General features: G+C 55.7%; 2 protein-coding genes across 2 annotated transcripts; one reads left to right on the forward strand and one right to left on the reverse strand.

The window, feature by feature from the left end:
• Positions 1-14,995: 14,995 nt before the first annotated feature.
• MEAK7 (MTOR associated protein, eak-7 homolog) lies at positions 14,996-21,663 on the forward strand (the record flags this gene model as incomplete). Its single annotated transcript, XM_080703454.1, has 7 exons — positions 14,996-15,145; positions 16,412-16,642; positions 17,154-17,298; positions 18,700-19,128; positions 19,899-20,017; positions 21,032-21,211; positions 21,547-21,663. The coding sequence occupies 7 exons, from the start codon at positions 14,996-14,998 to the stop codon at positions 21,661-21,663; spliced, it is 1,371 nt and encodes a 456-aa protein (XP_080559580.1).
• A 3,113-nt stretch (positions 21,664-24,776) lies between these two features.
• Positions 24,777-87,063, reverse strand: ATP2C2 (ATPase secretory pathway Ca2+ transporting 2; the record flags this gene model as incomplete). Its single annotated transcript, XM_080703455.1, has 27 exons — positions 24,777-24,895; positions 25,930-26,071; positions 26,350-26,448; positions 27,263-27,410; positions 27,692-27,808; positions 27,883-27,951; positions 29,974-30,140; positions 31,261-31,311; positions 31,393-31,490; positions 32,227-32,397; positions 33,885-34,041; positions 34,476-34,577; positions 35,972-36,061; positions 37,586-37,687; positions 39,377-39,474; positions 39,599-39,723; positions 44,631-44,697; positions 48,384-48,459; positions 48,986-49,054; positions 49,131-49,280; positions 53,168-53,276; positions 57,803-57,864; positions 57,964-57,999; positions 59,515-59,604; positions 64,295-64,411; positions 67,158-67,268; positions 86,968-87,063. The coding sequence occupies 27 exons, from the start codon at positions 87,061-87,063 to the stop codon at positions 24,777-24,779; spliced, it is 2,838 nt and encodes a 945-aa protein (XP_080559581.1).
• Between the last annotated feature and the right edge of the window lie 38,692 nt (positions 87,064-125,755).

Here is a 125,755-nt window from a genome sequence, read left to right on the forward strand (position 1 = left end):
CTGACTTTTTTTTGTGTGTGTGGCACTGGGGATGAGCTCCACCCCCAGCCCTATTTTTTATTCTTTATTTTGAAACAGTGTCTCACGGAGCTGAGCTGCGGAGGGCCTCACTAAGTAGCTGAGGCTGTCCTCGACTCTCAATCCTCCTGTCACAGCCTCCCGAGTGCTGGGATTACAAGCGTGCGCCCCCACAGCTGGCTTGTTCTGACTTTTTGAAGCTGTAACTGTGAGTAGTAGGAGGGAACGGCCTTGCTCAGGGGCTGGGGGTGGGTGGGGGACTTTGCCCCTTTACACCTCAGGGGAAGGGGCGTTTGTCGTGCTGAGCGCCCCTGGGACGGGCATGCAGGCCGCCAGGGGCCCAGGAAGCTTCCTGAAGCGCTGCCACTCTGGGCCCCGACACAGAGGTCCGCGGGGGAACAGGTATCTGTGCTCATCTTTTTCTTTTTGGTACTGGAGATTGAACCCAGGGGCAGTCCATCTCCGAGCTACAATCCTAGCCCTTTTAAAACCTTTTTGTTTTGAAACAAGGGCTTATTAACTTGCTGAGGCTGGTTTTGTACCAAAACACACAAACAAACAAACAAACAAACAAACGATAGAAGCTGGACATGGTGGCGCACGCTTGTAATCCCAGTACTTGGGAGGCTGAGAAAGGAGGATCGCAGATTCATGGCCAGCCTCAGCTACCTAGTGAGGCCCTCCACAACTTCGTGAGACCCTGTTTCAAAATAAAGAATAAAAAAAAAAAAATAAGGCTGGGGATGTAGCTTGGAGGTAGAATGCCCTGGGTTCCATCCCCAGTGCCTAAAAAATTAATAATAATAAAAACAGAGGAATGTGTGACATTATTTTTTTGTGTATGTGTGGTACTGAGGTTCCTGGAAACCCTTCTACCTCCGGGCTACACTCCCAGACACCTATTTTTTTATATTTTTATTTGGAAACAGGGTCTCCTAAGCCAGCGCGGCTGGCTTCGAACCTGCGTGATCCTCCTGTCTCCGCCTCCCAAGCGTGGGGATTACAAGCGTGCGCCACCGCGCCCGGCTGTGTGACATTAATTTTAATAGTGTCTCTTAATCCAATGTAACCAAGGTCATATATTAGTATATACTCTGCATTATTTTTTTGGTACTGACAATGGAACCCTTCTACTTCCAAGCTACATCCCCAGCCCTATTTTATTTTATTTTTTATTTAGAAACCAAGGTCTAAGTTGCTGAGGGCCTCATGCATTTGCTGAGGCTGACTTTGAACCTGCGATCCTCCTGTCTCCGCCTCCCAAGTACTGGGATTAAAAGCACGTGCCGCCACGCCCAGACCTCTCCTCTGTATTCTAACATCGCTCATGGGTAGCAGGAATGAGGGCCTTCAGGAGGAGCAGTCCTGCCATCACCGCAGCGATGGCCGCGGGCATCTACGCTCGCGATGGGCGACTCAGAAGCAGACCCAGGTCCTACCCACACCAGCGCCCTGCTTTGGATATTGCGTGACAATCTGTGAGACGGTCCCACGGGGAAGTCGGATGACGGGCATATGGGACCTCTGCGGCCATCTCTACAAATCCCCAAGAACCTAGAAATATTTTACAATAGCTTTAAAATTTGAGACTGTTTACTTCTCTTTTTTTGGGGGGGGGTTATTATGGATTAAACCCAGAGGGCATTCTACCTTGAGATACACCCAAAACAGGGTCAATAAGCTGCTGAGCGTCTAAGCTGCCGAGGCTGGCTTGGAACCCGAGACCCTCCTGTCTCAGCCTCCCGAGTCCTGGGATTAGCGGGCCGCATCACCACGCCTGGCAGTAGTAACCATTTTTAAATCTCCAGCTCCCTCTGGCTTCACCTAGTGCTATAATCTGTACCACGGCTCCCTGCCGGTCTTCCCAGAGCAATGACTCCCCAGCGTCTCTAGGGTGACCGGGCACCTGCATCCTGTCTCTGGATGCCCCAGCCCTCCTGGAGAGGGCTAGCGGTTTCCCGCAAGGGGGCCGGGCCTTCTGCAGAGATGGCAGTGTCTCTCGTGAAGCGGACTTCCTTCTTGAGCGGGAGGCTGCTTAGTGCCTTATAAGGCAGTCCGTCTCTGGCTGGGGCTCGCAGGTGAGCGCAGCCCCTCCCGGCCGCTCCGCAGCCGCAGACGCTCCCCGACCCGGCCTCCCTCCCAACCCGGCCTCCCTCCGCACAAAGCGCGCTAGCTACGGAGATTTCGATGCCGTATATGGTTTTAGAGGAAGAGAAAGGACCTGCATGCCGCCAAGGCGGAAACAGCCTGCGCCTGTGAGCCGCGTGGGTTGAGCTGGGGCCATACTTCCCGCAGAGCCCGGGCCGAGGCCGAGGGCGGAGCAGCGGTGCAGCCCCGGTGCCCTGGGGCGCCCGGCAGGAGGGGCGCACAGGGCGGGAGCCGGGCCCTCCCCAGCTCTGCTCCTGGCGGGGGGGAGTCTCAACTGGTACCTGGCTGGGTACCAGTTGAGGCTCAGGTCCCGCCGGGGGCAGACGCCGTTCCTGTTCTGAGGGCTTTGCATCCTGGTGGCACTTGGAGGACAGATGACAGGACTCTCTGCTGCCCTCGCTGGGAGTTTCCCGCGGCCCCTTCGAGGAGGCCGGGCCAGCCCTACCTGGGCACTGGGGGAGGTGGCAGGGGCAGGAAAGCCCAATTCTTGTTTTAGGCTCTGAACTTTGACATCGCTGGGCTCTTCCTGCCAGGCTCCCGATTTCCACTCCACTTTCTCACTGTGTGCCCCCTCCTCCCCAGCCCTGCCAAGCTGGGTGGTGCCAATCAGCAAGAGACAGGAAACCGTTTCCACACGGCCAAAGAAACCTCCAGAAACATCCAGTGAGTCCAGCGGGGGAAGGGAGACAGAGAAGAATAGCTTTCTGCTGGAGAAGGCCGCAGGCAGCCTCTGCCCAGTAGTCGGGGTCATCCCACAGCGACGGGTCTGTTGGAGTGGCCCCCGAGGGGCCTCTGCAGCCTCTGTCCCCAAGCCCGTAGTCACCAGAGCGTTAGGCTGGTCCCTGCAGCCGGGCATGAACCAACCAGCTCTCAGAGTGATCAAGGTCGTCAAAAACGGGAAATCCACACAATGGAATTCTACTCAGCCATCAAGATCACAAGCATGTCATTCGCAAGATGGGAGACCCGGAGAACATTATGTTAAGTGAGACCAGCCAGGCACAGAAAGAGAAGGGACATGTGTTCTCTCTCATATGCTCCAGCGAGGGTGGATGAGGGAGACCAGAGCGACTCCAGACAATGGAGGGGAAAGCTCAGCAAAGCTAGAATGGGAGGGCAGGAGAGGAAGGAGGCTGGGGTTGATTAATGGAGGAGCTCTATCCGGATCTGTGTAAAAGTATGCGTGTAGCACGGTCAGCCTGGACGTTCAGTGTTGGGGGAGAGGGCACCAAGCACAGTCCTGTGTGCCATCTTCAATATTACCCACGTAACAATCTAAAAAATAAGGCCGGGCGTGGTGGCGCACGCTTGTAATCCCAGCATTTGGAAGGCTGAGACCGGAGGATCGCGGTTTGAGGACAGCCTCAGCTACTACTTAGTGAGGCCCTTTGCAACTCAGTGAGACCTTGTTTCAAAATATAGAATAGCCGGGCATGGTGGCGCACGCTTGTCATCCCCGCGCTTGGGAGGCGGAGACAGGAGGATCGCGCAGGTTCGAAGCCAGCCGCGCTGGCGTAAGAGACCCTGTTTCAAAAATATAAAAAAATAGGTCTGGGAGTGTAGCCCGGAGGTAGAAGGGCTTCCAGGAACCCCAGTACCACCAAAAAAAAAAAAAGAATAAAAAATAGGGCTGGGGGTGTAGCTCGGAGGTAGAATGCCCCTGGGTTCCACCCCCAGACCCCCCCCCAAAAAAGACGAGAGACCCTAGCTATTTATTTTGCAGCAGCTTCTGGCGCCACCTTGTGGACACATGGCCACATTGTCCCACCTCTCCAGAGCGGCGGCCACCTGGCTGCCACGCTTGGCTGGAAACCAAGGCCTGTGTCCTGTCCTGGGGCTCCTGACTCAGCGGAGGGCAGCCATGCGCAGCGAGAACAGGGCGCCTTGGCAGAGGCAGGAGCCGGCTGCTGTTTCCTTGGGTCAGAGTCTGAGCTGCGGACCCCGTTGTGTCTGGGCTCAGCCTCCTGGGGAATGCGCGCACTTCCCGCGGCCTGTCCTCAGGCGTGCGCAGCGAACATGGGAGGGGCTGGCCTCTTCTTCTCTGCCCAAACCGCAGGCTTTTCTCATGATTTCCTTCTGTCCATTCTTAGGAAATTAGGTCCTAGGACTCCTTCCTTTTTTCTTTTGTGGTACTGTGGGCTGAATCCAGGGGCATTCTGGCTCTGCGCTACACCCCCGCAGCCCTTATTATTATTTTTATTTTGAAACAGGGTCTCACTGAGTTACTGCACGCTGGCCTCAAACCTGTACTCCTCCTGTCTCAGCCTCCAGAGTACTGGGATTACAGGTGTGTGCCATCACATCTGGCTCCTAGAGTCACTTTTTTTTTCTCTCCCAGTAATGGGGATGGAACCCAGGGTTTTGAGCTACACTCCCTGCCCTATTATTTATTTATTTATTTATTTATTTATTGGTGGTACTGGGGATGGAACCCTTCTACCTCCGGGCTACACTCCCAGACCTATTTTATATTTTTATTTGGAAACAGAGTCTCTTAAGCCAGCGAGGGGCTTCAAACCTGTGCGATCCTCCTGTCTCCGCCTCCCAAGCGCGGGGATGACAAGCGTGCGCCACCACGCCTGGCTTATTTTGAAACAGGGTCTCACTGAGTTGCAAAGGGCCTAAGTAGCTGAGGCTGTCCACAAACCCGGCTCCTCCTGTCTCAGCCTCCCGAATGCTGGGATGACAAGTGTACACCGCCACACGCGGCTTTAGAGTCACTTTTGATAAAAGTGGTCTCGACTCATTAAAGCGTTGGGTCTCGGACAATGCCTTCCCCACCTCCAGCCCTGGGCAACCACCCAGGGCTTCCTGTCTGTAAGAACCCACCAGCTTCCTGTCTGTAAGAACTTACATATAATGAACACTTCATGTAAATGGAACCCTACACTCTGTGGTCCTTTGCGTCTGGTCCAATGTTTGCCCAGCAGTGTACTTTCTGGGTTCATCTATGTTGTGGTATATCAGCACTTCCTTCCTTTTTCACTGCTGGATAATATTCCTTCATATGGACATATCACATTTTGTTTATCTACTCATCTGACGGACATTTTTCTGCTTCCACTTTTAGCCATCACACACAGTTTTGCTCTGAACACCCACGTGCGGTTTTTGTTTGCATACCTATGTTCAGCATTTGGGGGGCACATCGGAAAGGACTTGCCGGGTCTGCCCGCTGCCACACTTTCTCATGATGGCTTTGTACACCCCACCAGGCCTGTGCAAGGGTCCAATTCCCCCCTCTTCACTAACACTTGTTATTTTCTTTGTTTAAACTTTCAGCCATGCTACTGGGTGGGTGTACGTAAAAAATGTCTGTGTTGAAGTGCTGCATATGGTCCCAGCATGCCTGTGAGTTTAGTTTGGCCGCGAGCAGCGATCCAGACCGGAATGAAACTCACTTTAACTCACTGCAATCATCTGCTCCCTTTCTTGGTTCCCATAGCAGGCCTCCTGCGTGCGGCACCGATAGAAACGGTTTCTGCCATCGCGGCAGTCACGGGGCCGTGCTGACGGCTCCTCCTGGGAACGCAGAGTGGCCTGGATGCCCCGCAGGGCGGCCACCTCCCGAGGACCTTGTCCAGGAGCTGTGCCACGCAGCCCAAGCCTGGGGGTTTCCTGGATGGTTCTAGAGATTGGCAGCCAAAGGGCATGAAGGGCGTCGGGGAGAGACAGCGGACGCCCAGCTGCAGAGGGGCCTGGCGGAGGTCAGCCCTCCCCGGAGGGGTCAAGGTGGGATTTGGCCAGGTTAGCTCCAAGGCTGAGCAGGTGGGCAGAGGGGGCTGCAGGCTGTTTCTGTCGTGGCCACCCGGTGGCGCTGTGCAGTCGTTCCCATTTATATCCATTCCCCAGGTCTGCACCCCAGGCCCTTAGTACACCGCTGCCCGCAGGAAATCACCTATCTGCTTGCAATACAACTGTCCCATGCTCCTGCGAAGGCACATGCAAGGACGGCGAGGCCGGGACATGGGGACCAGGCCCGGTGTTCAAATCCAGGGCGTCGGGAGCTCCAGCTGCAAGTGCCGGACACCTCGCTGGGCCAGCGGAGGTGAGCTGGGGCTGTCAGCCCCGCTCTGGGGTGGCCGGGTCCTGGGACCTCTCACGCGTGCACATCTGCTTCTCCTGGAACTCTGCCTTGCGGCTCAGACCACTTTCTCTGTGAGGAGCCGGGCCCTGGGAGCAGTCATCTGCTCTGTGTGACAGGCGTCGGGAAGCACTGGCTCTCTTTTTGTTGCGATCTGAGAAGCATCTGACTGGCAGCAGTGTGGGTGCCTGCGCAGCCCAGCCAGCCCCAGCTGACGTTGCCCCCTGAGCGCCCTGCAGGAGGGCGGGGCCGGGTGGCAAGGACTGGCGCGGCCATTCTGAGCCCCCAGTCCCAGGTGGCGGGCTGGCACCCCGGGCTTCGCCGCACCGGCTTACTGCTTGGAACAGGGCTCACGTCACTGAGCACCGCCTGCTGGGGTCAGAGTCACGGCAAATATAAGGTTACCCAGGCCTCGTGCCGCGCCCCTTCTGGGATTCTGCAGGACGAGTCTGGGGCTCCCCGGGCGCACACACGTGTACTCAGGATGGCGGGTCTTGGGTGCTCCGCGATGGAGCCCCAGGCAGGGGCACACTGAGACGTGACCTCAGCTAAGCACGCGGCCGCTTGTCCACTCCAGCACAGCACCAGCTGGACTTGGGTTTCTTGCAGGCATCCATCTTTCCTTCTGGCAACAGGTATTTTCAGGCCACCCACTTGGTTCTGCCAGGACATGGCAACCTGGCAGGTGTGTTTACTAGAAACCTACATTCTCTTGGCAAAAGAGAACAAATACAGCAAAGCTGAACATTGTGTCCAGCGAGGGCCACGGTGATGCAGGAGCGGGAGGGAGGGGCCAGGTGGGCGGGGCACAGTCTCCCGCGGGTGAAAGGTCTGGGCGAGGACAGAGTCAGGCAAGAAGAGGCCTGCCCCATTCGTTCTCAGCGCTGGCGGCCAGCCCGGCCGCAGGAGCAGAGCCACCGCCCAGACCAGGAATGAGGTGGCCCGTGAATTAGAAACCGGGCAGGGCCTGGTGAGCCATGGCCGGCAACCCCGGGGTGGCCTCCGGTTGTGGGGTGGTGCCGCTGGGCTTCTTTGGGATGGCCCTGGTCTCAGTGGCCACAGGACCCAGCAGGAGGCCACTGCTGTGGTCCAGGGAGGGCAGAAGAGAGGTGCCTGGTGGAGGCAGCGGACAGGAGCCTCTCCCCACTGGGTCCTCCTATGACCACTGAGCTGCGGTCCTTCTCCCAGGATCCCCGTGGATCTTGTGTGGGTCAACATCTTGGAGAGGGGCCAGCCAGGGCCTCCGTCCAGGATGCGCTCCCAGGGAGGCTCCTGCTCCTTCCTGGAGGTGCTCCCCCCGGCCCCACGGGCCTCTGCAAACCAGGTTTCCACGCTGGTGTGCTCCGCAGATGGAATGTCTTCTTTTCTCTTCTCGTGACTGCAAACAAGCAGGCCAGGTTACCTCCGGGAGCGCTGCCCGCGGGGGCGGGCATCCCCGGCCTCGGTGGTATGTCCCTGGAAAAGCCACTTAACTTGTTATGAATTCTGTTTTCTCCATGATGGGCACGGTGGAGTGTTAGCAGAGGTGTTAGGGATTTGGTGCTGGATTATTATTATTGTTATTATTATTATTACTTTGGTACTGGGGATGGAACCCAGGGGCATTCTACCTCCGAGCTACACCCCCAGCCCTATATTTTTATGTCCTTTTTATGTTTGAAACAGGGTCTCACAGAGTTGCAAAGGGCCTCACTAAGTAGTATGGCTGTCCATCAACCGCAATTCTCCCGTCTCTGCCTCCCGAATGCCAGGATTACAAGCATGTGCCACCACACCCAGCTGTTATTTTTAAAATTTAATTATTTTTGTGGTACTAGGGATGAAACCCAGGAGCATTTTACCTCTGAGCTACACCCCCAGTCCTATTTTTTATTCTTTTTTTTGTGTGTGGTGCTGGGGTGGAATCCAGGGGCTTTTCTACCTCCAGGATATACTCCTAAACCTTTTTCATACTTTATTTGGAAACAGGGTCTCACCAAGTTGCCGAGAGCCTCACTCTCAGCAACTGAAGTTGGCTTCGAATCAACTTCAGTAGCTGACGCTGGCTTTGAACCTGTGCGATCCTCCTGTCTCAGCCTCCCAAGTTGCTGGGATTACAAGTGTGCACCACCACGCCCGGCCCAGCTTTTATTCTTTATTTTGAAACAGGGTCTCACTAAGTTGCAAAGGGCCTCACTAAACAGCAGAGGCTGGCCGCAAACCTGCGATCCTCCTGTCTCAGCCTCCCAAATGCTGGGATTACAAGCCTGTACCACCACGCCCGGCTCTGGATCCTGATTCTGATTAGGGAAGGGCCTGGAGCAGTTCTGACATGATAAGGGAAACCACTCAGGTGGCCCCTGAGTTTAGCAGCAGAAATCTCATTTCTAGCCTTCTGAGGGGGCACACCCCTGTAATCTCAGTACTTGGGAGGCTGAACCAGGAGGATCACAGGTTTGAGGACAGTCTCAGCAAGCAGTGAGACTCTCATCAACCTAGAGAGACTCTGTTTTGAAATAAAATAGGACTGGGGGTGGTGTAGCTTGGAGGTAGAATGCCCTTTGTTTTTTAATCCCTAGTAACACATAAATAAATAAATAAATAAATAAATAGCTAGCTAGCCACGTGTGGTGGTGCACGTTTGCAATCCCAGTACTCGAGACAGGAGGATTGCAGGTTCGAGGCCAGCCTTAGCTACTAAGTGAGGCCCTCTGCAACTCAGTGAGACCCTGTTTCAAATAAAGAATAAAATATAGGGCTGGGGGTGGAGCTCAGAGATAGAAAGCCCCTGGGTTTCATCCCCTGTACTGCAAAAATAAATAAATAAATAATAAAAATGAAATATATCCCATACCGACCTTCATTACCTGTCTGATTTCTTGCTTGGAGCCTCGGGACCTCAGCCTCTTCTCTGTCCTCGTCTCTCCCAGAACTTGAGTGTTAGCAGCTGGGGGTCCCACGGTGGTGGGCGAGCGTGCCCGGGGCAGGGGCGTGCTCTACATGTTGGCAAACTGCAAAGACAAATGCTGCCGTCATAGATCTCACAGCCGCCCCAGCCCGGAGGCCTGGCACCACCGGGCTAGCTTGCTCCTGCAGTCAGACGGGTTTCGTAACCTGGCCGCGGGGAAAAGCGTCCACAGACCTGTGGACAGGTGGGGCCCAGGTTAAGTTCAGAAGAGGCAGTGTTCTGACAGTGCCCTAAAAAGCAAGGCTGAGCCGGACATGGAGGCCCGTACCTGTAACCTCAGTACTTGGGAGGCGGAGACAGGAGGATCGCAGCTTCAAGGCCAGCCTCAGCCGCTTAGCCAGACCCTCAGTACCTTAAGCAGGCCCTGTTTCAAAATAACAAGGGCAGAGGTGGAGCTCAGAGATGGAATGCCCCTGGTTTCAGTCCCCAGTACCATAAATAAACAAATAAATAGACAGCAAAGCCAAGCCATGCCAGGCCGCCGGGGAGCGGCCAGCCTGAGGCCCCTGAGTGCAGGGCCGCGTCGCTCTGCTCCCGGGGGCCCCTCTCGTTGGCAGCGCGGGCCGCTGTGTCCAGGGCTGCCTGTCTGCGGAGCTGCCCCTGGGGCTGGACACTCAGGCTGCCGGTGTGGCCTCAACTTCTCCAGGGGGTAAAGCGCAGGGGAGACCGCGGCCAGCTGCTGCTGGGAGGACCTGGGGCAGGGCCGGTGGGGAGGGGGCGAGGCGGGGGCTCGCTCCAGGTGTGGGGGTCTCCCTCAGGATCTGCAGGCGGAGAGCTGCGGAGGGGCCTCATCTATGGGGGGCCGACGCCCTCTCCTCCCTCCCGTGAGTCCCACCCCCGGTGTGTGCTCAGGCCCCGGCCTCGGGGACCCCAGCCTCCCCGCGGTCCAAACCCAGCCTCCGGACCCCGGCGGCTCCTGAGCGCGGACCTGGGGCTCCTGCCGGCCCCGCCCCCGACCGTAGGCGCACCGCCATTGGCTGACTCGACTCCCTGGCCCCGCCCCCGGATTCCGCTTCCGCTCCCGAGCACGTGACCGCCCGTGTGCGCTGTTGCCAGGGAACCGAGCGGGCGGGGGCCACTCTGGCGCCCCAGGGGTCACCCCGCTGGGCACCCGAAGGCGGGCGGAGTCGGATCCGGGCCAGGGCCGCGGTGAGCCGAGCGCGACGCTGTCCCAAGGAGGCCTGGGCCCTGGCCTGGCCTGGCCGCCCGGGGCCCAGGGACGCGGGCAGCTCCTGTGCTGCGGGCTGGAGGGGACGGCGGGGAGGAGGGGACGGCCACTGGCCCTGGGTGGGGGACACTTAGCAGGGAGGGAGGGGGACCGCCTCCTGGGTGCCCTTGGTGGGGGATAGTTTGGAGGGAGGGCGGGCAGCCTCCTGGTGGCCCTTTGGAGGGCAGCAGCGCCCTGGTCCTGGGCCATCTGTGTGGCCACCCTGTGTTCATGAGAAGGTTCCTGGACGCACGGTCCTTCCCCAGCCTTAAGGCCGCTGTCTGAGAGGGAGGGAGGCCCAGAGAGGACAGGGCCGAGTGGTGGGGTGCGCTGAAGGGTGTGTGTGTGTGGGGGAGTGCTTCCTTCTATTCTGACCACAGCCAGCTGGGCTTGCTCCAGGACAGTGGAGCAGATGACCAGATTCAAGGCCGAGGGAGAGCGTGCCCCGGCCACCCCCTGTGATGAGACCAAGTCTGGAGGGAAGGAAGCCAGCCTGGGCTCAGCGGGATTCCTCGCCAGCCTCAGGAAGGGCTGCTGGGTCGTGGGGCGTACCAAGGTGTAACTCAGACTTGAAGCTGCTCTGTCCCATGGGGTGGCACGAGGTCACGTTCATGGCTTCCCTTGATGGTCCTTGGAGGAAGAGGGCCTGCGGGTGCAGGCAGGGTGGAGCGCACCCCAGGACCCCCGTGAAGTGGGATTCTGCAGAGAAACGGCTCCTGCCCTCCCTGCCCCTGCTGGGAAGACAAGAACTTGGGGGGCTTCCTCCGCTGGCCTTGGGCCCACCATTTCTATCCTGGGCCTCCAGAGAGCAGAATCAAGTGCCCGGATTCCTTTTTTGAATCCTCTGAATTCGTGCAAGTTAATTACTCAGGGGTCTGTTACAGGGCACCGAGGCGGGCGTTATTCCATAGCGTGGTCCTGTGTAACGGGGTTTTGCAGTGGGGGAGAGAGGTCAGGCTCTGCTGAGTCCAGCCTGGGCAGGTGGAACCCTCTAGCCGGGGAGCAGCATGGGTCACTGGATGGAAATGACCAAGAGGGGACATCAGGGGAAGGGAATCTGGCCAGGCGAACAGGCCAGTGTGATCAAAGGCGGCCGGTGGAGGAGGAGAGCCCGGCCCGCTAACAAGGGCACTGGATACGGAGGGTGGAGGGTCTTGCTGCAGCTGGATGAGGACACGCACAGAGGGCTTCAGGAGCCTGAAGCTTGGCCACGCCAAGAATCTTGGTCACTCACCACGGGCTGCTGGCTCCTCTTCCGTTTCGTGAGGGTTGGAAAATAACATCGTAACCTGCCGTTAGTCTTGACACCAGGTGTCGGGACACAAGATCGGCAGTCTTTGCTTGGGCCACCACGCAGGGCCTGGGGCCCTGCAGAGAGCGGCGGGGCTGTGGATGCCCTTCTGGGGTGTCTCTGCTCAGCCCCCATCCTCACCTTCGCCCTCCTGGCCGTGGGGCAGGCACCTCTGTATCCCAGCCGTCCAGAGCGCCGTAGGGTGCTAAGCAGCACCCCGGCCTCTGCCCATTAGATGCTGGCAGGCCTTCCTTCCCGGGTTATAAGGAGCCAATGTCTCCTGTTACTGTCAGACGCCCCTGGGGACAAAACTGCCCCGAGCGAGACCCACTGGGACGGCAATCTCGATCCCTACGCGCTCTCCTAAGGTTGGAATGCAGAAGGCGGTCCCCACAGCAGGTTGGCCACGCGGGTCTCATGACCGGAGCTTTCTGGCCTGACCAAGGAGGAATGGGCACGGGAGCCACAAGCACTGTTACTTTTTTTTTTTTTTTTTTTTTTGCGGTACTGGGGATGGAACCCAGGGGCATTCTACCTCTGAACTACACCCCCAGCCCTAATTTTTATTTTGAAACGGTGTCTCACTGAGTTGCAGAGGGCCTTGCTAAGTAGTAGCTGAGGCTGTCCATGAACCGCCAGGATCCTCCCATTTCAGCCTCCCAAATGCTGAGATTATAAGCATGCACCACCACGCCTGGCTTTTTTAAAAAAATGTGATTGCTTTTTTTTTTTTTTTTATGTGATACTAGGGATTGAACCCAGTGGTGCTCCACCACTGAGCTACACTCCCAGCACTTTTTATTTTAATTTTTTAAATTTTGATACAAGCTGGGTGTGTGGGTGCACACCTGTAATCCCAGTACTTGGGAGGCTGAGACAAGAGGATCACAGGTCCAAGGTCAGCCTCTGCAAATATTGAGACTCTCAGCAGCCTAGTGAGACATTGTTTCAAAATTAAAAAAAAAAAAATAGGGCTGGGGGATAAGGCGGAGGTAGAATGCCCCTGGGTTCCATCCTCAGTATCATTAAAAAAAAATTTTTTTTTTTGATACAAGGTCTTGCTAAGTTACCCTGCCACCCTCCAGCCTCAGCCTCCCAGGCGTGCGCCACCATGCCTGGCTCCACTGACCTTCTCAGTGTTTCCTCCCGGGGTGGTGAAAGGAGCCAGCCTGCCCTTGAGCTCCCTTGGTCCCAGGGCCGCCGAGGACGGTGATGCAGGAGACTGGGCTGTGTTCTCGGGGCCCCTTGCTCCCCACCTCTCACGGACTCGAGGCCTGCCCTCGTCCCTTCTACTTGCAGACCTGTGTCTTTCCAGGTGACTTGGGGCTGCCCCGGGCCCCGCCTGCACACGGCTGCCCTGGCCTTTCTCTCCTGAAGAGCACCCCTCCCTCACCTGCCCTCTCTCAGCGGAGCCCCCGGGGGCCCTGAGGACCCAGCGCGAGTGTGCCCTGGGGTGTGCGCACACCCCCTCCCATGCCGATCCTGGCCCTGGCCCTGGCCCCTGGCTCCTGCGCGCAAGGCTGTCTTGGGTTTCTGTGGGTCTGCTGCGGACCGTGGATGGATGAATGATGCCAGGAAGGCCCTGGGTGTGCGATGCGTTGGTGCCACCGCTAGCCTGGACCCCTGCCAGAGTGAGCGGGATGGCGCCGGCTCCGGACCTGGGAGGCCGCGGCGGGCTCCAGCCGTGGCCCGGCTGAGTGTGAGCAGCAGCCAGCGAGGCTCAGAGGCCATGCGTGGAGGTTCCCCTCCCACGGGATGTCCACACAGGAACCCCGGCAGGAGGGGATCCGAGACTGCCCCGCTGCTGGGAAAGGGGCTGGAGGCGAGAGGTCTGGGGGCCGCGGCAGCGCAAAGGTCCTGAATGCCACCGGGGTGTTGACATGGTGTCGCCTTGTGTGATTCTCGCTTCGGTAAGAGGAGTGGTAGGCCCAGGCGCACCGGCTTTTCCTCGAGGCTGCGGACAGTCACGCCTGAGGCCCTGCCTGTGCGCGGAGCGCTGGGATGCCCCACGCCCGCTCCCAGGAGGCAGCGCTGTGGCCGACCTCGCTCGCCGGCCTGTGCAGAGAGGGTTTGTCTGAGCTCATCAGTCAAGGATGGGAGCGCTCTGCTGCCGCGCTTCGCCGCCTCAGAGATTTCTTTCATCTCCACCCCTGGTTTTTATTTTTTTTTATTTTTTATTTTATTTTTTATTTTTTGGTGGTACTGGGGTTCCTGGAAGCCCTTCTACCTCCGGGCTCTACTCCCAGACACCTATTTTGTATTTTTATTTGGAAACAGGGTCTCTTAAGCCAGTGCATGCGCCTGGCTTCGAACCTGCACGATCCTCCTGTCTCTGCCTCCCAAGCGCGGGGATTACAAGCGTGTGCCACCACGCCCGGCCACCCCTGGTTTTTAAAACGATCCCCCCATTTGCTGGCTCCCGGCCTCGTGCAGCGGCGGTGAACCAGGCCCCGGGCCGCCTGTCCCCGGGCGCTGGTCTCTGCCCATGCTCTCCAATACCACAGGGGGACGAGGCTCCCTGTGGGCTCTGGTGGGCCAGGCCTGCGCCAGGCAGCACCTAGGTCTTTGCTTTGAATAACTGAGCTAATTATCACCACAGCAGCCCCGACGCAGGGCTGGGGTCACTCCCATCTCACAGGTGCGGTCAGTCGCTGGCCCAGGCCTGCGCTGCTGGCTGAAGGGGAGCCGGGGTCACAGAGGGAAGACTTCTCAGCTCCTAGGACTCATGTTCAGGGCGATGATTTTGTTCAAATACAGGCGAATATTTAGCCTTAGACATTTTTTTTACAACTCAAGGTTTTAAAAAATTAATATTTAGCCAGGCGTGGTGGCGCACGCTTCTAATCCCAGCATTCAGGAGGCTGAGACAGGAGGATCGTGGTTCACAGACAGCCTCAGCTACTTAGGCCCTCTGCAACTCAGTGAGACCCTGTTTCAAATTAAAGAATAAAAATAAGTCAGGGGGTGTAGCTCGGAGGTAGAATGCCCCTGGCCTCCATCCCCAGGACCCCCCCCCCCAAAAAAAAAAGAGCATCTGGATGCTCCCCCTTCCAGTTGCATCAGCTGGTTGCCTTGTTTTCAGGCTAGGAATCCAGCCTGTTTGACGGCTCTGAGCGCGCTCTGTAGCCCTGGGCATGAGGACGGGCATCGCCGCTGCGTCTGTGCCCACCATCGCGACGGTAACATCGTGCGGCACCCGTGGCTTTAGCCGTTCCTCAGCCACTTGACACCTGTCATTGACGGCATCGCCCTGCGCTGACTCGTCTCTGTCCTGCAGGGGGCGCCGCGGGGCCAGGCGCCATGGGGAACAGCAAGAGCCTGGCGGGGCCGAAGCTCAGCTCGCAGCTCCTCCCCGCGGAGCAGGCCGAGGTGGACAGGCTGTTCGCTGCGCTCTCCCGCAGGCACAGCGTGGCCGCCACGTCCCGATCCTTCTCCCTGGAGGCGCTGAAGGTAGGGGGGGGGGGCGCAGAGCGCGCGGGGCTCTGCAGGCCGCATGGGGCGACCGCAGCTCTGCTCTGTGCGGGAGGCAGCCAGCCTGGGCTGAAGCCTCCCCTCTTTCTTTTCCTTGGGTACTGAGGGTTGAGCCCAGGGGCCTCCTACCTCCCAGCGACACCCCAGCCCCTTTTATTTCTTAGTTCCAAACAGGGTCTTGCTAAGTTGTCCAGGCTCTTACTGAGTTGCTGAGACTGGCCTTGAATGTACAGTCCTATCTCAGCCTCCCAGGTCCTGGGGTCATAGCTGTGTGCACCGCTTTGCCCGGCTTCCCTCATTTTCAAAATCATCACAGTGTCTTATTTGTGCTAAAGAAAGGAACTTGGAGTAGACGGCGGCTGCTGGTTTCGGGGTGACATGGGGCCTCTGCCTCCCATCCCCTGAGCCCCGAGTTCCCTGACCGCCCTCTCAGAGGTAGAATGCCCCTAGGTTCCATCCCTAATATTGCAAAAAATAAAATAAAATAAAGGTAGGGTGTTGCTCAGAGGTAGGATGCCCCTGGGTTCAATCCCCAGTACCAAAAATAAAAAATAAGACTCGGGCACGGCATGCTTGTAATCCCAGTAGTTGGAAAGCTGAGAACGATCACAGGTTCACAGCCAGCCTCAGCTACTTAGTGAGGCCCTCCATGACTTAGTGAGACCTTGTTTCAAAATGAAGGATAAAAAATGGAGCCAGACATACAGCTCGGAGGTAGAATGTCCCTGGATTCAATCCTCAGTACCACGAAAATAAGTAAATAAATAAATACCACTGGGGATGTAGCTCAGAGACAGAATACCTCTGGGTTCAATCTCTAGTACTGCCAAGAAAACTCTAGAAAATATAATTTATAATACATATTGGTTACAAAGTATTGGGATAAGAAATAAAAATGAATATACTTGGAATCCCTGACTTGGGGGCCACTTGAGCTCTCCCTGGATGTATCCATGCACTGGTCAGTTCAGCTCAGGCAAGCTGCAGCGGCTCTGAGAATTTCCGGGCACATGGCGTTCTAAACAGAGTGGCCGGAAGCAGGAAGCCGAGGCAGGAAGGCCGTGGCCAGTCCAGGGGGTGGGAGAGTGGCGGGTGGGACGGAGCAGAGTCGAAGGTCTGATGGCCATGGTGAGCTAGGAGCCCGGTCCTGGGGGAGAGCGGTGCTTGGACTGGCCTTGCTTATTTTCCTGCGAGGTCCCAGGCCCGCCCGCACGCTCCCCAGCCCTCCCTCCCGCTCGTCCTCAGAGCCACGTCGGGGACGCGCTCCCGCCGGCGATGGTCTCCAGGCTGTATGACGGCATGCGGAGGGTCGACCTGACTGGGACTGGAAAGGCGCCCAGCGAGAGGGTCTCCCAGGAGCAGTTCACCGTGTCGCTGTCCCACCTGCTGAAAGGAAACTCCAAGGAGAAGAGCCTCGTGGTTCTGAAAATGATCTCCGCCACGGAGGGTCCCGTGAAAGCCAGAGAACTCCAGAAGGTAGCGGGCGGCCACGCCCCTCGTGGCTCCCGAGCAGGCCTGGTGTCCTGGGGGGCTTGGCAGGGACGTGGCCGGTGGTGGCATTGTGGGCCCTACACCGTGTCACAGTTTGGTTGGGGTCAGAGCTCTTGGTCAAAGCCGTGGCAAGACATCCAGGTCAGCCAGCAATGTGGTTAGAACGGCGATGACCAAGCTGGTGACCCTGTCCCATGTTGCGGTCTGTTGTGCTGGGTATGAAAGAGAGAAAGAGCTGGACACTATGGCACGGACCTGTAATCTCAGCGCCTCGGCAACTTAGACCCTGTTTCAAAATAAAAAATAAAAGGGACAGGGGTATAGCTCAGAGGTAGAATGCCCCTGGGTTCCATCCCCAGTGACTCCCTACTCCCCATACACATACACAGAATAAAAGAGGGAGGGAGGGAGGGAAAGGCTGGTGCTCTCGGGTCCCGGGGAGGTGTGGAGGCCCTGGGCCGTGGAGGGCTGTCTGATGTGAGCCACGATCTTCAAGTTCACAGAGGATCTGGCTGGCTCTGTGGTGCACGTGCTCGCGCACAGGCAGGAGCTGCGGGGCTGGACTCTGAAGAAGGGCCCCGGCCCCCCCGCCAGGGTGCAGGCGCTGGCCGCCCAGCTGCTCTCGGAGCTGAAGCTCCCAGGTCAGTACCAGGCGGCCGCGGGGTGGAGGCCTTGGCCGTCGCGGTGTCCGCAGCCTTGGGGGAGACTCTCAAATCAGGGAGGGCGGGCCCACAGCCTGGATCCATAACTGCTCATGGAATTTTCTTGTAATCCTTATTTCTGCAAAGTCCCATCCCGTTTCTGATTTGAATAATTTGAGTCTTTTTTTTCTTGGTCAGTTTAGCTTATGATTTCTCAATTTTTTGTTGACTTTTTTTTTTTTCAAAGAATCAACTTTTGGCTTTGTTGATTTTTCTCAGCTGTTTTTCTAGTTTCTACTTTCACTTATTTTGGCCCTCATATTTTCTCCCTTCTCCTTGTATTAGATTTAGCTTAGTCTTTCTTAAGATAGGGGTTTAAGCTGGGTGTGGTGATGCACTCTTGTAATCCCAGTACTTGGGAGGCTGAGACAGGAGGATTGTGAGTTCTCAGCCAGCCTCAGCTACTTACTGAGGCCCTCTGCAACTTAGTGAGACCTTCTTTTAAAATAAAAATAATAAAAAAATAGGGCTGGGGGTATAGCTTAGAAATAGAATGTCCCTAAGTTCCATCCCCAGAACCGAAAAAACAAAAAAGATGGAGGTTTAGATTATTGATATATATGCATATATATGTATATGTATATGTATATTTGTGTGTGTGTGTGTGGTACTGGGGTTCCTGGAAACCCTTCTACCTCCGGTCTACACTCCCAGACCTATTTTATATTTTTATTTGGAAACAGGGTCTCTTAAGCCAGCGCGACTGGCTTCAAACCTGCGCGATCCTCCTGTCCCGCCTCCCAAGCGCGGGGATTACAAGCGTGCGCCACCACGCCTGGCCGAGATATCTTTTTTTTAATGTAGACATTTACAGCTATGAATTTCCTTCTAGACACCTCTATAGCTGCATCTCATAAGTTTGGCTATTTTATGGTTTTATTTTCATTCACCTTAATATTTCCTGATGTCTCTTATCATTTCTTATTTGGGCTATTGGTTGTTTAGAAGTTTTATTTAATTGTTACATGCTTGTGAGTTCCTCAAATTACCTTCTTATTGCTAATTTTTTATTTTATTCTATTATCATTGGGGAACATACTTTGTGTGAGTTCAATCTTTCAAAATTTATTGAGAAACTTTTTATGGTCTATAATATGGTCTATTTTGGATAATGTTTCTTGTATTCTGCTATTGTTACGTGAGAAACAGTATATATTTAAATAAAGCAGACCCCCAGTGAAATTTCCAATTTTCTAGTAGCCTTGTTAACATAGTAAAAAGAAACAATTTTAACAATACATCCAAAATAGAATACTGGGTCCTGCGTGGGCCAGCGCGGGCTCACCGGTCGGCGGGCGGGAGGCGATGGCCTCGCCGCTCTTACCGATCCCCCTCCCCTAGACGGCAGGAGTCTTCCGGAGCCGCAGTGGCTGGACCAGGACTGCGACCAAGCCGTGATCGAGGACTGGGTGTTCAGGGTCCCCCACGTGGCCACCTTCCTGAGCGTGGTCCTTTGCAGAGGCCTCCTTGTCCTGACCTCCTTGCTCCACCTGGCCTGGCTGGTGCCCGAGCGCCACGCGGGCCACGGGCCGGAGTTCGAGAGCATCCTGGACGTCCTCGCAGTCATCTACCTCAACTCCCACCTGGCCCGGGAGCAGCAGCACCGCTGGCGCCTGCTCTTCTCCTCGCAGCTGCACGGGCAGAGCTTCTCACAGCTGTGCGGCCGCATCGCGCGCCGGGGCCCCTGCCTGCTGCTCCTTGAGGACCTCGACGGCCACGTGTTCGGAGGGTTCGCCTCCTGCTCCTGGGACGTCAAGCCTCAGTTTCAAGGTAAGACCCGGAGGCTCACCAGGTGGGGAGCACTGGCCGGACGCTGTTGGGGCGAACAAGGCCCAGGGGACCAGGGGAGGAGGAGGACGGCCCAAGCAGGCCGCCTGCCAGCAAGCAACGCTCGGCCTTCAGTGCCCACAGATGGGGGACCTGCACGGGTGGGAGGGGCGTCTTGAGGCCATCCAAAGGGGAGGACGCAGACAGGGCAGGGGCTGGGCTCGTGGGTGGGATCAGCCTGGAAAGTTCACCCAGGAGCAGACACTGGAGAGCTTTTCCCTGGCTGGCCTCAGTGGGCTCCGGCAGCCTAGGGGGCTGTGGGTGGCTGAGACGGATGACCCTCCTGCTCCCCTGCTGCCAGCTCCCGGCGTGGGGCTCTGGACGAGTGTCACCCTGCTTTGCCTTCCTAAGGCTGTTGTTTGACCAACATCTCTTGGGCCCCAATGCTCAGCAAGGTGTCGGCCATGGCCTGGACACCCCCACCCACCCCACCCAGCCTGGGCCGCAAGCAGTGGGGAGCCGGCGGCAAACAACGGGCAGAGTGCCCCCCATAAAAGATGTCCCCAAGGAGGGTCCCTTTCCTTATTCACTGCCGCTCTATCCCTGAACCCCAGCTCCTCCCCCTGGGCGGCTGCGGCCTGTCCTGCGTGGGGTCTGGTATGTGGTGGCTCGGGGTCTCTGCCCTGGGCTCTGAGCCGGAGCCCGCAGTGTGCGCTGCTCCCCTGCCCGGCGCAGGCGCAGTGACCACCTGCTCTGGCTTCTGTCACTTCCAGGGGACGGCAGGTGCTTCTTGTTCTCCATCTCCCCCCGCATGGCCGTGTACCCGCACACGGGCTACAACGACCACTACATGTACTTAAACCAGGGGCAGCAGACCATGCCCAACGGACTGGTGAGGAGCGGGAGGGTGTGTGTGCCTCCCGCCCCGTGCTATGGCGCAGCTTCACCCCCCCCACCCCCCAGAGCTCTCCTGCCCTGTGCTATGCCGCAGCTTCACCCCCCCCCCCACCCCCCAGAGCTCCCTGAGGGGCAGGCCAGGCCTCTGCTGCGCTTCTGGGGCTTGTGTGCACAGGGCAGGGCTGGCGTGGAGGGAGGGCTGGGCGCTGAAGCTCAGCTTGGCTGAGGGCTGCTGCTTGATGGAAGTAGGCAAGCCCAGGCCTGTGCTCGCAGGGCCAAGGCTGAGAGCTGGCCCTTGGTCAGCGGGAGAGGGCCTAGGAAGCCGAGGAAAGTGGCCAGGCCAGCGGAGGTCGCCAGGACGGCACCCGGCACCTCCCAGCGGGGGCGAGGGCTAGGCTCCCCAGGAGCCGCCAGCGTTGGCCCCGAGGGCGGAGAGCACGTGTGCGGCTCGTGCTGAAGATGAGCAGGGGCCATGCCAAGTACACCCAGTGCTCCAGGCGCACTAGGACCAGAGGGGGCGATGGAGGGGCGTCAAGAGACAGCGTCAGGGAGATGAGGGTGAACTCGGCTGTGGCCCGCGTGGTGGAAAGAAGGGCTCGGCTCACTCCTCCGGTCTGCCCCGCCCTCCGTCCTGAAGGCCGGCCATTCGGCCACGTGGAGTAGCTGGCTCTTTGGGCTCGGCTTCCTGCCTAGGGCGGAGGCCTGGCTGGTGGCCGGGGTGTGTGTGTGTGTGTGTGTGTGTGTGGCCTCCAGAGTCCCTGGTGCTGACCTCTCCCCTCGTTTCGAGTCAGTGTGACCCTGTGAGAGCCGCAGGTGGGTGTCTTGAGACCAGCTCCTGTCCCCGTAACTTGGACTGGGACCCTTAAACAGCAGTGGCCTCTGTTTCAGTCCAGGAGAGTGGAACGAGCATCTGCTCTCCTTCCCCTCCGTCCTGGGCTGGTTCTGGGAGAGATGTGACCTGCGCACCTGCGGCTCTGCCTGAGGGGCCCTTGCCCTCCCTCCCCCGCAGGGCATGGGAGGTCAGCACAATTACTTTGGGCTCTGGGTGGACGTGGATTTCGGGAAAGGGCACAGCAGGGCCAAGCCCACGTGCACGACGTACAACAGCCCGCAGCTGTCGGCCCAGGAGAACTTCCAGTTTGCTAAGATGGAGGTGTGGGCGGTCGGAGACCCCTCCGAGTTGGAGCTGGTGAGTAGGGCGCACCATCCTGTCCAGGCAGGAGCCCGAGGGAGTGGGGCTGGCCTCCCTCACTTCTTGGCTCAGCCCTTTTGTGCCTCTGTCTGGAGGGAGTTGGTCCGCGTGTGTTCTGGTCGATGGCGTGGTGGGACGCTGGTAGACACACTGTCCTGCCGGGTGGGGAATGCCTGAGGTGTGCGCCTGCGCAGCTGGGCGCCCTCGGCCCTCCCTGTCCACCTGCAGGGTCGGGAGGCTTCAGGATCCTTGGGGTTCCCTGGTCCTGACCTCAAATGAGTTTTTGCTAGGCGCCCATCACCAACACACCGCCCTTCTCCCCTTCCTCCAAGGCCATGAGCAGGAAGAGCATCCTGGACTCAGATCCCGAGGCCCAAGCTCTGCTGGAGATCAGCGGGCGGACCCGCCACAGCGAGGGGCTCCGGGAAGACCCCGACCACAGCCACTGAGGAGGATCCCGCGGCGGGCCTGGACTGGGCCCACAGGACACAGCACACGTCCTCCCTCTCCCCTCTCAGGATTAACTTAAGGTGGAGCCGCATGGCCGACCCCGGTCGTCCTGCAGTAGCAGGACCAAGAACAGCTGGTGCCAAGAAAGCCCCCTAATGCCACCAGTTGACCTGCGTCAGCGCCCAGAGATCTGAAGTGGCAATTAGCAACTTGATTCTGAACTTTGCTGTGTTGTTATCAGCAGAACCAAAGACACTGGGACTTTTGGAACTCTCTGGGGACGTGAGCTTTGCCACCCCGGAGGTCAGTCCTCCTGCTGTCCCCTCAGGGCAGTCAGCACCTGCTCCAGCTGGGCTGGTCAAGGACAGAGACTTGGGCTGAGAGATGAGAGCCTTGGAGCTTTGTGGCTTCCAGGGGCGTGGGATCCCTGTTATAGCTGGAAAGCCTATCAGCGGGGAGGTGACCGAAGGTAACTTGGTCCTCCGGCGGTGCGGTCCTCCGAGTGTCGGTGATGAGGGCTCACTTCTGTTATTCTTAGCTCTTTTAAAATTAATCTGTGTGGTGAGCGGCTCGGAGTCCAGGAGATCCGCAGAGAAGCCGGGTTGCAGTTCTGGTGCTCATTTAAGTGTGAGGGCGTTGGGGGGCCGAGCCCAGGAGCCAGCACACTGCCCTGCCCGGGGCTCAGGAAGCCGAGAGGACAGCCTCCGGGATGTCACCGCCTGCTCTTGGAGCGCTGGAGGTGACCCCGTGAGCACTGCCGGCCCCTCTGCCGGGCCTCAGGAGCGCGCTCCACCAGAGGGAACCGCGGGCGTCTGGAGACGCCGCATCCTTTGGCACCAGCCTTGCGCTTTGGCAGACTGGCCTGGTGAAGTGGCCTTTATTATCTAGTGTGCCTGGATTAAAAGCCATAGTCGATGGAGCTGTCGGTATTTCCCCAGGAGGCTCCTTGGCCTCCCGCTAGCAATACCCACCGGGCAGACGGCGGAGCAGCTTCAAAGGCGCGCCCAGGGCAGGGAGGGCTCGGCTGGCTCTCCTCACCGGGAGCCGGCGTCATGGCTTCTCAGGCGCATTTCGCAATCCTGCCAGGATGGCAGACGGAGCCCTTCCATGAACCCAGAGCATTAGGTCCCGAGTGGTCACTTTGGAATGTTTTTATAAAAATGCAATTAAACACCTCGTCAATAGCAGGTACGTGCGTCTGTGCCTCGGTGTCTACCGCACTGTTTGCGCCGTCGCTGGGGCCGGGATCCCCAGACCATGTCTGTCTCCGCCTCAGTCTGGGCTGAGCAGGCCCAGACCACCTGTGGGGTCTACCTGGAGCCTGGGGTCCCACACGAAGCCCCACCGAGGAGGTGCAGGTGGGCGTGAGGGCCCGCCTCTCCACACATCCCCACCCCCGTCGCAAGCAGGCCGCACGGCCTGGGTCTGAGAAACCTGCCATCTTATCTCAACAAGTGAGGAGTCTGTCCTTTTGTGAAAGCGAAACGAGAATTCAGATTAAGGAACAGAAGTCGCCCTGTAAGTGAAGACGGAGTGCGGTGGCCCAGAGAGCTCTAGAAGGAAGAGGTAGAAACCAAGGGCGGCAGCTGTCTGCTCCCACTATCTTTTTATTTAAAGTTATATGTGGCCGGGCGTGGTGGGCACACTTGTAATCCCCGCGCTTGGGAGGCGGAGACAGGAGGATCGCGCTGGTTCGAAGCCAGCCGAGCTGGCTTAAGAGACCCTGTTTCCAAATAAAAATATAAAATAGGTCTGGGAGTGTAGCCCCGAGGTAGAAGGGCTTCCAGGAACCCCAGTACCACCAAAAAAAAAAAAAAAAAAAGTTATATGTGCTCATGGTTAAAAAAAAAAAAAGGTGTAAAGCCGGGCGTGGTGGTACACACTTGTAATCCCAGCATTCGGGAGGCTGAGACAGGAGGATCGCGGTTCGAGGGCAGCTTTAGCTACTTAGCGAGGCCCTCTGCAACTCAGTGAGACCCTGTTTCAAAATAAAGAGTAAAAAATAGGGCAGGGGGTGTAGCTCAGAGGCAGAATGTCCCTGGGTTCTATCCCTAGTACTACACACACAAAAAAATAAATCTGAGTTTTGTTTACCTGATAGGCCAAATCCACAGGCTTCAAGTTTCTTACTCTGAATATGTATAGCTTCCCATCTCAGGGTCTGGCTCTGTGCTTCTGGTCTGCAACGTGGTCTCCTGCGTACTGACTTGCACGAGGGCTTTTTGGAAAACGCTGGTGCTGGGACAGGAGAGCCGCGGGTTGGAGCTCAGTCTCGGCAACAGGGTGGGGGACCCTGCTTCTACACAAAAAACTTCCGCAGCCCGGTGACACGGCCTTCTCGTGCCTTCGGGAGATGCCGCTCGGCCTCCACTGAGCAGGACTCTGTTGGCTTGCAGCTGTTTCATATCTATTTTTTCAGATGTTTCCACTTGTTTTGAGGTTATGGAGAGTTTTTGTCAGGAGCACATGTTGACTTTTTAAAAAGGTGTGTGTGTGTGTGTGTGTGTGTGTGTGTGTGTGTGTGTGTAGCATCCGTGGGTTTCTCTTTTAGAACTACTAACAAGGAATATGAAATTAACAGGCCTGTAAATTCTTATTTATGCTTCTGATGTGTGAATGCAGTCAGCACACATTTAGGACTTTGTAGCAATGTGTGAATGTGAGCTTTCCATAGTTTTTATTAATTGAATTTTATGTAAATCACGCTTTCGATTTTGTTTGTTTATTTGGGTGCTGGGGATCGAACCCACAATGACCACGAGCCCCTGTCTCAGCGCTTTATAACAGCGCTGTCCCGGGGGCTCAGGCTGTGCAGAGCCCCGTCCTCGTCACGGGGGGCTCCATCTCCTCCAGCCATGACAAAATAGGTAGGTAAAACACAGTTAATAAAAACCACTGTGGTTTAATAAATAGCCGTGTTTCCACGCAGCTCCCGTGCGTCCCAGAGCCCGGGGGAGAGGGATGGACAGACCCGGGCCACCGGAGCGCGGCCGTGAGATGGCTGAGGCTCCCCGAGGGGACGGCCCCACGCGGTCCCGGAGCCTACCCCTGGAGTGTGCACGGCACACGCGGGGTCACAAGAACACAGGTCCTTCGGGGGTGGCCCACGGCGTCACACCTCGTCCCGCTGCCGCGGGCCCTTGGTGGCTCGGGAGCAGAACCGTTCACACAGCTTGAGGACCTCTGACAAGATGAAGACGGACGAGGCCAGCCCGGTTAGAAACAGCAGATCTGCAGAGGTGGGGACAGGAGCCGGTCAGGAAGCACCGCCGCCCCCACTGGCCCCTGCCCGGACCCTGCCCTGCGGAGGCACCTCTTCCTTCTCTGCAAAGGGAGGTGCAGGGCAGAGTGGAGCCCCAGCCCTCTCCTCCCCCGGCTTCCCCACTGCCTCCCCTCACAGTGCTCACGGGCCGCCCACGGCTTAAAGGCGCTTCAGATTTGGTAAACCGACTTTCTTCCCCATGGATGAAAACCTCTACCTAATGCGGCCCTCTGCAACTCAGACCCCGTTTCAAAATAAAGAATAACAAATAGGGCTGGGGGTGTAGCTTGGAGGTAGAACACCCTGGTGCCGCCCCCAGTACGGTCAAAACAAACAACTTGAGTGTGTCTTCCTTTTGTCTGCCCCAACAGGGCATCCCTGGTGACCCGTGTGGACTGGCGCTGCGGTGCAGGGAGAGGTGACGCGCGGTGTGGCCTGGGCTCTCAAGTGCAGGCATCTGGACAGTCCCTGTGCTCAGCCCGGGGCCCTCCCTGCCCTCTGCTTGAGCGTGGGCCAGCCAGTGGGGAGGAGGGACACGGGAGGGACTTGCCCTCCACGCCGGCTCCCTCTGGGGAAGCCGCTCTGGCCCCTGCTGCTCCCCCGCCCACTCATGTGACTGTGGTGTGAGCGACTCTCCACTCCATGCCCCACAGAGAAAGGAGGCCCTGCCAGGCTGGCTGAGGACGCCGGGAGGCCTGGGCGCCCACCCCAGGGTCTGAGCTCTTTACAGAGCCATGGTCACCAAAGCACGTTCCTTTCAGCAAGTTCTGGAGGGGGGGGGTGTTTTACCTCTGAGCTATATTCCCAGCCCTATTTTATTCTTTATTTTGAAGCAGGGTCTTGCCAAGTTGCCAAGGCTGGCCTCAAACCTGTGATCCTCCCACCTCAGCCTCCCAGGCACTGAGATTACAGGCGTAGGCTTTGAGAACGCTCACACGGGCTTCAGCAGGCTGGGGCAGTGCCTGGGCCTGGTGTGGTGACCGCGCCTGTCCCCGCCACTCACCAAGTGCTCCCAGGTTCTCCGTCTGGAAGACCTTCTGCAGGGGCGGGATGTAGATCACGGCCAGCTGCCCCAGAAGCGACCCCAGGACTGAGTAGAGGAACATGCGGTTCCGGAGGAAGCCGATCTCAAATATCAGCTTGGTCTGCGGGGAGGAGAAGGCGCGCCTTGGTGCGTCTTAGTATGGGCAGCGATGCCCCGTGATGCCCACGGTGTCCTGTGCCCGCTCCGAGCTGCCTGCAGTCCACCTGGGCAGACCGGTGGGCACTTGGGGCAGGAGTGAAGCTGCCCCACCTCGGGGAGGGCAGGGCGATCCTCAGCTGCCAAGCCCCTCTACCGCGGGAGGTGGAGGAGGGCCGCCAGCGGACGCGGGCAGCGACCGCGGCATCGGAGAACACGCGGTGGCTAGGGCGGCCGTCTCACCTGAGAGCGGCAGGTCAGGGCGTTGAAGAGATCAAAGAACACGAAACAGGTGAACGTCATGGTGGTGGTGCGCGGGGTACTGGCTCCGTCCTCAGGGATCTGGACAGGACACACGGGCGAGGGGTCAGGGCCAGGGCCAGAGAGCCCCGCCATACACCGCAGCCGCTGGGGTGCCGGAAGCCACGACTGTCGCTGGCATGCTGCTGCCCAGAGGCCTGGCACCCGGAGGCCACAGGCCGCCACGGGGCAGGGAGGGAGGGTGCTGGGCACTGCTCACCCCAGCTTCCCAGTGTCTGAGGGAACCCGCCCCAGACAGGGGCGGGCTTCTACTCCACACCCAGGTGGGCCAAAGCATCCCTGACCAGTCACCCTGCTGGGCCTGCTCCGGGGCTGAGGGCTCAGCTCGCAGGGTGGGAGACACAGGCTGGCCTGGACCACCTCCCAACGGGAGGGGGAGCCCAGGTAGGGGCTGGGGCAGAGGACCAGCAGAGAGAGGGCACGGGGGACAGGCTGCCTACCCCCTTCTCGCACCAGGCTGGCAGGATCTCGGCCTCATTTCTCCTCTCAGCCAGAGACTTCCTGGCCCCGCAGGGCAGGTCAAGGTGACCCATAAGACCCCCCCGCAGAGAATAAGCCAGGAGGAACCTTCAGCCCTCCAGTTGCTTCCTGGTGACAGGCAGTGGGGCCACCTGTCCCCTCAAAGAGACCTGCCTTCTGCTCTCGCTGTCACCGCACGCACACCCTGCGTCTCCGGCTCAGGGTCCGGTTCTCTCTGACGGCCCCAAGTTCTTCCATTGTCTGTGGGCTTCTGTGCCCCAGGTCGGGAACCCCACGGGAGCCAGCACAGGGACCGCCCAGGCCACCTGGTATCTCCCACCAGCCAGTGAACAAGCCGGCGTAGCGCGCTGCCCACCTCCTTCCAGAAGACGAAGAGGGTCCCGCTGATGATGACCGCGGCAGACAGGACCACCTTCAGGAGGAGGGCCCTGCTCAGGATGGCGTCCCTGACGCTCCGAGGCGGCTGCCCCAGGGTGTCCCTGTCAACCGGCTCGACCCCCAAGCTGCTCGGGACAAGACAAGTGACACTTTGACATACGCCATACACAAGAAAGGATGCTGGGAACGGCGCCTTGCGCCTTTGCCGATGGCTCCCGGTGGTCCCGAGCCTGGTGAGCGCCTGAACGGCCGGAGCTCCAACCTCAAAGGCTCCCCCATGTCCTCTTGCCCGGGGCTCGGCACACTTTATTCTTCTGCGAAGCCCCTACTTTTGGGGCGCCCGCCCCCTGCCCAGGCCAGGGAGGCAGCGGCAGCCCCGCGGGAAGCGCACGCCGCCCCGCCTCACCTCTGCGCCGGCGGCCCGTCCATGATGATGTTGACCCACAGGATCTGCATGGCGTTCAGGGGGCTGGGCAGGTTGAACACGGTGGACAGGGCGATGAGGCTCAAGGCCGAGATGCTCCTGCAGGACACAGCCCATCAGCGCCGCCCGGACGCGGCGCCCGCCACGCGGAGCGAGCCAGGTCCTCTACTTACGTGCTCAGCTGAAACCGGACGAAGTTTTTGATGTTGTAGAAAATGCCCTTGCCTTCCTCCACAGCGCTTCTGCAGGAGAGGGGAGGCTCAGGTGCAGCCTCCAGGCAGAGGGGAGAAGCCCGGGTACCGCGCTGCTGCCCCCGCCCCGCGGGATTCTGGGGGACACATCCGGCAAAGGCGATGTTGCCTTAAGAGCACCCATCAGCCCCTGGGGCGCAGATCCTGAGCCTCCATGCAAACGACACCCAACACCTCGAGTTTGTAAATGACTCTGAAACTCAGCCCAGGACCCCGGAGTGTTTAAAGCATCAAAGGACTTAACAGTTTGATACCAATGACACCCAAGAACTACGTCCAGAAAGTGCTTCGCAAAGTCCTTTTTTTTTTTTTTTTTTTTTTTGGTGGTACTGGGGATGAAACCCTTCTACCTCTGGGCTACACTCCCAGGCCTATTTTTTATATTTTATTTATTTATTTATTTATTTATTTATTTATCTTTGGTGGTACTGGGGTTCCTGGAAACCCTTCTACCTCCGGGCTACACTCCCAGACCTATTTTTACATTTTTATTTGGAAACAGGGTCTCCTAAGCCAGCGCGCACGGCTGGCTTCAAACCTGCGCGATCCTCCTGTCTCTGCCTCCCAAGCGCGGGGATTACAAGCGTGTGCCACCACGCCCGGCTATTTTTTATATTTTATATAAAAACAGGGTCTCTTAAGCCAGCGCGGCTGGCTTCGCACCTGCGCGATCCTCCTGTCTCCCCGCCTCCCAAGCGCGGGGATGACAAGCAAAGTCTTTTAAGAGCTTGACCTCAGGCCAGCAATGGAGGAAACTGTCTAACCCACCTGCTTGTATCACAACATTCTGCAAAAGAACTTAAAGCGCAGAACCACGTACACCTGCACTTTACAGCTGCGTGGTTAACTTTACTAAGGGGAAACGTTTTCAGGATTCCTACAGTAAATCCATCCTAAAGAAGACTTCTTCAAACAGGCATGGATTCATGCCTCTAATCCTAGCGCTTAAGAGGCTGAGACAGGAGGATCGCAGATTCAAGACCAGCCGTGGCAACTTAGCTAGACGCTCGGCATCCTAACAAGACCCCGTTTCAATAAATAAAGAAATAAAAGATCTGGGGCTGTGGCTCTAAGTTGCCCAGGCTGGCCTTAAACTTGCAATCCTCCTGCCTAGATTCTCAGGCTTAAAAGTTTTCCCTCAGCCAGGCCTGGTGCCACATGCTCGTAATCCCAGCATTTGGGAGGCTGAGACCGGAGGCTCGTGGTTCTCGGACAGCCTCAGCTACTACTTAGCGAGGCCCTTCACAACTCAGTGAGACTCTATTTTTGTGTCTTTTTATTTTTGAAACAGCTCAGAGGTACAGTGCTCCTGGGTTCCATCCCTGGTACTGCAAAAAAAAAAAAAAAAAAGTTTTCCCTCACCCCTAATTATTATGATTTACTTGTGAGTTAAGTCTTAATTGGAACTAATTAAAATTGGATTCAGAGGGAAGGCCACTTTCCAAAGAGGGGGGAAAAAGAAAACCTATGAGGCTGGTACACCTGCAAAGCCTCCAGGTACTCAGGAGGCTGGGCAAGGGGGAGGCCAGCCCGGGCCACAGCGAGACCCACAGGGCTGGGGGTGCAGCTTAGTGTGAGGGGAGAAAAACAGAGGAAGGGGTTTTGCCGTCAGCGCCAACGACCCGGCGTTTCTGTGCAGTCTCTTCCCAGTGCGTGGAATCTGTTCATTTGTTCCCTCCCTCAGAGTGCCGCAGAGAGCATTTCTCCGTCATCAGAACACTCTCCAGCTGGCCGAATGGCCAGGTGGCACTCCTGCCTCCTGCTGCTGGTCTCCTACTATGGCTCTAGGGCTCCCAGTGCCCAGGGCCGTGGCCCTGGGGCCTCAGCAGGCTCCCCGGAGGCGGGCGGGCGACCCCACTGTGGGGCTCCTGGTGCTTGGGCTGGGGACACCGGCCTGAGGGACCAGCCTGGAGGCACAGGTCTCCCCAGGGCCCCTCCTTGGCAGAGCCCCGCGTCTCCACCGCAGCAGCCCCGAGAGCAGGCCACCCAGGAGGCCACCGCGGAGCAGCTCACATGATGGCCGAGAAGTCGTCGTCCACCAGGATCATGCTGGCGGCCTCTTTGCTGACATCCGTCCCCGTCTGCCCCATGGCGATGCCAATGTCTGCAGACTTGAGGGCGACTGCGTCGTTCACACCATCCCCCGTCATGGCCACGATTTCCCCCGACTCCTGCAAGGCCTGGGGGAAGAGAAGGTGATGGGGCTGCAGCCTGAGGGCCCTCCTTCTAGAACCCTCCCTCTGACCCCTGCAGGCACACTGCCCTGGCAGCAGAGACCCCTTCCCGGAGGACACTGGAGTCAGCAGGAACCTTCCTTGAACCTCCCCGCCTCAGTTTCCCCATCTGCAAAGGGGGAGTGGCCTTCCCTGCTGTGAAGGGCTGTTGTGAGGCCCAGCTAGGGCGATGGATGTGGCCCTGCCCAGCACCGTGACCTTTGGCCTCACCAAAGGCCCAGAAACAACAGAGCCAAGTGACCATGGCCCCTCTGTAACCATGCCCACGTAAACTTTTCCTCCCTTTAAATTATTTTTCTCAGGCATTTTGTCACAGCAACAGAAAGCTGACTAACAGATGAAGAATAACTAACAACACAAGCCCTGGCACCAGGCGGTGCTCAGTCGGCCTCAATGTCATTATTAACTCCACAGAGATTTACCCCGGGGCACTAAAAACACCAAAAGCAAACAAGAAAACCATCCACAGAAATAACACAAAAGAAAAAGCAAAGCACACACACGGAAGGCTGGGGTGCGAGAAAAGCCAAGGGCCCCCGCAGGGCCTGGTGGCTTTGCCACACTCAGAAGGCCACACCGCCCTTTATCAGGCGCTTGCCGTGTGACGGGCGGCATGGGCCTGGCGCCATCTCACCCTCTCACAGCCTTGTGAACTGGCACCGTCATTAGGTTCTCCATTTTACAGATGAAGAAAGGCCTGCTCTTACTGTTATTAAGTGAGCAAGCCTGGGACAGCCCGTTTTCATTTTTGCAGACGTGCCATCCCACTTCCAATCCTGTTTCCAGTCGACAGGGTCAATGGTCCCTAGACCCCCTCCTCTTCTACAAGGGCCCCAGGTTTTAGCTGGACATGTGACCACTCTTGACATTTCCCAGCATCCCTTGCAGCTAGGTATGGCCACGTGACATTCTAGCCAATGAGGTGAGGCTATGTGGGTGGCACGTGTGCTGGACCTAGGGACGAAGCCATGTTTGAGGACAGCTGAGCGGCCGTCTGCCCACCCTGGACGACTCGGGACGGGGCACCAGGGCCATACGTCCAGGGCCGCCTGCTCGCCCTGCGTACCTTTATGATCTTGAGCTTGTGTTTGGGGCTGGTCCTGAAGAACACAGACACCTGGGTGCAGGAGGGAGGCGGGTCAGCGGAGGCGGAGCTGGGCGCCCCCCCCCCCCGCCCCTGCCCCGACTCCTGGCCCACCTGCCCCACGCGGCCCGCCAGCACGCCCGGCTCCTTGCTCTCCACCTCCTCCCCGGACATGGCTTGCAGCTTGCCGTCGCACAGACCAATGCTTCTTCCTTCAGGGAGAGGCGGTGCTGAGGGCTCCCCAAGGCCCGAGACCCCGTCCCCATCCCCTCCCTCCACCCCACCTGCCTGACGCCAGGCCCTGCCTCAGAATAAAGCCATGGTGGGTCCTGCTTCCTGGGATCCTCACTTGTAACAGCAGCTCACTAGGTCACCTGATCTCACGCCACCCTGGAACTGACTGACCACAGAGGCCAGACTGTTTCATCTTTAAAGATGGGGAAACAGAGGGGGCAGTGCCTTCCCTTAGGTCGCAGAGCAGGTCAGCAGTAACACTGAGGCCCAATACGCTTCCTTCTGGACCTGAAGCCTGCAACCTGTTCACAGCATCATCTGCCTCCAGGCGGGTGGGGAAGAGCCGACCTGTGGCGACCCTCGTAACAGTAGTAATTAGGCGGGAGTGGGGGAGGCTGAGGGCCAGAGTGGCTCAGTGATTTGCCAAGGGCATTCAGCTGGTGCAAAGCCCGATTGAAACTGTGCCCTGTGCTGCTGCTGCCTGTGCGGTGAGGCGGGTCACATGAAGCCCCTGACATGGGCATCCTCCGCATGCGTAATCACCTTTCTACTGTTGGAGAATCTGCCAAGATTTTGGAAACAAACACCTTAGACGAGCGTGCAGTGATTGCCGATAAACCCCGGGAGCTGGGCGCGAGCTCTCCTGACCGGGGTCAGTGAGGAGCGACCAGCGTAGTGGCCCTGTGTGAAGCCAGGGCAGGTGTGAGCTCGTACCTATGGCCAGCGCAGTCTCCAGAGCATCCCCCGTTATCATCTTCACGGACACGCCCGATTCCAGGAGCAGCCGGACCGCCTCCTGCACGCCAGCCCGCGGCGGGTCTATGATGCCCACCAGGCCCAGGAAGGTGAGCTTCTCCAGCTCAGGCCCAGACGCCAGGGCCAGCACTGCGGAAGACAGCGACCTGAGGAGGCTCACCAGGGCCCAAGGGGACCGTCCTTAGTCCCCAGCAGCCCCCGCGTGGCCCAGCTTCCTGGAAAACAAAGGGGAGGAATCCTCCCAGACCTGCGTGGGTGTGTCCCAGAGAGAGGAAGAGTGCTGGCAATGGCTGTTTCTGCTTGGTGGTCTGGAATCTTGCCTCTGCCCAGCAGGCATGGCCACGGCCTGCCAGGTGGCAGATGGAGGACACTGGTGATGGCCCATTCCCTGGGCCCACTCTGTGCCCCCCCCCCCATTCTGTCATTTCCAGCAGACTTGGGGATTTGGGCATTTATGGGAGCGCCATGGTAAAGAGGCCTGTCTCTGGGCCTGCTCCTCCCCACAGAGGCAAAGAAGCCATGGCTCCTGGGGCTGCGTGATCTGAGAGGTGGGGGTGTGAGTACTGCCTTGCTTGGTCCCTTGCTGTGTCAGGGGCTGTTACCGAGGAACCCTCAGGAGCACCTCCCTCTTGTACAGACTAACCCTGTCTAATAAGGCCAGTGCCATGTGCTAATACTGCCAGTACCATGTTCTAATACTACCAATAATGCTAGTGCCATGTGCTAATACTGCTGGTGCCATGTGCTAATACTACCAAATAATGCTGGTGTCATGTGCTAATACTGCCGGCATCAGTGTCGTCTGCTAATAATGCTGGTGCCACGTGCTAATACTGCCAGTACCATGTGCTAATACTGCTGGTGCCATGTGCTAATAAAACCAATAATGCTGGTGCCATGTGCTAATACTGCTGGTGCAATTTCTTCTCTTTCCTCCTATCTGAGCCTCCCAAATACTGGGATTACAGGTGCGTGCCACCCCACCTGGCCTCAAGTGTTTCCTTTTGTTGTTTTTGTTGTTGTTTGTTTTTGGGTTTTGCTGTTCTAAGGATTGAACTCAGGGGCATTTTTACCTCTGAGCTACACCTCCAGTCTATTTTTAATTTTTAATGTTTTGAAAGAGGGTCTCACTAAGTTGGAGAGGGCCTCACTAAGTAGCTGAGGCTGACCAGGAACTTGCGACCCTCCTCTCTGTGTCTCAGCCTCCCAAGTACCGGGATTACAAGTGTGCACCACCACGCCCGGCCCCAAGTGTTTAAAATGCTTTCTCTGAAAAAGGACAGCGTGATACATGTCACAAAGAGAAGCTGGGTTTGGTACAGCCCACCGAGGGTGGGGGATATTGCTCTGGGGAGAAACACTGGAAATCTCTGAAACGAAGTGTCTTCCTCAATTGGAACGGGCTTTGGGATCTCCTGACAAGAGGGAATGAGGAAAATGGACACCTCAGGAAAGTGGCCGTCTGTGTCCCAGTCCCCTGTCCTCTCCGCAGCGGAGGCCCCTCCACTCTCGCCCGCCCCTGAGCCATGTCTGTTACACAGAGCGGGGCCCCTGCAGCTTGGTGCCACCCAGACAACAAGGCATGCGGACAGCTCCACGCCGGCCCTTGCACTGACCCCGCAGACCCAGCGAGCCCATCCGCTTCTCCTCCTGTAGGAGGAACGAGGTCTGCTGTGGCGTCAGCGGCAGGGGGATGCCCCCGTTGTTGTACGTGGTGCAGTGCCGGACCACCTCTTCAAAGGCCCCTTTCATGAAGTAAACGTCTTCCTGATCCTTGAAAAACACAAAGGAAGAAATCCGCTGTCCTCGTGCCTCGGGGCACGGTGACCATCACCCCGTTGTGCACAGGGGGCCAAAGACGGCACGCAGACCCTCTCAGGGCTGTCACATGCAGTGGGCCATTGCTGACCACTGACCCAGGACAGGTTAGAGGAGTTTCGGAATCACACAGTGGAATACTATGCAGTCGATAAGAAGAACAGGCTCCATCTTTGACCCGCATCACCCTGTCCTACATTAGGCCCCTAGTCAACGTCACGGCGTCAGGTTCTAGATGAGAAGCCTAGAAGAGGCCCATGAGAATCGAAGCTGGCGTGGCTGCTGGCTGTGTTTTCAGGTCTCGGAAGCTCACAGAGGCAGCTGGGTACCTGGCATCCCTCCCGTGGTGTCTGGGGTGGGGAGGGAGGGAGGACCAGCCGCCCACGCACCTCACTCTTCACACTGCACCTCACCGCCATCCACTTCTGCTCCGAGCTGAAGGGAATCTCCTTCCTCCTCACGTAGGAATCTTTAATGTCGCTTAGGTCCATCTGGAGATCACACGGCGGGGCGGGCTCAGCCCGTGGCCCTGAGCCAGGCTCCTGCAGAGCTCGGGCTAGGGAATCCCTCAGGACCCAAGCCGTCCCCGGACGAGAAGCCCAGGCTTCAGCTCACGGCAAAGGCCTCGAGCTTTGAAATGTCCCACCCAGAGAGAAGCGGCTCCCTTCTCTCACCCCGGGGCGGAACCCTGGGCTTTGCCTGAGCTTGTACCTGAAACCATAAGAAAATAAAATCCTGTAGGGTTTCTGCTGGGACTTGAAGGAACAGCAGCTTATCCCAAGAACCCCGCAGCGAGCTGGGCTGATGCCTGCAGCCCAGGGCCTCGCGGGCTGCCGCGGGTCCATTACTTGACAGCCTCCCGCAGCCCCCAAGAGGTGAAAGTGGTTTTCTGGGGGAGGTGGTGGTGAGGAACCCGCTTTGACGGCTAAAGCATGGATAACTGTTTACGTACAAACCGATATAGCTCATCTGTGGTAATGAAGTGTAGCGGGGATTAGGAAAATAATATCTAAAGGACCCCTTTGGGGGTACCATGGGTTGAACTGTGTCCTTTGCAGGATATGTTGGGGTCCTCACCCTGAAAATGCATTCACCCTGTGAATGTAGCCTTACTCGGAAACAGGGCCTTTGCAGACATCAAGATAAGATGAAGTCCTTGGGCTGGGGGTTTAGCTTAGTAATAGAGTGCCTGTCTGGTATGCACAAGGCCCTGGGTTCCATCCCCGGTACAGTTAAAAAAAAAAAAAAAAAGCCGGGCGTGGTGGCGCACGCTTGTCATCCCCGCGCTTGGGAGACGGAGACAGGAGGATCGCGCAGGTTCGAAGCCAGCCTCTCTGGCTTAAGAGACCCTGTTTCCAAATAAAAAGTATAAAATGGGTCTGAGAGTGTATCCTGGAGGTAGAAGGGTTTTCAGGAACCCCAGTACCACTAATAAATAAATAAATAATAAAAAAAGAAGGAGCTGGCCACGGTGGTGCATGCCCGTAATCCCAGCATTTGGGAGGATCGCGGTTCACGGACAGCCTCAGCTACTTAGTGAGGCTCTCTGCAACTCAGTGAGACCCGGTTTCAAAATAAAGAATAAAAAAATAGGGCTGGGGGTGGAGCTTGGAGGTCGGATGCCCCTGGGTTCTATCTCTAGTACTGAAAGAAAGGAAGGAAGGAAGGGAGGACGAAAGAAAGAGCGAGCTGGCCATATAGGCATATTTGGGAGTCTGAGACAGGAGGACCGTAGGTTTGAGTCCAGCCTTGGCAAGTTAGTAAGCCCCTTGGACACTTAGTGAGACCCTCTGGAGAGGCCTGGCTGGGCCGGAGCCGGCTCTGACCCCCACAGCTTGCACTTCCCGCCCGCAGGGCCGTGGTCTCCACACCAGCAGGCGCCCACCTTCATCGCCAGCGCCAGCAAGGCGCCCTCCGTGGGCTGTCCCGTCATGGCGTTCTTCCCGATGACGGCGTTGTTGGCGACACAGCCTGCCTGAAAGGGGGGTTTCCCAGACGTCCACAGTTAGGATTGGGACCAGCTCCCCAGGGGCCTCACTCAGGACCGTGAAAAACTTAGACGCTGAAGTTGGGCCGGCACCAACATTCCTTCAAAGAAGCCAGCATCCTGGCTCCGTGGGAGAAATTCAGCAGCCCTTGCCTACATGGGTGGGGTTCCTGGTGAGGCAGCGCATGGGGGCTGGGGTCCCGGTGGGGGTGGCGGGGAGCGACTGGAAGGGGTTCCCACCAGGGGCCACGATGTTCTGGAGTCAGGGACTAGCAACTGCTACGCAGACAGGGTGTACGTAGGAAGCCTGCTAAGCCATGCCCGAAGGGTGGATTCTGTTATGGGCAGTACGGAACGGCCCTGGGGAACTCCTAGGTTGGTGTTTGGAGTTGACATGATAGAGTCTTGAGGGTCGTAATCACAGCAGTTGACCAGTCTGTTGTAATGGGTTGACGGGGGGTGGGGTGGTGGTGGCTCAGGCCAGTAGGATGGGCTGGAGGTGGGTCCCTGGGGTGCGGCCTTGGGGATTATATATGGTCCCTGCTCCCCCTGCTCTCTTTGGCTTTCAGCCTCCATGATGTGAGGAGCACAGCCCATGTGCACTCTCTCTCTCTCTCTCTCTCTGCCCCGAGATCCATGGTCCCTGGCCTCAAATGGACGAACCCCAAAATGGTAATAAAATGAATCTTCTTTCCGCTAAGTTACGTGGTCAGTTTTTTAGATTATAGCTGTAAGAATGCGAATAGAACACCATAGTATATAGTATATAGCTTATATCTTGATTACAAAGCAAATATCTAGAAAATAAAAAATAGACAGAGACAGAGCGTGGGCTGATGGAGTGAGCCCCCTTCCTTAATCTGCAAGACTGTGGTGCTGGTAGTCGTGATGGTGAAGTGGCCCCCAAGCTGGGCGTGTAGCAGGGGGTCCGGAGCACATAGCATGGCTGCTCTACCCACATCACCCGCCCAGCCTTGCCACTGCTGTGCCCATCCTGAGAGCTGGCACTAGCTACAGAACAGGGAGCGATTCTGCAAAACCACAGCCCTCAGAGGCTGAGGACACTGGGTTATAAGCACTGGGGTTGGGAAGAGGAGGCTGGGCCGCGAGGTGGGCGCCTGCTACACAGGAAGGGGAAGGGAGCTTAGGTACAGGATGACTGTGCCTAGCACCAAAAGTTCCCAGTGAGCCAGGTGTGGTGGTCCACGCCTGCGACCCTGGTGCTTGTGAGGCTGAGGCAGGAGGACCGCAGTTTAAAGGATCTGCACCCACAGGGGACGGGGTCCTTCCATGCAGGCTGCCTCCTGAGCGCCGGGCAGGCACAGGGCCCCAGCTCTCACCTCCCCCCAGCGTGTGGTCATCTGCTTCTGGGTCATGTTGCCAAGGCTCTGACAGCCTGGCCCCTGAGCGCAGCTCAGCTGTCACCAAGCACCAGCAGCCCTCAGCAGAGAGGAGCCCGAGACCCCACACAGCCCGTCCTCAACGCACATCCCACCCGGGCTTCCCAGTCACCTCCACCAGCTTTCCCATGGAGATGTTGGAGAATTTCTTGATTACTTCCTTGGATGGGAGGAGACATACAGTCCCTTTGCCGTTGTACCCGACTCCGCTGACCTGCAGGGCACAGAAGAAGAGATGGCACCAAGACTCAAAGCTGCGCTCCCCTGGGCAGCCCCAGACTTTCCCGGGGTCTGTCTGAGGACAGAAGCCTCGCTCCCTGCAGGGACCTGTAGTGGTCAGGACCCCCTGCTGGGACACCAGGCTCTAGGACAAGCCCTGGGCCGGAGCAGCAGGCAATAGTGGGGAGGAAAGCAGGGCTATGAAGAGGGCGGCAGACATTTGCATACTGGGCCAGAGAACAAAGCTCCAAGAAGGCCCAGCTAACACTGGAGCCCTCGGAGCTGTGAACACAAGTGGGCATGGCGTGTGTTAACAGAACTTTCTTTTTTTTTTTTTTTTTTTTTGTGGTCCTGGGGGTGGAATTCAGGGGCTTTTCTACCTCCAGGCTATACTCCCAGACCTGTTTTATACTTTATTTGGAAACAGGGTCTCACTAAGTTGCTGAAAGCCTCACTAAATAGCTGAAGCTGGCTTTGAACCTGTGCGATCCTCCTGTCTCAGCCTCCCAAGCGTGGGGATTACAAGCCTGCACCACCATGCCTGGCCAACAGAACTTTATTTTCAAAAGCAGGCAGGGACCATAATTCACTGACTCCTTGCTCTGGAACAAAACACCAGGACACAGAATCACACCTTTGCGGAGTTTCTGACTCCAGAGAGGCGGAAGAGCAGAAGGGGTGATCTGTGGTCACCTCCTCATGGCAGGTGATGGGTAAGTGTTTTCTAGCATTTAAATATTGTAATGAGGAGCTTGGGGAGGGTGTGGCTCAGAGACAGAGCATTAGCCTGCCATGTGAGAGGCCCTGTAAAAATAAAATAAAGACAAGTAAAATAATGACTTTTTTTCAGTATTGGTGATAGAACCCAGGGGCATTCTACCTCTGAGCTACACCCTTAGCCCTATTTTTTTTTTTTTTACTCTTTATTTTGAAACAGGGTCTCACTGAGTTGCAAAGGGCCTCACTAAGTAACTGAGGCTGTCCTTGAACCCAGATCCTCCTGTCTCAGCGTCCCAAATGCTGGGATTACAAGCGTGTGCCACCATGCTCAGCTAAATAAAGACATTTTTAAAAATGGGACCATTGCCAGGGAAGGTGGCACACGCTTGTAATCCCAGCATTCAGGAGGCTGAGACCGGAGGAATGTGGTTCGCAGGCAGCCTCAGCTACTTAGTGAGGCCCTTTGCAACTCAGAGAAACCGGTTTCAAAATAAAGAATAAAAGATAGGGCTGGGGTTGTGTCTCAGAGGTCAAATGCCCCTGGGTTCCATCCCCAAACCCGAAGAAAAAAATGGAACCATCACACACACACACACACACACACACACACACACACACACACGTAATCCTAGTACTTGGGAGGCTGAGACAGGAGGATCACAGGTTCAAGGTCAGCCTCAGCAAGTACTAAGACTCATCAAATTAGTGAGATCCTGTTTCAAAATTAAAAAGAAAAGTAGGGCTGGGGATGTAGCCTGGAGGAAGAATACTCCTGAGATCAATCCATAGTACTACCAAAATAAAACATCAAAAATCTAAATAAATATATAAAAAACAAAAAAACAAATAAATAAAGGAGGCCACCTTAAGCCAGTCCAGGACTGTCGGACCACATGTGTGCTTCCTCGGGGCAGGGGCAGGCTGGCAGGGTGCGCCCAGTCTTGTACATTCCCAGGACACTCACCTCGGCGCGAAGCCCATCTGACGTTACGAGCTGGGTCACTGTCATTTCATTGGCCGTCAGCGTTCCAGTCTTATCAGAACAGATGACGGTGCAGCAACCTGGGCCCAGAAAATATAGGTTTATGGGGAAAAAAGGTTGTTGCCACCACCCTGAGGCCCAGGTTGCAGGGCGCCCCCAGACCCCGCCTGTCCATCAGTAGGAATTCCTGCAGGGCGGCCTCACCCAGGGTCTCCACGATGGGCAGCTTCCTCACAATGACCCGCTTCTTGGCCATCCGCAGCACGCCCAAGACCAGCGTCACCATTACGACGATGGGCAGGCCCTCTGGAATGGCCGCCACGGCCAGGCTGCGTGGACAGGTTGAACGGGCCACAGAGAAGGCATGCTTAAGGACCTCGTGGATCCCAGCCGCGGTCGGCGGCACTTTGGGCCGTGAAGCCTGTCCCCAGTCTGCTTCCCAATCCCAGGGTGCACCTGCCTTCCTCTCTGCGCTGGGCGCACCCCACCGCGAGCCCTGTCTTTGGGAAGGGGCCTCTCCCATCAGGCAGCCACGTCTTAGTGGGAATGAGTGTCTGTTGCTGAGACACTCATTCACACTAAGATTAAATGACAGCATTTTAATCACTCTCATTTGTTAGAGAGAAAAGTCTTAGGACCCCCGGGAAGAATTTCTAGAACTAGGTAATAAGTGGGAAGTGGCGGGTTTGGGCTCGGAGGGTCTCCCCAGGGCCCCCTAAGTCCGCTATCTCCTGGTTGAGATGGTTGGGCTCGGGGTCTGCTCCTTTATTCTTCCTCCAGCTCCTTCTGGACCATGTGTGTCCTTCCAGAGCACTGGTTGATTGGATAAGAGGAGACCATGTGACCCAGGCTGGGCCAATGAGATGCTCCCTCTAGGGACTGAAGCCCTCAGATTGGTCCCCGCTGTGGGTGAGTCCATGGGTGAAGGGCCCACAGGGGGGTCTTTCTGGTACTGAGGCCAGCTGACCCACATTTCTATGCTTCTAGAATGGTCTAATGGCGTGTGGCCTGGGATCTGCTGGAAAACACTCAGGGTAGGGGTGCAGAAGAAATACAGCTGACTGTGGATGCTCACCGTGGATGCCGGCAGTGGCTACCTGGATGTCCCCCTTACTCTTGTCTCTATTTTATATCTGCTTGAAAGGTTTCAATAAGAATTTATTGGTGGTGGCTCATACTTGTAATCCCAGGACTTGGGAGGCTGAGACAGGAAGATAGCAGGTTTGAGGACAGCCTCAGCAAGTAGTTGATGAGACCTATTTTATTGTTTTAAAATAAAAATAAACTAGGGTTGGGGGTGTATCTTGGAGGGAGAATGCCCCTGGGTTCGATAAATACAGTTTGAGCTGGGCACAGTGGCACCCCCCATTGCTTTGCAGGCTGAGACAGGAGGATCACAGGTTTGAAGGCAGTACACTAACTTAGAGTCCCTGTTTTAAAATAAAAAACAAAAGTAAAAAGGCTGGGAGTGTAACCAGGTAGCCAAATGCCCGTGAGTTCAATCTCCAGTCTCTCTCTCTGTCCTTCTCTCTCTCCCCCACCCTCCCTCTCCCTCTCCCTCTCCCTCTCTCTTACACACACACACACAAAATAAATAAATAAATAAATAAATAAATGTTTGAAGAGAATATAATTTCTAGCTCCTTCTCACCCCGCAGAGGGCTGCCATCGCCCCCTGCACTCCCAGAACACCAGCTAGAGGTGTTCAACATCTGCAGGAGCACTTGTGCGTGAGTCCCTGGCCCGAGTGGGCCTAGTGACTAGCGCGTGGTGGGCTAGGTGGGTTCACAGTCAGGAACGCTGGCTGCGGCTGCTCTTTTGACCCCAGCTACAGGGCCACACTGTCTCGAATCTTAGACATCTCGGATCGTGAAGGACACCTCCAAGACAGAAAAGCGCACGCCAGTCAGCGAGGGCCACGGCTCTGTCTTACCCCATCGCTCCTAGGGAAAGGTCGATTGCAGGGGAGTTAAACGTGAGAAAGATCGTGCGCCTTAGAATCAGAGAAATACAGCACGTGATGGCGACCTTCCCACCCGGGACAATGGACCATTCAGGGATAATGTCACATAAACGAGATCGCTGCAGGAGGCCCGGGGCTGTGCCCGGTTTCCATGGCGACACCGTGAAGGCTTCCTTGGTTTCTGGCTCAGGCTGGCAAGACCGGCTAAGCAAACATTTGCAGAGGGTTATGATGGGACTTTCCCCCCGACGGCGTGGGAAGAGCATGGTGCACAGCCCGGAATAGAGCCGTAGTAATAAAAACGTTAATCCACAGGTCAATAAAGATGAGAACGGCCAGCAAAGTAAGCTCCTGGGACCACCCCGGATGTCACTGGCGGCACAAGGGCTCAGGACAAGGTTTATAAAAGAACAGTTCCCGTATTTATTTTGGAGAAGCGCCTCACATTGTAGGGTTTCTACCTTCTCTATTTCACTTTTGGTGCTGGGGATTGAACCAGCTTCTGTCCCTGAGCTACACCTTCAGCCCTTTTTTCTTATTTCCTAATTTTGAAACAGGGTCTCACTAAGTTGCTGAAGCCGGCCTCAAACCTGTGATCCTGTCTCAGCCTCCCAAGTACTGGGATGGCGGGTGTGCACCACCATGCCTGTTTCTACCTTCTGATTCGGTGTTTTAGGTGACTTACTCTGCTACTAAATTCTGAAAAACAGTACCTCCCCACCGCGCGCGTGTGTGTGCGCGCGTGTGTGTGCGTGCGTGTAACCTGGTGTTGAATCCAGGGCCTTGTGTCTGCTAGGCAAGTGCTCTACCACTGAGTTATCCCCTCCCAAACCCTTGTGATATTTGGAGCCAGGGTCTTGCTGTGTTTCCCAGGCTGGCCTTGAACTTGCAATCCTCCTGAGTAGCTGGGATTACAGGTGTGGGCCACTGTGCTCGGCTACACGCTACCCTTTCAGTATCGCAGGGAGGAGTGAACACGGTGGAATGAGAGCCGGGGTAAGGGATCACTCCTACTGGTTTTTATCCTCGAAATTTGTAGTCACCTTTTTTTTTTTCTTTTCTCATAGAACGTTTCACGGTCTGCACGGTGGGGATAGAACGTCTTTTTTCCTAGGAGGTTTTTACTTTTAGCATTTTGGTACCTGAGCTTCTGCTTTCTCCAGGAGCCTCCTGCGTCTCAGACTCTCCTCTCTACCACCGCACCTGCCTCTGAGGTCTCTGTTACCCGGGCACCTGAGCCTCAGCCCAGCATCGGTGCAACTACTTTTATTAGCGTTCTGGCGTCTCAGGGAGCTTAGAAATGTGGCATCTCCGGCTCCACCAGGCCCGAGCTGGGCGGGCGATCGGGTCAACAGCCCCCTCTTGCTGCTGTGCGCATGTGTGAGGCCCTGGTGCCGCAGCGGTCTCTTCTCTAGCTAGGCGTTACCCTGTGGCTTCGAACCCCATGATCCCTAGCTCGACGTGCTGCCGGCTCCCGTCTGCCCCTTCCTCCTGAATCCCCTTGCAGCGGCATCTGCGATCCCCTTCCGCCTCTCAGCCAAGGAGGGCCCACAGTTTTCATCTCCCCCAGAGAACAGGAGGGCTGCCCGGCATGCCGTGGCAGGAAGGATTCTGACCACATGCTTAGGTTTAGGGGATACAGGGACACACGCCACCTGGGCGGCTTGTCCCTAACCGAAGCCGTCATCTTGTGCTGCCCACGGAGCCAGGCCCACGTCGCCTCCTGGTGGTGCCTGGTGCCTGCGGTTCCCCTGCCTGACACGCCCTCCCGCTCCTCCTACCTGGCTCCTGCTCAGCAATCTGCTCCTATCTGCAAACAAGCCAGCCCTGGCCACAGTCACGGGTTACATCTCTCCTACCGCCCTTATTGTTTGTTTCTTTGGTATTGGGATGGAACCCAGGGGCATTTTACCTCAGAGCCATACCCCCAGCCCTATTTATTTATTTATAAATATCTATTTAGAAACAGGGTCTTACTAAGTTGCTGAGGGACTCACTAAGTTCCGGAGGCTGTCCTCGAAACTGCGATCCCTGTCTCAGCCTCCCAAGTACTGGGATTACAGGCGTGCACCACCACTCCCGGCCCCACCTATTTTTTAATTTCTCTTCCAGCGGTGGTTTTCTTTGTGGCATCAATGTAAGCCTCAATGCAGCTTCAGTGTTAAGTGGTAATTATTTCACTAATGTGAACTCTGAGCCGTTGCCATCTAATTTCTCCGCCAGCCTGCAAACTCCACCAAAGCAGACCCTGCAGCACCTAAGTCAGCACCTGGATGACGCCCACAGACCCTCAGTGGGTACTCGGGAACATTTGTGAGGTCAACTAACGAGCGGCTGGCACTGTCTGCGAGGGGACGGCGGCAGCCGTATGGCTAGGCCTGGGGAAACCGACTCATGAGCCGCCTGGGTGTCTTGTCCTGATGGAAGCCTGACCATCAGAGCTCCTGCCGAGTGTGGGACTTCATACCCCGCCCGAGCAGCGTGGGCCGTGGCTGTGGATGTGACTACAGGGGTCCCAAGACTGCCTTCCACTCCTGGATTCTGCAGCCACGAGCAATTGTGGGGGCCCGAGCCTCACTGTGAAATGGAGCTCCGCGAGGCTGGGAGCGTGTGAGCACGCCACAGGTGCTCTGCTTTTTCTCGCAGCAATGACAGACCCAGGTCCCTGCCCTGTCTGTGTCTTGAAGGCCCTAGGCCTGGCTCCTGCAGCCTCAGCAACCCTCTCCCTTGGGGTCATGCCCTGGGAAGCTCCGCCTCCATGTGCCAGTTGGTGCCACGCCCTGGCGCACACCTTCCAGCCTGCCCTACGCATCCCACTGTCTGCTGTTCCAGGGTGAACCATGGCCCCCAAGAAGACACATCTACGTCCTAACCCCTGGTTTGTGTGAACAAGCCTTCCTCTTAAAACAAGGTCCTTAAAAGCTCAGTCCCAACCTGGCACAGTGGGACCACACATCTACAATCCCAACTTGGGAGGGAGGCTGAGATAGAAGGCTCCCAGGCTCGAAGCCAGCTTCAGCAACTTAGAGAGACTGTTTCAAGTTAAGACGAGATCTCTAGGTGCCACCTATCTGGTCTGACCGGCACATTGCTGGCTGGTGGCAGAGGCGGCCTGCCTTCCAGCTCTTGCTGTTAGCACAAGGACCGGAACCCATGAGCAGAGAGGCGCCATGGGTCTCCACCAGCCACAAGACTGCGGGTCTGGGGTGTGCTCCGCCCCTCCCTGCCCGCCTCTCGCCTCTGTGCCCCGTGGGGAGGGGCCCCAAGCCTTACCTCACCCCGATGGTGAACATGCTGAGCAGAGGCTTGCCCTGCAGCCCGCCGAGCAGCAGGATGAGACCTGGGGAGACAGAAGCCGTCCACTGTGGCCAGGCGGCCACCTTCGCCTACTCACTTTCTCTTTTGAAGAAAGATGCCTCCTTTCCTTTCCTGTCTTTCTTTTTTCTTTTTTCTTTTTTCTTTTTGGTACAGGGGATTGAGCCCGGGAGCATTCTACCTCTAAGCTACACCCTCAGACTGATTTTTGCTTTTTTTATTTGGAAACAGGGTCTTGCTAAGTTGCTGAGGCTGTCCTCAAACCCACGATCCTCCTGTCTCAGCTTCCCAAGTACTGAGATCACAGGCGGAAGCCATCACGCCAGCCATATCTACAAAGAATTAGGTTTTACTTTTTCAGGAAGGTTCCGGCCAAGTTCAAGAAATAAACAACCGGTGTGTAGGGGGCTGTGACGTATTATTCCAAAAGTTCCCATTATGCCCCCACCAGGACTTCCCCCGAGGTATGTGATGTGGCAAGTGACAGCCAGTCTTGGGATCCACAGATGGCCGCTGTTTCCTGGGGGAGGGGTGGCTGGGATCAAAGCAAGGGCCTGGTGCTTGGCCAGCACTTGACCCCACGCCCAAACCCGGGGCCGCACTGCACTGCCTAAGTCATTTTATCTATCCTGTTGCGCTCCTCATTAAATTCTCGTTTTCTTCTTCACCAAACATTTGCAAAGCACCAGGCACCGTACTGGGCTGGGGAGAAATAAATGAGTTGTTACCGATGAACGCTTGAGGCAGAAGTGGCCTGAGTGTGCTGGGACTCATGAATATTCATGAGAGGCCCCACAAGTGTGCTGAGAGCCATGAATATTCATAAGAGATTCTAGCAATGGGAAAAGGTGCTGAGGCTTCCAAGTGCAAACTCCAAATCTCCTTTGATAAAATGGGGATCGTGACCATGTCCCCCTCCAGGGGTTGCCTGGGATTAAGACGGGACAAGTGGGCAGTGCTTGGCACAGTGCCCGGCCCACACTGGACCGTGGTCGCAATGGTCAGCACTGTCAGAAACGGTAAGAAAGAAATGGCGGGGGTGGTGGTGGGCCCGTCAACGCCCTCAGAGGCCCTGCTGAAGAGCGCCAGCTTCATTCTACAGCAAACGGGACTGGAGATGTCTTATGCGGGTGGCGGTGGGTGCCTGAATGGGGAGCCACAGATAGGATTAGCTGTAGAACTAATTCCCCAACTGAAATCTTAGCTGGAACTGCAAAGCTCTCCAGTGAAATAGACCAGAGCGGGAGCTCTCCTGGGAGCAGAGACAGGGAGCCCGGGTCCACCTGCCTCACCTGGCCCTGCGCCTCCCCCTGTAGAAGCCGCTTGTTCACAGGGGCTGATGAGAATCAGCTTTGCACATCTGTCCTTAAGTCCACGTTCAGTAACTTGGCCGCAGGTGGCTTGAAGTCGGGCTCAGAGTATTTACATCCAAAGAATTGGCAAACGCCACCTTCCCCCAGAAAGCATTGTTCTGGCTTCTCCACTTTCCCCCTCAGGCCCTCTAGGGATCCCTGCAACTCAGCCTCCAAACCTCCCTCTCCTAGGGAAGTTCTTGAAATGTTACAGAGAGAAACCCGGAGGGTCGTGGCCCTGCTGTGCACCTGCTCACCGAATTTCAGTTCCGGGTAACACAGGATGAGGGCTTACACGGAGCGGCCTTGCCAGCCCCTGACCTTGGAGACGTACTTTGTTAAACAAATTTCATCTTGTGGAAAGGCTTGTCGCACTATCTACTTTGACAATCTGCCTTGAAGCACATTTACCTGATATCTGTCCTTGGGGCCACTGAGACAGAAAGACCAGTCCCCATCCCGCAGCGCCCGCCCTCCTGGCAACCCCCTCGGAGAAGGGCAGGGTGGGAACGCTTTTCCCACACAGGTGAGACAGGAAAGTTCTGACCTCATGGGTCACAGTGTCTCTGTTGCAATTCTACCTTGCTGTCATAACTAAAGGCAGTCAGTCAGATAATCCAGGAGTGGCGGGTCGTGTTCTGATAAATCGTCACTAATGAATACTGGCGTACATTGGAATTTCATGTAATCGTCAGACCATGAACTATTCTTCTCTTGAGCTTTAAAAAGCCCTTCAGAGATTTGTGACATACTCTCTGCTTGCTGGGCATACAGGATATAGGAGCGGGCAGTGGGCCAGGTCTGTCCTGGGATCCCTCGTTTCTATCCCCTATTCTAGAATGGAAAAGAGGCCTTGAGCCGCCCAGACCCTCTGTGCATTCTATTCTGCCAGGAGGAACCGATGAGCACGCAGCCCCAGGGGTGGCAAGGGACAGCTGCTTCCCCTGCTGCGCCCGCGGCAGACATCACTAATCCATCACCGTCTTCTTTGCCTGAGCATGGCCTTTGAGTGCGGAGCTCAGAGTCACAGCGTTCCAGGGGTGGAGCTAGGTGGATGGCCCAGACCAGCTGGCTCCAGAGCACGCCCTCTTCCCCACTTTGCTAAACTCACCACCATCTCTTCCAAGCTGAGATGGAGTGGGAAGTACCTTCCGTGCCTTTGAATATGTTATTCCTTCTGCCTGGATCCCAGTTGCTTTTTTTGTTTTCAATCACTTACTGAACTCCTACTCATCCTGTAAGACCCAGATTAATATCACCTCCTCCCTGGCGTCTTCCTATCTCTCTTGAGCAAAAGTAATGGCTACCTTCACATGTCGTGTGAGTTCAGTATCTCTCCCTTACTCAGCTAGAGCCCTTCTAAGGGAAGCAACTGTGCTTGATCCGGTTCTGTGTGGCCTTGGCACCCAGAATGGGGTGTAATGTGTGACAGGAGACCGCTAAGAGAATCACTGCATCTGGGTGGCCGGGTGCACAACAGCCTGTGGCTAGGAGGGGCGGTGGGCTCTCCCAGCAACGTCCCCTGGCTCCGTGGCCTCAGCCAGACTCAGCGGCACCTCCCTTGTCACAGCACCCGTGTGAGCAGTGACTCGTCAGCGTATCTCTTTATCAGTCATTCACTCAGCGAGTGCTTATTGAGAAGCTATCATGAGCCGGGCACTTGTTGAAGGCTGGGAATGAAGGGCATAGAATCAAGGCTAGAGCCAGAAAGAGCAGGAAGGAGCAGGTGATGGGACCGGGGAGCCCCATGGGGGCTGCTAGGGCCAACGACCTGCACTGGTGTTCTGCCAAAAGGCCGGAAGCGCCAGCCCAGACAAGGTCTGCTTAGAAGAACAGAAATACGGCTGGTGCTCAGTGGAGCTGCATTTCCCAGTCTCCTTTGCAGCTGGGAGGCCACATGACTCCATTCTAGCCAATAGAAATGGGCAAAAGTGATGACTCCACTTCCTGGTGCATGCCTTAAAAACTGCCCCCACAACCTCCAGGTCCTTTCTTTTCCCACCTGCTGGTTGAGTAGAATTGTGGCCTCCAAAGGTCTAGAGGGAGCAGAGATGATGTGGCAGGGGCCCGGGCCTGGCCATCCAGGAGAGCCACTACACCAGGAACCCAACCACGGACTGTGGCATGAGCAGGAGCTAAGTGTTCACTCTGTGAAGCCATTGCAAGCTGGGGCTGCCTGTTACAGCACCCAGCCTGCTCTCATACACGCAGCCTGCTCTCCTACAAAAACCCTCGGCTGCTGTTAGAGCATCTCTGATCCCAGCCCCGATGTTCACGCCGCTGAGCAGGAAGACACTTGAGAGGCAGCGCTGGCGGCTGCCTGAGGACAGCTCCCGGGGCCCCAGAGCCCCCTCCTCACCGATGACGCCGAAAGAGAAGAGTGTCAGTTGCTTCCCCAGCTTGTCCATGCTTTTCTGTAGAGGCGTTTTAGGCGTCTGGAAGGGAGGGAACAGTGAGTTTAGCAGTCCCAGCAGCCTGCCCCAGCCTCTGCCTGGCCTTTTCCAAAATGGATTCACCTCTGACTGTAGTTTGCTCTAGTGCCAGTGACGTGGGACACCCCTAAACGAAAATTCATGAGCCTCCGCCTTAAGACCTGTGCACCTGGAAGTGACATCCTGACGAGCAGCAAAATGAAATTTTTGTTGTATCGTAGAGAGGATTGAATTCAGGGGCATTCGACCTCCAAGCTGCACTCCTAGCCTGATTTTATTGTTGGTTTTGAAATAGAGACTTGCGAGGTTGCTAAGAGCCTCCCTCCACAGCTGACGCTGTCCCTGGACTCACAGTCCTCTTGTCTTCTAAGCACTGGAATTACAGGCGCGCGCACCTCCACCCCGCCCCCGGCGTTGAATAAACATTTTAAAATAAAAATAAATCTACAATGGGGACGCCCAGGGTTGTATCACTAGCGTAGGTAATTACAAACCCTGGCCCACAACTGCTGAGGGCCAAGGCACTCACCTCCTCGGCCTGCATCATCTTGAATACTTCTCCGAACTGGGATCTTTCTCCGGTTCCAATCACGACTCCCTGCGGTCAAGAGAGAGAGGGAGCGTCCAGCCCGAGGCCTGCGGAGGCGCGGCCGGGGCCCAGGAGCCCAGCTTACCTGGCCCCTCCCGCACTGCACCAGGGTCCCCATGAAGACGATGTTGCTCATGGCGCTGAGGTCCCCGCTGCCTGGCAAGGGACTGTCGGTTTTACTGCAAGGCTCGGCCTCTCCGGTCAGACTGGATTCGTCCACCAGGAGGTCTGTGACCTAGGGAGCAAAAGGAGACACCGTGGGGCCACAGAGTGAGCCCAGTGGAGCTCAAACAAGGGGTGGGCTGACCCCGGGACCAAGACGGGACTCACACCCGCCGATACCTCAAGAAAGGAGAAAGGCTTTGGCTGTGTGGCCCCTCTCGGGAAACATCAAAGTCTCTCCTAATGCAATTTGAAATCTGCATGGAGATCTGCGGCGGTGGGTGTTTTGGGGCACACTCTCCGAGACCCGGGCCCCCCCAGCCCTGGGCCTGGCCCGCCTCAGCAGCTCCCTGCGCCCGTGTACCTCCCTACGGTCTCAGAACAGCAAGAGCTCTGGTTTGGATATGGACGCAGTGACCCCAGGGCTCACGGGTTGACATTTAATCCTCACTGTGAGATAATAAGTGGTGAAAATTTTATCTGACCATGGTGTATAGAAGCAGGGCCTCAGGCGGGGAATGGGATTAAAGTCATCAGGGTAGAACCTGGTGACTGAGTCCTGGTGGCTTTACAAAGAAGACAGGGAGAGAGACCAGAAGACACACACGCACACTCCTGTCTCCTGCCATGTGTCTCAGGACCCAGCCACAGGACGGTCGCCAGCAGACTCGGCCTTCACTGCCAGAACCGCGAGGCAGAAGGAACCTTTTGTCTTTATGAGCTCTCCGGCCTCAGGCATTTTATTACTGTAGCACAAAACAGACTCAGACACTGAGCAAGGGCATCAAACAACAATCTAAGGTCAGGTTAACACCAGAAACACACACGGGGCTCGGAAACACCCACGTGGTCCAAGAGCGAGGAGGGAGGTGTGAGCGTTCCAGCTCTCAGCATTCATATCCCCTGGGGCAGGTGTGACATCGGCTCCATTTTACCCGTGGAGAAACTGAGGCACAGAGAGACTGCGTGATTTGCTCAAGTTTCTATAGTGACCAGAGATTTGAATGGAATCTCTGGTTCCAGAATCTCAGCTCCTAACTTCCTCGTACAATATATACACAAATATATGTGGCGTTTGGGATTGGACCCAGAGGTGTTCTATCTCCACGCTACACACCCCAGCCCATTAAAAAACAATTTTTGTTTTGAAACAGAGTCCCGCTAAATTGTTGAAGTCCTCACTAAGTTGCTGAGGCTGGCCTTGAACCAGCGATCCTCCTGTCTCAGCCTCTCAAGTACGAGGATTACAGGTGTGTGCCTTCACATCCACCACACAATCTCTTGTTGCCAAGACCAGCGGACAGTGTGGCTAAGGCGGCGTCAGGGTGCAAGATGAACTGTACCCCTGGGGACCTTGCCGTCTAAAGCGGAGAAAACGGACACAGACAGAGACCTCGTCTTCCACGAGCCCACAAGAGCTCAGTTAGCATTCTCAAACAGCACCCTATGGCCGGGCGTGCGGGCGCACGCTTGTCATCCCCGCGCTTGGGAGGCGGAGACGGGAGGATCGTGCAGGTGCGAAGCCAGCCGCGCTGGCTTAAGAGACCCTGTTTCCAAATAAAAAGTATAAAATTAGGTCTGGGAGTGTAGTCCGGAGGTAGAAGAGTTTCCAGGAACCCAGTACCACCAAAACAAAACAACAACAACAAAAAAAACCCAAAACAAAAAAATCAAACAGCACCCTATGAGTTTTCTATCACTTAAAACCTCAAATTCAACAGCAATTAAAAAACATATATATATATCTGTATATGGGCCCTGCTTAGGAGCCCCGTCCCCAGGATGGCAGGGGTCAGCACACGCCAGGAAAGGCCCATCCCACCCCCAGCCCTGGGAGAGGGCGCCCGCCCAGCTGTGGCCACGTCCCGTAGCCCGGCTTCCCAGCCCCCTGCGGCTCCTGGCGGCTCCCCTGCTCTGGACAGTAAGGCGACGTCCCCGAGGGTCCCGAGGGGTCTCGGGACATTCTGCGACGTGCCTGGGCAGCCCTCGTCAGCACAGCCACGGTCACGGGAGACAAGGAGATCCTGGAGATGGGCGGCTGATTCTCCAGGTGCACCTGAGCGAGGGCCACATGGGCAGCAAAGGACCCCAGTGGCCCGTGGGAACCTCTCACGAGCCACTTTTTTCTCCTGAACCTAAAATATTTCTAGAACTTTTTCCCTTTTTCTTTTCTTTTTTTAAATGTGGTTATGGAGAGTGAACTCAGAACTCAGCCCTCTTTTACTCTTTAACTTTGAAACAGGGTCTCACTAAGTTGTGGAGGGCCTCACTAAGTAGCTGAGGTTGGCCTCGAACCTGCAATCCTCCTGTCTCGGCCTCCCAAGAACTGGGATTACAGGCGTGTGCCACCACACCCAGCTGAAAGAAGAGAATTTTTATGCAGTGGTTAACACAGACCTGACACAAGTGTGTGTGTACTTCCAAAATAATTTCATATTTGTATGGACACCATAGTTTGAGCCTAGACACTCAAACTCAGGTGCCTTGATTTCCCTAGGGAATGAAACCTGGCAGCCCCGCCCTGCCCAGGGGCTCCGCCGCTGCCAAGCACGGCTTGCGATGCAGGCCGTGTTCAGAAAAGATTCCCAGCTGGCTCAGTGGTGCACACCTTAATCCCTGACCTTGGGAGGCCGGGACAGGAAGGTCACAGGTTCGAGGCTAACATGTGCTAACCTAGCAAGGCCCTGTTTCAAAATATAAAGTAAGATAGGGTTGGAGGTGGCACTCAGAGATGGAATATTTGTGGGTTTAATCCAGTGCCACACACAAAAAGAAAAGAAAAATATTAGTTCTCTGCGTGAGAAAAACCCAGGGAGGCGGAGGCTGAGGAGGCGTTCTGGATGGGAAGGAGAGGTGGTGGGGGGCTGGCAGAGGGAGCCCCTGGTGCCTCCCTGGACACAGTCTCGGGGCAGGGGCGTGGGATGTAGACCCACAGGGCACCAGCGGCTGCGAGGAGCTGGCCCAGCCCAAGCAGGCCACGGGAGGCTCTGGCCCTGCCCTGCCCCGGCCACACCAGGCTCCTGGGGCTCCCGCCTCCCAGACAAATTGGGACTTGGAGTCCTGACAACTGTAATTCGATTCTCTTTTTATTTCGAGAAATAGCAGAGAAAAGAAAGCACACTACTCCCTTCCTACTGTGCCAGGTTCACCTGTGCTTTAACCCAGGAGAAAAGAAAACAGAGCTTCGTGATCCCAGGAACGGAACTACGCCAGTAGGGGCTCTTTAAGAGCTTCGTAAATCAGCTGCTTCCTGGACCTGCCAGGCTTTAAAATGTTTAAAATGCGTGCACAGTGAAGTGCTCCTGGCTCTCAGAACTTCCTAGCTGGTAAAGGTTTCCCACTGTGAATAAATAAAACTGTTGATTGTCCGACAGGCTTGCAAAATACCAGCAGGAAGCGATGGCCTCCCAGCCCCAAACAGTCCCCAGTTTATTTACCCTAGGCAGGGCAGGGAAGAATGAGGAGGTCCTGAAGACAAGGCGAGTCATTGGGGGCAAAAACACGTCGCAAGCCTCCAGTGGATTCCTGAGCCAGAGAGCACCAAACCCGACAGATACTGGATTTGTCCCTCTCCACGCGAACCACAAAGGAGGCCCACGAAGAGGTCAATGATAACTAGCAAGAAAACGGAGTGATCGTAATAATACACTGTCACAAGCAAGCCAATGTGGTCTCTCCAAAGAATCAAGATAGCTAAGTGGAAAATTAGAATGATACACTGTTACGAAAACTGTGGATGTGGGCTCTCTCTCCAGAGTCAAGGGTTGCTTCTATTTTCAGACCACAGTTGACTGTGGACATCCGAAACCACGGACGGGGTTGGAGGATTAAGGTACTTATTGTGAGGCTAGCGGTGCATGAAACGGGGCCGAAGACTCTACGCTGGAAAGTAGCTGCCTCGCCCAGGTGTGACTGGTGTGGCATGCGCGCGAGCGCGTCCCGCCCGGCGCCCACGCTCACCTCGGTGAGTCGGATGTCGGCAGGGATCCGGTCTCCAGTGGAGAGAGACACGATGTCTCCGGGAACCAGGTCTCTGGCGAGCACGTGCTGGGGCCTCCCTTCCCGAATGCTGCAGCGGGCGGGAAAAGGCAGGGGCACCGAGCGGACACCCCAGTTTTATGCATGTCGATTAACTGCAGATGCGTAGTTAGTAGAACACGCTTTATCTTTCAGTTTTAGAAAAAACCCTCTGCATTCCTGAGCCAGATAATGCCAAACCCAGGGACATCCCAGCCCTGTCATTATGATTATTATTATTTTGATTATAGCGACATCTCCAGCCCTTTTATCATCACTATTTTTGTGTGTGTGTGGGTCTGGAGATGGAACCCAGAGGCATTTTACCACCGAGCTACACCCCCTGCCCTATTTTTTATTCCTTATTTTGAGACAGGGTCTCACTGAGTTGCGGAGGGCCTCACTAAGTAGCTGAGGCTGTCCACGAACCGCGATCCTCCAGTCTCAGCCTCCCGAATGCTGGGATTACAAACGCGCGCCGCCACGTCCGGCTTATTATTATTATTTTGAAACAGGGTCTTACTCTGTTGCTGAAGGTCTCGGCTAAGTTGATGAGGCTGGCCTCGAACCTGTGATCCTTCTGTCTCAGTCTCTCAAGTACTGGAATTACAACGTGGCTCACTGTGCCTAATGGTTTTATGACGTGTGTGTGTGTGTGTGTGTGTGTGTGTGTGTGTGTGTGTGTGTTACCTGGGACTGAATCCAATCTCATTCTACCTCTGAGCTACATGCCCAGCCCTATTTTATATTTCTCTAAAATCTGAAACAGGGTCCCTATATTGCTGAAGCTAGCCTCAAACCTGAGATCATCCTGTCTCAACCTCCCAAGTACTGAGATTACAGTGTGTGCCAACATGCCTGGCAGTTTTTTTTTTTTTTTTAACTCGGTATCCTAAAAGGCTTTGGGGCAAATGTGCGGCTCCTGGGTGACCCTGGCTTGATATAAAAAATGAGGCTGCTACCCTGCCTGGCCTGTGAACAGGGCGGGGCCCCCCGGTCTCTGGAAGCTGTGCAGGCCCAGGGAGCTCTGAGGCCTGACGGTGCTGCCGCGGGGAGCCGTGCGTCTGCTCTGGGCTGCAGAGTCTGGTTCAGAGCCGGCTTTGGGGCCAGGGCTCTGCTGGAATCCCACACACAGTGCCCCATCCGCCCTGGCTGCGCACTGGCCACCCCTCCGCCTCTTCCGATGCACCCACCCACGTGGCATGCCGGGGGATCTGCACACAGCCAGGGTTCAGCTCCCGCCTGCTCCGAACCCCTGGCCTCCAGATGCTCCGTCCCCAGGGCTTGGCTAAATTCCTCTGGCCTGGCCAGCCTCCTGCCGCCTGTCCAGCTCCTCATTCCATGGGGTCCTTGAGCACACCCAGTTGCTTCCGGTCCCAGGTCTTTGCGCTCTTTAAATGATGGGGTAGCCATCTCCCGGTTCGCAGAATCTGAGCTTGCGCAGGTACCCACCCTGGAGTAACTGGGGTTCACGCTCCAGGGGTGGGTCACGGCTGGCTAAGATCGCTGGGAGGCCCAATTTCCTGCCAGTAATAGGCTTGGTCATGGATGCATGCGTCATGAAACCCTAGCCTCTTTGAGAAAGGTCTTTGTCTTTTCCTCTATCTTCCTCTTTCTCCCCACCCCCCAAGTGGGCCCTTCACACGTTTGGCTGTGGAGCCTGGGGCTGTGGCAGCCATCCTGGGGCCTTGAGGCAAGCCAGCCAGAGAAGATGGCAAAGAGGTAGAGACCAGGCCCCTGGTGCTGCCAATCAACCCCACCGCCCCCCTCCCCGCCCCTGATATGACAACGCAATCTCCTGTGGTCTGTACACACGAGTTTTCTGTCCTTTGAAGCACAGGGGCCGACCAGAGATCCCTGGGTTCCTTAGATGCTTCCCGTGGCTGCCTCAAATGTCAGCTCCCTTTAAATGTCAGGCAGGGCTGCTGATGAGAGGTGTTTGGCGCGTCTCCGCAGGCCACTCTTCACCCCTGTGGACGTTGGCTGCTATTTTGCTTTGCCGAGTGACTGTGGGTTTCTGGCGCTAAGGCACCCGCTGCACCCCACACACACGTCCTCGTGAGCTCTTGATGGCCTCCCTTGCCAGGACTGAGCACCCCGAGGCCCGGGCTTCGCACTCCGCCCGCCGGTGTCGACTCAGTGTGGTTTTTCTGGCACACAGTAGGTGCTCAATAAATGATGATCGCATAAGAGAGAGGCGACGCCCAGAGGGTCTGCGTGGCACGCCCCCCTTGGGTCTCCGGACTCGGGGAGCAGGGTTTTGTGAAGTCTGCAGACCTCTTCCAGCTCCTCTCGGGCTGCCAGCCACTGCTGTTCTCAAAAATCAAATTCGTTTAGAAGTGGTGTGTCTGGAGCCATCAATAATACCCTATTCACCGGAAAGGCCAGGACTTGGTATTTACGCTGAAGATCCGAGGGACAGAACACTTACGTCAGCTCGTCTTATTTGGTGGATGACATCGCGGCTGGACTTCTGACAGACCCCGCGCCTGGCCATCGATGTCCACCGCCCACCATGGACCTTCTGGAGTTGTTCTTGGTCCCTGGTGCTTCCGCAGCGTCTTCTTTTTGTTTCTGTTTTGTCATTTCTGTCTTGTGTCTGTCTGTCTTTAACACACACACACACATGCACACCACGCAGAGGGCTCGTAACAGAGTCAGGCCCCAGCTCCCTCCTGCTCCAGACCCTCCGAGCGCTCCATCCCCGGAGCCATGCTGGGTCCCCCCTGGCCTGGCTGCCGCCTGCGGCCCCGCTCCTTGTTCCATCCGTCCCTGAAAACACCCAGCTGCTTCTGGTCCCAGGACCTTTGCACGCTGGAGTAGACTTCTCTTATTCCTTGTTCACAGAATCTGAGCTTGTGTGCCTTACACACACACACACACACACACACACACACACACACACACACACACACACACACCCCTCCGACCCCAAACCACCAGAGGCCGGGCTGCATCTCGCCAGAACCTCCCCATTCCACTTGGACAAAGTGTCCAGGTATATACCAAGGTTCTTCCCCAAAAATTACCCTTTGAAAAAGAAAGGTGCCGCCGGGCATGGCACTTGGGGGGCTGAGACAGGAGGATCGCGCAGGTTCGAAGCCAGCCTCAGCTACTTAGGCTCTCAGCAACTTAGTGAGACCCTGTTTCCAAATAAAGTATAAAAAATAGGTTTGGGAGTATAGCCCGGAGGTAGAAAAGCCCCTGGGTTCCACCCCCAGCACCACACACACACACACACACACACACACACACACACACACACACAAAAGGTGCCACGTGGCCAGGTCCTTCCCAAGCACCCCAGGTCCTGAAAGTCTTCCCGTGGCCTTAGTTAAAGCAAGACTGTATGTTCAGAAGGAAATATTAGCACGGGGCAGCCTCACCCATGGGACAGCCTCACCCGCGGAACAGCCTCACCCACGGGACAGCCTCACCCGCGGGGCAGCCTCACCCGCGGGGCAGCCTCACCCGCGGGGCAGCCTCACCCACGGCAGCGGGAGCTAGTGGGAAACTTTGACCATTTTCAAAATCTCTCCATTTTTTTTTAAAATAAGGAGATACACTGATGAATTATGGGCATATTAACCCTTAAAGTCAAGAGAGGCCCCAGGTGTCTGTGAGCGTCCCCTCTGCCCCAAGAGAAGGCTCTAGCAGACACTCTAACCTGAGACGCCAAGACCGCTTAGTCCAATGAAAACTAAGAGTAGCCAGGCATGGTGGGACATACCTGTATCCCAGTACTCGGGAGGCTGAGACAGGAGGATTAGAGGATCAAGGCTAGCCTCAGCAATGTGGCAATACTCTCAGAAACCTAGCCAGACCCTATTTCCAAACAAACAGACAGACAGACAAACAGACAGACAAACAGACAAATGGCCTGGGGGTATGGCCCAGAGGTAGAATGCCCTTGAGTTCAACACTGTACAAAAATAAATAAATAAGATGGATCACGTGCCCAGCCACACATAAAGCCGCAGGCAGGCGCACAGGACTGTAATGGCGTCCCTACAGCTTATGGAATGTTTCTGGAACTTTCTCTCCCACCATGCCTCACTAAGACAAGATGCCTGCGAGGGACTGATGGACGATTTTGTCTTTATTCTTTGGAAAGCGTGATGCGTGTCAAGGTGGGGCCAGGCAAGCAACTACCGGCCTGAGTCGGCGCCCGCGGGTCCTGCTCCACTCCCGGCCCCGCCGGCTCCTGCGGGCTGGGGGCTCTCTCCCGGGTCACCCTTGGAGAAGTAGTCAGCCTCGCCCTCTCTCCCGCTAGAGAATGCTCATGGATGAACACAATTCCACAGGCTCTTCCCAAAGCCACGCCGCCATCCGTGGCCCCCCAGACTAGGGGCCTGGCGTAGACACGGGCGATAGAGTGGAGGCCCAAGCGGGTAACGACTCTCCCCAGGCCGCAGAGCAGCCTGTCGTCAGGGCGGAGACCAGGTCTCGCAATTCCCCGCGCCACGGGGTTCTCCTAAATCACGCCACAAAGGGCACAACGTCTACCAGGCATTTGCCCAAATCACCAGCCCACCTGCTCCTCTGAGGAGCCAGAGACCCAGGGAGGCGCCAACGTACCAGTTACATTCCGGAGGAACCAGCTTGGTCAGCTCCTCCAGAGACTTCTCCGACCTGTACTCCTGGCAGGAAGCACATTGGATGCGGGCTCAGGGGTGGGGATTCCACGGCGCTCCCGTCATGCCGCGCACCCCCCGCCCCGGGACCCCGGGGGTACACACCTGGATGAAGGCCACAGTGACCACGATGAGGACAGCCTGGGGACAGGAGGGGACAGGGGAGGCTGAGCGCCGGCGGCTCCCCAGAGAGGACCGGAGCTTCAAAGCGCGTTTCCTTTGTTTGTGCAAAATAAGTCCACTGGCAGAAACTTAGAAAACAGACAAGATCCTCTCCGGCCCCTTCCCCCCACAAGAGCAGAAAACTCAACCAAATTCTGCTCCCCAGGGGTGCACATGCTCCCAGGGGCGCCCGATATTGTGAACATGCCAAATTGTACTGAATTATTCACTTCAAAATGGTCAACGTTTTTTGGTGTGTGTGTGTGTGTGTGCTACTGGGGATAGAACCCAGAGGCATTCTACCTTCGAGCTACACTCCCAGCCTGATTTTATTTATTTGGAAACAGGGTCTTGCTAGGTTGCTGAGAATCTCACTACTGGCTGAGGCTGTCCTCAAACCTGCGATCGTCCTGTCTCAGCCTCCCAAGGACTGGAATTACAGACATGTGCCACCACGCCTGACTAAAATGGCCACCTTTCAAATGTGAATTTCACTTGAATAATTTTGGTGGGTCCAGGGATTCAACCCAGTCGTTCTACCTTCGAGGTATACCCACAACCTTTGTGTGTGTGTGTGTGGTACTGGGGATGGAACGCTTCTACCTCCGGGCTACACTCCCAGACCTATTTTATATTTTATTTGGAAACAGGGTCTCTTAAGCCAGCAAAGCTGGCTTTGAACCTGTGCAGTCCTCCCAAGCGCCTCCCAAGCGCAGGGATTACAAGGGTGCGCCATCACACCTGGCATCCCCCACAACCTTTTAAATTTTTTTTTTTTTTTTTTTGGGCAGAACTGGAGATGGAACCCAGGGGTATTCTACCTCCGAGCTACACCCCCAGCCCTATTTTTTATTCTTTATTTTGAAACAGGATCTCACTGAGTTGCAGAGGGCCTCGCTAAGTAGCTGAGACTGTTGGCGAACCGCGATCCTCTGGTCTCAGCCTCCAGAATTCTGGGATGACAAGCGTGCGCCACCACGCCCAGCTCTTTTTTACTTTAAAACAAGGTCTCACTAGGCTGCAGAAGGCCTTGCTAAATTGCTGAGTCTATCCTCAAACCTGCGATCCTCCTGTTTCAGTCTCCCAAGTACTGGGATTACAGGTGTATGCCACCACACGCAGTTTAAATAATTTTTTCCCCCAAAAGATGCAGAGAAGTAACTCTGAACAGTGTGAACAATGGATTAAACTTAAACGTGGTCCCGCTTTGCTACGTAACCCCGCGCAGCACAGGATCAACCCTCCCAACGCAGGGGCCGTGGGAAAGGGTTCTCTATTACAGTATTTCTGGCAAAGAGCTGAAAGCAATCTGTAAGTCCAGCAAGAGAGCGCGACCAGACAGACACCTTGACACTGGGGGTCGAGAGAGAGAGGTGAGTCGCTTTCTTTCTGCTGCGTTTGTGTTTTGGCCAACAGCAAGCTCTTTCCTCCTTGCAGGCAGCAGGCAGAGGCTCAGCCACGCCGGCAGCCGTCCAGGCCAGGCGCCGCACTCACCATGGCGATGCTCACGGCGTCCTCGTACTCCCTCGTGAGGACGCTCACCAAGGCCGAGCCGAGCAGCAGCAGGATCAGCGGGTTCTTGAACTGAAAGATAGAAGACGAGGCACGCTCTTTATTATTATTTTTATTATTTGCGATACTGGAGATTGAAGCCAGGGCCATTCTACCTCCGAGCTACACCCCCAGCCCTATTTTTTACTCTTTATTTTGAAACAGGGCCTCACTAAGTAGCTGAGGCTGGCCACGAGCCTGCGATCCTCCTGTCTCAGCCTCCCAAGTACTTGGATTACAAGTGTGCGCCACCACGCCCAGCTATGAAGCAGGTTCTTAATGGCGGAGACCAGTGTGGCTTCTCACTTGTTCCAAGTGTGTGACTTGGAGCTTTGCAAGAGGCCGGGCTTCCTGGGCAGTCCCACCGGGACCCCTCCACGCCCTGGTTCTCCTCTGCCTGCAATCCCACCACTGGCCCTCCCTGGGTCAACCGCACCGGCCCCGCCCTGCCTGTGACCTTGGCCCATCCCGGCCCAGCGTGAGGCTCCAGGTCAGCACCTTGGCACGGTCAGCCTGGCCCAGTGTGGCCAAGCATTCCCCTCTCGCCGCCTGGCCCCCAGGCCTGTGCATCACACCGCCCAGGCGTGGACATCGACGGGCTCCTCTCGGAGGAGCAGGCTGCGCCGACGCCCCCGGAACAGGTGTTCTAACAAGTTCCTGGCAGGACTTTGGCCTTCTGTGTAAGGTACGCGCCCTTCATTTCCCAGTGACATTTCAAAGTGTCCCGCGTTACTAAGAAGCCCAAGGGGACACCAGCGCCCAGAAACAGAACCAGAGAGCAGAGCAGAGTGGAGCTCGGGAAAATTTCAAGTCAGGGTCAGTTAAAGGGCCATGTCCTGAGCGCCGGGCTTCCCGCCAGCCAAGGCGCAAAGGGAAGTGGGACTGGACACATGATAGATGCTTCTCAAGGTGAGAAGCACCTTGGCCTCATGCCTTGGACGGATTCAGACCCCGTCTCACCCGGGGCAAAGCTCTGTGTTTGTAAGGACGGGGCTTCTTTTGGACAGGTCCCCCCTAAGTTGGCCACAGCAACTGCTTTGACTCTTCAGCCATGAGCGGCGCAAAGACATTCCCCTTCTTGCTGGACGCTAGCGAAGGCATCCACTGATGCCCCTGGCAAGCTCCTCAGAATACAGGCCACGTCTGACCTGGGATCCCTGGTCCTCTGGGGACCTGGGGCTGGGTCTGTCCCTGTGGTGTGGAGGGCAAGTCTGTGAGCTCCTGTCTGCCTCCACCGTGGACTCGCAAGAAACTTCCAGCAATGCTACTAAGACTCAGCTCTCTCTCGGCTCTGGAGATTTGTCACCACAAGAATAGAAGGCCCCAGTATACAGTAGGTGCTCAATAAATGGTAGCCACCAAGAAAACCACAGCCCGCAGGATGATGGCTTCTGGATGCAAACACACCGCACGCTAACTCGACCACAAAGGGCTAGGGACCCATCCTTAAGGGTGGGCTTTGTTCACGTCTGATGTTGGAAGCCACCTTGTGCCGGGCGTGGTGGCGCACACTTGTAATCCCAGCACTCGGGAGGCTGAGACAGGAGGATCTGGGTTTGCAAACAGCCTCAGCTACTTAGTGAGGCCCTCTGCAACTCAGTGAGACCCTGTTTCGAAATAAGGAATAAAAAATAGGGCTGGGGGTGTAGCTCGGAGGTAGAATGCCCCTGGGTTCCATCCCCAGTACTGAAAAGAAAAGAAAAGAAAAGAAAAAGAAAAAGAGAAAGCCACCTTTTTTTTTTTTTTGCAACTGGGGATGGAACCCAGAGGCATTCTTTCTCCAGATTTATACCCCAGCCCTATTTATTTATTTATTTATTTTTATTTTTATTTTTATTTTTTTTTGGTGGTACTGGGGTTCCTGGAAGCCCTTCTACCTCCGGGCTACACTCCCAGACCTATTTTTTATACTTTTTTATTTGGAAACAGGGTCTCCTAAGCCAGCGCTCGCGGCTGGCTTCGAACCTGCGCGATCCTCCTGTCTCTGCCTCCCAAGCGCGGGGATTACAAGCGTGCGCCACCACGCCCGGCTATTTATTTTTATTTTGAAACAGGATCTCATTAAGTTGTAGAGGGCCTCACTAAGTAGCTGAGACTAGCCATGAACCTGCGAGCCTCCTGTCTCAGCCTGCCAAGTACTGGGATTACAAGTGTGCGTCACCACGCCCGGCTTAAACACCACCTCTCAAGAGCCCTGGCTAAGGCACACGGGAAGACTGACAGATACGCAGCTCCTGTGACTCCTCCTCCTTTAAATCAGCACCTGAGGCTGAAACAAGTTTGCCCAAGGATCCAGGTAGAGGAGAAGCAGACTGAGTCCACACAACCTAAACCTGTGCTCCTAACTGCTACATTCTAACTACACACATGGGGAGAGGCTCGGTGGACGAGAGGCCAGCCTTTATTAAGCATTTAATATGTGCCAAGCATTTTTTTTTAGGGTCTAGGGATGGAGCCCAGGGGCATTCTACCTCTGAGCTACACCCCCTGTCCTATTTTTTATTCTTTATTTAAAACAGGGTCTCAGTGAGTTGCAAAGGGCCTCACTAAGTAGCTGAGGCTGTCCGTGGACTGCAATCCTCCTGTCTCAGCCTCCTGAATGCTGGGATTACAAGCATGCACCACCATGCGCGGCTCCAAGCATTCTTAAGTAAAACTCACAATAGTGAGTAGTTATTACTCTCATTGTTTTTGAAGAAAAAGTAGCAGGAGGTTAGTAGCCAGCTGTGGTGGCACATGCCTGTAATTTCAATACTTGGGAGGCTGAGACAGGAGGATTGCAGGTTCAAGGCCAGACTCAGCAACTTAGTGAGACCCTGTTTTAAAAAAAAAAGGTCTGCGGGTGTAGCTTAGTAGATTAGAGTCAGAATGCTCCTGAATTCAACCTCTAGAATATAAACAAGTCAAGGAGGAGGAGGAGAAGGAGGGAGAGAAGAAGGGGCAGAGGGAGAAGATGGGGAGGAAAAGGAAGAGGAAAAGGTTCAGTAACTTGTTCAAACACACAGCTGGCGACCGGGCTTTGACCTGGGCTATCTATCTGATTCTAACCCGTGCTCCCCTCGTGGCCCCGGGGGCCACACCTCATGGTCACACTGTGTGGAATCGCTCACAAGGACTCTGGCATGACAAGGCCGCCTTGCAGGGTGGTGAGCGCCCGTCAGCAGAGGAGGCAGAGAATCACGGCACCTGGAACACTGTTGCAGAGGGACAGATGTGCGGGAGGAACAGGTGAGCGTAGACAGAGCCGGCTCGTGCACGCTGGGCCCCAGGCAGCAGCTCTGCGCGCTCCCGCAAGCCCCCACCCTTTGATGAAGGACGGGAATTGAGCAATGAGGACCACCAGGAGAAGGGAGGCTAAAGATGCTGCAAGGGCTGTGATTGGTCTTCAAACTGGCCAATCAAGAAAGCTTTACACAAGGAGCCAATAGGAAAACAGCTGAAGCCTGGGGCAGCCCGGGAGCCAGCGAGTGGGGAGAGGGGAAGCAGGAGATGGTTAAGGAATGCAGGAGCCCAGGGAGGGGGAACCTGGCCATCCAGACATCTTCGGGCATCTGGAAAACTGCCTGTCCATGGGGCCTGTCTGACTTGGTGCTGGGTGATTGGTGGGGGTACTGGCCTTTAGACTGGGGCCTGTGGCTGGGTCTATTTTCCCCATTCTTCTTCTTAATGACTTCTTGGTGTCTGTGATGTGTGTCCCCTCAAGTCAGCGCCCTGCTGGCCCTAGCTCAGGGGGCGGGGGCTCTGCCACCAGCACTGGTTGTGCTTCTCGGCATGGCCTTACTGCCCTGTGCGACTCTGAGATCACTTTGCCAGATGAATTACAAGCAGACAAGTTAAATGTGCATCTCAGATAAACAAGGAGTCTGTATGTACTTTTTGCTCTTGGAGATTGAACTCGGGGGTGTTCTACCGCCAAGCTACCCACCCAGCCCTTTTTATTTTGAAACAGGTTCTTGCTAAGTTGCTGAGGGTTCTTGCTAAGTTCCTGAACTGACCTTGAACCTGTGACCCTCCTGTCTCACCTTCCAAGTACTGAGATTACAGGCGTGCACCACTGTGCCTGGCTCAAGGAGCTTTTTTTTATTTTTTTAAAAAGTATGCCCATTGTATACTTAAAAGCTGTCTTTTGTTTAATATATGTGAAGTTTGCATTTAACATGACTTTTTTTTTTATTTGCGGGTCTGGGGATGGAGCCCAGGGGCATTCTATCTCCAGGCTACACCCCCTGTCCTAGTTTTTATTCTTTATTTTGAAACCGGGTCTCACTGAGTTGCGGAGGGCCTCACCAAGTAGCTGAGGCTGTCCGCGAGCCATGGCTTTCTTTTTATTTGAGGATTCTAGCAACTCTCCCCACACTGGGGAAGTATTTTGGGGCTTCTGTGCCCTGCCCCCCCTGCACAATGGGGTCAGGAGGAGGGTGAAGTAAATTAATGCTACTTATAAACCTTCATCAGGATGCCCGGCACGTGGTGAGCCCTCTGAGGGCATAATTAATATTACTCCTGATCACGGCCATCCAGGTTGCTAGTTACCTACTCAGAAGTCGTCCTGCTGCCTCAGAGGAGCCTGAAGGAGAGGAAGGCCTCTTTATCCCACAGAGCACCCACCCCATCCCCTGGGCGGGCCTGTCCAAGGACGCCCTAGATCAATATTTATCCAGTGCCCGGCTGCCCTACCTCCCCGGCTTATGGCTACTACAGCAAAGGACACCTGTGGTCCTACCTGGTCCAGGTATTTCTTCCACATGGGCTCGGTGTTGTCGGCGACAAACTCGTTCCAGCCGTGGACCAGTCTACGCTGTGTCACCGCAAACTCCGACAGTCCTTTGTGTAAGTCCACCTGCAGGGAGCCGGCCGCTGCAAGCTCGCCGATGGGCCCAGCAAAGGCTGAGGGGCCCGAGCCGCAGACCCTCCCCAAAGCCCTGGGCAAGTGGGCTGCTCCCAGAGGAGAGGGGACCTTCTCGAAGAGCCCAGCCGATGGGGCCCAGGGAGAAGAGAAGTGTGAAGCCCCATTCTTTTTCTTCTCTTCTCTTTTTTTTTCCTTCCTTCCTTCCTTTCTTTCTTTCTTTCTTTTTCTTTTCTTTTCTTTTTTTTTTTTCCGGTGGCTCTGGGGATTGAACCCAGGGGCATTGTACCTCTGAGCTACAACCCCAGCCCTATTTTTTTTGTCTATTTTTTGAAACAGGGTCTCACTGAGTTGTGGAGGGCCTCACTAAGTAGCTGAGGCTGTCCTGGAACCGCGATCCTCCAGTCTCAGCCTCCCGAATGTTGGAATTACAAGCGTGCGCCACCACGCCTGGCCCCCAACTCTTTTTCAGTAAGACCATGTGATTCCTTCTACAGGGACAGGGGAGAAGGTGGCCCAGGACCTAAATTTCTGCAAATGGAACTGGAGTAGGGAATTCTGGAAAAGCAGAAACATGTTTTCTCAAAAATGAATGAATAAATGAATGAATGAATAAATAAATGCAAGCCTTGGGAATGGCAGTGGTGGTGCTGCTATGGAAAAACAGCCTCGCAGTTCCTAAAAAACTAAACCTAGAGTTCTCTGATGACCGGGCAGTTTCACTTCTGGGAACACGCACCTGAAGATGGACAGCAGAGCCGGGCGCAGTGGGCACGCTTGTAATCCCAGAACTTGGGAGGCTGAGACAGGAGGTTCACAGGTTCACAGCCAGCCTCAGCTACTTAGTGAGGCCTCTGCAACTTAGTGAGACTCTGTTTCAACATAAAGAATAAAAAATAGGGCTGGGGGTGTAGCTTGGAGGTAGAATGCCCCTGGGTTCAATTCTCAGTACTGCAAAAAAAAAAAAAGAAAGAAAGAAAGAAAGGAAGAAAGGAAGGAAGGAAGGAAGGAAGAAAGAAAGAAAGAAAGAAAGAAAGAAAGAAAGAAAGAAAGAAAGAAAGGAAGGAAATTCTGACACCTGCTACAACACAGAAGAACCGTGAAGGGTACAAGTTAACCGAAGTCAACCAGTCATAAGAGGAACACTGCAGGATTCCACTCGCGTGAGCTGCAGAGAGGGCCACGGGGGTTAGCGTTTCATGGGGATGTGAAACTTTCAGTTTTGCAAGACAAAAGAAAGCCGAGGGTTACACAATGTGGATGGTCACACGCCGAGTGAATGTTCTTAACACTACAAAAATGCACACTTACAAATACCAGAAATGATGGTCAATTTTAGAACGTATAGCTTACCACCACCCGAATATTAAAAACACAAAGAAAAAATAGGCCTGCCCTGCGAGACAAGAATGGCTGAAATGATTATAACGAGCACACGCCACCCCGGCTGTGATGCCAAGCTCTTTATATAAACTCATTAAACATAGCTCATCTGCAAGCCACGGGGAATGTAAGGCGCCTTTGTTGCCCTGGCTGCGGTAAAGGTTTCCTTGTTTTGAAAAGGTCAACAAGAAAGTTGTACTTGGGGGTAGAGGCGACAGGGAAAGCGGATGGATTCCTCGATTCTTTTGACTAGGGCAAGAAAAGCAAGCTCATTCATTTAGTAGGCAGGGAGCAAATATTCCCTCCCTGTCTTTAAATACTAATATAAGTAGGACTTGAAATAGGCTTTTGGGTCCTTCCCAAGAGGAGACTTGCCTCAAGCCTCCATTTCCAATTCCTCGGAATTGTGACATGTGCTTTTTTTTTATTACTGGAATTTTCTTTCGTTTCTCAAGGTGTGGTGGGTTGCGCATGCGCACGCACACGCGCTTTTTTTTTATGTCTGCGGGGTATTCTAAGTAAAGAAAATGCAAGGCCCAGAGGCAGCCTGCCCGCAGCCCCCGAGGCGGGCTTCCAGGAAGGGGCTGATTCCTGTCTGTGCTGTCCGGGGATTCCAATCTGCCCGGGGAACCTGGGGGAAACTTGGTTTCAGTAACTGGCAATTCTGTGGGTGAGTATTCTGCTAAGCAAGCCCGGCCAGTCTCAAAATGTGAAGGGCCGTGTGCTTTCTCTCATGTGTGGGCGCTACATAGAAATGAGAAACAGAAGAGACGGGTATAAATGAGGAGAGCGGCCGGAAGGGAGGGAAAATGGGTGAATAAAGCAGTTCAAACAACCCCAGGTCCTTTCGTGAAGCTATCGATACCAGTTTCAATATTCAGGGTGGAGAAGGGAGCGGGTGGGATTTGGGGACAGGCACCAGGTGCCGTGTGCATGCAGGTGTCTAGCACACTAAAACTCAATGGATGTGTGGTCGCAAAGCACCAAGAAAAGTATATTTAAAAAAAAAAAGGGTGGGAATGGGAGGTGCCTAAGAATCGGAGCTGTAACCCCAGAACTCCTGGAAGGACCGTGGGCTGCTCCTTCTAACTGCAGGGTCACCCCTCTCTCTCTGCCTCCGTGTCCTCACCTGCAGATGGAGGCCCAGGAAGAAGGCTACCTGGCCTCCGGGGAGGGCCCAGCGGAGGTTAGCTCTGCGGCAATAGCACCCATGATTCTACCTGGGAATGGTCCTTTCCGACAGGGATAACAAGAGTTACGACGCAGAAATCGAAGGCGTTTTGGGGGACTTTGTGTTGCTTTCTCTTAATCCAAAGACCTTGTGGCAGTGGGCGCCGGGTACAAGTTCAGCTCTTACGTGGAACGCGCTGGCCAAGTCCTCCCGGTGGCATCGGCACGCTTCCTTGGGTGGCAGCGCCACCACCGCCTTCTCCTTCTCGATGGCCTTCAGCTCATACTGCTCGTCAATCTGTGAAGAGAGCGCCATTGTTGGTAAGCCAGCGGAGGCCTCGTACGGTCTTTCTGAAGTACCACATTCAAGCCAGGTGTGGCGGGCATGCCCGTGATCCCAGGACTTGGGAGGCTGAGACGGGAGGATCGTAGCAGGTTCAAGGCCAGCCTCGGCAACTCATCGAGGCCCTCTGTAACATAGAGAGACCCTGTTTCCAAATAAAAAATAAAATAGGATTGGGTGAGGAGTAGAGCTCAAAGGTCAGATGCCTCTGGGTCCAATTCCCAGTACCAAAGTGACAAATAAAATAATTTGCAATATACAGACGAAAAGTGCATATCCTAAGTGCAGAGCCTGAATTCTCTTACACTACCCCACACAACCAGCCTCCACCTCAGGAGACAGACGGTACTGGCCTGGAAGCTCTCCCACACTGCCCACCCACCGGGAGGGAGAGGACTATCGCTCTCTCTATCCCCATAGGCTGGCTTTGTTGGGGCGTGGACACTACCGATGGGCGACAGGTCACGAGTATACCCTTGTGTGCCTGGCTTCCTTCTTCAACACCGTTAGTAAGATTCACGCATGGCGTCACGTGTACCACCCGCTCCCTGATTTCCGTGAGTGCATAGTATTCCACCACGCAGGAGCAGATCACAATTCGCTTGTCCGTTCTCCTGATGAGAGACAGTTGGGTTGTTTCCGATCACTGGATATTACTGATGCATCTGTTTTTAAGCAAACTTAATTAACAGAATTGGAACTTGCCGGACTGACCAAGCAGTGTAACAAAGTCCACATTTAGACCCTTGAACAACTCCTAGGAGTCTCTGCCCAGGATCTGTCGCAGTGTGGAGAGTGCCTCTAGCGGGCAATAGGTGGTATCACAGCCTGGCTCTATGAGACATTTTAAATACCCCAAGAAAAGACCCAGGGGGAGACACAGCCAGGCTCTGGGAGTCTGAGTCCCCTGTGGAGAGCCATGTGTCCCACCTGAGGCTTAGGATGGCCGTGGGAGGGATCTCAGAATCAGGGCAAGATAGGTGTTTCTGCAACATTTCCTAGTATTCTGATACCCAGGACACGATAATCATCTTTTCCTCTTCCTGTGGTTATTGGGAACTGGAAAGGAGGAAGAGCAGAGAGGGGTTGCCTAACCTCTTCCTTTAGCTGGAGGAAAGATGGCAAATTCCTCTTTCCTCTTCCCCCAATCCCAAGCATCGCCTGCCCACCACACCGGTTTTGGGGGGCTGCCTCTCATGGTGCCCCACGACCAGAAGGCAGAGTGGCGCCTGCCCCCCTCTGCTGCTCTGGGTCCTGCTGCTCCCTCCTGGCCACAGCTGCACACTCAGGTAGCATTCAGAGAGACCTAAAACATCACATGGGCCCACGCGCAGAAACACCTGCACAGACTCCAGCTGCTGTCAAGACCAAAGCGATGCTCTTAAACACGGCTGGCACAGAGGCCACCGTGCCTACACTTACTGCTCCACGGTCAGTCACTCCCCGTCCCCTCCTTCAGCCCCTGGCAGCTACCAAGTCACTGTCTGTCTCTGAGGATCAACTATTCCGCATAGTTCATATAAACGGAACCACACATGCGTGTCTCTGGGCCTCTTTGTGACCCTCGAGGTACTGTCTGCAGCGGAGAGACCTCTGTGGGACGTTGGGGCTGGTGGGGGAGCGGAGTCTCTGAGCCCCAAGGAGACAGATGTGGCCCCTGCTGACAAGCAGCTGGCTGAGCGGGGGCGCAGTGGACAGGGGCCTCCGGGCAGACAGCCTTGCAGCGCCGGCTTGGCTTTCCTCCCTTTCTGTCCAGCTCTGGGGATTTGCTTCATCTGAAACGCTTGCTAAGACCCCAGGGATCTCTTTGCTGTCAGAGGCCTCAGACAGCCGCAGACTTCTTGAAGATATCTACTAAAACATCCTCCACATCTCCGTTTCCTCCTCCGGAGAGTGGGGTCATAACAGCAAAGACACAGGGGATAAGGAAGCTCTGGGCCCAGAGCCTGGCACTGGGAAGTAGCAAGCAGAGAGATGGGGACAGCCAGGTCCTCGCTCCAGGTGCTCAGAACACGCCGAGGCCCCAGTGAGCCGGGGGTGAGCAAACAGGGGTCCCCAGCACCCAGTCGCCTCTGAGCTCCAGGTCAGCAGCCAGCGACTTTCAGTACACTCGTGGGAGAAATCTTACAGGGAATCTGCATGGACTTAAAGTTAGTCACTGAGCCGGGCATGGTGGCGCACGTTTGTAATCCCAGCACTGGGGAGGCTGAGACAGAAGGATCGCGGTTCGCGGACAGCCTCAGCTACTCTCAGCAGAGAGAAGTCCGGCCCCTCCAGAATCTCAAGATGCCGGTGCTGCCGTCGTCTGAGGGACGGCGAGAGGAACAGGGCCGGGGTGACAGCAACCCAAGTGCAGCCAGGCAGCTTCATCCGGAGGTAGCACTGGCTGGGCACGGTGGCTCCCGCCTGTAAACTCAGGACCCGGAAGGCGGAGATGGGAGGAGGGCAGGTTCGGGGCCAGTCTCAGCAACTTAGTGAGACCCTGTTTCAAAATAAAAAGTAAAAAGGGCTGGTAGTGTTGCTCAGAGGCAGAGTGCCCCAGCTCAGTCCTTACCAAGGAGGTGGCCCTGGAGGTACAGGAGTAAATGAGCCCCACCCAGAACAGAGCCCCCCTCTCTCTGCAACTCCGGCACCCATCTCTCCTAGGACGCACATCTGTGAATTGTCGCCTCAGTTGTTTAGTGGGTCTCACAGTGTGGGCCGCAGACCAGTAGCCTCAGCAGTTTGTCGGAAACGCAGAATCTCTGGCCTTATCCTGGACCTGACACCTCAGGGGCTCTGGGATGAACCGGTGATCTGTGTTTTGACAAGTTCTCTGGGAAATCCAGATGAACCCGGAGGTGCCACTGCTTCCTCTGAAAATACACCTGCTGAGCTCCGTCACCAGCCTGGGGACCAGCCATTGGGATCAAAGGCCCCAGGACATTTCATATGCATCCAAAGCTGAGTGGGGGGATGCCTGGCCTAGAAGATATTCTCAGACCTACTCAACAGGGCCCCATCTTGGTGGAGAGAGAAACCAAGTACGGGGGGGGGGGGACCCAGCAGGGGGAGATTCCTTCTGCTTCCTACAGGAGATGTGGGAGATGGAGCTTCAGGCAGCAGGTGCCCAAAGTCCTTCTAGAATCGGGCTGGGCATGGTGGCTCCCGCCTGTAAACTCAGGACCCAGAAGGCTGAGATGGGAGGAGGGCAGGTTTGGGGCCAGTCTCGAGATGGCTCAGTACAGGGCTGGCCAAGACCGGCTCAGGATCATCATGACCATAAAGCGTCACCTCTGTCCCAGCCTATATGGTACTAACGCCACAACTGTGTTGACATCAGACACACTCGAAGTAGAAAGCCTCATGCCTCGTCGCCGCGGCCCCTGGGAGCGGGGGCAGTCCTCAACCATCTCCCAGGTGGAGAAATGGCCAGACAGGCCAGCGCCACGCTGAGTCCTCTCCGTCACCACACCAGGAAACACGAGAAGAATTCTGCGTGGGTTTTGTGTTGCAGACACGAGAGGTATAGACTCTGCAGGTGAGCAGGGGCACGGTGGGGGGCGTGATAAGCCAAGCCTGACTGATGAGCCCCTGCCCCTAAGGATGTGCCCGTGCTAGTGCTGAATGTGGAAGCCATGTTGCCTGGTGCGGCAAGGGGGACTTTGGCGCCGAGATTAAGTGGAAGATGCTGAGATGGGAGAGGGGGTCTGGATTCAGGGGCAAAGTCATCACTGGGTCCGTATAAAAGGGAGGCAGGAGCAGAGACGTGCGATGGGGAGGGGGGCGGGGGTATGTGTGCTGGCTTTGAAGACCGAGGAAGGGGGCAGAAGCCAAGAACACGGTGGCCTCCAGACAGAGGAGAGAGCAGGGACAGGCGCAATCCTGGAGCTTCCAGGAGGAAGCAGCCCACCCACACCTCCCCGTGGCCTGGGGAGGCCGGCTGGCCTTCTGTCTTCCAGGACACTCGGGTAACACTTGCACACTCCTTGGTTTTTGTTTTGATTTTTGTGTGGTACTGGGGATTGAACGGGGGGGCATTTTATCACTGAGTTACACCCTTAGCCCTATTTTTTTGGGGGGGGGTGGTACTGGGGTTCCTGGAATCCCTTCTACTTCCGGGCTACAGTCCCAGACCTATTTGATACTTTTTTTTTTTTTTTAATTTGGAAACAGGGTCTCCTAAGCCAGCGCGGCTGGCTTTGAACCTGCGCGCTCCTCCTGTCTCCGCCTCCCCAGTGTGGGGATGACAGGCGTGCACCACCACCGCGCCCGGCTATTTTTTTTTTTTTTTTTTTGGTGGTACTGGGGTTCCTGGAAGCCCTTCTACCTCCGGGCTACACTCCCAGACCTATTTTTACATTTTTATTTGGAAACAGGGTCTCCTAAGCCAGCGCGCGTGGCTGGCTTCGAACCTGCGCGATCCTCCTGTCTCTGCCTCCCAAGCGCGGGGATTACAAGCGTGCGCCACCACGCCCGGCCATATTTTTTTAAATTTTATTTTGAAACAGGGTTTCACTAGGCTCATGAGAGTCTCACTACTTGCTGAGGCTGTCCTCGAACCTGTGACCCCCCTGTCTCAGCCTTCCAAGTACTGGGATTACAGGTGTGTGCCACCGCACCTGGCTTGGGTGCTGTTTTAAGCCACCACAGACTTGGTGGCAGCAGCAGGGGGAGCTACTACCCATGTGTCCCAGGCAGGGAGTTGGCTCTCTGAGCCCCTCAAGTCCCAGGACTCGCCACCCTATGGCCACCACCTGCTCACTCGCTGAATCCTGCACTGGGCTATGTGACTCAGTCCTGAGTGTCCCACGTAGTGTGTGCAAATAGAAGGTGCTGGAAAATGCTGTGGGGGGGATGGAGCACAGGGCCCTGAGTGGGGCTGCCTGCAAGGTCTCAAGGTCGGGGTGCTGGAAAACCCAAAGGACAGGGAGGGAGCGGGCAGAGAGGCAGAGGTGCTGGAGAATCCATTAACGAGGGCAGGAAAGGGCAGAGGGGAATGGCGTGTGCAGACGCCGCGGCCAGGGGCGTGCTGGGTGCAGGCGGCAGCCAAGGGAGGCCGGTCCTGGGTGCCTCTGGCAGGTGCCTAGCCTCTGCTGGGCTCAAGACCAAGGAGGAAAGGGGAGAGAGAGTTGCCAGTGAACGCAGGAGAGTGTCTGTCTGTGGTGGTACTGGGGATTGAGCCCGGGGCGCTCAAATACTCAGCTACATCCCCCACTCTTTTTATGTTTTTAATTTTCGAGACAGGGTCTCCCTAGATTGCCCAGGCTGACTTCCAACTTCTTGCCTTAGCCTCCCCCATAGCTGAAACCCTAGGCCTGCACCACCATACCCGGCCTGCTCCAGGATTGTTTAGTATTAAAAAGAAAAAGCCTTGGGAGGCTGAGACAGGAGGATCACTCTAACCCTCAGCAACTTAGCGAAACTCTAACCCTTAGCCACTTCGTGAGATCCTGCTTCAAAATAAAAGGTAGAGCCAGGTGTGGTGGCGCACGCTTGTAATCCCCGCGCTTGGGAGGCGGAGACAGGAGGATGGCGCAGGTTCGAAGCCAGCCGCGCTGGCTTAAGAAACCCTGTTTCCAAGTAAAAATATAAAAATAGGTCTGGGAGTGTAGCCCAGAGGTAGAAGGGTTTCCAGGAACCCCAGTAGCACCAAAAATAAATAAATAAAAGGTAAAAATAGGGTTGGGGAAAATAGGTCGGGAGTGTAGCCTGGAGGTAGAAGGCCCCTGGGTTCCATCCCCAGTACCCCCCCCCCCAAAATAGATAAAATTGTTTAAAAAATAGGGTTGGGGTGAGGCTTAGAGGTAGACTGCCTCTGGGTTCAATTCTCAAATTGACAATAATTCTAAATGTAGCCAACGGGGCGGAGGGAGTGCGGGCAGGCTGTCCACCTGCTCTGGGCTCTACTTTCACCGCCTCAGCCCACCTGCCAGTGCCGCTCGGCAAACCCCTTGGTGGCCTCGGTTTCTTCCACCGTGTGGCTGGGTGCTATGAGGTGAGGCCCCTTGGCTGTCAGCCACGGGTCAAGAGGGGCGTCCGGGGTCTCTTCTGGTCCCTGGAAGAATGATATCGTGTGTGTGTGTGTGTGTGTGTGTATGTGTGAGAGAGAGAGAGAGAGAGAGAGAGAGACAGACAGACAGACAGACAGACAGACAGTGTGTGTGTGTGTGAGAGAGAGAGAGAGAGAGAGACAGACAGACAGACAGACAGACAGACAGACAGTGTGTGTGTGTGTGTGTGTGAGAGAGAGAGAGAGAGAGAGAGACAGACAGACAGACAGACAGACAGACAGACAGACAGAGGGAGAGAGTTTTGCTTGGTGGTGTCCTCAGTGGGAGGAGGCAGCTGGCCGGGCGTACCTGGGGACCCACAGGGAGTTGCCCAGGGGAGGAGGTTGAGCAATCAGGAACTACCCAGATGGTAAGTGCAGCTGCTGTGCACAGGGGCTGGCAAGGACTTGGTGGTAATTACTGGGTTGGAATCTGTGGTTTTATATATGTACAGATAGAACATTAAACACACATATAGGCACAAAACTAAACACAGACCTGACAGTGTGCACACACAGCCTCCCCTGAGAGGGGCTGGGAGCCACGGCATCCCATTAGCAGTGAGGGCGTGTCAACAGAAGAGAACCTAGCAACACACCCTCAGGTGTAAACACGGTTCCTCCAGCAGAAAGCACCAGTGAAGCCGGGCAAGGTGACACACACCAGTAATCCCAGCACTTGGGGGCTGAGACAGGAGGATCATGGTTTTGAGATCAGCCTCCACAACTTAGCAAGACCCTCGGCAACTGAGAGAGACCCTGTTTCAAAACTAAAAAATAAAAAGGGCTAAGGGTGTAGCTTGGAGGTAGAATGCCCCTGAGTTTAATCCCCATTATATAAAATAAAATGACAAGGATCTTGGGAGAGCTTGGTGCTTCCAAGAGGAACAAGGAAGGTACAAAGTAAACCTAGAATTTCTTCTTATCTCTAAAAGTAGAGACATGCTCAAGAGGGCCTGGGAGCTCCAGGAGGGGCCCACGGCCCGATCTGAATAGATGGTGACTTATATGGCTGCTGGAATGTTTTTTTTCGGGGGTGGGGTCTGGGGATGGAGCCCAGGGGCATTCGACCTCCAAGCTACACTCCCTGCCCTATTTTTAGTCTTTATTTTGAAACCAGGTCTCACTGAGTAGCTGAGGCTGTCTGCGAACTGCGATCCTCTGGTCTCAGCCTCCCAAATGCTGGGATTACAAGTGTGCACCACCACGCCCGGCTGCTGACGATCCTAATCGGGTGGGAATCCACGTGTGCACGCTGACGTGCCTGAACGAAGGGTTCCATCGACGGGGGAGAGCGGAGCTGCCGATCCTCGTGGACACACCAGCGGCTTGAGGACGATGGGCTCGGGGCCCATTCAGCGATGCTGAGGTGGTCACTGTTGCGGGCATGCGGGTACCCAGGGAGCGGGACGCGAATACGGATGGGCTCTCGAATGTCCCTCCAGGAAATACTTAACACCGAGGGGACGGTCTCGCTCTGCAGAGGAGAAACCTGACGACGCCACCAACTAAGGAGACAGAGCGGCTGCCACCGCTGGTGGGACAAATGGCTTCTCGGGCTCCTGACACCGGGCACGGAGCCGGACACGAACCACCTACCAGGGGCCCTCCAGAAGCGCACAGCCCAACCCCGCCAGGGACCGTCCACAACATTGTGAGCCTGGAATCTTCCGGGGCATCAAGGACATGAAAGGTCAGGGGGCACTAAGGAGCCACTCCACACAGGCCGGGGGGAGACACGGGACCCTCTGGCTCCGGACCGGGGCTGGGTCTTTCTGCCCTCCCCAGGAACGTGTGGACAGTCTGTGGGTGGGGGGAGGTATGGGGAGCCATTAAGGTTTTCCCCTAAAAGAATACTTCTGACTGTCCTTTGCTCAGAGTCAGTAAGGTTTGGGGTCATGGAAAGTTCAAAGTAAAAGGTCTGAGGGAAGCTCAGGTGGTGATGGCACGAGGGGTTGATTGACCTGGCCGTTACGCGCACAGGTGGTGATGGCGTGAGGGGTTGATTGACCTGGAACTGTATAAATAGGACGGGAGAGATAGACCTGGGATCGGCCAGTAGAGATATCAACCCGGGAGTGGACTGGCCATCCTTCCGTGCTTAAACTAAATGTTCTTTGAATTAAATTCTTAGAATTGAATTCTTTCATCCTCAGGCCTCTCTTCGGAACCCGTACTTTTGCCGGCTGGCTCCGGCAGGGAGGCCCTGTGTATCTCAGGGCTCCGCCGTGGCTAGAGAGGAACGTCTTCATACCGGGGATGGGGGCATGGAGTACTTTGCCTGCAATGTATGTCCAAGTGCGAGAGCCGCGTGGCCAAGTGTGGACAGGCGAGGGGGACCCGGGGAAGCGAGTTTAAACCATTCCTCCTGTGCGCTCCTGCTAGGTTCAGGCCTGGACTCGGTTCCACTGACATTTATCAAGCAGCTACGGCCCAGCCGTGGCTGCTTGGCCTTCTGCCTACATGCCTTCCCAGTCTGACCAAAACCCACCTTGCTGATGGATGACGGAGGCCCGGGAGCTGAGAGCTCACGGCGGGTGGCGAGTGAGGATCCGGCCGCTGGTCCCTCCGCCCGGCCTCTCAGATACAGAGCTGGGCTCCAGGTCACCAATCACACTCCGTTTGGGGAACTCAGGGCTGGCTTTTGCAAGATCTGCTCGTAGCCCAAGCAGCAGGAAGCAGCAGAGCCACTGAGCTGCACCCAGGATGTCACGGACAGTGGCCCCAAGAAAATAGCGCATGTTTGTTCTTGAGCAAGGCCTGGGCTGGACTCCACCACCCCCGGGTGGCACACCTCGCCTGCTGCGGCCTCCTGCCTGCCCTCTCTGAGGCTGCCTCTGTGGGCAAGGCCCTCCTGGGGCTCTGGGGAGCCCACCTGGCTCTCCCTGCAAGACCGAGGTCATCTTGCGGGCACCTCTGACCCCACTATGGCGGGGCTGCTGCGCAGGTCGCCTGGCCGGGAGCCACCTGGGCCTGTGTGAGCTGAGTCAGTAACGATGATCCTAAAGCGGGGAGGGAGGTGCTTTGTGCGAAATGTGAACAGAGAAGAACAGAGGCTGGCAAGCAAAAAGTCCTGGGTTCCATGCTCAGAAAGAGACAGAGAGAAAGGAGGAGGAGGGGGGAAGGGGAGGAGGGGGGGAGGGAGAGAAGAGAAGAGAAGAGAGAGCTCTCATGCTTCAAACTCAGGCAGACATGGGCCCCAACTCCTGTCAGAACTGTGAGAACTTTCTGAACGCTGACTTTCTGCAGGGATTCTTTTTTTTTTTCTTTTTGGTACTGGTGATGGAACCCAAGGGCATTCTACCTCTGCATTCTACCTCTGCGCGACACCCCCAGTCCTATTTTTTATTTGGAAACAGGACCTCACTGAGTTGCACAGGGCCTCACTAAGTAGCTGAGGCTGGCTTTGAACCTGCGATCCTCCTGTCTCAGCCTCCCAAGTGCTGGCATGTCAAGCGCGAGCCACCACACCAGGCTTTTGCAGGGATTCTTTAAGGGTTCAAGAGAAGCGGTGTTAACTGCACACGCACATTACAACGCTGTTCTACGCATTTTCAGAAGGAAGCCTCCAGCACTGGATGGTTGAATGCCACGGCCTGGCCGTCAAAGGCTTATTCTATGATACCGCAGGGCCAGGGCGGGGCCGGAGGGACGGTGGGAGAGAGTTCTGGGCAACCCACGCGGGTTAGAGAAATGATACCGCTGTAGCTGGGTAATCGCTTTCATTATCAACGATTACTTATAATTAAACAGTAACTATGGCACTCAGATGCTGTTCTAAACGGTTTATATAAACTGAATCATTCCTGTGCACGCGCCTCTGACCCACGTACACTTTCTACCCCATTGCACAGAGTGAGGACAGGCCCCACAGCGGGCAGGGGCAGGACTGGAATCCGTATCCAGGCAGCCTGGGCCAGACCCTGGGTCTTTTTTATTTTTATTTGGAAGGCAGGGATTGGGGATTGAACCCAGGGTCCTTCTACCTCTGAGTTACACCTTCAGTCCTTTTTTAACTTTTTATTTGGAAATAGGGTCTTGCTAAATTGCTGAGGGACTCCCTAAGTTGCTGAGGCTGGCCTTGAACCTATGATCCTCCTATCTCAGCCTCCCGTGTAATGGGATTACAGGTGTGCGCCGTCATGCCTGGAGAGACCTTTATTCTTGACCGCAACCTCACAGCCTCTTAAGAGCTGCCTTGAAACAGGAGCCAGGGGGCCCCTAAATGATGTCTCACCACCAACTAGCAGGCGCAAACAGGGGCTCCCCTCCCTCCTCCCACCCCAGCCAATGAGGAGCCGGGGCCACAGGGGACCACGGGGACCTGAGGAGGAATTTTACATGGTGCAAATCTGTAGCTGTGGCTCACAGAAAATTAAAACAAGTTTATAAAGGGAAAGATGGGGCCTAAAGAAAGGGACGGAAGGAAAGACAAATGTATCCCGGTTCACGGGAGTCAGTAGACACAAAGCTGCTAATGTTAGCAGAATTCAGTGATAAGCAAAGGCACACGACCACTCAAACTCAACGTCCCAGCTGGGTGTGGTGGTGAGCCTGCCATCGCAGTGCTCGGGAGGCAGAGAAAGGATGATGGCAGGTTCGAGGCCAGCCTCCTCCGCAATTTAGCCAAGACCCTCAGCAACTCAGTGAAACCCTGTTGCAAAATAAGAAATAAAATAGAGCTGGGTGTGATGGTGCGCAGCCGTGATCCCTGTGCTTGGGAGGCTGAGACAGGAGGATTGCGGGTTTCAGGACAGCCTCGGCGAGTAGTGAGACTCTCTGCAACCTGGCAAGACGCTGTTTCCAAATAAGAAAAAAGATTGGGCTGGGGGTATAGCTCGAAGGTAGAATACCTTTGGGTTCAATCTCCAGTGCCACAGAGAAATAATGAAATAAAATAAAACAGGGCAGGGATGGAGCTCAGAGGTAGAATGCTCCTGGGCTCCACCAGAAATCATCACGAGCGTCCTCGGCATCGTGACGGGGTGAGGGAGGCTTAGTCCACAGGCCCCACAGGGGCCCAGGGAGAGCCGCCCGGTGAGACGCGTGGGGAAACGCACTGAGGAGCTGCCCCAGGAGACCAGCTCGTTATAGAGTTTCCGGAAGGCCAGATCGAAGATCTGATACCTTTCAGATCTGACGCCCAGATCAAAGGTACTTGATACCTTTCAGCTCACAGAGAAGGGAGCCCGGCTCGTCTTCCCTGAACTCTCCTACAGGCCACTCTGTCGGCTCCGGGGTGTGAGAAAAATCTGCCCGATAGAGTTAAAAAGAACAAATGCAGGGAGCGTGGCGCTCAAGTGCTGGTCTCAGTTCTCCAAAGCCCCGCCACCTCTTCCAGGAAGCCTTCTGGGACTGCCCCAGGATTGCCACCAACAGCCCTCTCGCCTCTGGTCGCTAGACTGCCCCATCTTGCTCGCCTTCACCAGGCCTAAGTCTTAATTACTCACAACTGTAATCGCCTCGCGAGCCCAAGCCCACCTAGCAGGCCCAGTGTTGGCGCGCTCTCTTTCCCCCAGGGTCAGCAAGAGGGTGCCCAGCTGCAGGATGGATTTGGGACGGAGAAGTCGACGTCTAGGGCTGCAGTTCTCCCAGCCGAGAAACGTCCACGTGCTGAGGCTTCCCAAGCTCTAAGCCACGTGGCCCGGCCCCCAAGTGAGCACACCGGGCTCAGTCTGGTTGGACGGACATTCAAAGATGGTGGGCCTGCCTTGGTTCTGGAAGTTTCTGGAAGGCTCGAGTCTCCTTCAGTTTCCAGAACCATGAGCCTCGGGCGCTTCCCCGTCTGCACTTGAGTTCCACACTGGGCCAAACCGCGCGTGATTTGCCGGGCTCACCCGCCAGCAAGTCGACGAAGGTCCCTGAGAAGATGGCGCTGCTGGCAGCACCCCACAGCTACACTGCCCACTGGGGACGGGGCAGGCGGGGGCTTCCACTCCACATCAAGGGCTCTGTGACAGCTGTGGAAACCGCGTGCTTCCTCGGAGCGGCCACAGCTCCCCAGGAAAGAAATACCCTGGGATGTTTGCTTCAAGGAGCTGGGTGTCATGGGCCCACCCTCTGCTTCTACGGGGCAGCCCCAACCCCAGCCTTGGGGTGTACCTGCGCAAAGCTGAGCGAGCGAAATCGGGCCAGTAGGGTGGGCTCCAGCCCAACCCAACCGGGGTCCTTATAAAAAGGGGAGCTCAGCCGGGCGTGGTGGGCATCTTATAATCCCAGCATTCGGGAGGCTGAGACAGGAGGACCATGGTTCCAGGACAGCCTCAGCTACTTAGTGAGACCCTGTTTCTAAATAAAGAACAAAAAATCAGGCTGGGGGTGTAGCTCGGAGGTCAAATGCCTCTGGGTTCCATCCCCAGTACAGAAAAAAAAGAGGTGCTCAGAACACAGACATGTTTGTGGGGACAGGGGAGAAGTTGGGTCTGTAAGCCAAGGAGAGGGGCCTGGGAGGAGCCCACCCGGCCTGCGGCTTGACCTGGGTGCTGGCCTCCAGCTCGGGGCCGTGGGATTCTGAGTTGTGAGAAAATAACCTCCCCCGCGGGGGCTGCTGGAGCAAGGGGAGCATTCATGGGCGACGCTCGGCCTCCCCCGGCAGGGGGGAGTCTGCAGGGAGCCCTCAACTCTCGAGCCCAGGAAGTCTCAGCAGCCAAGGATTGAATGAGCCCATTTCTGGCAGGTCACTACGGTGGCTTGGGGCACAGGTGCCAGGATACCAGCCACTATGGCGGCCCAGGTTGAGCCCAGCGCATTTGGAAGAGACTCTAGTACTTCTCGGAGTCAGTGTCAATCTTACTTTTCCTCTTCAGTTGGAGCCTGTGGACAGCCCAGCTGTGCAGGCACGAAGCAGCAGAGCTGCCCAGAGATCTTGGCCCAGGAGGGGACACTGCACTCGGGTTTAGTGCTCCATGGTCTCCATCTTTTTTTTTTTTTTTTTTTTGGTGGTGGTACTGGGGTTCCTGGAAGCCCTTCTCCCTCTGGGCGACACTCCCAGACCTACTTTATTTATATTTTTTTATTTGGAAACAGGGTCTCTTAAGCCAGCTGAGGCTGGCTCCGAACCAGCGCGATCCACCTGTCTCCGCCTCCCAAGCGCGGGGATTACAAGCGTGCGCCACCACGCCTGGCAATGGTCTCCATCTTGAAAATAACCATAGCACTTGTGATTCGTGCAGTGTCCGGGAAGTCCAGCGGGACAGAGATGTGCATGAAGGGGAGGGGGGCTGGGCAGCTCAGCCACTCACCGTCCCCCTTCCCAGGGACCTGCACATCCCAGTGGCCCCTGGTCCTGGTCCCAGGATGCCCCCTTTGGACCTGTTCTTGACAGCCCTCGAGTTCTCTGCAACCTTCTCACTTTGAATGTGTTTCAATGATAGGGCTGATTGGCACAGACACCTGCGACGGCGGCCACAGCGCACTCTAGGCCTAGGTCATCACACGGCACCGGGTGCTGGAATCCCTGCGTCGAGTCTAAAATGCCCATGGGTGCCAGGTTGGGAGGCTGAGACAGGAGGATCGCACAGGTTCAAAGCCAGCCTCAGCTACTCAGTGAGGCTCTCAGCAACTTAGTGAGACCCTGTTTCCAAATAAAATATAAAAAATAATAGGTCTGGGAGCATAGCCCAGAGGTAAAAAGCCCCTGGGTTCCACCCCCAGTACCGCCAAAACATAAAATAAAATAAACAATAAAATAAAATGTCCATGGGTAGAGAGGGGTGGCCACTTGGAAGGCAGGCGCCGCCTTGCCTAACCGCAGTCTTTGCATATAAAAGCCGTGTATGTCGTACAATGGGCACTGGGTAAATGCCAGGTGAAGAAACGCCGAAGCACACTCGCGCGCTCCCGCTCTGCTTTTCTGCGGGTGAATCAGCCACTTCTGCGTTTATCAAACATCAGCCTTTGAGCCTGGCATCCGCAGGCTGCCCACCAGCAGGTGTACCAGTGTCTACGCCAGCAAATTCCTGCCCTGCCTGTCATTCCACACCACACGTATACACGTAGACAGGCATCCACCACTAGCATGATGAAAACTGAGAATTCAAGCAAAGACTAGAACTCGGCGGAAGCACTCACAAAACCAGGTGACTTTTGGGCAGGTGACACAGCAGGTGTGACAGCTTTTTTTTTTTTTAAAGTGAATTATCACCGGGTGTGGTGGCGCACACTTGCAATCCCAGTGTTTGGGAGATTGAGACCAAAGGATCGCTGTTTGCGGACAGCCTCAGCTACTTAGCGAGGCCCTTCGCAACTCAGTGAGACCCCGTTTCAAAAAATAAAAAGATTAAAAAATAGGGCTGGGGGTGTAGCTTGGAGGTAGAAAGCCCTGGGTTCCATCCCCAGTACCACAAACAATAATAATAATAATAATTAATAATAAAAAACTAAAAAATAGGGCTGGGGGTGTAGCTTGAAGGTACAATGCCCCTGGGTTCCATCCCCAGTACCGCAATAAATAAATAAATAAATAAATAAATAAATAAATAAATAAATAACAACAACAAAAAAAGACTAAAAAAATAGGGCTGGGGGTATAACTTGGAGGTACAATGCCCCTGGGTTCCATCCCCAGTTCCACACACACACACAAAAGTGAATTATCTCATTTAGGGAATATTCCTTTCTGTGTTGTGGAGGGTTCCTCTGAGACAGCCGCTCGTCACCCGCCCCCAGCATTCACGCCGCTGTGCAATCCCGTCCAGCACAGGGTGGGCTGGACCTAGATTTGCTCAGATGAAGAGAATGAGGAAGCAGTTAGGAGACCTTGTTCCAAGATTAGGTTATAAAAGGCTTTTTTCCTGGGGGCTCTCTGTCTCTCGTTTCCTTGTGGGCTCTGATATCATGTCAAGGGAACAGGCCTGCGCCCCCCTCAGTGAGCCTCAAAGTGTACCCCTCGAGTGAGGCCACAGCCCCTACCAGGCGCGTGGGCTCAACTTCGGGGTCCCTGCAACTGCGGGGTCGTGAGCACCGGTCGCTAGGGTACCACCCCAGACACGCCGTCAAGGGCTCTCAAGTTTCCCGAGGCCTAACTCCGAATACGGCCCATGATTGTGTCTCCTCCTGGGCCGCGTGCCTACAGGTGACATTTAAGGCAGTCATGGGACAGGCAGGGAAACTGAGGCTCGCAGGCCGGCCTGTTTGCACTCCCATCGAGCACCGCCGGATGGCTGTTTCTGCCAGCGCTGGGAACACAGCACACCCAAAATGAGTTCACGGGGAGTCATCAGTTATCAAGACGTAACTCACCTGGCCGTCGAGGTCACTGGCTGCATGTAACAGCTCATCAGTCACATCAAAATAAGGTCGCTACGGCCTTTGTCCTTTTATAATTTTATTTTAAATTTATTTCTATAGTTGAGTTGTAAGCATGGTAGCTATTTGTATTACAAATTTTATCTTATACTAATTTAAGTCATTTAAGACAGTGCAGGGGTGTTGGCTGCAGTCCACTTACTTAAGAAGATGTCCACAGACTGCTACATTTTGAGAGACACTGAGAATTCCTGGGTGAGTGTGACGTGTGTGTGCATGTGTGTGTGCGTGTGCGTGTGTGTGTGCCCAATCCCCGGAATCCCATCTCTTCACGCTCTCCCCATAGCCAGAGCAATCCCATAAAAACCAAATCCCGTTGTGAACTGCTTTAGTAATGTGCTCTGAATGAATGAGTGTCTCTTCCCAACGTAAACCCTCCAAGGGTCCCTGTCTCTGTAGGGAGAAGCCCAGACTCCTGACAAGGCCCTGGGGGTCACCCGTCCTCCTGTCCCCCTGTGCTCACCGGCTTCCACCCAGAACTCTCCACCAACCCCCGCCAGCCACTACCAAAACCCTCTTTTTTTTTTTTTTTTTAACTTTGAAACAGGGTCTCACTAAGTTACGGAGTCAGGTCTCAAAGCTGCGCTCCTCCTGTCTCAGCCTCCCTAGTAGTGGAATTCTAGGCACGCACCACGTACTGCCAGGCCTGGCCACTCCTATGAGCCTTAAACATCATTCCTCCAGCTCCTGCTACGTGCTACTCTGTGCCCACCTCTGCCTGCCAGGCCGGCACCCTCAGGGCCGGGCGTGTGCCACTCCCTCACATCCGGCACGGTGCAGCCCTCGCCTGGGCGCAGCAGGTGCCCAAGCCTGGGTGGTTGATGGGTGCCCACCATGCCTGTCCACCTGATGGGAGCCGGGCTGGCTCTGGAGGGCCCAGGTGGGTGGTGCAGTGAGCGCCGAGCCTACCGCGGGAGGACAGGGAGCCCCGAGGGGCAGAGACGGCTGCCCCTGAGCTGGCATTGAGTCACCGGAGCAGGAATGTCTGGTTTCACCCTTTCTCTTAACAACATTCAAGGCAGCAGAGAGAAACTTTTTCTTTTTTTGTGGTACTGGGGATGGAACCCAGCAGGATTCTACCTCCGAGCCACGCCCCCAGCCCTATTTTTCATTTTTATTTTGAAACAAGTTTTCACTAAGCTGCAGAGGGTCTCACTAAGTAGCTAAGGCTGACCTTGAATCCGCGATCCTCCGGTCTCAGCCTCCCAGGTGCTGGGATTACAGCGTGCGCCACCTCACCTGGCTTGATTATGAGAAGCTTTTTCCACTAATGAAATCAAGGGATATCCCAAACACCTTTCTCTTCACTGCCCTGAAATGCAGCGAGAACAAGTCCTCGTGGGCGTCGTGAGGGCTGAGCTTATACCCAGGCGCTGGTACCTCTGACCCGGGACCCTGCGTGTCTGTCTCGGCTACCTGTCCCCATTCCCGCCCGTCTTCCCTTTGTTCTCTGTTGAGCCGCAGGACTGTAAGCGTCTCTTGTTTCCTGTGGACTGCCGGCCTCCCCCGTGAACCGTTTGGGCATACCCGCACCCCAGCACCTGGTGAGACTGGCCATCAGCCAGTGCTCAGTGGGTCTGAGAGCAGGCCACCTGCGAGCCCCGCGTCCCGGTCTAGCCCGTGACAGCCATAGACGTCACCTGGAGGCACAAGGCCCACGAGGAGAGCCGGCAAGTCCTCAGGAGTAGGTCCTGCTACAGCCAGGCCAACTCGGCCAAGCGGACGGGAGGCAGAGGAAGCAGGATGGGGCGTATACTAAGTGCTCATTAAAGACACAGACAGGCTAGAGAAGTACCCGTCCAAGCAGACGCTGCGTCTCTTCCAAACTTTTTGGAAAGAGGAAGAATTCACGTAGAGGATGCACACGGGTAAGAAAGAAGGGGCGGGGCCGTGGATAGATCTGGCGATAAGCAGGTGTCTCACACGGTCATCTCTCAGTTCACCTTTTTAAAAATTATTATTTGGGCCAGGCGTGGTGGCGCACGCTTGTCATCCCCGCGCTTGGGAGGCAGAGACAGGAAGATTGCGCAGGCTCGAAGCCGGCCGCTCTGGCTTAAGAGACCCTGTTTCCAAATAAAAGATATATAAAATATAGGTCTGGGGACTGTAGCCTGGAGGTAGAAGGGTTTCCAGGAACCCCAGTACCACCAACAAAACAAAACAAAACAAAACAAACTATTATTTGGTACTGGGGATCGGATGCAGGGGTGTTCTACCTCTGAGCGACACTCACATCCCGTTTTAAAGATCTTTTAATTCTGCAACAAGGTCTCACTAAGTTGCTGAGGCTGTCTTCAAACCTGCGATCCTCCTGTTTCAGCCTCCCAAGTACTGGGGTTACAGGTGTGCACCACCACGCGTGGCTCCATTCACCTTTAACTCTATTTTCTGGGTTGGCACAGGCCGTCTATAGAGACAGCGCATCCTGGCTGCCGGCCCTTGTGGCCAGCACACCCCTTGAGCACCAAATCATCACACGCCCGAGGCTCACTGGCCCTCCGGGATACCACTCAAGACCTGATAAGGAGCCGGAGGGCAAGGGGAGGGGGACCCTCTGCAGCCCCCACCTTCTCCTGCCCCTGTGCTTACTGGCTTCCGTCCAGAACTCTCCCCCAGGCCGAAGACCTGTCTGACCTTTGAGCCTTTTGACAAGCTCCGGAGGAATGAAGTCCACCTGCCAGAGAGATCCCCATCTCCCCAGCATCGCCACCGGGGCACGCTGCCCCCTCACCTGCACACCTGGACATCCTAGAAAACCCGATCTCAACCAACGAACGTCAGGGATGTGTGGAAGATACCCAACCTGACACCAAAATCAAAAGATGGAAAGAAAATAAGAAATAGAAAAAGTGACGCAGGACAGGCAACCTGGGTTCTCAAAGCCACTGCGAGCCCTTCCGCGGACGCGCCGCACGGCACCCAAGCAGAGCGATGGCGCTGCATCCCCAACACCACATCCTATTAGCGTTCCTGGGCCTCATCGCGGGAAACAGTTACAGCGTCCTCCGGGAGAGAGTAGGCGCGCTGTCCTAACACCGGATCCTCACACCAACTCTGGGCTATAGGACGCTCTGTTGAAACAGGGTCTCGCCAAGTTGCCGAGGCTGGTCTTGAACCTGCGATCCTCCTGTCAGCCTCCCAAGTACTGGGATCACAGGCGTGCATCACCAAGCCCGGCTTAGAGCACTCTTTGTAAATGGCCAAGTATTTAAGTAGCACACAACCGGAACGTATTGACTACAGGCATTCTTTAGGAGGAGAAAAAAAAAATCAAATAAACGTTCAAAGTATTTTTCAGCAGATTTTTTTCATTAAGAAATAACTGTCCCCTTGAGGTTTTCCTTCACCGGCCAGCAGGCCACGGCAGGGTCACATTGCTCCTGAGGAAGTCAGGGGCTGCTCCAGGAGTCCCAGTTTGGGTGGCAGGCTGCGCTCCGGAGCTGAGCTCCTGCTTGCAGAGAACAGGCCACCCCGGGGCACCTGGCGGCCAGAGGCGGCCGGCACAAGAGGGGCTGTCTTGACAGCGTGGACACTTGGTCCTTGGGAAACTCAGGGCCCTAGAACCCTGCTGGTTTATCCCAGCGTGTTCTGAGGAGGTTCAAAGCCAGCACACAACTTGGAGTAGTGATTTAAAATAAATGCATTGATGATCTGTGATTCGCAGCTGGGGGACCCTCTTGTAGACACTTTAATTTCTAGTATTTTGGGGGGACAGTGCTGGGGATGGAACCCAGGGGCATTCTACCTCTGAGCGACACCCCCAGCCCTATTTTCCATTCTTTATTTTGAAACCGGGTCTCACTGAGTTGCAGAGGACCTCACTAAGTAGCTGAGGCTGTCTGCGAACCTCGATCCTCCTGTTTCAGCCTCCCGAATGCTGGGATGACAAGGCCAGCACGCCCGGCTTGATTTCTACTGTTATTACTAAACATTTGGGCAACTTTTTTTTTTTTTAATATTGCTGTTTATTTCCAACTTTAGTAGTAGATTTTAAAAGCCCACGCAGCAGCCTGGGCCTGAAGTACAGGAATTGAAATTCTCTGAAATCAGAGAACCCTGGGTGAAGTTCCCCGCAGGCTCACTGCCTAGTTGTGCGCCCCTCCCGGCCTCGGTTTCCCCTGAGCGAGATGGGCTGTCTGCGGAGCGTAAAGAAACTCGCGTTGCCAGGAGGACTGCGTCTTCCTAGGCCAGGCGGAGGAGGGGCGCGGTCGCCAGGACAGGGTCTGGGCCGGGTCTGGGGGCGGTGGTCAGGTCCCGCGTCCCTCCCGGGAGCCCACACTCACCAAAGTCTCGTCCCTCCCGGGAGCCCACACTCACCAAAGTCTCCACCTCGTCCTTCCCCAGCGCCTGGTACTTGTGGCCCCGGCCCCAGCAGGCGAGCCTCTGCAGGAACTTGAAGCGTCTCTCCCCCATGCTGAGGGGCGCAGGGCTCGATGGCTCCCGTCGGGCCGGCGGCTGCCCTGCGCGTCTCTTGGCCCCCAGCGAGGCCGCCGCCGGCTGGGCCGGCTCACCAGGTAGCTACCTACCTGGCCGCGCAGGTGGCCCCGCCCCGGGGCGGGCTGAGCACCGGGAGGCCCTGGCGCCCGGCCCCGCCCCGGCGCCCGGGGCTCCGGACCCCTTGGGGACCTGGCAGCTCAGCCCAGGAAGGCCCCGGAGCGCCAGGTCTCCCCCGAGCCTCCTCTGCTCTTTCCCAACTCCCCAGATCCTAAGAATGGCCGGAGTGGCTGAAGAGGGAGCTTGTTTACAATCCGGTTCCCTGCTCCCTCTGCCTGAGCCTTTGGGTATGGGGCAGCCAGGAGCTGTTTTTATTTTGTTGTGCTATGGGCTGGACGCAGGGGCACTCTACCCCGAGCTAGCTCCCGGCCCTTTCTGTTTTATTATGGAGCAGTCTGTCCGAGTTGCTGAGTCTCACTGAGTTACGGAAGCTGACCGCCAATCTGCGATCCTCCTGTCTCAGCCTCCCAGGTACAGGTGTGCAGGATTCCAGGATTCTCTGCCAGTAACACTCACATGAAGGCCAGGGCGGGCGAGGAACTGAGCCGGGCTCCTTCCTACCTGCTGTGGTGGGCGCTGGGGAAGCACCTGGTCTCTCTAATCACCTCTGTGATTAGAACACAGCCCCTGCGGCCTCACCTCCAGCCCCTGGCAGTGGCCGCAGGAGAGCTTGGGGACCACTGCTCCCTCTGGCCGAGGTGTAGTTTGGGGAGATCTCTGGCCCCGTACCCTCACCTGTACAGTGGGCTCCTGTGCTTTTTAACAGTTTCCCTTGGCACCTTGTCTTTTTTGGTACTGGGGACTGAACTCAGGGACATTTTATCTCTGAGCTGCACCTCCAGCCCTATTTCATTTATTTATTTATTGCTTTGTTTTGAAACAGGGTCTCACTCGGTTGCTGAGGCTGGTCTCGAACCTGCAATCCTCCTGTCTCAGCCTCCCGAGTATTGGGATTACAGGCATGGGCCACCACAGCTGGCTTCCTCTTGGATTTTCTGAGCCAGGGCTTACTGGTCTGCCCGTGGTCACCAGGACAACACCTCCTTCCTAGTGAACGCGAGGGGCCTGGGACAGGGCACGCAGCATGGTAATACCAGCACTATTGTGCGAAGCTGCCGGGCTATGTGGTCCCAGGCCAGGGGAACAAACCTGCAGTGTAGACAGTTTCCAGCCGCCAGTGGCTTTGGCTCCAGGGCGACTAGAGCCCATGACGAGACCCTGTCCAGCAGAGGGAGGCTTTGGGGATGGCTGAGCCCACCTGTCCTCCGTCCCCGCCTACGGAGGGACAGCACTTCTGGCTAGAGGACATGGAGCGTGTGTCTGTCCTTGTAACTAAGCTGCCCCCTTTGAGCAAATATTTGCCGTCTGCCTCGACTGCTCCAGGAGGGGTGGCCACCCCGGCCCTGTTCCACCTGACGGGGAGGCCTGGTGGCTCAGCTGTCTCTCCTGCATCTCCCTCTTTTAATAAAACCAAAGAGGCAGTCGGGCCTAGTGGTGCCCATTTGCAATTCTAGTACTTGGGAGGCTGAGACAGGAACATCATGAGTTTGAGGCCAGCCTCAGCAGCTTAGTAAGAGACCCCCAGCAACTTCCTGAGACCCTGTTTCAAAGTAACAAATAAAATTGGGCTGGGGACTTAGCTCAGAGATAAAATGCCCCTGGATCCAATCTTTAATACCAGGAAAAAGGAAAAAAAAAATAACAACCCCAACGAGGCTCCTCTCTCCCCTCCCACATTTCCTCAAAGGTATGAAATCCTGGAAAAGCCAAACTGCCCTGAGTCGGTCCAGATCTGAACTCCAGCCCTGCTCTTGGAAGATGCGTGACCCCGGACAGCTCTGTCTCCCCTCTGCACCTCTGTCTGTGTGTCCATATGATGGGGTGTCACCGCTGGCGCCTGGGAGTCGGGGTCCCAGCAGGAAGCTGTACTCTTCAACAGGGGTTTGGACAGAGTTCGAAAGACAGACAATTCCCAGAGGTGGGCAGGGTGTGCGGACAGCAGAGGTGGCTACGCCATGACCAAGATCAGCCACGGGGAGAAATCCCTAAAGGGCAAAGGGGGGCCAGCTGCCCCTGCCTCAAGTCCCAAGCAGGGGGCAGTGCTCTAGAGGAGCACAGGTGTGGGGGTCCAGGGCTTGACCTCACTGCCCGCCGTGCAAGCTGAGCTGAGGTGCACAGTTAAACGGAGTGGCTCTCCCCCGTGGCCCTAGCAGATTACCTGTTTTTATTTTATGTGTGTGCGTGCATGCGTGCGTGCGTGCGTGCGTGCGTGTTTTGGGGAGGATTGGGGATAGAACCCGGAGGCATTTACCTCTGAGCTGCATCCTCAGCCTTTTTTATTTTGAAACAAGATCTCACGAAATGGCTGAGGCTGGCCTTGAACCTGCGATCCTCTCATCTGAACCTCCTGAGTACTGGGATTACAGGCATGCACCACTGCGCCTGGCTAGACTTCCCTGTCACTGTAATAGAACCCACGAGAACAGGGCTTAGTTCTCTCAGGTCCTTTCCAACTAGGTCTCCATGATTCTCTGGCTTTTCCGAGGACGTCGATCGGGGACCCTTGTGGGAATGGTGCCGCTCCCACAGGAGGTGGTGTTGACCAGAGCCGTCCCCATGAAAACCCTGCCTCCTGGATCCCAACACATGCTCCTGCTCCAGCCAGAGATGTCCAGCCTCGAGTTCATGGCGTAGGTTTGAGCATTCCCGGGGCATCCAGGAGGGAATTCTGGGTGGTTGATGCTGCGGGCCTGTTATGGTGGAAAATAAACAAAAATTGGAGTGGACCACAGAGAAAGCAGCCGGAGAGGTCAGCCTTGTGACCGGAGGCAGCTGGACAAGGCTGCCCAGGCTTCCTCGGGCTTGAACTGATTTAAGTTTCAGCTCTGCGTTGTGATCGTTGTGATGGGAAAACATCGCCAACACGCACACATCTGATCGTCTTAATTTATCGAGCCCTCATGACCAGCTCTTCTGCTGTCTTTATAAATATCCCAGTGGCGCCGGGCAAGCCGGATTCTTTGAACATTATTCGAATCTACGGTGTCTTCTTTGTAAACGAGTTCCACGTCTACTGATCTCCTTTCTAGGGACACGATCCATGTCCCGGCTTGCTGTGGCCGCTCGATCTGACCCGGGGAGGTAAGAGGGGACAGAGGCTCTGCCGTGGCCGCGCCTTGTGTTAGAGTTTTCCCCGCGTGTGCAGGGCTTCTCTCTAGGCAGGACGCTGCTCTGCGGGCTATCCGCTGGCTCCGTCAGCCCCGTCACTGCGGTTCCTGTGCCTCTTGATTCAAGCACCCGTCCACCCGCTTTCGTCTTCCCGTCGACCTTGGAGCAAGCGCGGGGCTCCCAGCTTCCCCAACGCTTACACCTGCTCTCGACATTGATTTCCAGGGTCCTTTCCCCCATTGCTACTTTGGATTCTGTTCTCAGCACCACCGACGTCAAGGTTTTTGTGCCTTTGAGGGTTTGGGGTTTGCTTGTTTCTTCCGCTTGCAGCCTGGAGGACCCTCGAGCCCTCTAACAAGGAGTCCCTCGGCTCAGCCGGGACAGCTGGCTGGGAGGCGCGGAGGTCTGCAGCTGAGGGCCATCCTGGATCCTGAGCCTGCGCAGGGCTGGGAGCCGAGCCAAGGGCGGGGCCTGACGGCAGCAGCCGGCCTTTCTGGAAAGGTCTGCTCTGGGCGCCTCGAGCAAGGCCATCGCGCTCCTCAGCTCCCGTCCACTCGCTCTCTCTTTGAAAGTGGTATCGTTTTATTACTCATAAATTATGCTCCCTGTCCCAGAGGCACCTGGGGTTTTTTTGGTCATAAACCTCACTCAGGAGTTTGGCATTTAAGGTGTTCTTTTTAGCAAGTGTATTGTACAGAGGTATATTGTACTTTTTTATATTTTAGGGATTGTTTTGGAGGTGTGGCTCCTTAGACACACCCTCGAGTTTGTTTGTCGAGAGTTGTGTACACGGGCAACAATGGGGTCATATTGTAGATGAAGAAACGAGAATCCTGCAGGCACAACAGCTTTATTCATCCAACTGTGTGTGTGTGTGTGTGTGTGTGTGTGTGTGTGTGTGTGTGTGTGTGTGTTACTAGGGACTGAACCCAAGGCATTCTACCTCTGAGCCATACCCTCAGCCCTATGGTATTTTTAATTTGTTTAAATTTTTAATTTTTTTGTGGTACTAGAGATTGCACCCTGGGACATGCTACCTCCCAGCCACACCCCCAGCCCAATTTTTTACTCTTTATTTTAAAACAGGGTCTCACTAAGTTGCAGAGGGCCTAAGTAGCTGAGGCTGGCCGCGAACCTGCGATCCTCCTGTCTCCGCCTCCCAAGCGCTGGGATTACAAGTGTGCACCACCACGCCCGGCTCTAACCTGCTTTATAAAGACGCATAAAAGGATTTTAGAGATCCTTTACGGTAAGGATTTCGAGCTGAAAATCTGCTCTAACTGGATGAGCCTGACCACAAGGGTGCTGGCCTCCTCTGGGGCAGGAGAGGAGGCCGGTGAAGACGGAGGCAGAGGCTGGGTGACAGGTGGCGGCGACACCCAGGCTGGCCAGCAGCTGTAGGAGGTAGGAAGGAGCCCCTGGAGCAGGCCCGGGGAGGAGCATGACCTGTGACGCCTGCACCCCACACTACAGAGAAAAATGAACCAGTGTTTCAGACCACCCAGGTTGTGGGCACTTAGCCCGGGAGGCCGCAGAGCCAGAGGGCGGCCTGGGCCGAGGGCGGGGCCCGCAGCCAGAGTGGCCGGGAGAGGTGCCTTCTGTGCCAGGGGCTGGGCCTGCGGCTCCGAGAGGTGGAGGCACCGCAGGAGTGGAGCCCCCTGCGCCCCGTGCCGCCTGGTGAGGAGCACTCAGGAGCCGGTGCGTACCTGTGCAGGGAAACCGTGATCACGGCCACGGAGACACGCGGGCTGGGCACGCGCCACGGCTGGGGCTTTGCCGGGCTTCAGCCCGCCCACGGGGGCAGGCTCAGTTCCGGGAGCATGACACCAGGGGCTGTGTGAAGCCCTGGCACTCGCTGAGGCCAGCAGAGCGCAGATGCCTGTCCCACCTCCTCCCACACCATCGCAGACACAGGCGGCCGGCCAGCACGGGGCACTGTCCCCAGGCAGAGGCGGGCCTGGGAACCTTCTCCTTATCAGCTTCAAGCCACCGTCATAAATGCTGGCACATGAGTAAATTTATTTGTCAAAGAGTGTTCCAGGGAGGACAGAATGGCCTTGGGTGGGGTAAGTTATGGAACCATCTAGAAGCCGGGGCTGGAGCTGCCGGTCTTCCTCTCCACGGGTGGCTGTCTGGGGGCTTGGGCTCATCAAACACCTGCTATTTGTTGAGTAGAAATGGCTGCAGAGTCCCCTGCGCCCGCTCCCGACAGTCCCTCTCACGTACCTACAGTTGTACTCACGAGCCACAGATGGATTGGTCCCACTGATAGAACTGTCTAGAACAACAGCCCACAGAGGCAGAAAGCTCAGGTGGGCCTCTGGGGGCTGGAGTAGGCGCATTCAGAGACCTGGAGATTCCTCTTGGGTGATAAGAATGTTCTGGAATTAGAGGGAACGGTTGCAGGATCTTGTGCACATACTAAACCCAATGAATTACATACTTTGGTTAAACTGGTAATTTTTACTTTATGCAAATTTTCTATCAGTGCAAAAATTTTTATGTGGTTCTAGGGATTGAACCAGATATGTTCAATCTCTGAGCTACACCTCCAGGCCTATTTTATTTCATTTTATTTTATTTTTATGTTGAAATAGAGTTTCACTAAGTTTCTGTGCACTGGCCTTGAGCCTGCGACCCTCCAGTCTCAGCCTTCCAAGACATGAGATTACAGACGTGTTCCACCATGCCGGGCTCAATACAGATACCTTAAAAGTTAGCCTGAGCCAGGGGCAGTGGCGTGTGCTTGTAATCCCAGTACTTGGGAGGCTGAGACAGGAGGATGGCCCAGGTTCGAAGCCAGCCTCAGCTACTTAGTGAGGCTCTCAGCAGCTTAGTGAGATCCTGTTTACAAATAAAATATAAAATAGGTCTGGGAGTGTAGCCTGGAGGTAGAAGGCCCCTGGTTCCATCCCCAGTACCACACACACACACACACACACACACACACACACACACACACACACAGAGTCTGGACAGAAGCATCACCAAGCAGTCAAGTCAGACCGCCATCCGGGCCCTTGGGGTCCCTGCCAGCCCCACCTCCAGGCCATGGAACCTGCAGGTCCCTCTGTTGGGCACTCTCCCTACGGCTATTTTTCAGGCTTAACCACAAGCGTCCCCTCCCCAGGGAAGCCAGCCAGTCCTCATCCCCCTGCCGCCTGCCACGGGTCATCGGTCACTAGTGGAGTGATGTCCGTGTGAGCTCCTCCGGTACACTTTCCTTCCATACAAAGTTCTGTTAGAGCAAAGTAACTAAAAGCTAAAGGAGAAAGGGGAGGATGTCACAAGTGTGTGCCCACGAGACACCTGTTAGCTACAGAGAGAAAAGTCACTTTACAGCAGGGAAAACTGGCAGACACCGACCTAGGCAGGAGACGCACGCCGCCACGGCCGGGAAGGGGCAAATGCCTGGTGATGTCCGTGCCAAGGGCTCCACTGGAATTGCACCGTGGTAAATACCACGCCCACAGGGAGGGCGGCTCAGGCAGAACTGGCTCCTTTCTGCAAATGGGTCGCTGTCAGGAGTCCAGTGTGATAAACCGGGCGCGGTGTCATCCCAGCATTCGGGAGGCTGAGACCGGAGGATCGCGGTTTGCAGACAGCCTCGGCTACTTAGTGAGGTTCTCCGCAACTTAGTGAGACCCTGTTTAAAAAAAAGAGAACAAAAAATAGGGCAGGGGGTGTAGCTCGGATGTAGAATGTCCCTGGGTTCCATCCCCAGACCGCCCCCCCCAAAAAAAAGTCCAGTGTGGTGCTGCACACCTGTAACCCCAGTACTTGGGAGGTTGAAACGGGAGGATGGCAGGTTCAAGGCCAGCCTCCACAGTGTAGTGTGACTATCAACAACCTAGTGAGACCCTGTTTCAAAACCAAAAAATAAAAAAGGGCTGGGGTGTAGCTGGAGGTAGAATGCCCCTTGGTTTAATCCCTAGTACCACCACTAACACACACACACACACACACACACACACACACACACACACACACACACACAGATTGAAGGAGACTAAAGGGTCATTCCCATCAAGGGCAACTCGAGATCTCGGGCCAGATCCTGGGCCAGGAATGTCTTTACCTTCTGCCGCCCAGGGCGTGAGCGGACCAGGCATGGACTTGTGTAAGGCGTGGGTGACGGCTGGCTCCGAGGCGGCTGCCTGTCTGTGAACCTTTAGTTCCATCAGAGAGCGGCCCTGGGTTTCAGGAGGCACATCCCACAGGTTCCCCAGGATGGAGGGAAGAGGTGGGGAGGGAAGGGAAGAGACGGGAGACCCGGGAGGCTCCAAGCCGCGCGCTGTGTCATTACACCTGCAGGTGCTCTTGCTCTGACCGACGCAGAGACGGAGCTCAGACCGGGGACGGCGAGGGTGCGAGGAGGCCTCGGGGGCCACGGGGCTCTGGGCCTCGCCGGAGGTGCTGGCCACGCGCGTCTCTCGGGTGACCAGACAACACGGAGATCGCACTCCAACCATGCAAGGTGTAACTATGGGGAAACTGAGGAAAGGGGCCCACGGCCTCTCAGCCTCCTGGGAACCTGTAATTCTTTCTAAATAAACATTGCAAAGAAACAGCAGCACTTCCGTCCCGCCTGCCTGCTTCCGCTGGATCCTGGAACGCTGGGCCTATTCTGTTCAATGTCCCCGAAGGCAAGGAGGGGTCTGTCTCGCACTACAAAGAGGATAGCACATAGTAGGTGCTTAAGACTTGGTTGACTGGGTGACTGAGCGGGAAGCGGGGGTTAGAGCGGCAGTGAGCCCCACGGGAGCCAGGCCCAGGACGACGGGGCTCCGGGCTCCCCGGGGCGGCAGGGTCAGATGCCATAGCTGCCCACGAGGCAGCCACCCTCCTGGGGTGGCTCCTGCTGCCATTTTTGCCATCAGCCTGGACACAAAAAGACTTTTGATCAACGGTTTGGGCAGCGGAGGACGGGCTCTGTGAGCCTCGTCTGACCAGCAGGCGGGCTGGTTACTCTGCAAATTTATTTATTTTTATTTGTTTTTGTTGTTGTTGTTGTGGTGGTGGTGGTGGTGGTAGGTGGTGGTACTGGGGATGGAACCCAGGGGCATTCTACCTCCAGACGACACCCTCAGCCCTTTTATTCTTTATTTTTTGAAACAGGGTCTCACTGAGTTGCAGAGGGCCTCGCTAAGTAGCTGAGGCTGTCTGTGAACCGCGATCCTCCTGTCTCAGCCTCCCGGATGCTGGATTACAAGCGTGCACCACCACGCCCGGCCCCTACAAATATTTATTGAAATCCCACAGCATAGAGGGGGGCATGCTCAGGTAGTCATAATATTAACAGGCTCCGTGTATGGGTTTTTGCTCTCAGTTAATCTTCATAGCAGACGCCTCATTCGCCCTCAGCTCTTCCATTTCACCAGGAAGGACATGGCCGCAGACAGCAAGCCCTGATTCTCCTTCTTCTCTGACAGTCAGCGGCTCTGGAGGGCACCCTGGGCTCCCAGGCAGCTTTGCCTGGAAATACAAGATGGAATTGCCTGCCGAGGACCTCAGCGCAGGGTGTCGCTGGACCGGTGTGTGGAGCAAGCAAGGCAGGACGGAGGCTCCCCGGCTTTGGGGGGCTGCTCAATCCTGAGCCTGCCCACCTGCTTCCCCCGCCCCTCCACAGTTTCTGCTGAACAAGTCACCAGCACCCTGATCCTTCTGCCAGGGCCTCTTCTGGGAGCCTGGCCCAAGACAGGAAGCCAGGCACACAGTGGCTTGTAGCTTGACCACAGCCACTCAGGAGAAAGGAGAGCCAGGCCTTGTGTCTGGGGTGTGTGCTGCCAACAGGCAGAGGAGGCAGGAGGATGGGAGGTTCGAGGAGTGTCAGGAAGTAGTGAAACATTCATTCACCCAGTGAGATTCAGTTTCAAAATAGAAATAAAATAGGGCTGGGAGTGTAGCTTGGAGGTAGAATGTCCCTGGGTTCCATCCCCAATACTGGAAAAAAAAAAAATCCATTGCAAACCTTGTTGATTTCCAGTAGGAAAGATTCCCAAAGTCCACACACTCTTAATCCCAGTATTTGGGAGGCCGAGTTGGGAGGATCACGGGTTCACGGCCAGCCTCGGCAACTTAGTGAGGCCTTTCATAACTAGGTGAGATCCTGCTTCCAAATAAAAATTAAATAGGGCTGGGAGTGTAGCTCAGAGTGAGTGGCCCTGGCTCTGGAATGGCCCGTGACACTTACTTCTCCATGTCTTAGAGATGGGTGGTACGGGATTGAGAAACACACACAGGCAAGGTGAGGGCCGCTTGCCACCTGACTATTCAGAACTTAGCCCTTTGCAACTCAGTGAGACCCTGTTTCAAAATAAAGGGTAAAAAATAGGGCTGGGGGTATAGCTTGCTGGTAGAAAGCCCCTGGGTCCCATCTCCAGTACCAGGACCCCTGAGGTTATAATCACCCCGCTCTCTTGCTGTCCCAGAACCACTGCTCCTCCACCTGTGAGCAGGGTGTTGCCTGTTCAACAGGTCCCTGGGTGAGCGTGGAACTTGCTGGAAGTTACCAGAAGGGCTCCGCTCCCCTCCCCGGAGCGGGCAGTGTGAGTGTGGAGGTATGGGCAGACAGGTGGACAGGAAGGCTCCCAGGCTGAGGCAGGGCTCCGGAGGCACCCCCCACACCCCCCACCCCTTCCGGGCAGCCAGCCCTGGCTTCCCTCTGCGCTCCTGGCCCAGGGCGGGGCCGCCTGACCCCTGGCTTGGCGGTGGGACCCTCAGAAGCCTGGCCGTGTTGAGCAGGGAGCTGTTTTAGTTGGGCGTTTTGTACTGTTTGGGTTTGCGTTCCTTTTAGTTGCAAATAAAAGAGGTCCGCGGATTCTATTATAAGTAAAATTCTGTGGCTTCGTAACAAAAGACAGATTTGAAAGCAGCTCGGCAAGGCAAATTTTACTTTTTGCAAAAAAGGATCCTGCCACCAAATTAGGTAGACTTGAACAACGTGGCCAAAAACTGCTGGTGTTTTATTTCCAGCCCGGGGCTCCCGCGCCCCACTCCCATTGGTGGGAGCGGCCTCACGGTCTTCATGCCATTGGCTGAAGGGGATGCCGGGGGAGGGGTTGCACTCAATTTCCAGGAAATGCTTTCTTCACAAAAAAATACAAGCCTGCACAGGGTTCCACATGATAGTTTTATAAAATGGAGTCAGTTATTCCTTTGATAGTCAGATTAGTTTATATTTTGACTTTTATTTTATATTATATTTTATTTGATATTTTGACTATTTTATTATTTTAATAATTTGACTTTGAAAATCAAATTATTCCTTTGATAGAAAAGATCTGCTCATAGTCCCACAATCCTAAGCCAGAGGGGAGGCGGCGGGCTCCTGGGGACCGCAGCGTGGGGCGGGAGGAGGCAGGTCACAGTGCAGCTAGGGACCTGCTCCTCTCCCTCTCCTCCTCCTTCCTCCTCTGTTGGGATCACTGTTAGTCATCCACTTTGAGGTCACCTCGGTCTGGCTTGGGAGGGGCACAAACTGGCCGCAGACAAGTTTTCACGGACCAAAGGGGACCGATAACCAGGGACCGTGAGCCGTGCGCAGACTCTGTCCTTGACGACCCTTCCCTCCTGGATTCATCTGCGCTGCCTTGATGTCATTCCCTGACTCACCCCATGATTTTTTTTGTGTGTGTGTGGTACTAGGGGTGGAACCCAGGGACTGTTTTACCTCCGGGCTATACTCCCAGACCCATTTTATATTTTATTTGGAAACAGGGTCTCACTAAGGTGCTGAGGGCCTCACTACGTAGCTGAGGCTGGCTTCGAACCTGGGCCATCCTCCTGTCTCAGCCTCCCAAGCGCGGGGATTACAAGCGTGCGCCACCACGCCCGGCTCTTTGTTATTTCTTGTGATGAGTAATTTCTTACAATGTTTTGGTTATAACCCTCAATAAGAGCAAGATGCCAGTGGAAGGACAGCAGGAGTGGAGGCCCCTCTCTCTTCCCTGCCTCCCCAGTGGCCATGTGACTCCGTTGTCATTCACCTGAGAGACAACTTCTCATCAACCAATGAACATCAACGCTGCCATCTGCTATGTCTTCTCATCAACCAATCAACATCGACACCATCCGCTATACTCCTCCACTCTCTCCTTCCCTTGTTTTCTGTCTCTTTCTCTTACCTCTTCCTCTCATGGTCTGTATCTCTCTTTCCTCCTCTCCCTCCTCCTTCTCTTTCTGTCTCTCTCAGTCTCTTCCTCTGTCCTCTCTCTCCTCCTCCTTCTCTTCTCTGTCTCTTTCTCCTCTTCCTCTCTCTCTGTGTCTCCTTTTCCTCCTCTTCCTCCTTCTCTTCTGTCTTCCTCCTCCTCCTCATGCAGCAGCCCCTCTGTCCAGGTCCCAGCCCCTGTGTGAGCGCAGGTCCCAGCTCCACTCCTGGGCCAAGCCCCGAGGCGCTCCCCGTCTGACCCTGGTCCTTGTCCCCGCAGATGGCTGCTCAGACACCGGGCTCCTGTGCACACAGTGTGTCTCTAGACCTTCACTGTCACCCACGATTACAGTCCACCCAGAAAAATTAAAAAAAATAAAAAGGAGCCTGGCTCGGACACCCCGCCTCCACCTGGAAAGTCTCCCGAGCCCATGAGGCCAGTGTCCCCTACTCTGTTGAAGGGGACTGAGAGCCAATCAGGCAGCCCCTCGCAGGCCCGCCTCTAACAGACCCCAGAGCTGCCCGGGAGCCGGCCTGGTGGTGGGCACAGGTGGGGCTCTTGGGCGGGCTGTGGGCTCTCTCGCCTCCTGACTCGTGGGTTGCACACCTACCCCAGGTGGGGCAGGAGAAAGCCCTCCCTGGGGTCATGGGACAGGTCTGCCCCGCACTGTGACCACCTCAAGAGACCTGCCTGCTTTCTCTTTAGACCAATGCACTGATCTCGGTGAGAATGTTCTAAAAAATGAGGAGTTCCTACTAGCAGCTCTGTTGGAAGCCCCAGGAAGGAATGTGCCCAGGTTGGCATGACCGAGGCACAAAGGGATTATTTAATTAAGTCTGCTGTCACAGGGCAGCGGCTCTGGACTGGAGAAGGCCGTTTGTCTCCGTGGGGCTGGAGCAATGCCCAGCTCCCTGACCTCTCTGTCCCAGCTTCCTGGTACCCTCCTTGCTGCGGGACAAGATGCACCCAGGGCCTCTCCTGCAGCGGTGCTCAGAGGAGGCCAGGTCTGCAGCCGGAGGCATAAGTAATGTCCTCACGGCCCCCCCACTGCGGTGGGACCTGTTTATCCGGCAGGGAGGCCGCCCGCCCAGCCTCCGCTGCAGCTGGGTGGAGTCCTGGAGGACTCCTGGGGCAAGAGCAAAATCCTGATGGGGATCAGAGAAGAGGACCCGGCCTTTCTGCTCTTGGAAGAACAGGGCAGGAGGACGCCTAGACACCTGCCCAGCCAGGTGCCCGGTGCTGGCCTGGGTCAATGTCTCTGAACAGAGTAATGAAGCCTCCTGGCCAGGAGGGGACGATAGTGAGACAGACATCTCCCAGGATGGTAGTGAGCTCAAAGACACACACACACACACACACACACACACACGCACGCACGCACACACACACACACACACACACACACACACACACACCTGCAGACCGGAAGCATGCGGGGTCCGCTCTGCGCAGGCACCCACCACCTTGACTTCCTGTCTTTGATGTGCCCACTCTGCCGCGGGAGGGTGAGAGTCTGGGACATGACTGCATGTCCGGCCAATTTCTCCTTCTGAAGTATAACTAATTGACTTCAATGATATAACACTATTAAAGAATGAAGTGTATTCTGATGGGTGTTGATGATTCATGGTGGAGTGAAAAGGGACAGATTTCTTTCTCTAGAGGCGGGACCCGAACCCCAGTGGCTCAGCACCGCAGACCCAGGCACACTGCAGCTCGCTGGGGCTGGCCCGGTCAGCACCACCAGCACAGCCGGCAGGGAGGCGGAGCCTTTTGTCCAGGGCACATAGCTAGCGCTCAACAGGACACCATGAGAACTCCACTCCAGTGCGGGCTCTCCTGTGTCCCTAGACAGCCGGGCATCTGCGTGGATTTCAGGGGAGGGGAGAGGCCCTGGGGGAAGCCAGCTGGGTACCCGGGAGGACTACGCACCCTTGCTGGCTGTGTGTGCCTAGGCCACTTGCTTACCCTCTCTGGTCATGAACGTCCACAGCTGGAATGTGGATGGATGCTCTCACATCCTGTCTTCCTGCCCTCCCTCCCTGCCAGTTTTTCCTATAAGTCTTCCCAGTAACTCACCTTCAGCAAACAGCTTCCCAGGCTCTACAGAGCTGCAGTGAACAGCCACCCAAGCTGCACAGGGAGGTCTGTGCCCAGATGTCCTTGACCCCCAGCAGCAGAACTGACCCAACGCTTCATCCCCAAACCGCTCCGCCTGCCTTCTGCCCCAGGAGTAGACAGGGACCAAGGCTTACAAGCCCCAGAGAGCGTCTCATCTTGTCCTGCCGAGTCCCTCCCACCGGTGGCTGACGTGTAGACTTCAACACAGCCAATTTAAGCTCATCGAATGGTGGCACACACTTGTCATCCCAGCATTCAGGAAGCCGAGATAGGAGGATCGTGGTTCGAGGACAGCCTCAGCTACTTAGTGAGGCCCTCTGCAACTCAGTGGAACCCTGTTTCAAAATAAAGAATAAAAAAGGGGGCCCCCGGGTTTCATCCCCAGTACTGCAAAAAAAAAAAAAATGCATTTCCACTGTATGATAAGCAAATTTATTTTGAGCACACCAGAGAAGGGCATGTGTCCCCCAGAGTCAGACCTGGAAGAAATCTGCAAAACCCACCATGATGTTGACTCTGCCTTGGGAAGGGACCGTAAGGCCTCACAGGGGCGGAAGCGGCTTCCCGGGGACCCAGGGCTGGCCAGTGGCTCCCAGGAGTTTAAGCTGGGGCGGGGAGCCGGGCGTGCTGTCTCTAAGGTGCTCTGGGGTCCTGCTTGGCAGCACCTCTGGGGGTCAGACAATTTCCCCAGCTGACTCCAAGGCTTGGCAGAAAGGGAAGAATGCTCCTGCCACGGCCTGGAAGAGACAGAGAAGGAACCAGAGTCACCACAGGGCCAGGCAGGTCGTGGCCTGCTCCACCCCTCCCTCCCCGGCCCCACCAGCAGCAGGGGATTTTGAACACCTTGTGGGGTCTTGGGGTGTCCGCTAACTTGGTTCCCAACACATCCCTGGCCAGCATGCTCCTCTTAGAATTGAAGACACCGAGCTGGGAGAGCTGAGTTCCTGCTATCCATCCTTGGCCCTGAACATTCTGGAACCTGCAGCCTGCTGTTTTCCTTTCAAGACACCTGCCTTCCACGCCCTCTGTGGCCCTCGGCTTCCCGGGGCCGGGCGGGGTCGGGGTGGGCAGGCGGGGCCCTCTGGTCGCTGGCCACACAGCCCAGTGCGGTCACCTGCACCTGGCCCAGAAGGAGCATTGCCCCCCAGCCGGTTCTCGGGTGTCGTCCCCGGGACGGAGGGAACCTGGTTCTAGTCACCACAGAGCTCTCCAGCGCCCACCCGCCGGGGAGCTGGGGGGTCGTGGCTACTGGGAGCCCCGGCAGCCAGGCCCCGTCCTAGGTCTCTGGCCCCCATACTTGCCTGCCGCCGCTGCTTTACCGGAAGCGCTTCTGCCGGCCCCTTCTTTTCGTCCCATTCTCTGAGTCTGTCTCTGCAGAAAGACGACAGCGCTGGTGGGCATGCGTGCCCTGTCTTGTGCACGGCCCGCCAGGGCTCACCGGGGTGCTCAGCTGGTCAGCCTGGCTCTTACCGCGGTGCTAGGTCCTTGCCTGCAGTGCCTCCCCCCGCACAGCAGGCCCACCTGCATCCCTAGACCCCAGCCCCATTCCGGCCACTGACCCGGCACATCTTTTTCTGGCTCTGCCAAAGGAGTTTTACTCAGGTCCTTCCTCCGCCTGCTATTTTTTTTTATTCCTTAGGCTGAACTTTCCTGTCCCCTCCTTGGAAGGCCTTCCTTGACAGCCTGCTCTCAGGGGTGCTCCTCGTGTCTGGCGCTCCATGTCAGGAGCCCTTATCATATTATTGTGCAGGGCCCACTTGGGCCCTGTTGAGGTCTTAGCTGTCAGATCTTAGCTGGCAGAAGCTGGCTGGGACATGTTTACAAATGTAGCCTCAACCTCCAGCACAGATGGGCGAGCTTGGCAGATACGCTTGGTAAAAATTCTTGACAAAGATCTGTTGGGTGGATGGGATAATACGTGGGTGGGGGGGTTGGATGGATAGACAGTGGATGGATGGGAGGTTGGTGGATGGACAGACGCATGCCCAGCCTCAGGTCCTGACATTCGGCACGAAGCCTCCCGGCCAGCATCCCCTTGACTCACTCTGCCTGCCCCCGTCAGGCGACAGGGCCTCCTCTATTCCTCACAGTTTCCATTTTGTCCCCTGGATCTCAGCCTGTTTTTTGTTGTTTGTTTGTTTGGTTTTTTTCTTCTTCACCAAGACATGTCTGCTGCCCTCTTTGGTGCCCTTTGCAAAGAAAGGATGGTTTCTCCCCTCACCTCGCTGTTCTTCGTAAAATTCCGACTTCAGCAGCTGCCCATCTAAAATACAAGCGAGAAGGTCAAGCTTCTTTGAGGCGCTCGGGAGCCCCAAACCTTTCCATAATCGCCTGGGGGATCAGCGCCGGGCCTTTCGCGCGTGTTCTCCTGTAGCACACGACAGACTCTGCCCAGTTACATGGTGAATGAAATCCTGCCGCCGAGCGCAGAGGCAGACGGGAGAAGCTCTGCCCTCTGCATTCATGGGTGAAGATGGCTGGGCAGGGGAGAGACACAATGCTTCTCTCCTCAGTACTTTTGTTTAGAAAATATAGTTATTTATAAGAAAAATGTTCATATGTAATGGGTTAATCGGTGTGTGTGTGTGTGTGTGTGTGTGTGTGTGTGTGTGTGTGTGTTCCTGAGGATTGAACCCAGGGGCATTTTACCTCTGAGCTATTTTCTTTTTTATTTCGAAACAGGGCCTAAGTTACCATGAGCTGGCCTCCAACCTGCAATCCTCATGTCTCAACCTCCCAAATACTGGGATTACAGGCATGTGCAACCCTGCCTGGCTATCGTCATTATTATTGGGGGGGCATTAGGGATTGAACCCAGAGGCATTCTACCTCTGAGCTAAACCCTCAGACAGATTTTATTTCTTATTCGGAAACAGGGGCTCACTAAGTTGTGGAGGGCTTTGCTAAGTTGTTGAGGCTGGCTTTGAATCTGCGATCTTCCTGTCTCAGCCTCCAAAGTATTGGGATTTCAAGCATGCGCCACCACACTCAGCTTATCGTTATTATTTTTAAATGATAAACACAAGAACATTTTCAATGTCTTGGCACTAGCTTCTAATATGATACCTGCACATCAGCCCTGTAAAGAAATGTCTACGCGGATGAACTAGGCTTTTTATTAGTTTAGGTTTTCTTTTTTTGTTTGTTTGTTTGTTTTTGTTTAGTGTAAAGGGGTCCTGAGACCAAAACTTATGGAAACCACTGTCTTAGCAAATGAACTGAAACAAAATTTTCCATGTCCTGTTCAGCAAATGTCATTATAAAATATGCCCACTCAGAGCCTGGCTGGTGGTGCATGCCTGCAATCCCAGTACTCAGGCGGCTGAGACAGGAAGATCCCAGGTTGAAGGCCAGCCTCAGCAAGTAGCAAGATTCTCAGCAATTAATAAGAATACTGTGTCAAAAAAAAAAAAAAAAGCCAGGGATGGTGGCACACATTTGTAATCTCAGCATTCGGGAGGCACCAGACAATCGCAATTGGCAGACAGCCTCTGCTACTTAGGGAGGCCATTTGCAACTCAGTGAGATACTGTTTCAAAAAATAAAAAGACTAAAAAATAGGGCTGAGGGTGTAGCTCGGAGGTAGAATGCCCCTGGGTTTCATCCCCAGGACCACAAAAATAAATAAATAAATAAATAAATAAATAAATAAATAGGACCAGGGGTATAATTGGGAGGTAGAATGCCGCAAGGTTCCATCCTCAGTACCAAAATAAAACAACACACACACACAAAAAAACAAAACAGATCACTGGGTGTCTGGGGCCCACGCTGGCATTGTCATCCGACATAGAATACCTCACGCAGCTGGTTCATATCCATGGCTTTCCCATAGCAGGCGGCTGGGACCCCTGGGGAAGGGGATGTCTCTGAAACTCCCCGGTCCCTGGGGCTGACGCAAGTGGACAGAGGTATTTTGTGCGGACACTGGTCTCCCTCCTCAGACCACATAACTTCTAACAAAAAGTGATTACATGTCAGCTTTGGCAAGCAAATTCCCTTCTGTTCAGGGCGGCACCACCCCATTTTATTCCTCCCGAAGAACATCCTGGCCCCTGCATCTGGGCTCCTCAGGGGCCTCGAACACACTCAGAAAAACAGGAGCCCCCTGTACCAGCTTCCAGCTCTGGACCACAAAGGGAGACTAGCGCCCTAGGGTGGGCACGAGGTCTGCGGCTTATTCTCAAGTGGTCCAGAAAAATACATATGTCCATACACATGGGGGGAGGAGGAAGAGGAGGAGGAGGAGGAGGAGGAGGAGGAGGAGGAGGAGGAAGGACACAGCAAGGGCTGTGTCTGCTGAATCTGGAAGCCCACACCCAGGTACGATTCTTGTAACTTTTCGGCAAGTCTGAAATTATTTCAAATACACAGTAAAAAATAAAATAAATCTTAGAGGCTTTGCTTCTTGGAAACTCTGGGGCAGGAGTGACTCCTGCTCCACTAAGATTTCTTTTTATTTTGCTTTAAATAAAGTAGCCAGATTTGCTTTGTTTCCAGACTCAATGAACTACAAATTATCAAGAGTAATTGCAAAATCTAGCAGTCTCCTGAACCCAAGGCCTTGGGGTTCACTCCTTTCCCACCTGGAGGGCTCTCATCATTCCTGGGGGAGGGAAGGGGGCAGGCTCCTGAACACACACGCACACGCGCACACACACACACACACACACACACACACACACACACCTCTTGCACACCCCCAGGGGCTCTGCAGCTGGGGGGCAGCTCTGTGCATTGACTGACAGGTCCCCAGACTCAAGTCTCCCCTCCTCCTGAGATGAGGGTGATCCGGCGTGCATTTCCTGACCTACTGTGCGCTGGGTGCTACTCAAAGCACTATGATTTTCTTCTCTCCCTGCAGCAATGACAATGGCCAGGACCGCCATGCCCGCCCTGGTAAAGAAACTGCAGCTGAGGCCGCTCAGGGGACCCCCAAGGCTCCCCGAGAGGCAGCTGCAGGCTTTGGGCCTGTGCTGAGGCTCCGCGCCCCCTTCCAGGCTTTCAGAGAAGGCACCAGGGGAGCCTGCGACACAAGCTGGCGGCAAGACAGAAAGGAAGGACCAGGCAGCGGGGCCGGCTGGGCGGCCGGGGTGCCCCCCAGGGCAGGGTTCCCCAGGGCGGCCTCTAGGGAGAGGGAGCAGGGCCCGGCCGCCCACACTCACCTGTTTGCTGGCGCTGCTGGACGCACTGGCCACGGTTGGGGATGCCCTTGGCCATGTCCCCAGGGAACAGGATGTGGCAATCGTAGCCTGAGGGACAGAGCAGCGGCTCGGCGCCGTCCTTGGTGGTGCTGCAGACCTCTGCTGCGGAGGGACACAGGCGGCGGTTCAGCGCAGCCCTGGACGCGCCGGCCCGCCTCTCCTCTCCAGGCCGTGCCCAAGTCTCACTTACAGAAGCCACCGAGCGCTCCTGGACACCGCGGGCACCCCACGTGCACCCCACGTGCACCCACAGTGCACACACACGGGACGGTCCGCAGTTACAGGACCCACATGCAGAGTGAAATGTGTTCACTGGACGCACTAAATACAAACACACTTACAGTCATGTGTGCACATACATCTCAGCACACACACACAAATATACAACCTCACACATTTGCCCACATGCAGACGCACACCACGGCCACCAGAGCAGCCACGTGCACAGCCCCACCCCGACGGTCACAGCCCCACACACATGTCCACCCACACCCCAACACCCCTGGGCCTGGGCACCTGCGTGTGTTCTATTGGAAACCGCTGCCCACTCCCTCCTTCCTCCCCCAACGAGGTCTCTTTCCTAGGAAGCATTGAACCCCTTACTACTACTTTAGGGGTCCAGAAGCCAAGCCCTGCCCTCTTGCTTTCCGACTCCACCAGGAAGCAGATGTGGGGCCGTGGGGGCCGCCCAGCCCCAGCAGCCCTAGCGCTGGGAAGGACCGATGCAGGAGGGCTGAGGTCCCACGTGGGAATAGCCTAGTGCTGAGGAAAAGGGTCCCGGCCCCAACGATAGCTACCTTGCAGCGCCTCCTGCGGGCCATCCAGGAGCCAGCCGTTGCCACCCAGCCAGCGCGGTTTCGGCTGCACCAGCCAGTCTAGAACTAACAGAGCTGGGGTCAGATGGAGCCTCCTCGGGCTGCTGGCAGGAGCCCCCACTGCACAAACCCGCAGGCTCCAGGCACCCTTCACCCCAGTGGACAGAGCCCGGGGGCGCTGCTGGTGCCCTGCGGCTCACAGGACGGTTCCCAGCCCGCTGGAACATCGGACTTCAGTATTAACAGCGTCCAGCTGAGAACCCCGTGCTCGGCACCACTGCTGCCGCCGGGATCATTGCTGACATGGTGTGACCGGTGAGTGAGTGTATTCGTTCCTCCAGTGTTTAGCAAGGACTTCTGACGCGCCCAGAGAATGTTTTAGATGCTGGGGACAGAGCGGGGAGAGAAGCCTGCACCCAGGGCCGGGGCTGACCTCCAAGTGGGAGGACCTGTGATCAGTAAGGAAGTTTTTCTGGAAACTCAGCAGGAGAGGAGGGTGAGGAGCAGCTGGAGGAGGGACTGCCCTTGGGAGACATCCTCCGCCCCGAGGGTGCTCTCCCAGGGTGCTCTGAGGTAGGAGGCAGGCTTGAGGGTACGGGCGGGGCCCCTCCTGCAACCTGGCGACTCTGGGCAAATGCCCCGGCTTCTCTGAGCTTCAGGCCAAGGACTGTCTCCACCCAAGGGAGCTGTGTGGATTTGCTTGGCATGGCTTTTGGGAATGCCAGGTACCACTGCATCGTGTGTGTGTGTGTGTGTGTGTGTGTGTGTGTGTGTGTGTGTGTGTGTGTGTGTGATACTCAGGGGCATTCTACCTCTGAGCTATATCCCCAACCACTTTTTATTTAATTAATAATTTATTTTTGTGGTACTGGGGATTGAACCCAGGGGTGTTTTACTTCTGAGCTCTACTCCCAGCCCTATTTATTTATTTATTTATTTATTTATTTATTTATACTGGGGATTGAGCCCAGGGGCATTCTACCTGCCAGATACATCTCCAGTCCTATTTTATTTTATTTTTGAAACAATCTTACTAGGTTGCTGAGAGTCGCACTAACTTGCTGAGGCTAGCCTTGAACTTGTGTTGCTCCTGTCTCAGCCTCCCAAGTACTAAGATTACAGGCCTGTGTCACCACGTCAGGCAGGTGACCATATGCTTTAAAGAAAAGCCCACAGCCAGGTATGGTGGCACACACTTGCAATCCCAGCATTGGGGAGGCTGAGACAGGAGGGTCATGGTCCGCGGACAGCCTCAGCTACTTAGTGAGGCCCTCTGCAACTCAGTGAGACCCTGTTTCAAAATAAATAATAAAAAATAGGGCTGGGGGTATAGCTCGGAGGTAGAATACCCCTGGGTTCCATCCCCAGACCCACACACACAAAAATAAAAAGAATACCCCTGGGTTCAATCCCCAATACAATGAAAAAATAATTCACTGGGCACAGCGACCCACCTGGTGGCCCCTTTGCTGTCCCCTCGGGGGCACAGCCTACCCGCCACCCCACACCCTGCCCACCTGGGGGCGGCGGTACAGCCTCCAGGCAGGCGTAGGTACAGCCATTGTAGCAGCAGCGCCGGTGGGGTGGGCACTCCGAGTCCGCCTGGCAGCGCACCTCCTCGCAGGCGCCGGGGGGCAGGGTGTGTGGGGGTGGCGGACAGAAGTCATCCAGAGACTGCAGGGGACTGAACTCATCCGCCCCTTCCACCTGCAGGAGAGAGGAGAGTGATCAGCGCGCCAAGCCAGGCTCGGAGCTATGCACCCGGCGCAGGTCTCCTGGCCCTCTGAGCCTGCGCTTCCAGACATGGAAAACTGATCTGGCAGAGCCAGCCCGGGAGGGTCGTCTGCGGGTTAAAGGATGCCATGTGTGTCTGTAATGGCCCCAAATCTGCATGTACGAGCTAAAATGATGATGCTCATAGAAGAAAGCATAGGGTAAGCCTTCACGACCTTGGATTAGATGATGGTTCTTAGAACAACCAGGAAGCACCAACAGGATCCTTGATGGAAATTAAAAACATCTGGCCTTCCAAGGACACACTGAGAAAATCAAAAGACAACCCACAAAACCGGGGAAAGAATTCAATCAGAATCTGATAGTGAAGCCGGGCGTGGTGGCGCACGCTTGTAATCCCCACGCTTGGGAGGCAGAGACAGGAGGATCGCGCAGGTTCGAAGCCAGGCATGCTGGCTTAAGAGACCCTGTTTCCAAATTTAAAAAGTATAAAAATAGGTCTGGGAGTGTAGCCCGGAGGTAGAAGGGTTTCCAGGAACCCCAGTACCACACACACACACACACACACACACACACACACACACACACAAAAAAAAAAAATGAATCTGATAGCAGGCTTGCATCCAGAACGCAGCAAGAACTCCTGTAATTCAATCATGAATGGCAAGCCCGGCGTGGCGGCATGCACCTGTAATCCCAGTCCTTGGGAGGCTAAGACAGAAGGATCGAAGGTTCCAGGCCAGCCTCAGCAACTTAGGGGGCCTCTACAATTTAGCCATATCTTCTTTCACAACAAAACAAAAATAAAATAAAAAGCACCAGGGGTGGGGCTTGGCAGTAGAAGGCCCTTGGGTTCCGTCTCCAGCACCACAAGCACAAATCAAACAAGTCATGGAAGACAGCCCAATGGAAAGATGTACAATGGGCCTGATAGGAATCTCTCCTAAACAGATATTTAGATTTCCAGTGCTTGCTTGAAGAGACACTCAACGTCAGTCGCCGTTAAGGAAATACACATCAAAACCACAATTCGGTATTATTTCACGAGCACTAGGATGGCCGTAGTTCAGAAGACTCTAGAAAACAGCCTCACCGTGTTCAGCACAGCGAGGTGACCCAGCCGCCCGCTCCCAGGGAGAGAGGACCTGTCCACACGCAAGCCTGCGGGTGGATGTCCTAGGAGCCCCCAGCTGGAAGCCATCCAGTGTCTCCCGACCGACGGGAAAACAAAATGTGGCTGATCCATACAACAGAATATTAGGCAGCCAGAAAAATGAATGGGGTTCTGTCATGACAATGTGGGCGAACCCCGAAAACACAATGCTGAGTTAAAGCAGCCACGTACTGGACGACGCCGCTGTGTTTGTACGCAACGTCCAGATCAGACACACCTCGCGACAGAGAGCAGAGCACGGGCGTCGGGAGGAGGGGCTGTGGCTGCGGCTGGCCGGCTGGGTTCAAATCCCAGCTCTGGGGGTTCAGTTCCAGCGCTGAGCCTGGGTGATTACTGCTCCTCCCCATGGGGCTGAGAAGAGCACCGTTCCTGGGTATTGGGAGGACTCAGCATTAGGACAGCTGAGCGCCCAGGATGGTCTGTCCTGGGCTGGAATCTAGCTCCGGGTGGGTATCTGATCTTCATCTGCACAGGCCTCCTGGGGCTGGGAGGCCGCTCTGCTCCTCTGTTCAGATCACGCTGAATCCTCAGCGGCACCGCCTCCCAAGGCGCCCGTGCTCTGCTCTCTGTCGCGAGGTGTGTCTGATCTGGACGTTGCGTACAAACACAGCGGCGTCGTCCAGTACGTGGCTGCTTTAACTCAGCATTGTGTTTTCGGGGTTCACCCACATTGTCATGACAGAACCCCATTCATTTTTGTGGCTGCCTAATATTCTAGCTAGCTGCAGTCCGCCGTGTCTCCTGGAGGTCTTGAGATGGACGGTCAGCAAACGCCCTTCCACGGAGGACTGCGCGCTGCATGCACTGCTGGCAATGCCCTGCAGGGGGCGCCAACTCACCAGCTCTTCCCTGTCCCTGGCATCTCAGAGACCAGGGAGGGCTTCTGGCCTCTCTGGGAGCCTCGGGGCTGGAGGACAGCTGGGGAGAGAGTGCAGAATCTTGCCCCCGTCCTGCTCCACCCTGAGAACCCCTCTTCTGCCCCCTATATTGAGCAGTCGTTAAATCTGCAAAATGCCGACTTGGTGGCTAAAGAGAGACGGCAGAGGGAGACTGGGGGTCTCCCCAAAAGTGCAGGGGACCCCCGAACGTGCCTTTCGGCCTTTCCTGCAACCCCTCTCCCCATCTCTGCATTCCTCCACCGTCGCCAGTCGTTAAGCTGCGGGGGGAGGGAGGTCCAGGCAGGCCATTCATTTTCTACAGAATTAACTAAATTGGGCCCGTGTTGGGGCGTCGCTGGTTTTAATCCTGATCCCTTGTGACAGCTGTCCTGACCCCCTTGAAGGCCACGCAGGGCCCGGCGCCGGGTCCCACGGGATGGCTGAGTTTTCTGCCCCAAGCCTTATTTAGAGAATTAGTGGAGCCGGGAGACGAAAAGCAGGGGCCCCCATCCTGTGATTTTCATCTTCCTCCGTGGCCGCCCCGTGTGCAGAGGTCAGATTTAGAGGCGCCCCTGTTTTCCCAGGGAAATTCCAATGCCATCTCTCAAAATTTGAACAGAACAAGGGACATAAGCGCCTTAGATGTCTGTTCTCCCGGGTTATTTACCGCACGGCCCCGAACAGCAGATGGTTGCGGGCAATAACTGCGAAGCCCAGATTAGAGGGTTTCAAAACATTTCGGAAAACATTTTATGTTGTGCAAGGTGGGGCTTAAGGTGAGCCTGAGAGAAAGGGTGCTCCCACGGTTTAGAGAAAAGCTTTTGCTCAAAGGCTGAGGTCCCGAGTCCCCTGTGGATCAAAGGGGTCAACACCAAAGTCCTGGCCGAAGGGCCACCTGGGACTGGCTCCTCCAACCCCACCCCACTCTGCACCCAGCCTGGTCTCCTCTCCCCCTCACTCTGCGGGAAATACGATAATGACTGCCGGGCGTGGTGGTGCACACTTGCAATCCCAGCATTTGGGAGCTGAGACCTGAAGATGGCGGTTTGCGGCCAGCCTCAGCTACTTTGTGAGGCCCTCTGCAACTCAGTGAGACCCTGTTTCCAAACAAAGAATAAGGCCGGGAGTGGTGGCGCACGCTTGTAATCCCCGCGCTTGGGAGGCGGAGACAGGAGGATCGCACAGGTTCGAAGCCAGACGCGCTGGCTTACGAGACCCTGTTTCCAAATAAAAATATAAAATAGGTCTGTGAGTGTAGCCCGGAGGTAGAAGGGCTTCCAGAAACCCCAGTACCACCAAAAATAAATAAATGAATAAATAAAATAAAGAATAAAAATAGAGCTGGGGCTGTAGCTCAGAGGTAGAATGCCCCTGGTTTCCATCTCTAGTACCGCAAAATAATAATAATAATAATTAATAATAATAATGATGATGATGATGATGACAGTTGACTCCCCTGAGAAGGGAGGCGGCCCCCAGACTGACAGCATCCTCCTCCATCCAAGCAGCAGCGCAGCCTCTGATTCCCACCTCTCACCTGCAGACCTGCCGAGAGACGGGACAGCAAGGCCTGTTCAAAACCATCCCCGGTAGATGCTCGGCGGCTCCATGCAGGTGAGAACTTTCTAGTCTTGTATGCCTGCTTAGGAGGCTTGGCTGCTCCCTCCAGGGAGAGATTTTTGGCACTGCACAGGCCCCCGAGGCGCCCTGTTGCTCATGTCCTCGGGAAGGAGGTGAAGGAGAGGCCAGCGGGGGCCACGGGGGGGAGGGGGGCCCGCTCTGCAAGTTCAAGTCCGAGTCAATTCAAGCAAACGACGTGGCTCTCTAGAGATTAATCAGTAAAGGCAGCGTGCCCACCAGAACACTGTGCCAGTCCTGGGGAGAGGGCGTGGACCTCCCATATGAACACACTTCTTCTATGTTATGGTGTGAAAACCCCCGATGTGATATAGTGTAAATTGGCCCTACACGTCGCGTGTGGCCCCATTTGTGTGCACTGCCGGAGCAGGCACGTCCACGGAGGCAGGAAGCCCAATGGTGTTGACAGCGGCTGGGGGAGGGAGGAGGGGAGAGAATGGGTTATCCTTTGGGGTGACACAGGGTTTTGGAAATAGTTGCACAGTGTGGCAGATGTAATTAATGCCACAGATATATTCAGCCTTTTAGGGTTCACTTTAGGCAAATATAGTGATGTAGTTTGTAATCCCAGCACTTGGGAGGCCGAGACGGGAGGATAGCAGATCCAAGGCCAGCCTCAGCAATTTACCAGACCCTCAGCAACTTAGAGAGACACTGTTTCAAAATTAAAAAAAAAAAAAATAGAAAGGGCTGGAGGATAGCTCAGAGGTAGAATACCCCTGGGTTCAATCCCCAGTATCAAAATAAATACATAAGTAAATAAATAAATGACATGGTTAATCTTATGTCAGGTGAATTTTATCTCCATAAACAATTTTAAACGATATCAATAAAATACCACTAAGAAAAAAAAATGTAGCCGGGCCTGGTGGCATATGCTTATAATCCCAGCATTCGGGAGGCTGAGACAGGAGGATTGCAGTTTGTGGCCAGCCTCAGCTACTTAGTGAGGCCCTTTGCAACTCAGTGAGACCCTGTTTCAAAATAAAGAATAAAAAATAGGCCAGGCGTGGTGGCGCACGCTTGTCATCCCCGCACTTGGGAGGCAGAGACAGGAGGATTGCGCAGGTTCGAAGCCAGCCACACTGGCTAAGAGACCCTGTTTCCAAAAATAAAATAGGTCTGGGAGTGTAGCCCGAAGGTAGAAGGGCTTCCAGGAACCCCAGCACCACACACACACACACACACACAAGAATAAAAAATAGGGCTGGGGGTGTAGCTTGAAGGTAGAATGCCCCTGGATTCCATCCCCAGTACCTGAAAAAAAAAAAAAAAAAGGAAAAATAAAAAAAATGTGCTTTGTATTTCTGCTTCATGAAAAAGTATAGACACAGGCTCAGCAGACTGTCCACAGAACTTCTGTCTTGTCAGGAAGAGTTGAGATCTTCTTTAGTTATTAATAACTTTCTGTGTCTTCTGAAATTTCTTTACAGTAAATATTATTGTAATAATCAAGAAAAGCACGCGTTGAGCCCTTTCCACGTCGGGCCAGGCCCGCGATCCGCACCGTGCCCTGCGCCCACGGCCCGCCCTCGGCACTGACGCGTCTACTCCGGGCTTTGCCCTTTTTGGAAAGTTCCAGTGAAGTGATTTCACAGCCAGACCAATAAAAATGTTCCCGAGACGGGTTGCCTTGGTGGAGGCAGAAAGCCAGCTTTCCTTAAGCATTACTTGTTCTTCCTCTGGAATTTGAACATCAAGGATTTAAAAATAAGTCCCTCCCTGGAACACAGGGTCGGAGATCGGCGTGCGTGGACAAAGGCCACCCCCCCCAGCGCCCGGGGCCTCGGGCCTGGCGTGAGCCCGATGGGTCTTCCTCAGGGGCCCTCCAAGGGCCGGGCTCTCAGGGAGACGCAGACTCCACCGAGGCTGTCTCCAGGACGAGCCACACCATCTCTGCTGTAGCCAAAGGCTTTGAAGCCATCCATCTGCCCTGGCGCAGCGCGTGCGTCACCCCGAGGCCTGCTGCATCAGGGAATCTTGGCAGCAAGAAGAAGCGCTAAACGGAGCCCCAGACACCGTCCTGCCTGCGCGCCCCTGCTCTCTGAGCCTCAGTCCCAGTTGGGGCACAGGATGGATAGAGCGGGCCGGGCTGCTTTGGGCTTGTTATCTGTAAGTGCAGCTATGCCGGCCAAGGCGAGGTACGACGGAAAACTTAGGGACCCTCCGGGGGCTCCCAGAGGAGCCCTCGGAGAAGGAGCGGGCCACAAAGCTAAGAGGTACCCGGCACAGGGCGAGGTGGCCACCCCACGCCCTGGCACAAAGGTGCGTCACAGACTCACAGTGAACCTGAGAAGCAGGTCCTGCTGAGCCCTGAGCCGCAATGAAGAAACTGAGGCTCGGACAGGGACAGGAAGTCACCGCAGGTGGTGGTGCTGGAAACCAGCAGATGGGGCCCTCGTTACGAGCCTCCCAGGGCTCCCGCGGGAACAGAGGGCGGGTGCTCCTCTCTGGGCCTGGACAGTGGATACAGACTCAGAAGATGAACAGCCCAGCTCTGACCCAGAGGTCAGCCCCCCAGGACAAAATTCGCCCTGCCAGAGGACGGGGCTCAGGGACCGCAGGAGCCTGGAGGGGGCCGCGGGGCCACGTGGGGTCACAACTTAACACCGGCTCTCCCGGGGCGGCCTGGGCTGGTTTCCAAGATGTACAAACTCCCTGCAAGACTGATTCCAGGCTCCTAGGATGAGGCCAGAGAAGGAGGACTTGGAAGAGACACGCAGAAACCTCCTCATTGCCCCCCAGACATGCGGACACAGAGCAGGCACAGAATGAAAGACAGCCTATGAAGAAGCCTGTAATCCCAACGCTGGGAAGCTGAGATAAGAGGATTGCAGGGTAGAGGCCAGCCACAGCCATAGCAAGACTCTCAACCACCTAAAGAAACCTTGTTTTCAGTTAAAATAAGGGCCGGGAGTATGGCTTGGAGGTGGGATGCTCCTGGGTTCAATCCCCAGGACCATAAATTAAAAAAAAAAAAAAAAAAAAAAAAGAACTCCAGGCGTGGTGGGCACGCTTGTAATCTCAGTACTTGGGAGGCTGAGACAGGAGGATTGCAGGTTCACAGCCAGCCTCAACTACTTAGTGAGGCCCTCTGCAACTTAGTGAGACCTTGTTTCAAAATAAAGAATAAAAAATAGGGTTGGGAGTATAGCTCAGAGGTAGAATGCCCTTGGGTTCCATCCCCAGTACTGCAAAAAATATATATATATTTTTTTAATATAAATTATTAATTGTAAGCATGCACGATAAGATTTGTAACCATGGCTGTATTCAATAAAACTGGCCCCCAGGTGTGTGTAAGCAGGCTCTCGCCCACACTGGACAGCGGGCCTATCCCCTGTGACCAGCCCACCCCCCTCGAGGGGCCAGGGCTGTGGGCAGGAGCAGCGACCCTGGAAGACGATTGCCTTCGAGTGTGGGGGCTGCTCCATTGCCCCCCAGTTCCCTGTTGGACACCTGAACAGAAATGCGAGTCAGACTGAAAGTCCCCTGGAGGCCACGTGCTCCAGCACCTTCGCTTTCTGGAGATGCTCTGAGGTCCAGAGAGGGGCAGCGAGTGGCCCGAGGCAGATCAGCTCATGAGAGACGTCACTGTGACAACTTCTAGGCCTGGGGCCCCGCCAGGCTCCTCTGGGTCAGCAGCCTGGGCCCAGGAGAGGACCCAGGTCCAGGGAGACACAGACATCCTGACCGACATCACCAGCACCCGACCTCCAGAGGTGTCAAATACACGTGAAGATAACATCGACCCCTTGCACCATCGAAGACCCCGCCAGAGTCAGGCTGACTCCTGGCAGCCATGAGCCCTCCCTGCTGGCCAGTACTGGCCCCGGGGGACTCCAGACGCCCCCTTTGGCCTCTGAGTCTTCCTCCAGCAATGTCCCTCCTCCCCCTAACTCTCAGCTCTTCTTCACGCTGGGGTTAGCATCTCTGGCTCCTCTGGGAAGCCTCTGAGGCTGTCTCCTACTCTCCTGGTCTCTCGGGAATCCTGCCCCGTCCCATGAGCACCTGCCCGACCTGCAGCGAGTGATCCTGGAGGCCTGGATTAGTCTCCATGTGACATTATTAGCCTCACCATGCCTGGGATCCTTAAACATACCCCTTTCCTCTTCTCCATCTGAGAAACTTCTATTCACCCTTCAAAGCCCCAGGCGGAACGTCTCCAATCCTGGAAGAGCGTCCTGACTCCCCTGGGGCAGAGGGCACAGGTGTTTTCCTGAACTCGCAGTGACTGTGCTCACACTCACCCTCGAGGATGCCCTGGGCACCAACCCAAGAGTGGGTACCTGGCAGGGCACAACCAGCCTAGCCTGTGGGACCTGCATACTGCCCGGAAGGCCGGTGCCAGCCACTGCCACCACTGGGTTAGGAGCCTTACAGACCACAGGCCACGTGCTTGGCGCTTCGTGTCGACAGAGCCCGAGTGCAGGGCCACCCGCCGCCGCCTGCCCCGATGTCCAGCGGCCCCGATGTCCAGATGCGGTCTGAGCTCCCAGGGGCCTCCTGGGTCACATGCCGCCCCTCCTGCCTTGCTCCTCCGGGGCCACTCAAAAGCAGAACACGCTTGAGGTCTTCCTTCTCCCTCATTCATGCTCCGCAGCCCCCACCACCACGTGAATCCCCCAGACCGGACCCGTGTCCAGGCCCCAGGGCCCAGGACAGCACCGGTCAGCAGCCCAACCTGTTTGCCGAAAGGAATGCATCGCGCTGTCTTCTGAAGATGAGACGGTTAGTGCTCAGAGACATCAAACAACCTGCCAGAAGTCACGCAGCTGGGAAGAGCCGTTGGCCCTTTAACCCGGATGCCTCTCGGCCTGCAGGACCCCCGCGTAGGGTCCCCCGAAGCAGCCTCCGTGAATGTTTACCGAGTGAATAAGCCGCCGCACGGATGCAGAATATTTCGTGCGGCTGGGTCGCTAGGGATGGAAGCCAGGCTGTAAGTCCTGGACCCTTTGAGGCAGTGCTGCTTGCCAGGAGAAACCGCACTGACAGCAGGCTCCTCTGGCGCGTCCTTTGGGGACGTCTTGGCCCCCTGCTCGCAGGCCAGGGGCCTCCGGGGGCCTCCGCCCGCGGCTGATGAGCCCAGCTGACGCCTCCGGCCTGCCATCTGTGTCCGGGGAGCCCTGACCGCTGCGGCTCCCAGGCCACCCCGCGGCCCCGGGCGGGCACTTACGTGGGGGTCCTCGGGCGGCCTCCCGTGCGGCGTCCGCTTCCAGATATTCTTGGCCGAGCCATCTTCAAGAAGGAGCAGGAAGTACACAGCCCAGCTGACCTTCCTCCAGCAGCTGGCCATCCCGCGGCGGGCAGAAGGCATTTCCTCTGGGGCCAGCGACCTTCTAGACACTGGGAGGAGAGGAGGGACCCTCTGGCGGGGTGGGGCCTGCGAGGGGACAGGAGTGTGCGCGCTCTGCCGCCTGCTTTTAGCTCTCGCTTGGGGAGCCCTCCGCCGGGCACATGCCCCCTCCTGCCAGGTTATTTTTAGCTTGCCCTGTAACCTCTGGCCCCAGGGGCTGTGACCAGTCAGGTCAGGATGATCTTAGCCCAGACAGATCCGGTGGCCCCTGGCAGCAGGAGGGGGCACAGGGCTGTCCTGGAGATGGCAGAGAAGCCGACACTCTCCACCCCTGATGAGAAACAGCATGCAGGCGACTTCTCCTCCAGAGGGGGGGTACCGGCCACGGGGGGGGGGGGGGCTCGGCCACTACCTGTGCCAGCGCTCAGCTGGGCCCGGAGCTGTCTGTCCACAAACACTGCTCCGGGAGACCCTGCTGGGTGGAGACTGGCCGGGCTGCATGCAGTCCTGGGGGAGGCAGCTCACTCCGTGAGCTTCCGTGGTACCCGGTGAACTGTGCAGAGAGGTCCTTAGCACCCTGCAGAGGCAGGGGGCACGTGTGTCCGTGCCAAGTGGGACACGCTGCCCGCCTCACGCCCTCCAGGTGGGTGCTGGGGTCACACCCATTTTACAGATGGGGACACAGAGAAATGAGGGGTAACGCTTGCCTGAGGTCACTGCACAGAGGCCTAGCCCCCGGGGCCTGACTGCCAGGGGAGCGGCAGGGCCCGTGCTGCAGACGGAGACGGTTGTGTACCACCTGGCCAGGTCCCAGCTCAGCCTCCGAGGCATCCAGCCGGCCAACCCAAGAGTCCAGGCGGCCTCCTCCTTCGAGCCACAGGAAGCACCCGAGAGCCAGCGCCTCCTTGAATTGTGTAACCCTGGGGTGCGTGCCTCACCTAGCCCTGGCTGTTACGGCAGCCTACATTCCAGAACCTTCCTCTATCTCTTTGTCCTGTGGGGCTGATCCGGGGCGCTGGGTTCAAAGTTCTCCATCAGCCTCTGGGGGCAGGTTCCCTGCTCTCGCTCCATCTGAGAAGTCAGAAAGGCTCCACACAGGGAGGGGGCTGCTCTTGCCACAGACAAGGACTCCGTGCCTCAGCTTCCTGGCTGCCCCTCGGTCGTGGTGGCGGGTAACTCAGGGCTCAGAGCCTGCTGAGGACATCATTGCAAGCATTCCTCTCTGGGATCATCGTCCTCACCCTCTCCTCGGAGCAGGACACCCTGACCCGAGTCCTCTTCCAGAGACTTCCTGCCTCTGGATCTGGCCCCGGGCTGGACACCTCCCTCGCTCCCCTCCCTGCCTCTGCACCTTCTCCTCTGCAGGCCCCTTGGGTGTCCCCTTCTGGCCCGCTTCCTGTCTCTCTGTTCACGGACAGCCCCATTTCTTTTTCTTTTTCTTTTGTTTTTCTTTCTTTCTTTCTTTTTTTTCCCAGTACTGGGGATGGAATCCAGAGGCATTCTACCTCTGAGCTACACCCCCAGCCCTATTTTTTATTCTTTATTTTGAAACAGGGTCTCACTGAGTTGCAGAGGGCCTCACTAAGTAGCTGAGGCTGGCTGCGAACTGCGACCCTCCTGTCTCAGCCTCCCGAATGCTGGGGTCACAAGCGTGCGCCACCATGGCCGGCTGGATGCCCCATGTCTAAGGAGAGCACTAACTCCCCTCTGCGTGGTGGCGGGTGTCCAGTAAAGTCACCGGGGACCCCACTGCTCCTGACCTCTGCTCAGAAGTCCTCTGGCAGGGGTACTTCCCCACAGTCCCATCATGGGCTCCCGGCGCCTCTTGGCTTTGAACTTCTTCCTCCGATTTGCCCCCGATTTATTTTGCATTATTTTATTTATTTTGCTTTTTTTTTGGTCTCTGGAGGGGCCGGCACCAGGACCTCCCAGTCTGGAGGCACCATCAATGAACGCCTGGGGCACCGCCCGCTTCGGGTGCCACTGGCCAGTGGGCCGGGGCCCGCTGACCCTGCACTGCCCGCACGCCGTCCCCAGCCGCAGGTGACCAGTGAGCCCTCGAGATGTGGCTGCTCCAGGCTGCGCTCTATCCCAGGTGGGAAAGGTACACAGTTTCAAAAGCTTATGGGGGGGGGGTGACTGCTGTATCTGGAATTTTATACACTAAGCATCTCAGGTCCAGCCTGTCGGGAGGGCGTGTCTATTCTTGGCTAATAGCACCCATTTCTCCTAATGGTTTTACGTTTACTCGGCTGCAGGAAAATGCACATCTGTGCCTGTGGTTTGCAGGCCCCCACCAAGCAGCTGGCCTCAGGCCCAGACCCCCTTCAGACCCGGGACCCCTCGGCGGAGGCCGTTGCCCCGCCAGGCCTCAAGTGTGAGCTGCAGACTCCTGCCAGCGCCTTCTGTGCGCCCATCTCCGCGGCTGCTCCGCAATTCAGAAGTTTTACGTTAATGGGTTGTGTGGCTTTTCTCATAATAACGACTCTTGTTTATTAGCAGAAGATTTAAAAACAGTGGGAAACATGTTAAGAAAATCTCAGAACAGCCGGGAATGGAGGCGCACGCTTGTCATCCCAGCACTCGGGAGGCTGAGACCGGAGGATCACAGTTCGCGGACAGCCTCAGATACTTAGTGAGGCCCTCTGCAACTCAGTGAGACCCGGTTTCAAAATAAAGAATAAAAAATAGAGCAGGAGGTGTAGCTTGGAGGTCGAACACCTCTGGGTTCCATCCTTAGACCCACACACACACACAAAAAAAAATCTCAGAATCACCTGTATCAAATATCAATATCTAGAGGCAAGCAGCGCAGCCTTTGTTTCTGTGCATCTATATTAGATACGATGCCAGGCCAAGGCCGAAGCCAAAGTCAGGGCTGATGGGGAGGACCTGAGAGTGATGTCAGGAACTCCAGCCTGGAGCCAGCCTGCCCAGGCCTCCCACTGTGCCACCTCTAAGCTTTGGCCCCTCCTCCTCCTCCGGCTCCTCTTCCTCTTCCTCCTCCTCCTCCTCCTCCTCCTCCTCCTCCTCCGGCTCCTCTTCCTCTTCCTCTTCCTCCTCCTCCTCCGCCTTCTCTTCCTCCTCCTGTTTCCTCTCCCTCCTTCTCCTCCCTCCTCTTCCTCCTCCTTCTCCTTCTCTTCCTTCTCCTTCTCCTCCTCCTCCTCCTGCACTGGGGGTTGAACCCAGTCATATTCTACCTCCAAGCTACACCCCCAGCCCATTTTATTGTTTGAAAGAGTCACACTAAGGTGTTGAGGCTGGCCTCAAACACGATCGTCCTGGTCCTGTGTCAGCCCCTAAGTGTTGGGATTACAAGCATGCACACCCGGCTTGTACTTCGGTTTTCTTATCTGTAAAATGGAGGTAGCATGCCCCTGAGTTCCATCCCTAGTAGCAAATAAAACAAAAACAAAAATAAAAAACGCCTTCCAGGGGGGTCTTTTCTCCTGGGACCCTCTGCCCGCTGCATCCAAACCCCGTGCTGTGTGGCCTCAAGCAAGCCTTTGCTAGCTCTGAGCCAGGAAGCTGGAGGGTTAAATGAGGTGCTGTAGCTACACCCCAAGGCTGCGCGGCTTCAGGAGCAGCCTCAGGTGCAGCAAGTTAGCTCCTTGCTGCGCTCTCTGCAGAGCCTGAAGGGGACAGCAGAGGAAGGCGCTAGAGCTGTGCCGTGGGCCTTTAAGAGCCGCCTGCCCGCCGGCTCCAGGCTGGGAAGGAGAACAGATGTTCTCTAAGCGCCAGGCCTTGGCTCGGCTCAGCCTCAGCGGCGCCCTGCTCCTGACCTCCAGTTAGCAACGTAGCATCCTCAGGGCCCAAGGCACAGTCCCCTCTCCTCCGGCAGCCAGCCTCCTTCTCACCCTCCTCTCTCCCACCCAGAGCGACCCTCCAGGTCAGGGCCTGAGACACCTGCACGCCGGGTCCTGTCCAAACCCAAGGGACCAGAACTCAGAACTGGGTGGCTTCAGAGGCCCTCGCTGATTGCATTAAAAGCCAGCACCAGGAGCCCAGATGAATTTGGCCACTCCCTGGCCCCGCCCTAGGGCCCGATGTGTCCTCCAGCATACACAGCCTGCCCTGGTTTGCTCTGTTCGGGTCTGGGGGCGGCGGGGGGGGGGGTGCCCCACCTTAAAATAACAGAGGAACTGTCAGGGAATGCAAATTGCAAGCAGAGTTTATTAAAAAAAAAAAAAAAAAACTGGCTAGCCAGGGTCGAGCCTCTCACACGGGCACACAGGTCCGGTGAGTCAAGCAACACCCTGAGCGCGTCCCAGCTGCACCTTTTATAGCCCCCCCCCCCCAGGGCCGTTACATCCGGGCCCGCCCACGCGATATTCACAGCCAATGATTTTAAAGAGAAGCACATTCCAAAAGTGAGTTACAGCGAATAAGTTTGAAGGTCAATCCCCAGGTCATAGCCTGCCAAGAAGCGACCCCTCCCGCGGGGAGTGGTGCTGCAGGGTGTCCTCTGTGGCCCGCCTAGTCACATAGGCAGTGCTTCGAATCCCAAAGTGAGTTAAAGAAGATAAGTACAGGGTACGTGCCTGGTCACCCATGCCTGCATCCAGGCGGGTTGTGAAACCAGATGTCCCTTGCAGAGAGAGGGTAGCAGTTTTTAGTTCTATGTGGGGGAGGGGGCCTCTCAAGACTCTAACATCACTCTAACAGCTCCCCGCTGGGATGTTCACGTGTTGAACGCTTGGTCCTCACCGAGGACCTTTAGTGGGTGGGGCTTAGAGAGAGGTGCGTAGGTCTTTGGGGGTGTGCCCTGGGAAGGGCTTCAGGTAAGACCTGACTTGGTTGCTCTAAGGACCCTCCGGACCCTGAGCTCCCAGGCTTCCTGTGGTCTCTCTTCCTACAGCTCCCGGGCATCCTCGTAGGATCACAGATCAGCCAGCTCCCCTGACCCCACAGGACCGAGCCCACCCTTGGCCATCACTCGGCCCTGGTGGACAGTGTCCCAGGAGCTGGGGACACAGCAGGAAGCGAGACCTCCGTGACACCCGCCATGCCTCGGGCTCCTCTGTGCCACACCATTGGTGTTTGGGGCTGGATCATCCTCTGGGGTGGGGGCTTCCCGGGCACTGCAGGGGGCTTAGCACTACCCTCATCTCTATCCATACATTCCCGAAGACGTCCCCCTGTCCACCCCAGCTGGGACAGCCAAATGTGTCTGTAGACTTTGCCACATGTCACCTATTCAGGGACAGAACTGTCCCGTCGTCCTAAGTCTGCATAGCCGGCCATCTGACAGGAAAAAGTAGAGTCAGGAGGCTGGCTGAGTTGCTATTAATACCCACAGGAGCCGGGCGCGGTGGTGCACACCCGTGATCCCAGTGCTTGGGAGGCTGAGACAGGAGCATCACAGGTTCGAAGCCGATCTCAGCAACTTAGTGAGGCCCTGGCTTCTAAATTAAATAAGGCTTGTGGTGTAGCTCGGAGGTAGGATGCCTCTGAGTTCAATCCCCAATTTAGGAGAAGGAGGAGGAGAAAGAAGAGGAGGAGGAGGAGGAGGAGGAGGAGGAGGAGGAGGACAGAATTTGAAGGACTTGGCTCCAAATGAGATAGACACCTGGCCAAGCAGCCCATGAAAGATGTTCAACACAGTTACTCATGAGAGAAATGCAGAGAAGGGCGCAGCGCGACGCCCCCCACCCCGCCAGGGGGCCCTGATAGGAAAATGATCAGCGTGGGGGGCTGTGGAGGAGCCGGTCCCTGGGCACCCCTGGTGGGAACACGGCATGATGCAGCCGGTGGCCCTAGGAAAGCCAAACACGAAATGGCAAGGTGACCCGGCAACCCCGCGCCTGGGCAGACATCCTGAAGTGCCCGGGACCCGTGTGCGCACAAACACGCGCGCCCAAGTGCTGACGGGTGCAAGGGCTATTCCTGACAGCCGCGGTGGACCAGCTAGAAACAGAACATCACCGCCGGTGACGGGATCGCGTTTGGCAATGCCAGGAGCTATGGCAGGAGTGAACTTCAAACCCCCGGTGTGCGAGAGAAGCCAGACACACACGGAATGTCCGGGACGGGCCAGGCCACGCGCACAGAAAGGGGATCAGTGGTTTTCTGGGGCTGGGGAGGGGTGACCACCGTTGGGGTCTTCCCTCTGGGGCGGAGAGATGTTTTGAAATGAGATAGTGGTCCTGCTCGCCTGACATCCTGAACATGGGCGTCACCACAGGGTCCAGCACCAGGAAGTGGTTAGCTGTTTTGTGAATATGACTTCAGTAAAAGTAAAATAGGGGAAAACATTAGAAGGACCAGGTTGGCATCTCCATGGCCCATGCCCCCATCAGGGCAGAAAGGTTTATCTATTAAGCTGCCTGCAGGTAGCTGCTTTTCTCTCTCTCCCTCCCTCCCTCTCTCTCTCTCTTCCTCTCTTTCCCTCTGTCCCTTCCTCCCTCCCTCTCTCCCTCTCTCTGTGCTAGGGATTGACTCCAAGGGCATTTTTTTTTCTCTGTGTATGGTATTTGGGATTGAACCCAGGGGTATTCTACCTCCAAGCTATACCCCCCAGCCCTATTTGTTTATTCTTTATTTTGAAGCAGGGTCTCGCTGAGTTGCAGAGGGTCTCACTAAGTAGCTGAGGCTGTCCTCAAACCACTATCCTCCTGTCTCAGCCTTTCAAGTACTGGAATTATAAGCGAGCGCCAACATGCCCCACTCCCTGCCCCCAAGCTGCACCTCCAGTCCCATTTTATTTTATGTTTTGGAATACAGTCTTGCTAAGCTGCTGCAGCTGGCCTCAAAACTGCAATCCCTGGCTCTGTATCTCACACCAAGAATGATCCAGATGGTAGAATTGGGGTGAAGTGTGTGTGTGTGTGTGTGTGTGTGTGTGTGTGTGTGTGTGTGTGTGTGGTACTGGGGATTGAACCCAGGGGCATTCTACCTCTGAGCTATACCCCAGCCCTATTTTATTTTGTATTTTGAATTAGTGTCTCCCTAAGTTGCTGAGGCTGGCAGTGAACCTGTGGTCCTCCCATCTCAACCTCCCAAGTCCTGGGGTTTCGGGTGTGCCACCACACCCGGCTTTTAACTCCATTTTTACCCATCCACAGATTCTATTTCGTCCATGGTAGTCACACATTACTAAGAGCACAGCCTGCCTGTGTTCAGACCCCGGCTTTGCTCTTCCCAGAAGTGTCCCCTGAGGAAGCATGTAGGTCCTCTGAGCCTCGGTCCCATCCTGTCAGATAACAATGGGATGATAACGGTGCCTGCTCTATGGGTCTGCTACACAAAATAAAAACAGAAACCCACAAGAAATATTTTGCTTGGAACAGGACACACAGCAAGTGCTTGTGTGGATACGATAGCAGTGACCTCACTCGTGAACACTTTAAGGGAAGCCGCAGTGTCCACGATGTTGTGGTCACACAAAGGACACTGGAGGAGTGAGCAGAGGAGTGGCCTCAGGCCAGCGGTCAGCCAGCGGGACCTGGACACCACGTGGGGAAAAGTGGCAGGCGTGTTCGGGGTCACCGCGACGTGCGTGACTGCAGCGAAGGCCCCCACCTTCGGTCCTGGCCACAGCACTGAGAGCAGAAGGCTTGGCAGAGGAGCCACAGTGCAGGGGCCGCGGCCCTCCCCGGCCCCTGCCACAGGGCAGACAGCAGCCAGTGCCCCAAAGCACCCAGGGCGACGGAAAACCATGACACGGCCCTGCTGACCTGGCCTGCTGGACGGTCCTGTGACGTGTTTTGGTGAAAGACTGCCCAGGGGCAAAGACTTTTTTGCACAAAAACAAACAAATAAAACAAGTACATTAGCCAAAGCAGCCACACTCTAGCTCGTGGGGAGACGGCGAGGCCATCTTCTCCTCTTTGGCGGGCACCCCAGCCTGCTGGCCCTCTAGCAGCACCCTGATTTCTGATTAACGTACCTATCAAGAACAGGACGCCAGGCATGGTGGCGCATGCTTGTACAGGAGCATCGCGCAGGTTCGAAGCCAGCCTCGCTGACTTAAGAGACCCTGTTTCCAAATAAAATATAAAATAGGTCTGGAGTGTAGCCTGGAGGTAGAAGGGTTCCATCCCCAGTACCACCAAAAAAAAAAAAAAAAAAAAAAAAGAATGGGAGGGAACTGGCCAGGTGTGGTGGTGCATGCGTATAATCCCAGCATTCAGGATGCTGAGAACAGAGGCTCACAGTTCACAGACAGCCTCAGCTACTTAGGCCCTTTGCAACTCAGTGAGACTCTGTTTCAAAAAAATTTAAGAAGACTAAAAAATAGGGCTGGGGGGTAGCTCGGAGGTTCAGTGTCCCTCCCCAGTATTCAGGTTCCATCCCCAGTATTGCAAGAGAGAGAAAGACAGAGAGGGAGAGAGGGAGGGAGGAAAGGAGGGAGAAAGAGAGAGAGACAGAGAGAGAGACAGAGAGAGAGAACAGAGAGAGAGAGAGAGAAAGAGAGAGAGAAGGTGTCCCCTG

This window comes from Muscardinus avellanarius (genome assembly GCF_963383645.1).
Source record: "Muscardinus avellanarius genome assembly, chromosome: 10".
In the NCBI taxonomy this organism is placed as follows: Eukaryota; Metazoa; Chordata; class Mammalia; order Rodentia; family Gliridae; genus Muscardinus; species Muscardinus avellanarius.